Source organism: Mobula hypostoma, chromosome 28 (genome assembly GCF_963921235.1).
Source record: "Mobula hypostoma chromosome 28, sMobHyp1.1, whole genome shotgun sequence".
Classification (NCBI taxonomy): domain Eukaryota; kingdom Metazoa; phylum Chordata; class Chondrichthyes; order Myliobatiformes; family Myliobatidae; genus Mobula; species Mobula hypostoma.
The window spans coordinates 13,129,339-13,273,517 of record NC_086124.1 but is presented as its reverse complement, the minus strand read 5'-3'; the positions used below and the strand labels follow the sequence as shown (position 1 = coordinate 13,273,517).

At 43.6% G+C, this 144,179-nt stretch overlaps 1 protein-coding gene across 2 annotated transcripts; it reads left to right on the top strand.

Moving 5' to 3' along the window:
• The first annotated feature begins 37,274 nt into the window (after positions 1-37,274).
• Positions 37,275-107,430, top strand: LOC134338857 (glutathione hydrolase 1 proenzyme-like). 2 transcript variants are annotated; one of them, XM_063035008.1, is made up of 13 exons: positions 37,275-37,605; positions 42,971-43,126; positions 45,674-45,804; positions 50,539-50,607; positions 59,441-59,633; positions 69,356-69,519; positions 71,018-71,164; positions 77,672-77,808; positions 80,382-80,563; positions 84,992-85,116; positions 89,921-90,033; positions 100,879-101,007; positions 103,962-107,430. In XM_063035008.1, the coding sequence occupies exons 1-13, from the start codon at positions 37,487-37,489 to the stop codon at positions 104,124-104,126; spliced, it is 1,830 nt and encodes a 609-aa protein (XP_062891078.1). In that variant the 5' UTR covers positions 37,275-37,486; the 3' UTR covers positions 104,127-107,430. The 2 variants fall into 2 exon arrangements, with proteins under 2 accessions (XP_062891078.1, XP_062891079.1); XM_063035009.1 differs by lacking the exons at positions 89,921-90,033; positions 100,879-101,007; positions 103,962-107,430 and adding an exon at positions 85,937-86,222.
• The last annotated feature ends 36,749 nt before the right edge of the window (positions 107,431-144,179 follow it).

Genomic DNA, 144,179 nt, shown 5'->3' with positions numbered 1-144,179 from the left:
TTCATCATGTCAGTAGCTTCCTCTCGGTTTTCACTACTGCCTGTCATTCAAGTCCCAGTGCAGACTCAAGTATACTATCGCACGCAGATATAGAAGGATTCTTTACCGCTGTTTCCATACCAGTCAGGGTTCTTAGCTCTGAGATGAACCCCCGAACCTGGAGGACTAGTGGACCACTCTTAGTCTGGCTTCCACTCTTTGACCTGTTCAGTTTGGGTGACCCTACCAAGAGCGGAAGCCAACATAGCTCTCCGGGTCACTAGGACACACAAGCCTCCAAACCACGACAGGGTCATGCTCCCCTTGGAGATTTCTCTCACTTAGTTTATGGGGCATTGCTGTTGTTTGGAAACCATTGTTGATTGTTCAGCCCCATTTGTTCTCAAGAACTTAGTGCTTGGTAATAATGCCTTGCTGGTCCATTTTAACGAGCAGTTACGATTTAAACGCACAACCCCAAGTCTCAGGAGATGTCAGCTATAGCTGCTCGCCCTCCACCATCCAGTGGCTGAAACAACCATTCCAGATGGGGCAGAGATTCACATGCATCTCTTCCAACATTGTATATTGCACTTGCCGCTCTTGACGTGGCCTCCTCTACAAAGGCAAAACCAAATTATGACCGGATGCCTCTTTGTGAAGAACCTGAACAGCACCAGGAACTCTTAGCTGCCAGTCACTTCAGAACCCCACCCCATTCCCACAGCAACCTGTCTATCCTCTGCTTCCTCTACTACCACCATGAAGCCAAATCAAGCTAGAGGAACAGCACCTAGTATCCCACCTGGATAGTTTCCAACCCACAACGAAAAGGTAGAATTCTCCAATTTCAGGCAACCTGAACTTTTTCAACACTTACTCTCTCCTGCTCCCCTTCTTTTGGCTCCCCCACCCCCAGTGACCCAGCTTTTTTCCCTTCTCCTACTTGCAACCATCTACCACCCGGGCATGCCCTCTTGTCATTGCTATCATCACAGAGGAGGTACAGGAGCCTGTTTCTTCACCTGACGTTGTTCCTAAACATCAACAATTTAGGACTAACTTCTTCCCCTTCACCATCAGATTTGTCAATGGTCCATGAACCCCTGGTGTCCTGGAAAGGAAAACCTCAATCTGGGAACAGATGCTGCAGGGACGAAGGAACTGAGGAAAGGGAATAGCATTTTTACAGGAGACAGGGTTGAAAGAGGTCAAGCTAGATATGGGAATTGTTTACAAAGTTTACAAAGGATATTAGTGGACAGTCTGTTTATTTATTTTAATTGTGATACCGTGCAGAGTAGGCCTTTCCAGGCCTTTGAGCTAATCTTGTCCAGCTATCCCCCAGTTGAATGCTAGCCCAATCATGAGACAATTTACAATGACCAATTAACCAACCAACCGGTACATCTTTGGACTGTAGGAGGAAACCGAAGCACTGGGAGGAAACCCACACGGTCACAGGGAGAACGTACAATCTCCTTACAGGCAGAGATTGAGAAAGGGGAGAGAGGTGCCAGAAATGGACCAAGTCAATTAAAGGGCAGGGTGGAAATTGGAGGCAAAGTCGATGAGATCAGCATGGGTGCATGAAACAGCACCAATGCAGCAGTCAATGTAGCCCGGGAACAGTTGGAAGCATTACCAGTAAAGGCTTGGAAGATAGGTTGTTCTACAAAGGGAAACATTGATAGAAGCTTGTAAAATATTCTTAATAAGGACAGAAAAGTGAAACAGTGCAGGGAAAATATTTTATTTTGTTCATTTTCCATAAACTTCCCAGGATGTATCAGTAACATTATCAAACATAAACTAACCCTGAGCTAAAATAACAGATATTAGAAAACCTTGTCTAAAGCCTTGGGAAAAGAGTTTTCCATGAAAAACGGAAGAGAATTTTAAGTATCAAATAGCAAAGAATTCTAAATTAGATTTTTCTGGTCCAGCTTTCCTTACGTGACAGATATTCGCCTCGTTCTCACATTTGCTATGCTTATCTTCTAAGTAGCAGCTGCCATTTGAAAGGTCACAAATAGCTGTAAGTAAACTTTCAGCTATATTGCTCTGTTGAACTTCTGGCAACTGCTTTATTATTGCTCAAGAGTAGAGTATAAGACAATCGGTTGTTTAATCTGGGTTGTCTTAGAGAAGCTGACTCTTAAGTTACTCAGTTCAAGGAAGCTTGTAGAACCAGATAGATAATATAATTTACCATATCAATAATTGATGTGTTTATAGTTGGAAGTGTTTTATGCACTCAGAAGTTAGCTTTACAGCATTAATGGTAAGTAGGTAAGATCTATGCTTCCAAACAAAGGCTTTCAGACCATTTGTGTGAAAGAGATACCTGAGGAAACATCATATGCTTTTAAAGTTATCCAAGTGGCTGGAAACCATGTAAATGTAGAGAGCAGTTCAGATTTATTAGGAATGGGGTAAGGAACATCAAGAAACATGGAAGAACTAGAATCCATTCCTCCTCCAGCTTCGGTTTCTGCGATCGTCAACTTGTTTGCCTGCACCTTTGGTACGTCTTTTTAATTTATAGAAACTCTATCAGTGTTTTGGAAATCCTTAGTCCTGTCTGTTTGAGAATTTTTTTGTGCTTTGTACTTTGGAAATGGTCTGTCACTGGGAAGTGTTTAAGTTAGAAATCCTCTGTGAGTTTCAAGTGTGTTTTAAGAATGTTCTTCAGATTTAAATGTGTATCACTGTAGATAAATGAATTATGTTTTAAACTGCTGTGTTAGCTGGAATTATCTTCTCCTTGGTAGGGAGAGGGGACCCTCCACTCTAATATTGGTTATTGGCAACTAAACTCCCCATGGAAAATAAAGAAGGACATAAACTAGTCTTTGAAGATTGGGTAGTTACAGTATAATTTCCCTTTAGTGAGAGTACCCGTGGCTATTTATATCTGATAGGGCTTAAAAGTCTTCATTTGAGTTTAGAACTTTGCAGTCAGCAGACCCAATACCATCATATTCAATGTACTGTCTGAATAACAAGCTGATATGCAGAAAAGCTAAATTAAAAATAATTGTCGAAAGATGAAAGACAGAAGCTGTAAAATGTACTTATGCACAGTGATAATTAATACTTGCAGTGACTTGCCCAAAGAACAATGGTGCAAGAAGAATCTATGACGTTTAAAAAGGAATGTAGCCACAGATTTGAAATACAGGCAGGAAATGGCTGAGAAATAATAAATGTTTCAGAAATCTATTGCAGGTGCTTTTAGAGATTAAGATTGAGAAATTGGAAGAGGATCTATTTAATACCAAAACAACTACTTTTATAGGTTCTATTTTATCTTCTATAGTTAAGATTTAGAATTTAAGTTTAAAGATGTTTATTCAAAGAGAAAGTTTTATTTTGTATTTAATTGTCTTTAGTGTTGCTGTTGTAGTTTTCACAGTTTATCTCATTTGGAGGGAGTGATTGAATTACACAATGTGGAAAATAATTTGACACACATTGCCCGTGCCAGCTTTGAAAGATCCTCAACTTTCTTTGCTTGAAGTAAACATTCTCAGTGCCTCTTGTCCTTCCACGTAATTCATTCCCATACTGATCATTCTTGTAAACCTCATCTGTTCTTGCTCCAAAGCCTTGACCTCCTTCCTGAAAGTAGTGGTCCTATTTGCAAAAACAGTCTGGCAGAGTTCTAACTAGGGACTGTTTTCCCTCTTAGTCCTTTTTAAACTGAGGATGACTTGATTAGTTAAAGAGCATTGCAACACAGAACCAGGCCCTTTGGCCCATCTAGTCCATGCCAAACTGCTATCCTGCCTAGTTCCAAGCTTACTTGTCACTTCTCTTGCAAGTAATTGGGTGGCTCTTACACAGACTTCTGTGATACTTTAACACATGGTCATTGTTGTGTATATTACTACGGCCATTCTTTCTCAACCTAGGGTGGTCACGTGCCAGAGGCTCCCACCTATCTGTTCAGATCTTGCATGTCTCCAAGGAAACTTTGAGATCTTCCTGGAATCTTTCTCTCCATCCCCATGCTAATTCCACACAACAGACCTCGGAGTAGTCATTGTCCTTCCAAAAAGCTACAGTTTACTCCTCCCCACATTAAATGTTGATTTACTTGTCCACCTCTACTCCAAACCATCTGCAGATTTTCTCCTTACTTTCCAGGTTTTGGTTGTCGTTGCACAGGCCATCAATGATGTCCCATCTCCATCATCCTATGATCCCAGCCAGTTTCTCAAGGACTGCTCCCATCATCTAATTTCAGCCTCAGTGCCTCTCCTCCACATGTTCTTTTGATATCCCATTTCCCTCTTTCTATTTACATTTTAATGCCTGCCTGTTGGTGTTGTTGGTAGGCTTCCTCAAGGTGTGGCCAATCCTGATCCATTTCTGTTTGCGTATCTATATCTCCGTGGATTCCTGGTGGATGCTTTCTCCCCAACAGTTACTTTGTCAGTCCATCTGGTGTTTAGGATCATTCTGAGCACTGGTTGATGAAAGTTCCAGGCTTTGGTTCCTCTCCTAATGCTGGAATTTTACCACTACCTCTTATTTCCAGGATATTAATAAATAGCAAAAAAAAATGGACAGCTGTGCTAATTTCATCTGCCATTTAATGTGAAAAAGAACTCTCTTCCTTTTGCCTCTGAGGTGATTTGTATCCATTCTGCCACTGCCCCAATCCTTTTAAGTGCCTCTATTTTAATAAGGAGAAAAAATCCATTAGGCGATACTTTATTAAATGTCTAGAAGTTGTTCTGCATCTCAAAAGTTGTGTTAATAGAAATATAGGAACGAGAGAAAGGGAAGGGCCATTCAAACTTTCAAATTTTCTCCGTCATTTAACTTGATCCTTGCTGATCCTTTGTCTCTATGCCCTGCTGTCTCTCTCTCTCTCTCTCTCTCTCTCTCTACACTCTGACAACGTACGAGGATGTACTGGGCTTGAGCTCCCTGCAACAATAAACTATTGCATATGTTTCAATTGTGGCACTTAAGGGAAGTCTGGATAAATACAGGGATGGAAGGGGAATTGTAGGGTTGTGGTCCATGTGTGTCGACGGGACTAGGCAGAATAACAGTTCAGCATGGGCTAGAAGGGCCAAAGGGCCTGTTTCTATTCTGTAATGTTCTATGACTCAATGACATAGTCGAGGAATGGCAGGAGAAAAGGAATTTGGTGACACATAGTGTATGTACTTTGGTAGTAAATTTACTTTGAACTTTGAACATGGAAACACTAGTGAAAGAACTCATGTAGATCAGGGCTGGTAGACCATGGTCACATAGTTGTGGTATAGACCATAAGATGCAGGAGCCGAATTAGGCCATTTGACCCATCAGGTCTGCTCCGCTGTTCAATCATGTGAGATTTATTTCTCTATTCAACCCGATTCTCCTGCTTTCTCCCTGTAACCTTTGATGCCCTTACTATTCAAGAACTTCTCAACCTCCGATTTAAATATACCCGAAGAGGTGGCTTCTACAGCTGTCTATGGCCATGAATTCCACTGGTTCACAACCTCTGGCTAAAGAAATTCCTCCACTGTTATAATAAAGGGACATTCTTGTAATCTGAGGCTATGCATTCTTGTCCTAGATTTTCCCACTATTGGAAACATCCTCTCCACATCAACTCTATCCAGGCTTTTCAATATTTGGTACAGCTGGGAGAATCTTGGGAGAAGGTAAAGTAAATAGGAGACATAAATGGGAATAGGGAGTGGGAAAACAGATGCATGACATTAATTGGATTGAAGCATCTGGTGATGCTGTGTGATTGGCTAGGGGGTCAGCCGGGTATGTAGTTGGCTGATAAGAGGGAAATTGGAGGTCACACTTCAACAGGAGTCCCAGGAATATACACTGTGTTTAGATTTTGTTCCTCTCTCTAGTTCTGCATTGATCCTGAAGTCCAACACTCTGAGATCTTTGAAATCCTTGTTTATGGTCTCTTGTAACCAATACTTTTAACTACAACAATGATCACCATGTCGCCAGCTGCCAATACCCTTGAACTTGAATTCTGTCCTAAACCTGCCTTACTATTCACATCTCATTTCTCAATTAAAATAGTGCTTGAAACCCAACTCGTTAACTAATTTATGTTTGACTTAACATTTCCCCTGTGTGGCTTGGTATCCAATTTTGTTCCTGTAAAATACCTTGGGATCCTTTGCTTCAGCAGTGCTGCTGCCTGAGTGAAAGAGGTTGTTGTGCAGTTTCCCTGTTGATATAGCTTGTTAGATCAACTCAATTAAATCACAGGCAGCTGCACCGTGCATCCTGCTTAAAGCTGGCTAATAACCAAGCTGACTGAATCAGCAGCTTCCCTGTTTCTGAGCATGTGGTTGTTATGGCAGTGCCTATTAATAAATGGCTAAGACGATTCCAGCAGTGTTCTGCTAAAGATGGGAGGATTACCTTGCCAAGTGAAATGTCTTTTTGTTCTCAATGGCCTAGCCATTCAGAAGATGGATGTTTCTTCGCAGTAAAGTAGGAATCTGTTATTTTGGGAGAAGGGATGAATAACGTACTTCTATAGAAAATTAAGTGAGGGAAAACAGAAGAGATGAAAAGGAGAGTGTGGAGTGTAAAAACCAATCCTAATGAAGGCGTCCCAACCATGGACTTGGCTGTGAAGCAGATTCAGCAAATGCGCTCATGAATATGCACGTGTCAGCTAATCATTACTTCATTATAAGACCATGAGACATAGAAGCAGAAATAGGCCATGTGGCCTGTTGAGTCTGCTCTGACATTCAATCATGGCTGATCCTTTTTTCCCCTCCTCAACCCCACTCTCCAGCCTCTCCCCATAACCTTTGATGCCGTGTCCAATCAAGAACCTATCAAGCTCTGCCTTAAATACACCCAACGACCTGGCCTCCACACCTGCACGTGCTAATAAATTCCACAAGTTCACCATCCTCTGGCTAAAGAAATTTATCCGCATCTCTGTTTTAAATGGACGCCCCTCCCCCCTACCCTGAGGCTGTGCCCTCTTGTCCTAGACTCCCCCACCATGGGAAACATCCTTTCCACATCTACTCTGCCTGAGCCTTTCAACATTCAAAAGGTTTCAATGAAATCCTCCCCATCCTTCTAAATTCCAGCGAGTACAGACACAGAGTTATCAAATATTCCTCGTATGATCACCCCTTCATTCCTGGAATTATCCTTGTGAACCTTCTCTGAACCCTCTCCAATGCCAGCGCATCTTCTCTTAGACGAGGGGCCCAAAACTGTTCACAATACTCAAGGTGAAGCCTCACCAGTGCCTTATAAAGCCTCAGCATTACATCCCTGATCTTGTATTCCAGACCTCTTGAAATTAATGCTAACATTGCATTTTCCTTTTTCACCACCGAACTTAACCTGCAAGTTAACCTTTAGGGTGTTCTGCACAAAGACTCCCAGGTCCCTGTACATCTCAGATTTTTGGATTTTCTCCCCATTTAGAAAATAATCTGAACATTTATTTCTACTACCAAAGTGCATGGCCATGCATTTTCCAACATTATATTTCATTTGCCACTTTCTTGCCCATTCTCCTAATCTGTCTAAGTCCTTCTGCAACCTACCTGTTTCATCAACACTACCTGGCCCTCCAGCAACCATCTGCAAATTTGGCAACAAAACCGTCCATTCCATCATCTAAATCATTGATGTACAGCATAAAGAGAAACAGTCCCAACACCGACCCCTGCGGAACACCACTTGTCACAGGCAGCCAACCAGAAAAAGATCCTTTTATTCTCACTCTCTGCCTCCTACCAATCAGCCAATGCTCTAACCATAGCAGTAACTTTCCTGTGATGCCATGGGCTCTTAACTTGGTAAGCAGCCTCTTGTGTGGCACCTTGTCAAAGGCCTTCTAAAAGTCCAAATATACAACATCTACTGCATCCCCTTTATCTATCCTACTTGTAACCCCCTCAAAGAATTCCAACAGGTTCATCAGGCAAAGTATTTGGTATTATGGCAATATTTAACTCCTTTCTTTGTCTTGTAGCGCTTGTCAAGACTTGAGCAAAGCACAGCAACGTTACGCTGCCTGCTCACATTTGGCCTTGCCTGAGAAAGTGGACTATCAAATCGACTGATGCTGAAGACTAGCAGTATTCATTTTATACTCAGATATTCCCTTTCAGCCAAGGTGTTGGCATCTAGCTTTCCATTTGAGAGTTTTAGTTAATGGCCCTGTTTGGCCTAGCGTTTATTTTCTTTTCCCTTAAAATCCCTTTTGCTTCTGTCTCTCTCTCCCCGCACTTGGGCCATTTCCGAGCTTAACTGACAAAAGGGTCTCGGCCTGAAACATCGACTGTTTATTTCCCTTCATTGATGCTGCCTAGCTTGCTGAGTTCCTCCAGCATTTTGTGTGCGTGTTGCTCTAGATTTCCAGCATCTGCAGAATCTCCTGTGTTTACACTCGCACCAACCTGCAGTAGAGAAAAGACATTCAAGTTTACTGTTTCTATATAAAGACTGTGTGTTCTGTATTGAATAATCAAAGTGATCTTTAGATTCCCATTCAGCCTTTCCTAACTAACTTGCCTGGAATGATCCCAGAAATCTTCTAACAGCTAACTTTTTCTGCCTTTAATTCACATCAGTAACCAACTGTTCTGTGAAGGATCATTTCTTGATCTTGTGGAGGCTACCTCAGTAAATAAATTTAAGACAAGATTGAATTGATTTTTGCATTGTAGAGGAATTAAGGGTTATGGGGAAAAGGCAGGTAGGTGGAGACGAGTCCATGGTCAGATCAGTGATGATCTTGTTGAATGGTGAAGCAGGTTCGATGGGCTAGATGGCCTACTCCTGCTCCTATTTCTTATGTTCTTATTGTGTTTTCAGCCAGTGTCCTCTTTTATATAAAATACTCTGAATCTGTCCTTCTTATTCCATTACATTTTATGTCCCATTATCCCATATGATAATTTCTCAAATGCTACTCCTCTGGAAATAATTCAGTGGTAAACAGGCTTAGGAGGCCAAGCTAATCACTTGGCCGGGGGCCGGATCACAAACTGGGTGTTGTTATGTTATGTTATTCAAAAACATTAAAACTAATTGAAACTAAAATAAGAGTTGGGACATAAGTCACAGACTTCGTTCTCTCTTTAAGTGAGGTAAGCACATATCATGTGGAGGCATCATGACATATGCAATTCTGGTATTTTTACATGTAAGGTGTTTCTTCTTTTATGTTACTGCATAGGTTAATCAAAATGGCTTCTTTGTTATTTTATAATTAAAATGGCTTCTTTGTTATGTTACATGCTGAGAAAGTTCTCTGGCTGCAGCTTGTTTGGGTTATATTATTGATAAGAGAGTGAATGAACCAATGGGTGTCGATGTTATTCTTTTTTTGGGGTGATATTCTGTCTCATATGCCTGGGAAACGGTGTTTTTGGCGGGCTTTTGAAGGAGAGACCAGGAGTAAGATGGATAATATAGCTGGGCGTTACATACATATGGAATACTTAAACAAAGAATACTTACTCAAACTATAAATGTGCAATAGCATTCAAATATTAAATATACGACACTCCTCTCTGCCTAGCTATAAAATCCAACTCAATAGAGAATGCATCGGCTGTACACACAGTGTAGTATATAGTACAACAACTAAATATAAACATCCATAGCATTGTGTATTTTTAAATTGTCCCATTCAGGCCTAAAGATTTGATCACTTGTGGAAGATTTCTTGTGGGATAACAACTTTCCTGATAAGGGAGGTCACTCTGCTTAGCAGGAGAGACTTGAGGCCTCCTCCATGACGGTTGTAGGAGTTGACTCTGACACTGCAGGAAGTGGTTCTGAGAGCTCTGGACACCTATCTTCTCTCTTTTCCTTCTTCTTTTTCTTCTTCTTCTTCTTCTTCTTCTTCTTCTTCTTCTTCTTCGGATTTGTCCATCCTGATCTTGGGAAGATGCATTTAGTTCACTGGAGTGTTTTTTTTTATTGTGATTCCTTTATGATCTGATCTCTCCTCTTGGTTTCCTCATCCACAACATCATCTGACGAATCCTCTGTTTTTGTATCTCCATCCACTCCCTTCTTTTTGGCCTTCGCTGGGCTTTACTCTTTGAATTTACTTTTACAAGCAACTTCTTTGACTCCCCCTTGAAGTTCATGCAATAACTTTAATGCACGCAGAATAGATTCTGGTTCTTTATCTGCACAAAAGCTGAATGCTTGCAACTTCCTTGAAGCTCCTTGCACTTTCTTCCAGCATGAAACCAAGCCACTTTCTGCAAGTAACTGCCTGATTAACATATCAAAAGCTTTCTTAGATACGTTGCCTATAAAATCTGTTGTAGCTGAACCACTGCTTTCAACACTTTCACACTTCCTCTGAACAGCATGGTCCTTCATTGGTCTAATATGCTTTCCAACCAGAGGCCCAGAGGTTGGCGCCAACTCTTATTTTCCCTCTGTTGGGCAGTGGTTCATGGTCTACAGCATCGAGATAGATCTGGCATCATTAATTACTTTTTAAAAATTCACTTTCAGTTTACTCTATTGCAAAGGATGAGGCATGCAAATGGTGGATGGATCTGCAATCAAGTTGTAGTTGTCTCAGCCAATCATCCCCTACAATGCTGGCTTTCCTGCTTTAACCACACAAAAAGCTCTGTGGCTTGTTGGTTGTTGTATTTCACTGTTACAAATGGCATTCCCACAGGGGTTATCTTTTCTCCAGTATAAGTTCATAATTGGGTATCTGCAAGCTTCAATTTGGTATCTTTGAATGTTGTTCACTCATTTTGTGGAATGACTGAAACAGTTAAGCCAGAGTCCATTTCCATTTTAATTAATTTTCTGTTCACTTCTGGTGTAGGCCATATTATTTATCTATTGTCAGTTTTCACATTGTAAAACTCAAGGCTACTCAGCTCAGTGTTTCACTCATCATTATCAGATTTTTTATCAACAGCATGCAGATTAGTGCTCTTTATGAAATTGCAACTTGACTTTTTATCTTTTCCTCTTCCCTGTACAGTCCACTTATTTTTGTCTGCCCTGCGTGCTCTTTGAGTTTGTCCTATTTTGTATCCTGATTGAAGTCTATTGCATCTCTCTCTGCTGTTTCCATTGATACTGCAATTTCAACTGCTCTTTTAAATGTAAGTTATGCTTTAGTTAGGAGCTGTTTTCAAATGCTTTCTTGTAAGATTCCACGAGCTAAACAATCTCTCAGTGCATTATTAAGCCCATCACTGAACTGACAATGTTCAGACAACTTCTTCAATTCAGCCACAAATGCTGAAATGGACTCACTTTCCTTTTCATTCTGCAAGTGAAACTCAAAGAATTCTGCAATCAACAGTAGCTTTGGTTCTAAATGTTCCTGTACTACTTTCACAATATCAGGAGAGCTCATTTCAGCTGGTTTGGTTGGAGCAGGTAAACGTCAAAGAAAACTGAATGCCTTTAAATCCAATCCATTCAGCAAATTTGGCATTTATTTCTCATAGTCTATTTCATTTGCTTAAAATACTGTTCAATTTGCTCGATATACAAAATCCAGTTATCTGTTGTGTAATCAAATGTGTTAATATTTCCAATATAGCCAGCCACCTGCTCTTTTTTTATGATTATTGTCACCCAGTTCTCACTGTTTATGAACCCATGAATACTTCCATTTCCTAACTTTCGTAACTCGACTACCTTTGCACATGCAGCGTTGTTTTTTTTTCTGAAACTTGACCATTTCTCGCCTGTACTTTTGTTCTAACTCAAATGTCTTGCTGCACTTCAACAGGTTCGTAGCCATCGCAGGTTCATTTTAAAAATGCCTTGTCGCCATATATAATTAATCAGTTAAATTACATAAGTAGTGCAAAAAATAGAAATTTTAGAAAAGTAGTGAGGTGGTGTTCAAGCGCTCAATGTCCTTTCGGAAATCTGACGGCAGATGGGTAGAAGCTGTTGAGTGTCTGCCTTCAGGTCCTGTACCTCCTCCCTGATGGTAGCAATGAGTATAGAGCACGTCCTGGGTGATGGGGATCATGGAGGGTCCTTAATGATGCATGCCACCTTTTTGAGGCATCACTCCTTGGATACTACAGAGGCCAGTGTCCATGATGGAGCTGTCTAAGTGTGCAACTCTCTGCAGCTTACTTCAATCTTGTCCAGTAGCAGCCTCCTCCCCTCACCCCACCCCCCACCGCCCATACCATACAGTGATGCAGCCAGTTAGAATGCTCTCCAAAGTACATCGGTAGAAATTTGCAAGTGTTTTAGCAGACATACCAACTCTCCTCAAATTCTTAATGAAATATCGCCGCTGTCTTGTCACCGTAATAACTGCATCAATATGTTGGGTCCAGGATCGATCCTTGACACCCAGGAATCTAAAGCTGCTCACTCTCTCCACTTATGTTCCCTCTATGAGGAACAAGTCGTTAAAAAATCCAGGTGCTGAATTTTAACGCCTGAGATGGTTGTAAGTTATTTCATTAAAAGAAAAATTCCAACGATTGAAGCAGTTCCAATCACAAATTTTGGCAATTCTTCAACTTCATCAAATGTTGCAAACCCACTCAGGTGGATGTTAAGTGCTCAGAAACAATCCTGGTTTTCCTCCGTATCTCGTCCTTGCGCACGCTGGCAGACTTCAGGGCTGTCAGCAGCAGGGAAATATTATCGGAGAGATTTACGATCAGCGAAAGTGACACCAGATTGTGAGCCCATTCAGACATGTGGAGCTGTGTTTATTTTTTCCGAATGTCATACATCAAAATGCCAACCATATTTAAAGCAGAAAGAGTGGCTGTCATTCGCAGTGAGTGAGGTTCGAGAGGTGTGTACTTATCTCGTAGAGAAACTGACAAGAAATCAGTTTCATTTTAAATTGATCAACCAAGCTCTCAAACGCTGCAGATTTTCTCCTATTAAGTCAAAGGTCAGAGGCTAGATACTAGGGAGTCACACAACAAGCCCAATAAAGTTGTACAGCGCAACAAAAAGCCCCTTGGCCCAGCTAATCTATGCTGACCCCTAATCCCATGCGCCAACATTAAATAAGCAGATAATGATATTCTAATTTATTCATCAACGCATACAGCGAAATGCGTCATTTGTGTTGGCAGTCAACACACCCAGGGAAGGGCGGGGGGGCGGTAGCCCACAGGTGTTGCCACGTATTCCGACGCCAAGGTAGCATGCCCACTATGCTTAGCAGAGCAGAACAAAACAGAAAATACCAAGCGACGAAGCAACAGCAGCAAAGCCTCCCTCGCATGTAGCGAGTCTACTAACCCCAGGACAGGGGGCGGCAGCACCCCAGTCTCCAGCAGACTCACGGATTCGCAGACGTCGTCCCATTAAGCCCATAACCCTCTACACCTTTCCCATCCATGTAGGCATCGGAATTCCTTTCAAACATTGTGATTGTGCCTGTCTCTATTGCCTCCTCTGGCAGCTCCTTCCATCCTCCATGTGGAAAAACACATCCCTCCGATTTCCTTTCAATTTCCCTCCTCTCGTCTTAAACTTCAGTTATAAATCCTCTACCCTAGGAAGAAGACGCTGGCTATCTATGCTCCTCATAATTTTATAAACCTTTTTAATGTCATCGTAGCCTTCTAGACTTCACCAGGAATGGTCCCAGTCTCACACGCAAAACGCTGGAGGAACTCAGCAGGCCAGGCAGCATCTGCGGAAAGGAGTAAACAGTCGACGTTTCGGGCCGAAACCCTTCATCAGGACTGAGAAGGAAGGGGGAAGGTGCCAGCATGAAAAAAGACGGGGGGAGGGAAAGAAGCTAGGTGAAGATTTGGAGATCACAAGGGAAATGGGGGGGGGGGGTGTGGGGCGAAGTCTGTCCTTGAAAGTACAGCCTTCCGTTCCAGGCAAAGTTCGAGTGAATCCCTCCTGCACTCTCTCTATTTCCACCGCATCCTTCCCGTAGCGTGGTAATCAGAGCTGTACTATAAAACTCCAAGTGTTGTTAAACAAATTTGTTGTGCAGCTGCAACATGGCGCCCCTGGTTCTCAGTGTCCTGGCCTTTAAAGGTGGGCATGCAAATGCCTGTGTAGCCCCCCCCCCCGGCCACCCTCAGGGTCGCTCGGCTCGCTGTCGTCTAGGGAAACAGCCCTCGGCCCCGGCAAACTGAGTAATTCGTTTGTGTGGATGCTGTGTGATGTACCCCACCCCGCCCAAATAACAGACAATACACCAGATACGATTAAATGATTTACAGTTTATAGATATTACTGAAACTATATAATTAAGAGAGAATAAAATATGAAAGGAAAATAAAAGGCGCCACACTTATCAAAGTTCAATCTCTTCGTGCACAAAAACCGTTGGAGCTCAAGGACCTTCTTCTTCACCCTGCGACCCCTCGGACCACCTCGACCAGCCGCCTGGGACCAACAACAGTGGTCGACCAGACGCTCCACACGAGTCCGTCTCCATCTCCTCGCCGAACACCCTCCTCAGGGTCCGACCCCGTTAGCGGACATCACAGCACATCGTCCATCCTCTGTCTCGCTCTCCTGCCTTCTGCCCCAAAACCCCGCGCATACAGTATCTTCAAATACACCAAAACCATAACAACTATCCCAATTAGTTAATAGTACTCTCTTATCACACTCTAAAGCAAAACAAGCTGCTAGCGCAAACTTTCTCAGCGCTTAACACAACAAAGCCGCATTCCCCAGATTAACATAACAAAGACGCCATTTTAATTAGCCTCCGCAGTAATATAAAAGTCGAAACCCCCTTACACCTGCACCACCCTAGATACAGTCTCTGGAAGTTAAGAGGCATAGATTATACATTTATTTTATTTGTCTCATGTACAGGACTGTGTAGAAGTCTTAGGCACATAAATATAGCTGGGGGGACTCTGCCTTCCACCTGTGGACATGTAAGACACAGTATCTTTCTGTCTGCCTTTAATTTCTCCCTTTCCCAACTAAACTTTGAAATTTTAACTTTATTCAGTCGGATCTTTCAGAGTGATAATTATAACTATGGCTACCTTGAGAAGCTCTAAAAGGAATCCGGATACAGGTAATGGTAAATCTAAAAAAACTGACTAAGCTTCTGAAGAGCCAGCCTGGGTTAATAGATTAGAGACTCAAATGAGCTCTATTGTCGTTGAATTAACTCAACTAAAAGAAAGTCTTCTTCCTTGGGAGTTTGGAAATCTTGCAGGAGCAACAATTTACTTACTGCCCGTTACGCCTTTTGACGCTTCAGGCAGCAAATGAAGGTCCACCATCTCTGTCTGCCCTTGGTCATCTTCTCTATTGTGCCCCAGGTGTAGTTCAGGGTCCTCATTTCTGCCTCTATGGAATGGCGCCAAGTTGTCTTTGGTCTCCCGCGTCTCCTCCAAACTTCAAGGGTCCAATGAGGTGCTGCCCTGATGATGAAGTCGGCCTCTCTTCTCATCACGTTCCCAATCCACTTCTAATATTTCCTCATGACGGTTGTGGCCATGTCCTCTTGATGGCACTGAAGGAGTAGGGCATGGTTGGAGATCTTTCCAAGCCAGAAAATACGAGGGTTCTTCCAAAGGCCCATGGTGTGGAAGGACAACAGCTCGACAAGATCCTTCTCTGTCTTGCGCCAGCATTCTGACCCGTACAGGAGGATGGACAGAACACAGCTCAGGTACGGCTTCACCTTGGTGTGGACGCTCCCTGTACTTGGTTGATTCCAGTGTGTTGCACTTTGATTTGAAGACGTTTCTAACTGTTGAAACTTCAATAGACAGGTAAAGAGAAAAAAAAAGAAAAAATATCCCAAGTTACTGTGAGTCCCTTACGGAGAAAGGGGAAACTATGTTGGGGAATAAGAAAATGGCAAAAACACTGAACATTTTTTTTGTTTCTAACTCCATGGAAGAATATGCAGAAAACATTCCTCAGAAGATGGAGTACTGCAGGTTAGTGTGAAGGGGAGCTCAAAAAATTAACATTTATTAAAAAATTAGTATTGGAAAAATGAATGAGATTGAAAGACAATGAATCTGCAGGAACTGACGGCCGGCTTCCTAGGATTTTGAAGGATATGACTATAGAGGTAATGGATACTCTTACTGAAATCTAATTTAAAAAGTGTATAGATTTTAAGTTGATTCTCTATAAGAGAAGGTGGAAAATGTAGTTCCACTATTTATAAGACGGAAAGATAAATCAGAGAGCTGTAGACATCGTATCCTGATAGGTAACAAATAGAATTATACAAGCAACATACATCAAAGTTGCTGGTGAACGCAGCAGGCCAGGCAGCATCTATAGGAAGAGGCGCAGTCGACGTTTCAGGCCGAGACCCTTCGTCAGGACTAACTGAAGGAAGAGTGAGTAAGGGATTTGAAAGCTGGAGGGGGAGGGGGAGATGCAAAATGATAGGAGAAGACAGGAGGGGGAGGGATAGAGCCGAGAGCTGGACAGGTGATAGGCAGAAGGGGATACGAGAGGATCATGGGACAGGAGGTCCGGGAAGACAGACGGGGGGGGGGTGACCCAGAGGATGGGCAAGAGGTATATTCAGAGGGACAGAGGGAGAAAAAGGAGAGTGAGAGAAAGAATGTGTGCATTAAAAAGAGTAACAGATGGGGTACGAGGGGGAGGTGGGGCCTAGCGGAAGTTAGAGAAGTCAATGTTCATGCCATCAGGTTGGAGGCTACCCAGACGGAATATAAGGTGTTGTTCCTCCAACCTGAGTGTGGCTTCATCTTTACAGTAGAGGAGGCCGTGGATAGACATGTCAGAATGGGAATGGGATGTGGAATTAAAATGTGTGGCCACTGGGAGATCCTGCTTTCTCTGGCGGACAGAGCGTAGATGTTCAGCAAAGCGGTCTCCCAGTCTGCGTCGGGTCTCACCAATATATAAAAGGCCACATCGGGAGCACCGGACGCAGTATATCACCCCAGTCGACTCACAGGTGAAGTGATGCCTCACCTGGAAGGACTGTTTGGGGCCCTGAATGGTGGTAAGGGAGGAAGTGTAAGGGCATGTGTAGCACTTGTTCCGCTTACACGGATAAGTGCCAGCAGGGAGATCAGTGGGGAGGGATGGGGGGGACGAATGGACAAGGGAGTTGTGTAGGGAGCGATCCCTGCGGAATGCAGAGAGAGGCGGGGAGGGAAAGATATGCTTAGTGGTGGGATCCCGTTGGAGGTGGCGGAAGTTACGGAGAATAATATGTTGGACCCGGAGGCTGGTGGGGTGGTAGGTGAGGACCAGGGGAACCCTATTCCTAGTGGGGTGGTGGGAGGATGGAGTGAGAGCAGATGTACGTGAAATGGGGGAGATGCGTTTAAGAGCAGAGTTGATAGTGGAGGAAGGGAAGCCCCTTTCTTTAAAAAATGAAGACATCTCCCTCGTCCTAGAATGAAAAGCCTCATCCTGAGAGCAGATGCGGCGGAGACGGAGGAATTGCGAGAAGGGGATGGCGTTTTTGCAAGAGACAGGGTGAGAAGAGGAATAGTCCAGATAGTTGTGAGAGTCAGTAGGCTTATAGTAGACATCAGTGGATAAGCTGTCTCCAGAGACAGAGACAGAAAGATCTAGAAAGGGGAGGGAGGTGTCAGAAATGGACCAGGTAAACTTGAGGGCAGGGTGAAAGTTGGAGGCAAAGTTAATAAAGTCAACGAATTCTGCATGCGTGTAGGAAGCAGCGCCAATGCAGTCGTCGATGTAGCGAAGGAAAAGTGGGGGACAGATACCAGAATAGGCACGGAACATAGATTGTTCCACAAACCCAACAAAAAGGCAGGCATAGCTAGGACCCATACGGGTGCCCATAGCTACACCTTTAGTTTGGAGGAAATGGGAGGAGCAAAAGGAGAAATTATTAAGAGTAAGGACTAATTAATGTGCAATGTGCAATTTATATTAGTTTACAATAAATAGTATGTACAACAGAACAGTTAGTAAATATAGAAATACAATTGTATCAGCATGAATTAATCAGTTTGATGTCCTAGTGGAAGAAGCTGACACGGAGCCTGCTGGTCCTGGCTTTAATGTTGCTGTCCTGTTTCCCGGATGGTAGCAGCTGGAACAGTTTGTGGTTGGGGTGACTCAGGTCCCCATTGATCCTTCGGGCCCTTTTCACACACCTGTCTTTGTAAATGTCCTGAATAGTGGGACGTTCACATCTACGGATGCGCTGGGCTGTCCGCACCACTCTCTGCAGAGTCCTGCGACTGAGGGAAGTACAGTTCCCATACCAGACAGTGATGCAGCCAGTCAGGATGCTCTCAATTGTGCCCCTGTAGAAAGCTCTTAGGATTTTGGGGCCATACCAAACTTCTTCAACCATCTAAGGTGAAAGAGGTGCTGTTGTGCTTTTTTCACCACGCATCCAGTATGTACAGACCACATGAAATCCTTGGTGATGTTTATGCCGAAGAACTTAAAGCTGTTCACCCTCTCAACCCCAGATCCATTGATGTCAATCGGGGTTAGCCCGTCTCCATTCCTCCTGTAGTCCACAACCAGCTCCTTTGTTTTTGCAACATTGAGGGAGAAGTCGTTTTTTTGACACCACTGTGTCAGGGTTTTGACTTCTTTTCAGTAGGCTGCCTCGTTATTAGTGTGTGCAGAGGTCTGGTTAAAGCACAAAGGAATGAGTAGTAATAACTGAGTCAATTTTGGGTTGAGAGGACGTAACGATGGAGTACCATAGGGGTCAGTGCTGGGAATTCAGATGTCCACAATCTATATCTCTTGGGTGTCAATATCTCTGAGGACCTGACCTGGACCCAACGTATCGATGCAGCTACAAAGAAAGCAAGACAGCGGCTATGTTTCATTGGGAGTTTGAGGAGATTTGGTATGTCACCTAAAACACTCGCAGATTTCTATAAATGTACCGTGGAGAGCATTCTGACTGGCTGGTATGGGGAGGGGGGCACTGCACAGGATCGAAATAAGCTGCATAGAGTTGTAAACGTAGCCAGCTCCATCATGGGCACTAGCCTCCGTAGCATCTTCAAGGAGCGATGCCTCAGAAAGGCGGCGTCCATCATTACGGACCCCCACCACCCAGGACATGCCCTCTTTTCACTGTTACCATCAGGGAGGAGGTACAGAAGCCTGAAGGCACACACTCAACGATTCAGGAACAGCTTCTTCCCCTCTTCCATCTGATTTCTGAATGGACATTGAACCCATGAACACCAGCTCACTACTTTTTTTTAATTTCCTATTTTTTGCATTACTTATTTAACCACTTAATATATATTTACTGTAATTTAGTTCTTCTCTTTCTCTCTATTATCATGTACTACATTGTACTGCTGCCGCAAAGACAACAAATTTCATGATATATGCCAGTGATATTGAACATGATTCTGATTCTGACATCAGTTAAGTGGATAAGAGAATCATAAAGAAAAACACCCAAGGTTTTGCAAATGATTCAAAGGGCGGCAAGGATAATGCAGAGATACTTCAGGGAGATATGCAGAGGCTATATGAATGAATAAGAGCAGGGCAGATGGAATTTAGTGTGCAAAAACATAGGCTCATCTGTTTTGGTTGAAAAAAGAGACAGGATTAGTATTTTTTTTCAGTGGGGAGTGATGTAATGGTGTTGGCCTTCAGTGGAACCTGATTGTCATTGTACACACATCAATGAAATTTAACAAGCAAGCAATTAAGGAGACAAATTGAATGCAAGCTATTTCGATCCTTATTAGGTCTATTGTTTTTGACTCTCTTGTGAATTATGCAGTTTTTCTGAAGGCACCCTGAAAAGAAGGCTCAATTACTGAGCGTATTCAAGACAAATATTGATAAATTTTCAATTGTGGTGGGCATCAAGGGATATGGGATTAGTTCGGTCGAGAGATTCTGAGGTAAAACATCAGTCACGGTCTTTCAATAGCAAAGCAGGCACGAGGGGCCAAAAGACATAGGCAGGCTTCTGTTTCTTACATAGACACAGTGATATATGTTCTGTTCAGGAGATCTCAGCTGATATTGGCAATTCTGGGGCACCCTGGTGAGTCATAATCATTCAGGACTGGAATAATAGTGATTGCTTTGATCCTCGGCTCTCCAGTGAAAACTTCTACCGTGCCCAAAGGCTTGTTGGAACTGGACAGTTTTATAGCCAGAAATGTAACCTAATCCTCCTTTCTCAAGGTAGTCTGTGCATAGATTGAGCTCACCAGGCAATCAGTGTCATGTCACTGATTAAAGATTCCCGTTGACGTTGAACTAAATTTCTCAACCCATAGCTGGACAAAGAGCCACAGCTATTATTTAGGCTAAAAAAAAGGAGTTTGGTCCCTCTGTATTTAGAGACGGTAGTGTAGCGGTCAGCACAATGCTTTACGGTACCAGTGACCCGGTTTCAGTTCCTGCCGCTGCCTGCCGAAATTCTACATTCTCCCCGTGACCGTATGGGTTTCCTCCGGGTGCTCCAGTTTACTCCCACAGTCCAAAGATGTGTCGGTGTACATCTTGTGTACACTCCACACTGTATCTCAATAAATAAATAAACAGATAGATAAATAAATAGATAGATAGATAAATAACATGCATGTTCCTGAAGTGAATTTCTTAGGACTAGAGAAGACCTTTGTATCCATGTAATCATCTCCTTTCTTCAAAGAAAACACCCACAAACCAGTCTGTTCCTCCTAAATCCTTTCCTCTTTGAAAACACATTATGAATCCAGTTAAAATTTCAATTCTCCATTCCAAGAAGCATTCCCCAAGGCTATTTTCTTTTGGATGAAGAAGATTTACGGCTGACAAATAAAGCCGCTCTTCTGAAATCCTAAGACAAAGCTCCTGAGCGTGCTTGGTGCTGAGAGATTATTTACCTGCTCAACAATGAGTTTATTCAATGTTTCATTTCGCTTTTGAGTTGGTGCTTCATTTTCTGCCACTTCTCTTGCAAGAAGTCTCACCATGAAGAATGCCAGAGATTCCGCAGATCCTGGAAGCCTTGAGCAGCACCGGAGGAACTCAGCAGGTCAGGCAGCACTGGTGAAGGATCTTGGCCGGAAATGTTAGCCGTATATTCCTCTCCGTAGCTGCTGCCTGACCTGCTGAGTTCCTCCGGCATTTTGTGCATGTCACCATGTAGAAGATTATAGGACCGTGAGATACAGGAGCAGGGCTAGGCCATTTGGCCCATCGAATCTGCTCCACCATTTCATCATGGCTCATCCATTTCCATCTCAGTCCCAATCTCCTGCCTTCTCCCCGTATCCCTTCATGCCCTGACTAATCATGAACCTGTCATCCTCTGCCTTGGATGTACCCAATGACTTGGCCTCCACAGCCGCCTGTGGCAACAAATTCCACTGATTTACTATTATCTGGCTGAAGAAATTCCCCCTCATCTCTATTCTAAATGGACATCCTTCTGCGCCTTCTTGTCCTATACTCCCCACATCCTCTCCACATCCACTCTTGCCCTTATCCTTTTTTTAAAATTTTGTTTAGTTTTTTTAACTTGTTTACAGTCATCTTTTCCCATTTTCTCTGGTTTGATTCTATTATTCCTATGCCATATATTAGATTAGATTACATCAGATTCAACTTTATTATCATTGTACCAAGTACAGATACAAAGCCAATGAAATGCAGTTAGCATCTGACCAGAAATGCAAAGAATAGTGTTATTTACAAAATAACTGCAAATAAAAAGTGCTACAGCACACAAATATAAAAGTACTGAGACAGTACAATATGGGTGCGATACTGCTTAGCACTGTGATGTGAGGTTCAGCAGTGTCACAGCCTCAGGGAAGAAGCTCTTCCTGTGCCTGCTGGTGCGGGAGCAGAGGCTCCTGTAGCGCCTACCGGATGGGAGGAGAGTAAAAAGTCCATGGTTAGGGTGAGATGCATCCTTGATAATGCTTTTCGCCCTGCCCAGGCAGCGTTTATGGTAAAAGTTCTCAATGGTGGGCAATTGGGTGCCGATAATCCGCTGGGCAGTTTTCACCACCCGCTGGAGTGCTTTGCGGTCCGATATGGGACAATTGCCATACCACACTGAGATGCAGTTGGTGAGTATGCTCTCAATGGTACAGCGGTAAAAGTCCGTCAGTATCCTGGTGCAGAGGTGAGCTTTCCTGATGCTCCACAGGAAATAAAGGCACTGTTGCCCCTTTTTGACCAGGATGGAGGAGTTCAGGGATCAGGTGAGATCCTCAGAAGTGTGGACACCAAGGAATTTGAAGCTTGATACACGCTCCACTACAGCTCCATTGATGTAGATGGGGACGTGAGTGTGACTCCTGGCATGCCTGAAGCCACAATGATCTCCTTGGTCTTCTGGGTGTTAAGGGCCAGGTGGTTGTCGGCACACCACGCGGCCAGGTGCTGGACCTCGTCCCTGTAGGCCGTCCCGTCATCTCCTCTGATCAGGCCAATCACCGTGGTGTCATCTGTGAACTTGATTATGGAGTTAGAACCATGTACAGTATATGTATATATTTTCATGTATGTATTTTCCTCTCTGGCTTTCACAGTATCGCACATTTTACCAGTTCTTTGTCGTCTCTATACTTGATTTAAAACTGATTTCCTCATTGTTTACCAAATCTGAGATATCCAAAGAGAGATCTCTTTTTTTCTCTCACAGCACACATGCTGCCTAATCTGTTAAGTATTTCCCCGCATATTTTGAGCCACACATGATTAATGCTGAAGGAACTCAGATGGCTAGGCAGCGTTTATGGAAGGAAATGAACAGTGACGTTGTAGACTGAGACTCTTCATCCAGACTGTCAACATTTTGGGCTGAGTCCCTTTATCAGGATCAGAGTCACCTCCCCCAACATATTTTCTTTTCCTTTTGTTTTGTTTTTAAGACCATAAGACAAAGGAACAGAAATAGGCAATTCGGCTCATCAAGGCTGTTCCTCCATTCCATTGGCTGATTGATTATCTCTCTCAACCCCATCTACTGCCTTTTCCCCATAACCTTTGGCCACCTTACTAATCACGAACCTATCAACCGCCACTTTAAATGTATCTAATGACTTGGCCTCCACAGTCGTCTGCGGCAATGAATTCCACAGACTCACCAGTCTCTGGCTGAACAATTTCCTCCTCATCCTTGTTCTAAAGGGATGCTCTTCTAGTCTGGGGGTGTACCCTCTAGTCCGAGACTGTGCCACTATAGGAAACATCCTCTTCACGCCCAGTCTATCTAGGCCTTTCTATATTTTAGATTATGAGAACACTCAGTCCTCTTTTTATTGTCATTTAGAAATGCATACATGCATTAAGAAATGATACAATGTTTCTCCAGAGTGATATCACAGAAAACAGGACAAACCAAAGACTAACACTGACAGAACCACATAATTATAACATATAGTTACAGCAGTGCAAAGCAATACCATAATTTGATGAAGAACAGACCATGGGCACAGTAAAAAAAACTCTCAGAGTCCCCGAGTTGATCGAATCCCGAGTCCCCAATAGCAGGCAGCAAAAGGGAGAAACTCCCTGCCATAAACCTTCAGGCACCGTCAACTTGCCGATGCCTTGGAATCAGCCGACCACAGCCGACACTGAGTCCATCCGTCTGAAAACTTCAAGCTTCCGACCAGCCCTCCGATACAGCCTCCCGAGCGCCATCCTCTGCCGAACGCCTTCGACCTCGCCCCGGCCGCTGAAACACGCAAAGCCAAGGATTTTGGGGCCTTCTGCTCTGGAGATTCCGGTTACCACACAGTAGCAGCGGCAGCGAAGTGGACATTTCAGAAGTTTTCCAGATGTTCCTCCGTACTCTCACGTCCGTCTCCATCAAATCAGAATTGTGCACGGTCCCTTACTTGACAGATAACAGACATCATCACCGAAGTGGCCGCGCGCACTGCCGCCTTGCCGCCATCTTCTCCTCCCTCAGAGTATTTTATAGGTTTCAATGGGATCCCCATCAACTCTGATAAGTGCAGGCCGTGAGCCATCAAACGCTCCACATAAGCTCACCCTTCCATTCCTGGGATCAATCTCATGAACTTCCTCTGGACTCTCTCCAACGCCAGCACATCTTTTCTTAGATAATAGGTGCAATACTGCTCGAAATACTCTGAGTACAGTGTAACCAATTACTTATAAATCCTTAGCTTTATCTCTGCTCTAGGATTATCAGCACAGGAAAATCGAAACCAGGAAATGGTCTGAATTCTCTATGGAACCATTAGAAGATACGAGGCTTTGAAGCTTCTTTGTAGTTCGACCTCCAGTTTTGTTAGAGAGCAGCTGTAAATGTTAATACAACCTTGCCAACAAATTGGAAAATGGTATTTGGCTACAAGACCTTACACTGAAAATATGGTGTTGATGAGGAATAACATACCTTTAAGAAGAAATGAGTATTCTACATTATGTGGTCTAACTTTTGATGCATTGATGTACTAGATACTACAGTGGGAAGTTGTCTGCCTTTCATAATCGATGTTCCGTTTCTGATACTTGCCTTGCAAAGTAGCAACAGGACAGAGCCTACAGACTTTATAAAGAGCTCATTTACCTTTGATGCTGAAAGATGCATTTTCCTTTATACAAATTAACTGATTAACATTTATTTTCACACTATTGAATGGAATTGACTTTATTACTTACATCCTTCAATACATCAGGAGTAAAAATCTTTACGTTACATCTCCATCTATACTTTATACTTCATACTTTATACTTTATTGTCGCCAAACAATTGATACTAGAACGTACAATCATCATGGCGATATTTGATTCTGCGCTTCCCACAATCTAAATGTGTAATGTTCAATTTATAGTAATTTATAATAAATAGTATGTACAACAGGACAGTCAATATAGCATAGAAATACAATTGTATCAGTGTGAATTAATCAGATTGATGGCCTGGTGGAAGAAGTTGTTCTGGAGCCTGATGGTCCTGGCTTTTATGCTGTAGTGCCATTTTCCAGATGGCAGCAGCTGGAACAGTTTGTGGTTGGGGTGAATCGGGTCCCCAATGATCCTCCAGGCCCTTTTTACACAACTGTCTTTGTAAATGTCCTGAATAGTGGGAAGTTCACATCTACAGATGCGCTGGGCTGTCTGCACCACTCCTCTGCAGAGTCCTGCCATTGAGGGGAGTACAGTTCCCATACCAGGCAGTGATGCAGCCAGTCAGGATGCTCTCATTTGTGCCCCTATAGAAAGTTCTTGGGATTTGGGGGCCATACCAAACTTCTTCAACCGTCTGAGGAGAAAGAGGCACTGTTGTGCTTTTTTCACCACACAACTGGCATGTACAGACCATGTGAGATCCTCGGTGATGTGTATACTGAGGAACTTAAAACTGTTCACGCTCTCAACCCCAGAACCATTGATTCATTCGTTTGTTGTGTGACATGTTATATGACATCATCATTACGTGCTTTGTCATGTGATGTGGGCGATCATGGTCTTTCCATGACATGATTGTTCTTGGCAAATTCTTTCCACAGAAGTGGTTTGCCTTCTTCTGGACAGTGTCTTTACAAGACTGGTGACCCAAGCCATTATCTCTTCTGAGATTGTCTGCCTGGCGTCAGTGGCCACATAACCAGGATACGTGATCTGCACCAGCGGCTCATACGACCGTCCACCACCTGCTCCCACGGCTTCACATGACCCTGATAGAGGGTGGGGGGGGGGAGGGGTTGCTAAGCAAGTGCACACCTTGCCCAAGGGTGGCCTGCAGGCTAGTGGAGAGAAAGAGCGCCTTTAACCTCCTTTGGCAGAGACATATCCCCACCCCGCCATCCATTTCACACTGTAAATATATACTAGATTTCTGACTAACCAATTATCCAAAAAAAAGGGATTGAATTTTAAACTGACTTAAATTACTTTGCTGCATTCACTGACACTTGTGGACATCGGGTGTGTGTGGGTTGGGGGGGTGGGGGGGTGGGGGGATGGGGGGATAGAGTCTAGTGCAGTCTCATGGTAAAGAAGCTCTAATTGAATCCTTGACAATTTGATTCAGTTAGCTCCTGGATCAGCCGCGGTGATGGCCGGCTTCGTGGCTGTGGACTCACTTTCGTGAACCTCAGCTCTGAGTGTTACTTGCACAACTGTTTTCTGTACATTGGCGTGTTTGATGGTCTTTTTTAGAAAATGGGTTCTATTACTTGTCTTTGTTTTGTGGCTGCCTGTAAGGAGACGAATCTCAGTTGTCTACAGTAAACATTCTTTGGCAATAAATGTACTTGAACCTTGAAATGTTGTTTCCTTAGAGTCACTAGCTGCGTTCACGCCAAGAATCGTAAAATTACAAAATATCGAGACGTTAACAATTACAATTAGCAATTGTGGTCTGTCCGGAATTGCAACACGATTAAGTTACTGTGACAAAGGCATATTGCTTAGACAACAATGTGAGTACTCGATGCACCAGAGGTTTGCTTGATTAGTCACAGATACGTGACTTAGTACCCAGGGGGATGATTCCACACAGTCAGACTCAGATTTATTATCACTGGCACGTGACGTGAAATTTGTCAACTTAGCAGCAGCAGTTCAATGCAATACATAATATAGAATAATAATAATAATAAACAAGTAAATCAATATTGAATAGATTAAAAAAATCATGCAAAAATCAGAAATAATATAAATTTTAAAAGTGAGGTAGTGTTCATGGGTTCAATGTCCATTTTGGAATCAGTTGGCAGAGGGGAAGAAGCTGTTCCTGAATCACTGAGTGTGTGCCTTCAGGATTCTGTACCTCCTGCCTGATGGTAACAGTGAGAAAAGGGCATGCCCTGGGTGCTGGAGGTCCTTAATAATGGATGCTGCCTTTCTGAGACTGACATAGGGTGGAGCGCTGGGGGCGGACCCAAATGCAAGACACAGACATTGAAGTACTAGGAACAGGACTTGACTAGAGAGCAGGGACAAGAACACAGACTTGGGCTAGGACATTGGCTGGGCAAGCCGGACCAGGACAAGGAACTGGGAACTAGGAGCCTGAGCTTGGACTCTAAGCCGGAGACCGGACAAGGACCCAGAACCTGGGTCTTGACTCGAGCTCGGACCCCAGAACTAGGCGAGGACATGACATGGCTACAGGACTGGACATGGCTTGGGTTCTTCATGGCTTGGGTCCTTCAAGGCGAGGACATGACGAGGCTTGGGTCCTTCGAGGCGAGGACATGACGAGGCTTGGGTTCTTCGAGGCGAGGACATGACGAGGCTTGGGTTCGGACTCTGAGCCAGAGACTGGACAAGAACCCAGAACTTGGGTCTTGACTCAGTCTCGGACCCCGGAACTAGGGTTGGACATGATGTGGCTACAGGACTGGACATGGCTTGGTTTCTTCATGGCTTGGGTACTTCATGGCTTGGGTACTTCATGGCCTGGGTACTTCATGGCTTGGGTCCTTCGAGGCGAGGACATGATGAGGCTTGGGTTCTTCGAGGCGAGGACATGATGAGGCTTGGGTTCAGATTCCAAGCCAGAGACTGGACGAGGACCCAAAACCTGGTTCTTGGCTCGGGCTCGGACTCCAGAACTAGGGGAAGACATGACGTGGTCTAGGGAGACAGGACTAAGCGAGGCTACAGGACAGAACAAGAGACTCCAGAGCAAGACCAGGGAACTCCAGTACAGGACAAGGGAACTCCAGCACAGGACGAAGCACATGGACAGGATGAGAACACAAAGCCTGAGCCTTCGTCTTGGGAGACAGGAACCTCGGAACCTTGGACTTGGGACGACAGGAATGCAGAACACAGAGCCTTGCCTGCAACCTGTGTCTGGAGCCTTGCCCACAGCCTTGTCAAGTTCTACCACCAGAGCGAGACCGGAGCCTTGCTATATCAAGATAAGGAACTGTCTATCGCTGAGATTAGAACTATCTCTGTGTCCACACCTTCGCTAGGTAGGTCCAGCCGTTTGCCGCTACCCTAGTGTTGGGAACCATCTCGTCGTGTTCAGCATTCTGTGTATGAGTCCCGGCCCTATGTCCTGTTCCCAAGGAGGGGTCCCGGCTCTGTGTTCCATGTTCCTGTCTTTCAAGTCTGAGGCTCTGTGTTCCTGTGCTCTAGACCAAGGCTCTGTGTTCCTGTCCATCTGCCTCGTCTTGGCATCTTCTGGACGCGCCGGCATTCTGAACAGTGCACGGTAAGCTGCTCAATCTGCCGATCTATCCTAGGCTACAAGACAAAGCTTCGAGCCAATGCTTTCTTTCAACCGGTATGTAGCTCCTCCAACACTTTAGCTCTCAGTCTGGCTGGTACAGCAACTCTCAATCCTCACAACCTCCATCAAGGGCAAGTTCATCCAGTGCTGGTAAAATTGAGGGGCTGGAATTTCTGTTGCACATTCCTGACACTTTGGGTTACCATGTAGACCTGAGACAGGTGTGAGATTCTTTCTGGTTTCTCTTGGGATCATCTCTGCCATAATAGGAAGAGTTTCTATTTGCATTAGATTAGATTTAGATTATGAGGACACTCAGTCCTCATTTATTGTCATTTAGTAATGCATGCATTAAGAAATGATACAATGTTCCTCCAGTATGATATCACAGAAACAGAAGACAGACCAAGACTAAAACTGACAAAAAACACATAATTATAACATATAGTTACAACAGTGCAAAGCGATACCGTGATTTGATAAAGAACAGACCATAGTCACAGTAAAAAAAAGTCTCAAAGTCCCAATAGCCCCATCATCTTATGTAGATGGTAGAAGGAATAAAAACACTCCCTGCCATGAGCTTCCAGCGCCGCAAACTTGCCGATGCAGCACCCTGGAAGCACCCGACCACAGCCGACTCTGAGTCTGTCCGAAAACTTCGAGCCTCCGACCCGCCCTCCGACACCGAGCACCGAGCACCATCTCTGCCGAGCGCTTCGACCCCAGCCCAGGCAACAGGCAACAGGCAAAGCCGAGGATTCAGGGCCTTCCCCTCCGGAGATTTCGGATCACGCAGTAGCAGTGGCAGCGAAGCGGGCATTTCAGAAATTTCACCAGATGTTCCTCTGTGCTTCTCACATCCGTCTCCATCAAATCAGGATTGTGCACGGCATCTTACTTAACAAATAACAGATATTCATTCTGGAGTGGCCACCCTCTTCTCTTTGCATTAGGGAGAATATGTCAAGAGGAGTCTCCCGTTTTGTAAATTCTTCAGGTACTTCCTTTTCCAAGGGTAAGCAGGACAACCCATCCATGATTGGGTGCCCTCTTGAATTCAATCTTGTAACTGTGTCCTCCTAGAAACAGAGGCCATCTCTGCACTTGTGCTGCTGCTGTTAGCAGAACACCTTTCTGTGGGTTGAATGTAGGCACTAGTGTTTGATAATCGGTAATGAGGGTAAATTCTCCCATTCAAGAACTGGTTGAAGCATTTTCCACTCCAAACTGGACTCAAGGCCCCTCTGTCAATCAGCGAATAATTTTTCTCTGCAGTGGTAAGAGAATGTAACGCAAAGGCTACGGGGTTCTCTTGCGCCATTCATAACACGTGACATGATCTCACCTGTACCATAAGGCAAGGGGTCACAGGCAAGCTTCACTGGACCATGTGAATCATAATGTGTAAGTACATTACCTGACGTCACAATTTCCATTGTCTTTTGGAAAACCACCTCACAATGCTTTGTCCATTGATATTTCTTTCCAATCTGTAGTAATGAGTTCAAGGGGTAGAGTGCAATAGTCAGGTTTGAGTAGGAACCAAGTATAGTAACTGACAAATCCTGAAAAGGACCACAACGGTGACACGTCCTTCAGCCTTGGGGCATCCACTCCTCAAGCTTTCTCAGCACAAATGTAAAACTTGTGTGTCAATGGTGTGACCACAGTAAGTGATGCTTGGTTTAAAGAATTCACACTTGTTGCATTGTGCTCTAAGCCCATAGTCTTCTGATTTTTCTAACTCTGTCTTGAGCTTTTGGAGATGATCCTTGTCATCCTTACTGGCAACAATGATGTCATCCAGGTAACACTGAGTGCCTGGACAGCCTTGTAGCACCTCGTCCATAGCTTTCGGCCAGAGTGCAGATGCAGATGCTACTCCAAGACTAAGCCTATTACAGTGATAAAGCCCTTTGTGAGTGCTTATGGTGAGAAACACTTTGGACTCTCCTTCCATCTCCATCTGTAGGCAGGTTTTCTCTCTGTAGCTAAATCCGCTTTGCTGAAGTGTTTCCCTCCGGAAAGGTTTGCAAAGATATTCTCTATCTTGTGCAAAGGGTATTAATCAAGTTTCACTACTGGGATGATGGTGACCTTAAACTCACCATAGATCCTGTCAGAACCATTTATCTTAACGACCGGGAACCACTAGTTTTGTCCATAGTTTCCACACAACCTTGGAAAATATTCATTCAGACTTCATGAGATCTAGCTTATTGGCTACTTTATCACAGATGGTATAAGTAACCGGATGGGCTTTGTAATACTTGGATGTAGCATTTTCATTTAACATTATTTTTCCCCTGATATGTCTGAGTTCTCCAGTACTGTCTTGAACACTGCTGTGGCATCTTTCAGTACCTTTCTTAATTTAGATTTTTAGATTATGAGAACACTCAGTCCTCTTTTATTGTCATTTCAAAATGCATACATGCATTAAGAAATGATACAATGTTTCTCCGGAGTGATATCACAGAAAAACAGGATAAACCAAAGACTAACACTGACAGAACCACATAAGTATAACATATAGATACAGCAGTGCAAAGCAATACCATAATTTGATGAAGAACAGACCATGGGCACAGTAAAATAAAGTCTCAAAAGTCCCCGAGTCGATCGGCTCCCGAGTCCCTGATAACGGCGGCAAAAGGGAGAAACTCCCTGCCATAAACCTCCAGGCACTGTAAACTTGCTGATACCCTGGAAGCAGCCGACCACAGCCGACACTGAGTCCATCTGTCCGAAAACTTCGAGCTTCCAACCAGCCTCCCGAGCGCCATCCTCTGCCGAGCGCCTTCAACCTCTCCCCGGCCACTGAAAGCCGAGGATTTCGAGGCCTTCAGCTCCGGAGATTCCGGTTGACTCATAATTCATTTTCAGATGACTCTGTTGCATGGGATGTTGCATGAAAATGGTGGATGGATCTCCAATCAAGTTGTAGTTGTCTCAGCCAATCACATCTCCACAATGCTGGCCTTCCTGTTTTTACCACAAACAAGCCCAATATGGTTTGTTGGTTGTTATATTTCACTCTTGCAAATGTCATTCCTACAGGAATTATCTTTTCTCCATTATAACTTCTTAGTTGGATATCTGAAGGCTTCAGTTCAGTACCTTTGAAATGCCGTTCAAATTCATTTTGTGGAATAACTGAAACAATGCTCTGACAATCTCTTCAATTCTTCTTGGTACACTGAGAAGTACTCCCCTTCCTTGTGATTCCGCTTATGAAACCTAGAATGTTCTGCAGTCAACAGTGGTTTTGGTTCTAAATGTTCCTGCATTATGTTCATGATATCAGCAAAGCTCATTTCGGCTGGTTTGGCTAGAGCAGTCAAACTTCGAAGCAAATTATATGCACACAGAAAAACTGGCAGTCAGTTTTCATTAGCTATTTCATTTGCTTCAAAATGCAGCTCAATTCACTTAGTATACAATATCCAGTTATCTTTTGTGTAATCAAATGTCTATCTTTCTGATGTAGCCAGCAAATTTTGAAATTTTTATGATGACTACCATGTAGTACTCACTGTTTATGAACCCATGAATTTTATCTGTTTTATTCCTTTTTAAAATACTTCCGTTTCTGTCCCCTTTTGAAGAGACATGTGCTGCATTTTTAAATACTCAACTATTTTTCTCCTCTTGCAAGGAAAGCATCTTGCTTTAAAAACTCAGTCGTCTTGCTGAACTTCAACAGGTCATCTAGGATTCATTTTAAAACTGCCTCATCACTGTTATGTTTTGTAACTCCAAAACTTAAAGCTAACTGAATGAAAAGCACGGAGCCAGGGATAACTCGTGTATATAATTCATTTTACTTTAGCTAGGCGCGCATTTATGACATAGTGGTGGAATGATGTATGCCATTCACATACTTTTACATATAACTGTAATTAATTATGCAAACAACAAAGAATGCTTAATCAAAAAATATACTTACAACATTACCCAAACATTACTGTATTACAACACAGCCAGCATAGCTTTCTGGGTCATTGAGGCAGACAAGTATCCAAAGCATGACAAGGTTGTGGTTCTCTTTGAGAAGTAAGTTAATTAGCCAATGTGAATCACCTCTTGTGAAAGCAAGTGGTAGAATCCACAGGCAGTTGATGAGAATGTGGGGAGAATGCAAAAATGGGATTAACATAGAGTTAATGTAAGTGGCTGGTTGACAGTCAGCAGGACCTGATGGGCCAAAGAGCCTGACTCAACGTCACACCTCTCTCTGACTCTTTGAGCATTCTTAAAGTTTCACAAGCTATGGGATCTGAAAATTGACGGAAAGATTTGCCATTTTCCTTGACCCTCCAATTTTCAGCATCACGTTGCTCAATGCTTTCCAAGAAGAAAATGAAAAACGTCAGGAAAAATAACAGACCCCATTCCCATTCCTTTAACTAATAAAGTGCACATATCAGGGTATGAACAAGGTCTCAGCCTGACATCATCATCAACATCGTAACTTCAGTTTGCTGGAAGGGGAAGAGATTGGCCTGGTCAGTGGATTCCTGGCACCCGAGGCAAGACGGCACTTGGATTATGAGAACACTCAGTCCTCTTTTATTGTCATTTAGAAATGCATATGTGCATTAAGAAATGTTGCAATGTTTCTCCAGAGTGATATCACAGAAAACAGGACAAACCAAAGACTAACACTGACAGAACCACATAATTATAACATATAGTTACAGCAGTGCAAAGCAATACCATAATTTGATGAAGAACAAACCATGGGCACGGTAAAAAAAAATCTCAAAGTCCCCGAGTTGATCGACTCCCGAGTCCCCGATAGCAGGTGGCAAAAGGGAGAAACTCCCTGCCATAAACCTCCAGGCACCGTCAACTTGCCGATGCCTTGGAAACAGCCGACTACAGCCGACCCTGAGTCCGTCCGTCCGAAAACTTCTAGCCTCCGACCAGCCCCTCCGATACAGCCTCCTGAGAGCCATCCTCTGCCGAGCGCCTTCGACCTCACCCCGACCGCTGAAACACGCAAAGCTGAGGATTTCGGGGCCTTCTGCTCCGGAGATTCCGGTTACCACACAGTAGCAGCAGCAGCGAGGCGGGCATTTCAGAAGTTTTCCAGACGTTCCTCCATGCTCTCACTTCCATCTCCATTAAATCAGAATTGTGCACGGTCCCCTACTTGACAGATTACAGATATCATTCACCGGAGAGGCCGCGCGCGCTGCCGTCGTGCCACCATCTTCTCCTCACTTGCTGGCTCTGCAAGGTGATCTGGCACCCTTGGTCCAGGAACTGATTTCCATTCCCATCCCAACTTGGCCAAGCCCATGAGGAAGCTATTTGATCTTCTCTCCAGCTTTGATCTTCACCTTTTTCATTTCTCAAACCCTCCTCAAGTGATGACCTCAGTGTGCGTTTTTGCAAAGATGTTTCCAGCTAGCTTTCTCATTATAATTGTTTTGCACTCGATAATACTTGTTTCAATTATTAACAAGTCCCAATTCATTTAGTAAATGCAGCTCCAGGGAATGTTGGTTCATTTTAGTATATCATAAAGATGAGAAACCTCAGGAGGATCACAACCTGTCATTGGGTTTGGAGGCTTGTATACCTCAATAACCTAGAGCTATGTTGGCTGGAGTCAAGGCTTTATATGCTTTGTCTCTTGCCAAAAAGGTCAAAGGGTAGAGGACAGACTATGACTGGTCCACCGGTCCTCCATGTTTTGGGGGTTCAGCTCCGGGCTAGCAACCCTGACTGGTGAAAGAAATTGTCACAGAAACAAAAATGAAGAATCCTTCTACATCTCGGTGTGATGGTATCCCTGAGTCTCCACCCAGGAATTCCATGACTGATGGGAGTGAGAACTGAGAGGAAGCTACTGACGTGATGAAGGAAGCCTTGAACACCGCCAGGGATGGAAGGCCTTCACTGCTGCCTAAATGCCAGCGGCGTATCGGGCAGCAAGTAAACACGAGAAAGTCTGCAGACACTGGAAATCCAGAGCAACACACACAAAATGCTGGAGGAACTCTGCAGGTCAAGCAATACTTATAGAAATGAATAAACCATTTCAGGTCGAGGCTCTTCTTTATTTTCGTGTATCTCTCTGTGTACTGTGAACTAATTCCAGTTACTCTGGTTTGTCTCTCCTTTCCTGGGGTTAACCTACAATCTGGCAATTGAGCGGAAAGAGAAAAAAACAACACAGATAAGATATCTGCTCTATTTGCAGGAACTTGCATTCTTTCTGGTCACTGAATGTGCCCTTTAAACGGAAACAAAAAAGACAAATCCTTGGGATGGGGGAAGATTTAGTCTGGTTACAATGCATGAGCAACATTACAAGTGCAATGGGAAGAATTGCTCTGATTGCTAAAAAAAAACAAATTGCCGACTTAGCTTTCACAATGTCACCAACAGTTTTGACATTGCAACAGAAAATATCCTTCCAGTCATAAACTTCATTGGCTGAAGGGGGCTGAATGATTTTATCTTTCTGTTTCACACCTAGTGACTCATAGAACTTAGAACATTAGAGCCCAGTACAGGCCCTTTGGCCCACGATGTTGTGCCATCCTTTTAGAGTCATAGAAAACTACAGTAAGGAAACAGGCCCTTCAGCCCATCTAGTCCATACCTATCCATTTTGTTATGTTTTGCCACTTCAAAACATGAAACTAAGTCAAAAGAAGATTCAGCAGTCTGAAAATGTGTGTCTAACTTCGAGTTTACTTTAAGCGAGGCACACACGTATCACATAGTAGCGTGATGACATGTGCAATTAACGTATTTTCACATATAACTTGCAATGAGTTATTTAAGCAATCAAGAATACTTAAACAACAACACATTTACAAAATTACAGGCAGCACGGTTGCATAGTGGTTAGCACAATGCTATACAGTACAGGTGACCCAAAATTCATTGCCTACCACTGCCTGTAAGGAGTTTGTACATTTTCCCCATGACTGCTTAGGTTTCCTCTGGGTGCCCCACTTTCCTTGCACAGCCCAAAGATGCACCGGTTGGTAGGTTAATTGGTCATTGTAATTTGTCCCATGGTTAGAGTAGGGTTAAATTGGGAGATTGCTGGACTGTGTGGCTCGAAGGGCTGAATCTCAATAAATAACTTACTCAAATATTAATAGGCATCCGTTAGTCTCGTGAGACCATGGATTTGCGCCTTGGAAGGTTTCCAGGGCGCAGGCCTGGGCAAGGTTGTATGGAAGACCGGCAGTTGCCCGTGCTGCAAGTCTCCCCTCTCCACGCCACCAATGTTGTCCAAGGGAAGGGCATTTAGAACCCATACAGCTTGGCACCGGTGTCGTCGCAGAGCAATGTGTGGTTAAGTGCCTTGCTCAAGGACACAACATGCTGCCTCAGCCGAGGCTCGAACTAGCGACCTTCATATCACTAGATGAACGCCTTAACCACTTGGCCACATGCCAACACTACTCAAATATTATTTAAATATTAAATCACAACACATTTAAACTACACCAGGACCATTGCCCTCCAAACCCCTCCTATCCAACCCTATTCCAACTCTAACCTACTCTAAGAGTAATCTAACCCTTCCCTATTGCATAGCCCTCCATTATATCTTAAAGATGACCTTTTTTTTTCTGGATCCTGAAGCCAGTATTTGAATAGCTATGGCGTTTGATGGATGTGTACATAAATTTGTAGAAAACTATATACCAAATTCTGGAGAGGAGATTTTTGTGAGAGCGATCTTGACTTCAAAGTTCAAAGTAATTTTTATTATCAGCCTATATATCACCATATACAACCCTGGGATTTATTTTCCTGCAGGCATACTCGGTAGATCTATAGAATAGTAACTATAACAGGGTCAATGAAAGGTGCAGAAGACAACAAACTGTGAAAATGCAAATATAAATAATTAGCAATAAGTAATGAGAACATGAGGCAAAGAGTCCTTAAAATGAGATCATTGGCTGTGGGAACACCTCAGTGGATGGGCAAGTGAGTGTAGTTATCCCCTTTGGTTCAAGAGCCTGATGGTTGAGGGGTAGTAACTGTTCCTGAACCTGGTGGTGCAAGTCTTGAGGCCTCTATACCTTCTAGCTGATGGCAGCAGCGAGACGAGAGCACGGCCTGGATGGTGGCAATCTCTGACAATGGATGCTGCTTTCCTACAACAGCACTTCATGCTCAATGGGTGGGCTTCACCCGCGCCAAATTCACTTTCTGATCAAAAGCACTGGTGTTTCCACAGCAGGCCATGGTGTAACCAGTCAATTCACTCTCCACCACACACCTAGAGAAGTTTGTCAAAGTTTTTAATGACGTGCCAAATCTCGGCAGGCTCCTGAGGAAGCAGAGGTGCTGCCGTGCTTTCTTAGCAATCGCATTTACATGCTGGGTCTAGGACAGGTCTTCATGAAATGGTAACACCTATGAATTTAAAAGTTGCTAACCCTGTCCACCTCTGATTCTCTGATGAGGACTGGCTCATGGAACTCTGGTTCCCTTCTCCTGAAGTCTATAATCAGTTCCTTGGTCTTGCTGACACTGGGTGAGACATTATTGCTATGGCTCAACTCAGCCACGTTTCCGGTCTCCTTTCTGCATGCCGATTTATCACCACCTGTATGGGAGATGAAAGTTGCCACACCAAAGCATTAAGAAATGCAACTAAGTCGAGGGGCACCTTATTGGCGGAGAAACCCCGTTATCATCCGAGCTAAAATGGAAGGTGTTCGAAATAAAGTGTAAGAATGGAAATTAGGAGCATAATGGTCTCACGATGTCCCAAAGCACTTTCCAGCAATAAAGTGTTTTTGAAGTACAGCTACTGTTGTGATACAGGGCAGGCCAGCCGGCAACTGAGAAGAGAAGCAACATTTTGTCCCTAACCTACGTTCAAGGCATTAACCTCCTTCTTTTGTCTCAGTTGCTGATGGAACTGGTGTGCGATCTCAACATTTTCTGGTCCCTTCGCAGCTTCCCGGCAATTGCACTTCACTTTTACAGCTGCGCTCGTACAAAATATTGTAGCTGCCAGGGTGACCTAGAATCTATCCCTCCTGAATATTCTGAAGCACGATTATGATTCTGTGAAGGCATTACTACTTACCCTCCCCCACCATTATTTTCACAGTGCCCACAATCTTGCTTTTAATTGGATAAATGCTAATCCAATCATAATCAATGTTGTATCAAGGTTGGCTGTTGACATCAATATCATGACCAGCAATCTTTTCATTTCAATCCCACTGAAACCTCAACTTTTATTTTAAAAGCAACAGTTGCAAGGCGATTGCCATGGTGATTTGAGGGAGGAATTACAAACGATTGCTGTCAATTGAGAGAAAGGAGCAACTGTTCATGTGAAGAGAGGGCCCTGGTCAGAAAATCTATGCTGCACAGAACTTACTGAGGAAATGCAAAAAAATGGGTGATGAAAATCCATCAGAAATCGGGGCTCTTAATGAGAAAAGCTCCAACATTACCCCACTACAACCCAGAATTCACAGCCCTGCAACTTTTGACTCCGGGCATTTTGGAAACAGGTAAATCTCCTTTTCTTCTCTTGTTATGATCTGGATGCACTGTCTGAGAGGACGGAGGAAGCAGAAACAACAGTAGCTTTCACAAAGGAATTGGGTGTGTAAAAGGGGGTACAGAAAGAAAGAGCTCTGCGGAATGGGATAACTTTGATGACTCTTTTAAAGAAGGTGCATAAAGCGCTGAATGGCTGTCAAGACAAGTCGAGTTTAGTGTCAGTGAGATACAGGTGCAATGGAAAAAAGCTTGCTTTCCACAGCATCAGTTTTAGACGACACTCAGATTAGAATATATAGTACATAAACTATTACCAGACAGTGAAGAAATAAAGATTTGTGCCAAAAAACAAGACATTATTGCAAAACGAGGCAAGTCCATGCTTGTGTAAGAAGTGGTCTGTGGCTCTTCCATCAAAGTTTTGTGATTCCCTGTCATACCAAAGACACTGATGAACGTTGGGATTCTTTTAAGTGATAGTTCTTTAACAGGAAGTCTAAGCTCAGTGTGAGACAAGAATGTTAGCTCCACATTGATTACTTGGAATGAAAGTGTCCTCAGAATATTCTAGACTTAGTCATAGTCATAGTCATACATTATTGATCCCGGGGGAAATTGGTTTTCGTTACAGTTGCTCCATAAATAATAAATAGTAATAGAACCATAAATAGTTAAATAGTAATATGTAAATTATGCCAGTAAATTATGAAGTAAGTCCAGGACCAGCCTATTGGCTCGGGGTGTCTGACCCTCCAAGGGAGGAGTTGTAAAGTTTGATGGCCACAGGCAGGAATGACTTCCTATGATGCTCAGTGTTGCATCTCGGAGGAATGAGTCTCTGGCTGAATGTACTCCTGCGTCCAACCAGTACATTATGTAGTGGATGGGAGACATTGACCAAGATGGCATGCAACTTGGACAGCATCCTCTTTGCAGACACCACCGTTGGAGAATCCAGTTCCATCCCCACAACATCACTGGCCTTACGAATGAGTTTGTTGATTCTGTTGGTGTCTGCTGCCCCAGCACACAACAGCAAACATGATAGCACTGGCCACCACAGACTCGTAGAACATCCTCAGCATCGTCCGGCAGATGTTAAAGGACCTCAGTCTCCTCAGGAAATAGAGACGGCTCTGACCCTTCCTGTCGACAGCCTCAGTGTTCTTTGACCAGTCCAGTTTATTGTCGATTTGTATCCCCAGGTATTTGTAATCCCCCACCATGTCCACACTGACCCCCTGGATGGAAACAGGGGTCACCGGTACCTTAGCTCTCCTCAGGTCTACCACCAGCTCCTTAGTCTTTTTAACATTAAGCTGCAGATAATTCTGCTCACACCACGTGACAAAGTTTCCTACCGTAGCCCTGTACTCAGCCTCATCTCCCTTGCTGATGCATCCAACTATGGCAGAGTCATCAGAAAGACTTGGGTGCACTAGTTAATGCATTTACTGCTTATCTGCTACTGTAGTTTATTGGCTTGCTTTTTTTTCGTCATATCAACAGATATTTGTTGGGGGCAATCTTTTAAAGAGAATGGGTACTGCCCAGTTCTGGAGGGAAGACGCTTCTCTTCAGGAAAATTAGCTTGAGGTGCTCAAAGCTCCAGGGGTCCAAGTACATAACTCCTTGAAAGAGGCTACACAGGTCAATAAGGTGGTTAAGAAGGTTTATGGAATACTTGCTTTTGAGTTCAAAAGTCAAGAGGTTATGTTGTAACTTTATAAAACTCTGGTTAGGCCACATCTGGAGTATTGCATACAGTTCTGATCACCCCACTATAGGAAGGATGTTGAGGTTTCGGAGAGGGTACAGAAGAGGTTCACCAGAATGTTGCCTGGTTTAGAGGGCATGTGCTATCACGAGAGGCTGGTTAAACTTGGGTTGTTTTCTCTGGAGTGCCGGAGGCTGAGAGGAGATCTGGTAAATGTTTACAAGATTATGAGAGGTGCAGATAGAGTGGACATAGAGTAGCTGTTTCCCAGGGTTACAATGTCTAATACCAGAAGGGTGAAGGTGAGAGGGGGTAGGGGTTCAAGGGGGATGTGAGGGAACACAGACAGTGGTGGATGCCTGGAATGCACTGCCTGGTATGGTGGCAGAAGCAAATACATTAGAGGCTTTTAAGAGACGTTTGGATAGGCATGTGGATGTAAGGAAGATGGAAGGATATAGACATGGTGTAGGTAGGAAGGATTAGTGTTTGTGTGTTTTTGAATTGCTTTTTAGCCAGTACAGCACAACATTGTGGGCCGAGTGGCCTGTTCCTGTGCTGTACTGTTCTGTGTTCTATGCTCTAAGCTACTACGGAGTTCAGGGCAGGCATCCAGCAGGGAGAACAGATGAGGGGCTACGTCTTCAACACGTGGAAAAAGAAAGTTTGCAAAAAGTATTTTATTTCACCTGGGTTGTTCCAATTAGCAGAATTTGTTGCCAATTTTTCAGGTTCAAGTGGATTTTAAGTGTTGTTCTGAATTAATTGCCGTAGAGCAGATAGAAAGGACCAAGCAGCCATTTACTTATCCCAAGGGTTGGGAGTGAAGTTTATGAGTGGTAGACAGATTACTATGAGATGAGCCAACAGAAAATTGTGAGAAATATTAGGCCTGAAGTACTTAGACAGTGTTTCAAACACTAAGAGCATAAGACATAGGAGCAGAATTAGGTTATTCGGCCCATCGAGTCTACCTAGCCTTTTCTTCATAGCTGGACCATTTCCCTCTCAACCCCGTTCTCCTACATTTTTCCTGTAATCTTTCACACCCTCACTAATCAAGGAGCTATCAACCTGCGCCTTAAATACACCCAATGGCCTGGCCTCCACGGCTATTTGTTGAATAACCACTGTAGCTGAACATATACACAGCAACACTTTTTGAATGGATTCTCTGTCCTTGAGATTGGCAAATATGGTCTACAAAGTTGCCAGAACCATCCTATTTGTCGTCTGACTTTTAGAATAGGTTTATTGTATCTTCATTGTCATCATTATCATCATCATCATCATGTGCTGTCTCATATGACTTATGGTCTTTCCATGACCACGATTGTTCTTGGCAAATTTTTCGACAGAAGTGGTTTCCCGTTGCCTTCTTCTAGACAATGTCTTCACAAGCCATGATCAATACTCTTCTGAGATTGTCTGCCTGGATCAGTGGTCGCATAACCAGGATTGTGATGTGCACCAGCTGCTCATACGACCATCCACCACCTGCTCCCATGTCTTCATGTGACCCTGATCGGGGGGGGAGGCGGGGGTGGCAGGCAGAGCAGGTGCTACACCTTGCCCAAGGGTGACCTGCAGGCCAGCAGAGGGGAGGAACATCATACATCTCCTCTGGCAGAGAGATATCTCCACCCCGCCACCCATTTTAGAAACTGGCCCATTATTCGAAGAAATGGGGCAGGAGGATTAAAATTTTAGATTCAGCAGGTAAATGTCACTCTCGAAAGTCTTTGAAGCCCCCTGTCATAAGTTTGAGACAGATAAAGAGGCTGAGAAGAACGATTGTTTATCCAAACACCGGCAGATTATCAAAAAATGCTGGACTACGATTTGCTGACAGTTACAAGTTTGAAGACTTTGTACCTCTGCTGGGAGCAACTGGCTCTCCAAATAGTGGAAGTTCTAACACGAATTTCATGACGTGTGAGTGATGATAAACCTGATTCAGATATGGGTCTCCACTGTGGACTGAGAGTGGGAAGAGGGCAGGGAGAGGGGAATCATGGTTGGGAAAAGGGGAAGGAAGCAGGAAGTATCAGAGAGACATTCTGTAATGATCAATAAGCCGGTTGTTTGGAATCAAATGATCTTACCTGGTGTCTCAGGGCTGGGTGTGTCTGCACCCGCGCCACCCCTCCCCGCCCCGACCCTCCTCTGCTGCCTGTTCCAAACCCATCCCACAGTGCTCCTACCTCCCCATTCCCAACATCCTTTGCTCGCATCAGATTTATATATACATTTACATTCGCATTCTTTGTTTGGGGTTTTTTTCCTGTTTCGTGGATGTCTGTGAAAAGTAAGAATTTCGGGTTGTATACTGTATACATTCTCTGATATGAAATGGAATCATTAAACCATTGAACCAAACTCGCTCTCCGCTCCACATTGACAAATACAGTACTGTGCAAAAGCCTCAGGCAGCTAGCTACGTACATGTTCTGTACGACAGGTTGCTGACCAATACTCTTTACGCATCCTGTCTCACAATCCTATCAGACTGGCAGTAAATGATTGATCTGCACTGCCAGTAAAATCGGCACTACTCTTGTCCTAGTCTACTGACGTACCAAGGTCATGATGTTTGTCATGGTTGTAATTAAACATTGGAAACCTACAGAAGCAAGAAGATTAGCAATGCTTGGGTTTTACACCTAACAAAATAGACCTTAATAACTTCACGGTTACTATGGTGGTGGAAGTAGATACATTCATCATCATCATTGTGTGCCATGTCGGGCGATCATGATCTCATGACCATGATTGTTCTTGGTAAGTTTTTCTACAGAAGTGGTTTGCCATTGCCGCCTTCTGGGCAGTGCCTTTACAAGACGGGTGACCCCAGCCATTGTCAATACACTTCAGAGATTGTTTGCCTGGCGTCAGTGGTCACATAACCAGGATTTGTGATATGCACCAGCTGCTCATACACCCATCCACCACCTGCCTCCATGGCTTCACCATGATCAGAGGAGGGTTAAGCAGGTGCTACTCCTTACCTAAGGGTGACCTGTGGGCTAGCGGAAGGAAGGAACCCCTTGCACCTCCTTTGGCAGAGACCTATCTCCACCTTGCCACCTTGTAGCTACATTAGGGACATTTAAGAGGCACTCAGATAGGCACATGGGTGAAAGAAGAATGCAGGGCCATGTGTGAGAGAAGGATTAGGTTGATCTTAGACTCACTTAAAACATCGCAGACCAAAGAGTCTGCAGTGCTCTGTGTTCGAAATTTGTAAGTTTGCTGAAAACGATAATCATCAAAATAGTCCCCATTTTTGATTTAGAAGAACCCTGTTGGTCAAGTCTTCAGGCTGTTCATTTGGCCTTTCTCTTTCCACCAATTTAATCAATAAAGCAAAATTGTGTTCTATTTTGTATCATTTCTTAATGCATGCATTACTAAACGACAATAAAAGAGGACTGCGTGTCTTCATAATCTATTCCAGTTATTAATCTCCCTAGGAGCATCTCCTCTACAAATTTAGAACTTAATTTAGACCACAGCCACAAAGATGAAAAAAAAACCACATTTGACAAAGTACCTTATTACGTGTTTGCCATCATTGCAACAACTTGATTTGATGGGTCTGAATATTATTCAAATTTATTGGAGGCTAATCCATGACGCCTGAGTTGTTCTTCCAGAAAGAAGATGGGCTACATCACTGGGATCCTCCTGATTATCACTGTTATTATTAGTGTTGGAGCAATTATGCATCTGACCAGTGGATGTAAGGCCTGCGAGATCCATAAAAACACTGCAGTGGCATCTGATGCAGCACGGTGTTCTAGAATCGGCAGGTAAGCCACCGTGGTTCTTCATTGGAATATTGGAGAGGCATCTGTAATGCATCAAAATCCATGTGTTTCTCGGTAATCTTTCAGTGAAAAACATGATGAAGTGTCACCTTGGTTAGTTGAAAAGTCTTGGATGTGGATGTGCTTAAGTTACCTTCAGTTTCAGGGGAATTGGCATGAGAAGTGTATTGCTTAAGCCAAAGTTGTAAAAACACTGTGATGTGACTTCACATTGAAATCGCACACCCATGCCTGCACCACTTGTTTACGCCCTGAACTGCCAAGCGCTACACCCTGCCAGAGAAACCGCCCCAGAACCGCGGAACACAACCACGCCATTTTAATTCCTCTGGTCTGTTTCACCATCGAGTGAAATCGTGGCCGACTTGTAAATTAACCGTCATTGAGCCACATCACTTGGATTACAAATATTTCTCAGGTTTAAAAATTAATCAGTATCATCCACCATTTGCAAAGAGAGCTCAAGGGGTCTTGTATCCAGAATGAAATGTTTCTGAACTTTCCTCTGAAGAGACCTGACTTGATCGTCTAAAAAGTTTAAAGTTCAAATTAAAATTTATTATCGGAATATGTGCACGTCACCACGTGCAACTCTGTGATTCTTTTCTGTGGGAGCATGAAATAACAGGATAAAGAGTCCTTACATAAGAAAATAAGAATATAAGAAACAGGGGCAGGAGTTGGCCATCTGGCCCATTGAACCTTCTCCGCCATTCAATAAGATCATGGCTGATCTGGCTATGGACTCATCTCCACCTACCAGCCTTTTCCCCATAACCTTTAATTCCCCTACTGTGCAAAAATCTATCCAAAGTGAGATAATTAGTCATCTGCCTTGATTGATAGATAGATACTTTACCGATCCCAAAGGAAATTACAGTGTTACAGTAGCATTACAAGTGCACAGATATAAATATTAGATGAGAAGTAGGAAGAATAAAACTTGAGTTACCACCGAAAGTCTAACAGGAGGGGGTCATCACTTCCCCGGCTATAGGTTCACTCTTTATGGAGCCTAATGGCCAAGAGTAAGAATGACTTACTTTGGAGCAGCGCAGTTGTCTTAGTCTATTACTAAAAGTCTATTACTGGTGGCGCAGTGACATCAGCTCTGGACTCCGGAGCGAAGGTTCCCGAGTTCGAATCCAGGTCGGGCCACCCCCGAGCACACTTTCCATCCGTGCCGGGTTGAGTGTCAAGCTGGCCACTCGGCCTGGTAAAAAATACAAGGGTCGAGTCAGGAACATTCAATACGTGACCCAGTTAATCCTGACACCACGTGCCAGACAAGAATGGCTGAATGTCTGGTACGACACATTTAAAAAAAACTATAAGTGCTCCTCTGTTCAGCCTAGGTGGCATGCAGAGAGTGAGAAGCATTGTCCAGAATTGCCAGAATTTCCCGTAGGATCCTTTGTTCTACCACAGCCTCCAGTGTGTCCAGTCTGACTCCTATAACAAATCCAGTCTTTCTAATCAGTTTATTGAGCCTGTTGGCATCACCCATGTTGATGCCATTGCCCCAGCACACCACCGCATAGAAGATTGTACTGGCAACAGCGGACTGGTAGAACATGTGAAGGAGAGGCTGGCAGACTCCAAAGGACCTCAGCCTCCTTAGGAAGTAGAGGCAACTCTGGCCCTTCTTGTACACAGCTTCTGTTTTCGTGCTACACTCAAGTCTGTCATCCAGGCGCATTAGATGAGTTTAATGAATTTATTTATTTATTGAGATGCAACGCGGAATAGGCCCTTCTGGCCCTTCGAGCCACGCCACCCAGTAATCCCCCAATTTAACCCTAGCCTAATCACAGGACAATTTACAATGACCAATTAACCCACCAACCGGCACGTCTTGGAACTGTGGGAGGAAACCCATGCGGTCACAGGGAGAACGTACAAACTCCTTACAGTCGGCGGTGGGAATTGAACCTGATCACTGAGTGGTGTTCGAGTTACCTACCCTCACGTGGTCTGGTACAAGACTCTTTAGATTTCACTTCAGGGTCAACTCAAGTTTTAAAATCTGATTTAGACTATACAAGATTAGAACCATTTTGCAATGATACTCAATTTTAAATATAACTAAATCCTACCACTTCCCATAGTTCCGAATTCAGAGGGCATCGAAATGAATAAAATCGTAGCCATACCTTTCCTGTCAATGCAGAGACCATCTCCCGGTTTTGCCCCAGGACTATAATTTGAATAATTTTATGAGACTTAAATGGGAAAGGGATGGCCATTGTAAACGTCTGCAGGGAAGCGTTATAATTGCTCTTCTGACATTAAGGCTGCTATTCATGTTCCCTGCCAGTGGACCAAGGAGAGAGGAAAATGTGTGTCTTTTGAAATTTGCACTTGCGTCAGGAGCAAAGAGGGTTTACACAGCTTTGTAGGAAAAGGTGGAAAGAGGGCAGATTAATTGGATAGCTCTTTCGAAATAATGAGTACAGTCATATTGAGTCAAATGCCTCTCCCTGCGCTGTAAGATTGCTCCTTGACCTTTGCATTTCTGTGTGGTTGCAGAGACGTCCTGATGTGGAACGGATCAGTGGTTGATGCGACCATCGCAGCTCTGCTCTGCATTGGACTGGTGAACGTCCACAGTATGGGAATCGGTGGAGGGCTAATCCTCACAGTCTACAATGCATCTACTGGTTCACTTCTCATCATTGAATGTTTCCCTCTTGTTTTGATTCTCTCATGCTTTTTTTTAAATGAACTGATGTTATATAAAAGGAGTAAAATGTAAAATGGAGGAATATGGGGGGGGAGAGAAAAAACAGCTTTATTTTTAACACACACGAAATGCTGGAGGAACTTGGCCCAAAACGTCGGCTGTACTTTTTTCCATGGATGCTGCCTGGCCTGCTGAGTTCCTCCAGCATTTTGTGTGTGTTGCTCGGATTTCCAGCATCTGCACATTTTCACTTGTTTGAGCGTTACTTTTAGCATATTTCACTCGCATTGCTTCATTCCTTCTTCCCAACTCAGCAGAGTTTGCTTCCAACATTGCGTGTGCTGTGAATTGTACAGTTCTTTGGAACATAGAAGAGCACAGCTCAGGAACTGGCCTTTTGGCCCACAATGTTATGCTGAACCAGCTAAAAAGCACCCAAACACTATCCTTCCTACCTCCACCATGCCAAATATCCCTCCATCTTCCTCACATCCATGCGCCTATCCGAACATCTCTTAAAAGCCTCTAATATATTTGCTTCTACCACCATACCAGGTAGCACATTCCAGGCATCCGCCACTCTCTGAGTGAAAAAACCTACCCCCTCTCACCCTCAATGCCACCCTCTGGTAGTAGACATTTCAACCTAGGACGTCTACTCTATCTACGCCTCTCACAGTTTTGTAAACCTCTATCAGATCTCCCTTCAACCTCTGGAGCTCCAGAGAAAACAGCCCAAGTTCATCCAGCCTCCCCTGATGGCACATGCTTTGGCAGTGTTCTGGTAAACCTCCTCTGCACCCTCTCCAAAGCCTTAACACCCTTCCTATAGTGGGGAGAACAGAGCTGTATGCAATACTCCAGATGTGGCCTAACCAGAGTGTTATAAAGTTCCAACATAACTTCTTGACCTTTGAACTCAGTGCCTCGACAAATAAAAGTAAGCATTCCATCAGCCCTCTTAACCACTTTATCGACCTGTGTACTGAAGTGCATTTATGCACAACGTTATCAATTGGCTCTGACTCAAACGGCGGCTGTCCAGACTGGAGCCCATTGGGATCTGTCTTAGTATCACCTTGTGACCAATTTACCGACTGACCCCTATCCGTTTGGGATGTACGAGGAAATCGGAGCATGCAGTCACTCATTCCCGATGGTGGCAGTATTGATCCTGCTGCTGTAATGGCATTACGCCAAGCACTACTCTACCACGCTGCCCCCAAAACCTATTGGGTGTGGGTTGGGTATTACCTTGGCATTGCAGTTATACCCAGCCAGATTTCAAGTGCTTTTACCTCTGAGCCAGAAGCTTGTGGGTTCAAGTCTTGCTTCATGAAAAATCATGATGATGTTCCAGTGCAAGACTGAATGGACGCTGAGTTGTTCGATTGTGCCATTTCTGGATGTGCTCTCTTGGGCAGACATAAAAAGCTTGAATGGCACTCTTTTGAAGAAGAGGTCAGGAATTGTACCTCATGTCTAGCCAAGACTTGCCTCTCACTCATTATTAGTAAAGCATGTAATCTAAGCATTATCACATTATTGTCTGTGTGAGCTTGCTGTGTATAGATTGGTTCCTGCATTTCTTGCATGGTAGAGTGGCTGCGTTTCAGATAAACTTTATAGTACCACACGCAAAAGGCTATGACTCAGCCAGTCAGGCAGCATCTGTGGTAGTTAATAAAAAGTCTATGTTTCAGGCCGTGACTCTTCTTCGGGACTGGAATCGAAAGAGGGAGATGCCAGAATAAAAAATTGGGGGGTGGGTGGATGAGGATAGTTAAAAGGTGATTGGTGAAGCCAGGTGGCTACAAAAGGTAAAGGGTTGGAGAGGAGGGAATCTGATAGGAGAGGAGAGTGAACGATGGGAGAAGGGGAAGGAGGAGGGGCAGCACTGGGTGGGGGAGTGATAGGCAGGTGAGAAGAGTTAAGAAGCCAGAGTGGGGAATGGGGGGGGGGGAATTTATTTTACTGGAAAAAGAAATTGATATTTATGCCATCACGGTGGAGGCTACCTAGATGGAATATAAGGTGGCGCTCGTTCGCCCTGAGGGTGGCCTCATCTTGGCACAAGAGGAGGCCATGGACCAACGTGTCAGAGCAGGAATTAAAATGTTTGGCCATAGGGAAGTTCTGATTTTGGCGGTTGGAGCAGAGGTGCTCAACAAAACGGTCCCCCACTTTACGACGGGTCTCACCAATGTAGAGGAGGCTGCATCAAGAGCACTGGACACAAGAAATGACCCCAGTAGATTTACAGTATACATTAAATATTTTATAGTGTATAAAGTGGCTTGGAATGCCCTGAAAGTGTGGTGAAATCATGCTATCAATTCTGGTTCCTATTTTTATGAAAAATAGCAGCTGCTACTACGTATGAAAGACTGATTTGTCAGAAAATTTATGAGATTGTGTCCTTACCAGTCAAAAACAAAATTGACCCAGTCTAGTTCCAGCGTCCAGCACAAAGTCCTTGTCCCCTGCAGACTACCTCTCAGTGAATGCACATCCCAATGCTTTTCGAATGTAATGAGGGTCTTTCTGTCTACCACCTTACAGTCAGTGATTTCTAAAGATCATCTGAAAATGTTTCTGTCCTTTCCCCTCCAGTCCTTTTCCCAATTATCTTAAATCTCTGCTGCCCGATTTTGTGTCTGACTCATTTCACTAAGAGGAAGCAAAAGACCCTTTCTCTTCCACCTGGGTCCTGCGTAGTTGAAATAAAATCACTGTTATAATGTGGGAAACTTTCAGTGAAGTCCCCTCTTCATGGAGTGATGGCACAATGTTCAATGGTGATGTAGAGCTGGGACACGCGATAGTTTTATATAAAGCTCCTTGGCAGTGGTGGCCCATAATATGGGAGATCCTAATCTAAAAATCTTTCCTCTGCAAACTTGGAAATCCTGGAGGAAAAGAACACGATTTCGAGGAGGATCAGGGAAGTGTTGGGTCAGAGGAACCGCAGGACATCCACGTTGGGGTAGGAGTTGGAAGGAATGTTCCTAGCAACCAAGGTCTGCAATCACACAGAAGTCCTACTAGAAGGAAAATTAACATGTTCAGTTGCTTGGAAGTGCCACAGGTCAGACTGGGACACTTCGTTAGGTGAAGTTGAAAAGGGCGGCATTGTAACATCGCAGCTAGCATAACACTTTACAGTAGCAGGGCTGGGGGTTCAATTCCCACCACTGTCTGCAAACAATAGGTACCTTCTCCCTGTGACCATGTGGGTTTCCACCGGGTGCTCTGGTTTCCTCCCACATTCCAAAGATGTACGGGTTGGGCTAAGTAGGTTGTGGCATGCTGACTTGTCACTGAAAGCATGGTGACTCTTGCCGGCTGCCCTCCAGCGCATCCTTGGACTGTGCTGGTCATTGACGCAAACGACGCGTTTCACTGTATGTTTTGACATGCACATGACCTTTAACCTCAGCACTCCCATTGAGACTTGCTTCATTGTGTGAGAACTGAGACCTTTACGTAGAATAAATTTGTGCTAATGATGCCCAGAGGTCTTGGAGAAAGGAATTCAGAAATAGGCTGTTTGGATATTTCATAATGTTCGAATGCACAGCACGCAAAAACATTGGTAGAATTCCTGGCATAGGGTATTAGAGGAACGAGTGGTGAACGGTTTTCTGCTTGAGATCATTAAGGATAGCATGTTCGCATGAATCAAAGAACTGATTACAGGAGATGGGATGTTATGTTGAATTTGTATAAGATGTTGGTGAGGCCGAATTTGGAGTATTGTGTGAATTTTGGTCACCTACTCACAGGAAAGATATGAATAAAGTTGAAAGAGTACAGAGAAATTTTACAAGGATATTGCAACGACTGGAGGCCCTAAGTTTTATGGAAAGACTGAATAGATTAGGAGATTATTCCTTGGAACGTAGAAAATTGAGGAGAGATTTGATAGAGTTATTCAAAATTGTGAGAGGTATAGATAGGATAAGCGCAAGCAGGCTTATTCCACTGAGGTTGGGTGGACTATAATTAGAGGTCATGGGTTAAGCAGGAAAAGTTTAAGGGGAACATGAGGTGAAACTTCTTCACTCAGAGGGTGGTGAGAGTATACAAGTGGTGCTTGCAATCTCGATTTTAACGTTTAAGGGAAGTTTGGATAGCTTCATGGATGGTTAGGATATGGAGGGCTATGGTCCAGATGCAAGTTGATAGGACTAGGCAATTTAAATGGTTTGGCTCGGACTAGATAGGCCAAAGGGTCTGTTTCTGTGCTGTAGTTTTTTATGACTCTAACCACAACTACCTAGTCATCTCACATGACTGACAGCTCTGACGTTGAGGAAGTCCCTCAGGGCTCCACTGATGTCAGCTTAATTTGAGAACTCGGATTCTGGAGATGGGCATGAACAGAAAATGCATTGACATCAAGCTGACAGTGTAATTTTACGTGGAATTAGATTGAAGTTCCTTTCTTCCTGACTGGACATTAATCTCTTCAATCAGAAAGAAAGGAAATTCCATCTTGGTCTGCATATTCCGTGGTCTGCCTATTAACGAGTCATTGCCAAAAGCAGCATTGTAAACAACAACAAGCTTCGTTGATTGTCTCTGATTGAGGACACAAAATATGCAAGAGGAATGTAAATGCATTAATATTATTGAAATGTGTAAAAATGATAAATCTCCCCTTGTGATTTAATTCAACTTTTGTTAATATTATTTTTTTTTTCTTCAGGAACTGTTGAAATTATCAATTCAAGAGAAGTGGCTCCCGAGCAAGGCATTCGCAGCAACCAGGAAGCAGGTAAAACATAAGATTCAGAAGCGAGGCACAGTTAGACTATAATCGGTTCAGTGATGCACAAAATAATTACAGCTCAGGGCGCCTGAGTTCGGAGCTCATTTCTGGCGCCGTCAGGGAGGAGACTGTACGTTCTCCCCGTGTAACCATGTCGGGTGGTTTCCTCGGGCTGCTCCGGTTTTCTCAAACCGCCCAAAGACGTACCAGTTAGTAGGTTAATCGGTCATTGTAAATTGTCCTGTGGTTAGGCTAGGATTGAGTAGGTAGGTCACTGGCTCAGAAGGGCCTGTTCCACAACATATCTCTAAATAAGTAAATGGAGTGATAATGCTGGCGCGTGGCGAAGTGGTTAAGGCGTCGGTCTAGTGATCTGAAGGTCGCTAGTTCGAGCCTTGGCTGAGGCAGCGTGTTGTTTCCTTGAGCAAGGCACTTAACCACACATTGCTCTGTGACAACACCGGTGCCAAGCTGTATCGGCCCTAGTGTCCTTCCCTTGGACAACATCGGTGGCGTGGAGAGGGGAGACTTGCAGCATGGGCAACTGCCAGTCTTCCATACAACCTTGCCCAGGCCTGCGCCCTGGAAACCTTCCAAGGTGCAAATCCATGGACTCACAAGACTAACGGATGCCTAAAATAAAATGCTTTGGGATTGCAGTTAATACCATTCTCAACTGTATATATGAGGAGTTGGCTTCTGCTCCCATTGGTATGTCAAACACAAGGTAAAATACATTCATGAACCTGGAGGAACTCAGCCGGTCAGGTAGCATCTATGGAAAGGACTGAAACCCTTTATCGGAACTGGAAAGGAAGAAGGAAGAAGCCAGAGTAAGAAGGTGGGGGCAGGAGGGGAAACAGTTCCAGCTGGAAGGCGATATGTGAAGAATAGGAGAGCAGCAGAGGTCATCGAGGGGGAGCAGTGAGAAAGGGTCTCGCTGAACTGCCATTGAAAAGGAGATTTCTTCTTCTTCGAGGTAGGCATCTCTTGAAGAGACTTCACAGTGGAGGAGAAAATGATAAATTCTCAAGAGATGCTGTAAGTCCAGAGAGACGCTCATAAAACACTGGAGGAACTCAGCAGGTCGGGCAGCAACTATGGAAGGGAACAAAGAGTCGGCGTTTTGGGCCAAGACGCTTCATCAGGACCAGAAAAGGATGAGAAAGAAGCCAGAATAAAATGTTCTTGCAGTGCCATTGATCCCTCATTGGAAATGAAACCACTTTACAGTCCTGCGCAAGGTTTCAACCCAATATCTCAACGTCCCCTTTCCTTTGGCAGATGCTGTTTGCCCTTTCGTGTTCTTCCAGCAGAGTATCTGCTGTTGTTCTACAGAAATTGTATATGGATGAACACAATGAACAAGAAGAGACCTCATTCCTTTAGCCACTTATATAGTGCATCTTCAAACTAGGGATTGCTATTAGCAGTGTATCATAGTGTTTTACGTACTTAATAGTTTACAAACAGTTGAAGGACATTGTCAGTGCAGTTTTTATTGAATACCAGGTTATTTCTGACAACTTTATTGGATTGGTGTCTGAGCATCCTTGACATCTATTGTTCATTCCCAGCTAAGATCACTGGAACAAGCATCATGGGTAACTATTAACCCCTCAAGCCTGCTCTGTCACCAGGTAGATCATTGGCTGAGATACATTGATCTCAAGTCCAATAACAATTGCTGTGGTATATTTTTCTCCTCTACAAAAACACATAAATAACTAACTATATTGATGATAAACATAAGTTGCACCATAAATCAACTTTTGAACCTGTATTAGTGAGAAACACAGTAGCTTGTTAAACTTTGAATTTTCCCCACAAGATGTTTCCTTAGGAACCACTGATTGGCTTTGTAATGAATTTCTACATCTACGAAGTATATGGTGCTTTAATTACTCATTGTTAAGTGGACTATAGAGGGTATGTTTCATATATTTAGAATAATTGAGATATGTCTCCTAAACCTGTGACCTCTCTACAGTAGAGGATGAGGGCAGCAAGACCATGGGACTGGCATCACCTTGAACTTCATTTCTAAGTTGCACACTATCCATTTGTTACTTCGTTATGTGCCGTGTCATATGATATAGGCGATCATGGTCTTTCCATGACCATGATTGTTCTTGGCAAATTTTTCTACAGAAGTGGTTTGCCATTGCCTTCTTCTGGGCAGTGTCTTCACAAGAGGGAGCTAGGGCTTTATTCTTTGGAGAGAAGGAGGATGAGAGGAGACATGATAGAGGTGTACAAGATAATAAGAGGAATAGATAGAGTGGATAGCCAGCACCTCTTCCCCAGGGCACCACTGCTCAATACAAGAGGACATGGCTTTAAGGTAAGGGGTGGGAAGTTCAAGTGGGATATTAGAGGAAGGTTTTTTACTCAGAGAGTGGTTGGTGCATGAAATGCACTGCCTGAGTCAGCGGTGGAGGCAGATACACTAGTGAAGTTTAAGAGACTACTGGACAGGTATATGGAGGAATTTAAGGTGGGGGCTCATATGGGAGGCAGGGTTTGAGGGTCAGCACAACATTGTGGGCCGAAGGGCCTGTACTGTGCTGTACTTTTGTATTCTACTTTTCTATAAGACTGGTGACCCCAGCCATTATCAATACTCTTCAGAGATTGTCTGCCTGGCGTCAGTGGTTTCGTAACCAGGACTTGTGACATGCACCGGCTGCTCACACAACCTGCCATGGCTTCACATGACCCTGATCAGGGGTGGGGGGGAGCTAAGCAAGTGCCACACCTTGCTCAGGGGTGACCTGCAGGCTAGCAGGGGAAAGGAGACGTATCTCTACTGTGCACACTATCCAGTCCTGAAAATAAATTGCCATTCTTTTCCCTGGGCTAATTCCAGGATATCCACCCAAAAACCTCTGGGATTGCCATCACACTACAGTCAAAGAAGATGGCGCAGCAGAACTCCCTAACTAATGGTTATGGATGGGCACTGAATATTGGCCTTAGCAAAGATGCTCTCATCCTGTAAATTAATTCAAAGGGTCACATGTAGCCATACAGCCTACAGGAGTTCAGTAACTGGGAGAGTGTAGTATTCATCAACGTACCAAACATTGGGCAGCGGTGTGGAGATATGTCTCCGCCAAAGGAGGTGTGAGGTGCTCCTTCCCTCCACCAGCCTGCAGGTCACCCTCGGGCAGGGTGTAGCACCTGCTTAGCCCCCGCCCCCCCCCCCCCCGCCGATCAGGGTCACGTGAAGCCATGGGAGCAGGTGGTGGATGGTCGTATGAGCGGTCGGTGCAGATCACAAGTCCTGGTTATTCGACCACTGACACCAGGCAGACAATCTCTGAAGAGTATTGATAATGGCTGGGGTGACCCGTCTTGTAAAGGCACCGCCCAGAAGAAGGCAATGATAAACCACTTCTGTAGAAAACTTTGCCAGGAGCAATCGTGGTCATGGAAAGACTATGATCGCCCACGTCATACGACACTGCACATTATGATGATGAAGACCAAACATTAGTGGAAGCATTAAATGAACATTAAATAAGTAATTGAACTAAACTATGTAAAAACAGTTTGAATACCACTTTTTCTCAAATAGAAAACAGGGATGCTTAATCTTCATAAATATTTAATACATGAAAGTTACATAAAATGTGGTCACTTAATACCTCAGAAGCCATCGTCTATCACTACGAGGTCTGGCTATTGTGTTCTCAGACTAACACAATCCTGCCTAAACTTTGGTTCTAACTTTCTTGGAATTGTAGAAGTAAGTTGTTCCTGAGCCAGCTCTTTGAAAGAAGAATAATGAAAATCAGAATGGACTGCAGATCAAACATTCATGATCCAAACAGACATTTGACACAGAAACCTCCAAGAGGTCCACAACTTTGTTGTGGGGTTTGGTGCCTCAATAATCCAGAGAGCTATGTTGGTTGGAGACAGGGCTTTACACTTTGGCTCTTGGTAGGGTCACCCATGCCAAACAGGTCAAAGGGTAGAGGCCAGACTAAGAGTAGTCCACCGGTCCTCCAGGTTCGGGGGTTCAGCTGAGGGCTAACAGCCCTGACCGGTCAAGAGACAATTGTTACCGAAACAGCAAAGAAGGCTTCATTGCTGCCCCGAATACCAGTGGCATAATGGGCAGTAACTAACTAGTACTTGGTTCATGGCGCCTGTTAGGAAACGGAAAAAAAATGTAGAACAAATGTATTATGAAGAAAAAGAAGTCTACAGAAAGCTTTTCATTGATTAGAGAGATTTCACTGACTGATCAGTTCCCTTTCAATATCTGATAGGATAGATCTCTTTTAAAACAATGTTGACCCACACTTATCAAGACCTCCACAAAAATGCTGCCCTCTTCAGCCTGGAGTGTGGAAATCAGTTAGTCTTCGATGAAATTTTTCTTATTTCAGGCAAAAATGCTTCATCTACTTTCATATTTTCCCCTAAATGGTCATTGAAATAGCAAAATAGCTGCATTGAAATAGAAACTACCTGCTAATACCCGCCAGGTCAGACAGCATCTGTGGAGGGATGAACCAATTCAATGTGTTAGCTTGATTCCCTTTCATCAAAACGAAGAAAAGTTTGCTGGAAAACAACAAGTTTTGAGTTGCAGAGAAATAGTGGAATTGGGAGGTGGGGGTGTGGTGTTTGGGTTGTGGTTAACTCTTAAAGGGAGATTTATTGGTGATGAAAGAGGTGATGGTGTCAGATTTCAGAAGGTAGTGAATAAAGAAGAGAGAATGGGGCTAATTAGGAGGAAACTAATAATATCTTAAATTACTCCAAGATGGAAATGTTTGAGAATATTTCCATTGGCATTCAGTGTCCGTGCACTCCACTCTTTCACAGACCATCCCTTTTTCTCTCCCCCCACCCCGCCCTCTTTCTCTGAGAATTAAAATTCATTTTATCTCTCATTTTTCCCAGCTTTAGGGAAAGGTCTGATTCTCTCCCTTCAGAAGCTGTCCGACCTGCTGAATACTTTCAGCATTTTCTTTACTATCGGATGTCCAGCATCTGTAACTCAAAGCACATTTATTATCAAAGTACGTATGCAGATACAACTCTGAGATTCGTCTCCTTTCAGGCAGCCATGGAACAAAGAAACACCATGGGACCCGTTCTAAGAAAACATCAAACACCCTACATGCAAAAAAAACACACCCAATGCGTGTAAAGACCATAAGACCATAACATTCAGGAGCAGAATTAAGCCATTTAGTCCACCGAGCCTGCTCCACCATTTCATCATGGCCGATTCATTTTCCCTCTCAGCTCCAATCTCCCCATAACCCTTCATGCCCTGAATATGAGACCATAAGATGTTGGAGAAAAAAAAAGGACATTTTGCGCAAATGGCAAAAAGCAAGTGAACTACTCGTAGAATATCAGGCATCAAGTACTCAGCTAATCACATGTTTGTGAGTTCTTTATGGACATACCCTGTTTGAACCAGCAAGCCTTGCATCTGACGGAACCAAAAGTGTTTCTTCAGCCAACAAGCTTGATGCCAAGCAGTGCATTTGCTATACTCTGTGTCTGGCCAGGGTTTCATTTCAAGCCGACAATACCCAAGCAGCTCAGAACTGATGCAGCAATACAGGTATCTCCCTGCTGGTCAGGATCAAATTGACGCCCTTCAAAGGACAGCAGGGCTTGGGGACTGAGGTGAGAATGTGGGAACAGTTGTTGGGAGGCTCACCACCCTTGGGTGGGGGGGGGTAAAGCTACTCTTAAAAGATAGAGAAGATTCTGCTGACTTAGAGCATGGAACAGTACAGCACAGAACAGCACTCACAACGCGCTGGAGGAACTCAGCAGGTCGGGCAGCATCCGTGGAAAAGATCGGTCGAAGTTTCAGGCCGGAACCCTTCGTCAGGACAGCACAGAACAGGCCCTTCGGCCCACAATGTGGTGCCAACAATTTGACCTACTCCAGGATGAGTATTATTGCTTTATGGATTAAAATGGTGGAATGAGAAATGTCAAATGAACAACCTGAAGGTTTGACCATCATGGCTTCTAAATCAGAAAAGGGGAATGCTTATTTATTTACTGACATACAGCCTTCCAGCCCTTTGAGCCACGCCACCCAGCAGTCCTCTGTTTTAATCCTAGCCCAATCGCTGGACAAGTTTACAATGACCAATTAACCTGGCAACCGCTAAGATTATGGGCGGAGCCCCACGCGGTCACGGGGAGAACGTACAAACTCCTTACAGGCAGCGTCAGGAATCGAACTTGGGTCACCGGCACTGTGAAGCATTCTGCTAACCACTACGCTGCCGTGTCACCCTTTGATGGCGATCCTTGTAACAAATGGACAAATTTAGAACATAGAGCTTAGAACAGTACTGCACAGAATAGGTCCTTTCAGTCCACAACGTCATGCTGACATTTTAACCTAGTGCAGGATAAATCTATTGTTTCCCTCCCACATGGCCCTTCATTTTACTTTCCTTCATTTGCCTGCCTAAGAGTCTTTTCTATGTCCCCAGTGTACCTGCCTCCACCACCATCCCTGGCAGTTCTCTCTGTAATAAAAAAAAGCTACCTCTGAATTCCCCCACTATAACTTTCCTCTAATCACCTTAAAGTTATGCTCTCTCACATTAGCCATTTATGCCGCTGGGTAAAAGGCACCAGCTGTCCACTCTTTACACTGTGTACCATCTTATACACCTTGTACTCCTCGTATGCTTTGTGAATTTGCTTTGTTTTCTGGCTGACCGGCCACACTTTTACCATCAAATGTCATTCCTTTGAGGCCGAGCTTTCACAAACTTGACAGCAGAAGCATTTACATCAGCACTTGCATGGGAAGGTCGGAACATGTTGACCTTTGTAGAAGTGAAATGGGATCTCATTTACAGAGGATTCTGGAATTTCATTAATACTTCAAGCAGGCTTCAATTATCGGTGACTGAAAAGAACATGGTGACCTGTCTCTTTGACTACCATCCAACAGCACTTGCATCCAAGTGATGAAGTGTTTTGAGAGGTTGGCGATGAAACATATCAACTCCTGCCTGAGAAGTGAATGGATTTATTCTAATTTGTCTCCCAAAGCAACAGGTCCACAGCAGATGCCATTTTATTGGCTCTTCAATAAATTCTGGAGCATCAGGACAGCGAAGATACATACATCAGTATGGTCTTCATTGACTACAGCTCAGCATTCAATACTGTCATCCCCTCAAAACTAATCAATATGCTTCAAGTTCTAGACCTTATTACCTCCTTGTGCAACTGGATCCTCAATTTCCTCACTTGCAGACCCCTGTCAGTTCAGACTGGCAGCAATATCTCCTCCACAGTCTCCAACAGCACAGGTGCACCACAAGGCTGTGTGCTTAGCCCCCTGCTCTACTCGCTTTAGACTTCTGACCGTGGGGCCCCAATGCCATATTTAAGTTTGCTGACAACACCACTGTCATTGGCCGAATCAAAGGTGGTGATGGATCAGCGTATAGAAGGGAGATTGAAAATCTGGGGAGGATTATAGACTTCAGGAGGTCTATGATCCATTCCTCATTGGGAACCAGAAGTGGAGACGGTCAGCAACTTTAAATTCCTCTGCGTTATAATTTCGAAGAATCTGTCCTGGGTCCAGTATGTAAGTGCCCTAATGAAGAAAGCATGGCAGCACCTCAACTTTCTTGGAAGTTTGCAAAGATTCAGCATGTTGTCTAAATCTTTGACAAACTTCTACAGATATGTGTTGGAGAATATATTGACTGGTTGCATCATGGTTTGGTATGGACATACCAATTCCCTCATATGGAAAAGCCTGAAAAAACAATAGATATGGCCCAGTCCAGCACCGGTAAAGCCCTCCCCACCATTGAGCCTGTCTACATGGAGCGCTGTCGCAGGAAAGAAGCATCCATCATTAGGGACCCCCACCACCCAGGTCACACACTCTTCTCACTGCTGCTATCAGGAAGAAAGTACAGGAGTCTCAGGACTCGCACCACCAGGTTCAGGAACAGTTATTACCCCTCAACCATCAGGCTTTTAAACCAGAGGGGGTAACTTCACTCAACATCACTTGCCCCATCACTGAAATATTCCCACAACCTACTGACTCACTTTCAAGGACTCTTCCCTCATATTCTCGATATTTATTGCTTATTTATTTATTATTATTATTTTTATTTCTTTTTCTTTGCTCTTTCTTTTTATATTTGAACAGTTTGTTGTTTTTTCTTGCACATTGGTTGTTTGTCCTGTTGATTGCGGTCATTCATTGATTCTGTTGAGTTTCTTCTAATGACTGATTGCCCACAAGAAAAGGAATCGTAAGCTTGTATATGGTAATATATACAGAATGTAATTTGATATTTACTTTGATTGTTGAATTCTGAACCTCCATAGGTATTTGGGAACATGTCAACATCTGCGGGGAACTCCAGGAATATCACCATGTTTGCAAAAGGGCAGGAACTTGTCAAAATGGAAGGGACTGAAATGGAACACTTCCTTTTTAAGGCCATTTTCTCCCCTCCAAACACAAGAATGTTTAATGTACAGTTTTTTGTAAATTCTATTCTATCTTTTTTTATGTAAATGCCTGCAAGAAAATGAATCTCAGAGTAGAATATGGTAACATATCCATACTTTAATAATGTATTCACTTTGAACTTTGAGGATATGAATGGCCTTACTCCCAATCCAATTACAGAAAGATTATGTCAATTAATATGCTGTAATGTTCAATGTTACACTCCATATAGCTAGTCATTGCTGTCTTGTAGGTTCCTCTAGTGTGTAACTTTTGAATGCTGTGATTTTTTTTTAAACCTCAGTCCAGGCATATTTTCATCTACATTCCCCCATGTTGCAGGAGGGCCGTCAATTGGAGTTCCTGGTGAAATCCGAGGATATGCCCTTGCACATCAACGGCATGGCCGGTTGCCATGGAAACAGTTGTTTGAGCCATCCATTAGGCTTGCGAGAAAAGGTTTTCCGGTCGGTAAGAGCCTTGCTGCCGCCCTTGAAGCAAATAAAATGCAAATAGAAGAAAGCGCCTCGCTATGGTGAGAGCAAATTCCTTTATAGTTGCAGATAATTCCTTGCTGTAATTTGACAAGCCATATTGTGTTCAACTGCAGACTGCTGCAACATTCATGGACTCAGGGTCTTGGACCATATATATTTTTTAAATGTATTTTTACTGATATCTTACGAGCTTGCTGTCTTGTATGTGCTTTGTGTTGTGTATGATGGTTGGTACTGTGTTTTGTACCTTGGCCCCAGAATAACACAATTTTGTTTCTACTGTCATGTGTGGTTGAAGGGCAATTAAACTTGAACTTGAAATCGATTTAACATTTGACTTGGTAGAATCAAATGTTGAATTCAGGATGCAATCTGATAGATTGCCTGATACCTGTTCTGATAATCTCATAATTCTTTACAAAATAAGGAATATACACCCAGTGGCCACTTTATTAGGTACACCTGTACGCCACTTTTATGCAAGTATCAGCCAATCATGTGGCTGTAACTTGATGCATTAAAAACATTGACCGAAAGAAAAATGGAGACATCTCCTTCTCTCTTATTAGGGAGAGAGAGAACCTGGGGGATGTTGAACAACAGGTGAAAGACAAAGTCTTTGGGATAACTGCAAGTCTGTGTCTTTGCTATTGCTTTGCTCGCACTTGAGTGCTCGGCAGTGGTGCTGACGCTTTTTTTTGCCGGTGGGGGGAGGGGGATTGTTGCTCCCTGCCGCTTACGTGCGGGAGGGAGGGGAGCTGGGGGGGGGGTACTTTGGTGTTCTTACGTTTACATGTTATTCATTCTTTGGGTCACTTCTCTGTTTTCGTGAATGCTTGCGAAGAAAAGGCATTTCAGGATGTATATTGTATACATTTCTCTGACATTAAATAGGACCTTTGAACCTTTGAACATCATAATGGGGAAGAATAGTGATCTAAATGATTCTGGCTGTGGAAGGATTGTTGGCGCCAGACGGGGTGGTTTGAGTGTCTCAGAAACTGCTGATCTCCTGGGATTTTCGTGCGCAACAGTGTTTACAGAGAATGGTGCGAGAGACATCCAGTGAGCAGCAGGTCAGTGGGTAAAAATGCCTTGTTAATGCGACAGGTCAGAGGAGAATGGCCAGACTGGTTCAAGCTGGCAGGACAGCAACAGCAACTCAAATACAACAGTGGTGTGCAGCTTCGGAATCAGGTTTAATATCACCGGCATGTGTCATGAAATTTGTTGTCTTTGCAGCTGCAGTACAATGCAATACGTAATAATAGAGAAAAGAAACTGTGATTTACAGTATATATCGATATATATTGTAATTCACAGTCTTTTCTCTATTTTATGTATATGTGTGTGGGCACCTGGACAAGTGGTTAAGGCATTGGACTAGTGATCTGAAGGTCGTGAGTTCGATCCTCAGCTGAGGCAGTGTGTTGTGTCCTTGAGCAAGGCAATTAACCACACAGTGCTCTGCGATGACACCGGTGCCAAGCTGTATCGGCCCTTGCCCTTCCCTTGGACAACATCGGTGGCGTGGAGAGGGGAAAGTTGCAGCAGGGGTAACTGCCGGTCTACCATACAACCTCGCCCAGGCCTGCGCCCTGGAGAGTGAAGACTTTCCAGGTGCAGACCCATGGTCTCGCAAGACTAACGGATGCCTAAATTAAGTAGTGCAAAAACAGAAATTTAAAAAAAAGTAGTGAGGTAGTGTTCATGGGTTCAATGTCCATTCAGAAATCGGATGGCAGAGGGGAAGAAACTGTTCCTGAATCACTGAGTGTGTGCTTTCAGGGTCCTGTTCCCCCTCCCTGATGAGAACAATGACAGTGTGACCTGAATAATGAAGATCCTTAATGATGGATGCCACATTTTTGAGGCATCGCTCTTTGAAGATGTTTTGGGTACTACGGAGGCTAGTGCCCATGATGGAGTCGGCTAAGTTTATAAGTCTCTGCAGCTTATTTCGATCCTGTGCAGAAGCCCCTACCCGCCCGCACCAGACGGTGATACCAGACCAACAATTCAACACCTAATCTGCTGCCTCGCAGTCATCCAAAGATACTCGTGTTTTGTCAGTCTTCTTTCATCGCTAAGGTCCCCTTCGCTGGATATCAATCTTGTGACTTTCCTCTGAACGACCTTGAGGGATAGAATTTCACTGATCAAAGCACAAAATGTTGGAGTATAAGTTTGATTCAGTCAACAGCCTCTGCGGTTGTGTCTCTTCCCCCTCCCCCCACCTTAATATCCCACTTTATTTAAGGTCACATTGAGCTGAAAAATCAGGATTGGGGATGCATGAGTCAAATGAGTTTCTAGACTTTGTTTAACAACTGACAGTGAACTTCTGCCATGCAGTGGGTCATCTGGGAGTTCTGCATTTTATGTTCAGCCATGCATTGCTTAAAGAAGCTTGCAAGCAAGGAGGTTAAACAGAACCTACAAAAGGCAAACTTCTGATTGATGAAAAGCTTTCTGTAGACTTTTTCTTTATGACGCATTTGTTCCGAAGCAATGTATCTGTGTCTAAATGTCTGTTTGAATCATGAACGTTTGATCTGCACTCCATTCTGATTTCCATTATTCTTCCTTCGAAGAGCTGACTCAGGAACAACTTACTTCTACAATTCCAAGAAACTTAGAACCAAAGTTCAGGCAGGATTGTGTTAGTCTGAGAGCACAATAGTCAGACCTCGTAGTGATGGATGATGGCTTCTGAGGTATTAAGTGACCACATTTTATTTGTCATTTTAATATATTAAATGTTTATGAAGATTAAGCATCCTTGTTTTCTATTTGCGAGAAAATATTATGCAAGCTGTTTTTACATAGTTTAGTTCAATTACTTATTTAATGTTCATTTAATGCTTCCACTAATGTTTGGTCTTCATCATCATAATGTAATGTGTCAAATGACATGGCTGATCACGGTCTCTGACCATGATTGTTCCTGGCAAATTTTTCTACAGAAGTGGTCACCTGGGCAGTGCCTTTACAAGACAAGTGATTCCTGCCATTATCAGTACTCTTCAGAGGCTGTCTGGTGTTCGCGTAACCAGGACTTGGTGATAAGCACCAGTTGCTCATATGACCATCCACCACCTGCTTCAGAGTACAAATATGTCACCGTATACAACCCTGGGATTCATTTTCCTGTGGGTATTCTCAGCAAATCTATAGAATAGGAACTGTAAACAGGATCAATGAAAGATCAACCAGAGTGCAGTAGACAACAAACTGTGAAAATGCAAATATAAATAAATAGCAATAAATAATGAGAACGTGAGATAATGAGATAAAAAGTCCTCAAAGTGAGATCATTGGTTGTGGGAACATCTCAATGGATGGGCAAGTGAGTGTGGTTATCCCTTTGTTCAAGAGCCTAATTGTTGTGGGGTAACTCCTCTTTATTTTGTAGTTTAGAGTAATTTTATATCTTTGGGCTGTACTGCTGCCACAAAACAACTAATTTCATGCCATCTAAGACAGTGATAATGACCTTGAATTGGATTTTGCTTGCCCTCTTAGTTTGCTCCCATTGACGAATGTCCAGGAACTTAGTAACAAATTGTAATATTGAGGATGTAGCATTTTAATTTTAATTATTTTACTTTACTTTATACTTTATTGTCACCAAACAATTGATACTAGAACGTACAATCATCATAGCGATATTTGATTCTGCGTTTCCCGCTCCCTGGATTACAAATCGATGGTAAATATTAAAAATTTAATTTAAAAATCATAAATAGAAAATAGAAAAATGGAAAGTAAGGTAGTGCAAAAAAAAACGAGATGCAGGTCCGGATATTTAGAGGGCACAGCTAATTTGTGTTTGAATGGAGTTCTGAGATGGCCTCAGAATGGGAGGTTGGTCAGGAAGGGTGGAGGAGCAGATGTGTAGAGATGTGGTTTGGGGTGGGGAAGAAACCTGTCTGCATCAGTACTCAATTTGAGACAGCTGTGGCTATTCTACCAAGTGACAATACCCTTTTAGTGGGAATGTGGAATCTCAGAAGTGTGACTGGGTGTCTGTAGCACTGGCGTACACTCGGATGCCACTTACAGTACACCTAACACCTTGTTGATGCAAATATCTAACCAGCCAGTCGTGTGACAGCAACTTAATTCATAAAAGCATGCAGACATAGTCAAGAGGCTCAGTTGTTGTTCAGCCCAAACATCTGGAATGGGGAGAAAATCTGTCACTTTGATTGTTGGTGCCACCTAATAAAGTGGCCACTAAGTCTAAAGGTTGGCACAACAGAGCATAATTTCAGCAAGGGGGTATCAGGCAGGTGAAGGGCAAGGATGTTTCCTCTGGTGTGGGGGGTGGGGGGTCTAGAACCAGAGGACACTGCGTCAGAATAGAGTGACGTCCGTTTAGAACGGAGATGAGGAGGAGATGCTTTCGCCAGAGGGTGGTGAATCTGTGGAATTCGTTGCCACAGGCGGCTGTGGAGGGCAAGTTATTGGGTATATTTAAGGCAGAGGTTGATTACTTACAAACTGCCTGTTACGCCGCTGGCGTTTAGAGCAGCAATGAAAATCCTCCATCTCTGACAGTGTTCAGGGCTTCCTTCTTCATGTCAGTAGCTCAGTTTTCACCACTGTCAGTCACACAAGTTCTGGGTGGAAACTCAGGAATACTTGCGTATTAAACAGTAACTTGACATTGACCTGAACAATGTTATTCTTATCTCCCAATAATTTACATGGGGCTGCTGGCCTTCAGTTAAAAATTAAGTGGTTAGTCATTTGCTACATTTCAAATTAAAATTCACACTTTAAAATAAATTTACCTGAGTTTAATTAAGCTTTGCATTTCTGTGACTAATAATTTAGTAATTAATTTTTTAAAAATAAAGATGCAGCTCAGACTAGGCCCCTCTGGCCATTTGGGTCACGCCACCCATCAACACCCACCCCCCCCACCCTGATTTATTCATAGCCTCATGACAGGACACTTTACAATGACTAATTAACCTACCAAGCAGAACATCTTGGACTGTAGGAGGAAACTGGAACACCCAGAGGAAACTCACACGGTGACAGATTGAACATACCTGTTTCGTGCGAGCAGCACTTACCACGTGACACAGAGCTTGCGTTGCCAGCAGTCAGCAGGAGCTCAAGAAAAGCAGCTACGATCTGCGGAAGGCTATCAGGGCTGCGTAGCAACAATACAGTGACAAGACTGGGTCAAGATTCACAGCGAACAGCACACGTGACTTGTGGCGAGGGCTGCATACCATCGCAGACCTCAAAGCCAAGCGTTGTGGTGCTGCCAACATCGCGGACTCTCTCTCAGATGAGCTCAATCTCTTTTATACTCGGTTTGATGTCGCCAACTCTGAGCCTCCGAGGAAAGCCACCGCTACAGCCTGCAACCTGGTCATCTCTGAGTCTGAGGTACGCAGATGTTTCCAACGAGTGGACAGTCACAAGGCTGCAGGACCGGACGGCGTTCCAGGGCAAGTACTCAGGATGTGCACAGCACAACTGGCAGGTGTGTTTACAGACATTTTTAATCTCTCCCTCTCCCAGTGTAGAGTGCCCTCCTGCTTCAAAACATCCACCATTGTCCCTGTACCAAAAAAGACCAGGGTAACATGTCTGAACGACTGGCATCCTGTCGCACTCACCTCGATAATAAGCAAATGCTTTGAGAGGCTGGTCAAGGATTACATTTGCAGCTTGCTACCACCCAAACTGAACCCCCTACAATTCGCCTACCGACACAACCGATCGACAGACAACGCAATAGCCACTGCTCTACATAGCATCCTTACACATCTGGAGAAGAAGGATGCTTATGTGAAAATGCTGTTCTTGGACTACAGTTCAGTATTCAACACCATAGTCCCATCCAGGCTCGACAAGAAGCTCAGAGACCTTGGCCTTGACCCTGCCTTGTGCAGCTGGATCCTGGACTTCCTGTCAGATTGCCGGCAGGTGGTAAGAGTGGGTTCCCTCACCTCCACCCCTCTGACTCGCAACACAGGAGCCCCTCAGGGCTGTGTACTAAATCCCTTTATTTACTCCCTGTATACCCATCACTGTGTCGCCACCCACAGCTCTAATCTGCTAATTAAATTTGCCGATGACTCTATATTTCCTGGACTTATTTCCTGGCATAATTTACATATTACTATTTAACTATTTATGGTTTTATTACTATTTATTATTTATAGTGCAACTGTAACAAAAACCAATTTCCTCCGGGATCAATAAAGTATGACTACGACTATGACTATGACTATTGATTGGCCTAATCTCAAGCAATAACAAGGCGGTCTACAGGGAAGAAGTCATCTCCCTGACACAGTGGTGTCAAGAAAACAACCTCTCCCTCAATGTTGCAAAAACAAAGGAGCTGGTTGAGACTACAGGAGGAATGGAGACGGGCTAACCCCATTGACGTCAATGGACCCAGGGTTGAGAGGGTAAACAGCTTTAAATTCCTCAGCATCCACATCACCGAAAACCTCACGTGGTCTGTACACACCAGCTGTGTAGTGAAAAAGGCATAACATCTCCTCTTTCACTCAGACAGTTGAGGAAGTTTGGTACGGGTCCCCAAATCTTAAGGATTTTTTACAGGGGCACAATTGAGAGCATCCTGACTGGCTGCATCACTGCCTGGTATGGGAACTGTACCTCCCTTAATCGCAGGACTCTGCAGAGAGTGGTGCGGACAGCCCAGTGCATCTGTAGTTGTGAACTTCCCATGATTCAGGACATTTACAAAGACAGGTGTGAAAAAAGGGCCCGGAGGATCATTGGGGACCCGAGTCACCCCAACCACAAACTGTTCCAGCTGCTACCATCCGGAAAACAGTACCGCAGCATAAAAGCCAAGTACAAATTACTAAGATGAATGCTGAAAGGAAATATCCCAATCCTGGTCTGGGCTTCTGTAACAATCTAATTTTTATGAACTTTATGGAGTGAATTATTCAGTCCAATCATTACAGCTGTTTTGTACATTTAAGTTAATATTATGCATTAGCAAGGTGTATTTTGAAAGGCTGATGATGTACACTCAGTGGACACTATATGAGGTACCTCCTGTAATTAATAAAGTGCCAACTGAGTGTATGTTCATGATCTTCTGCTGCTGTAGCTCATTCACTTCAAGGTTTGACGTGTTGTGCATTCAGAGATGCTCTCCTGCACACCACTATTGTAGTTCATGGTTATTGAGTTGCTGTTGAATTCCTGTCAGCTTGAACCAGTCTGGCCATTCTCCTCTGACCTCTCTCATTAACAAGGCATTTTAGCCCACAGAACTGCCACTCATTGGATGTTGTTTGTTTTTTGTACCATTCTCTGAAATCTTCAGAGACTGAGTGATGAAAATCTCAGGAGATCAGCAATTTCTAAGATACTTAATCCACTGCATCTGGTACCAACAATCATTCCACAGTCAAAATCACTCAGATCACATTTCTTCCCCATTGTGATGTTTTGTCTGAGCAAATGAACCTCTTGACCATGTCTGCTTGCTCTTATACATTGAGTTTCTGCCACATGATTGGCTGATTAGCTATTTACATTAACGAGCAGGTGCAGAGGTGTATCTAAAAAAAATGGCCACTGAGAGTATCTGGGAGGCACAAATATCTTTGTCAGATCACAAGGGTGAATGACTTACGACAATGTGAGAACATCTGCAAAAGCAAGACATCTTGGTCAAGCCTGGGTTCATCTACCATCATTATACCTGCAGTACTGTGCATAAGTCTTAGTCACGTATACAGTATATGTAGCTAGGGTGCCTAAGACTTTTGGACAGCACTGTATTTGTCAACGTGGACCAGAGAGCGAGTTTGAGAATCTGGTGGGAGCAAAGGATGTTGAGAATGGTGAAGATGGAGTGCCAGGGGAGGGGTGTGGGACGGGTGGCAGAGAAGGAGTGCCAGGGGTAGGGGTGCAGCGTGAGTGTAGACACACCCAGCCCCGAGACGCCAAGAAAGGTCACTTGATTTGAAATAATTGGTTTATTGATCGTTACAGAATGTCTCTCTGGTGCTTCCCGCTCCCTTCCCCTTTTCCCAACCATGATTCCCCTCTCCCTGGCCCCTTCCCACTCTCAGTCCACAGAAGAGACCCGTATCAGAATCAGGTTTATCATCACTCACGTATGTCATGAAATTTGGGGGGTTTGTTGTGGCAACAGTACAGTGCATTACATAAAAATTACTACAGCACTGTTCAAAAGTCTTAGCTATTTATATACACACACACACACACACACACACACATATATATATGTGCCTAAGATGTTAGCACAAGCCAAAACTGGGCAAGTTTACCCTATCTTTGTCATTGAGAAAATGAGGGGGTCAGACTTCTGCCCGTTACATACCCAGAGGACGTGACAATGTTGTTAAAATTACATAGGGCAAGTGTAACACATCTATTTCTTTCCTGATGGGTAAAGGATTTGGCTGATGTTTCTGAGTGATAGCAAACTATTTCTCACAAGATTTCATTATCCTTGTCAAAGGCAACTTTCTATTGTGGATTTACAGAAAATAGAGTTAAGCCCATTTCAAGCATAAATAAACTTCAGCACATGTTAGATTTTATTTGCCATTCTACCTTCAAGCAGGATTTGAGTTATCACAGTTGGAAGTTAATTCCTGTATGCAATTTAAATTAAGTAGAAGTCACACTTTTACTTAAAGCAATTAGAGAGTGCCCTTGTTATCATTGCCAATTCTCCTTCATGTTATATGTGACCATGAACTCAAAGTTCAAAGTAATTTTTTTATCGAAGTATGTGCATGTCACCATATACCACTCTGAGATTTATTTTCCTGCGGGCATACTCAGCAAATCTATAGAATAGTAACTGTAAACAGGATCTGTGAAAGATTAGTGCAGAAGACAACAAACTGTACAACTGCAAATATAAATAGCAATAAGTAATGAGAATGTGAGATAACAAGATAAACAGTCCTTGAAGTGAGATCACTGGTTGTGGGAACATCCCAGTGGATGGGCAAGTGAGTGCAGTTATCCCCTTTGTTCAAGAGCCTGATGGTTGAGGGGTAGGAACTGTTCTTGAACCCAGTCATGTAAGTCCTGAGGTTCTTGTACCTTCTACCTGATGGCAGCAGCGAGAAAAGAGCATGGCCCAGGTGGTAGGGATCTCTGATGGTGGCTACTGCCTTCCTATGGTGGCTGGTGGTAATAGCTGAGATATAAATTATGCAAGTCAGTAGTTTTTTAAATTCTTGGTGCAATTTGCTAGCTTAGAAAATACGATGAAAGAAAATAATGCTTTTGCTAATGTTACATTTAAAGTAGAATGGTTGAGTAATTCATCCCAGTTGGGAAGTCAAAGGAATGAATTTCAGATACAATATGCTAATGTAACAATACAACATGTTTGGTACTATTAACCCAAGGGCATATTTCAACAGAATCATCTTTACATGAATAGAAAACTTTCAAGGATATATTCACCAATCCTATGCTCTCAGCGCAGAGCTTTGTTTCAGTAGAATTAAAGCCAGAGATTCTGTGCTATAGTGGAGTACTTCTTACCCATTCTTCTGTTCTTCTAAGGCATCCCACTGGAAGAATAATAGAAATTACTGAAATTTCTCAGTAAGCCAAGCAGCTTCTGCGGAGAAAGAAATGCCCTTTCCTCAGCTCATCCACTGGGAGCATGGAATTGTTGAATTTACCCTACCGCTCACCACGAGGGGGAAAATGATGATCATTAAAAAAAAATCTTTTATTTCCACAGTGATGTGTTCTGTAAGAAAAACAGCAACAGAATTTTGAATGAAAATGACCTAATATATTTTCCACAATTAGCGGATACACTGCAAACGATAGCAGATGAAGGGCCAGACGCTTTTTACGACGGACCTATTGCTGAGGACATTGTTCATTCTGTTAGCCAATCAGGTACAATTCTCTGAATTATAAACATGTCAATTAACTAAAAGAAAATATAGAATCTGTCTCCAGTGCTTTTGTCTTAATTATGTTTCAGTTTTAATTATATAGCAGTGAATACTTTCAGAATCTACTATTTAATATGTCAAGCTCTGTGCAAAATAGGAAATATTCAGCAGTATTTTAGCAAGTGCTTGATTTACTCTCACATAATAGACTGATCTGAACGTTAAAGCCCCATGCAATTCAATGGAAGATGGCAAGTAGGATTAGAAATTGAATTGGCATCAGCTGGCAAAGGGTAATTGTGAAGGGCAAAGGTTCAAGGTTCATTTATTATCAAAGTATGTATGCACTATACAACTCTGGGATTCATCTTCTCCAGATAGCCATAGAACAAAGAAAAACCACGGAACCCGTTCAAAGAGGTCCATCAGACCCACCCCCCCACACAAAAAAACAACAGCAACCCAATCATCACCCCAAAAGCCCCCTCGCCTGCACCAAAAAACAACTAGCAAAATGGAATAAGTACATTGAACTCCAAACCCCCCCCCACAAATGTACCAAAAACATTGACACCCCCCCACCTCCGCACAAAAAAACTAACAAAGCCCAATTAAGACATCAACCCTCAAACCCCCTTCCCCTTGCACAACAAAACAAGAAAGAATGGGCAAAAACACAGAATATAAAAACTATAAAACTAAAAAGTCTACAACCCATAAACTCAATAGTCCAATCCATAAACACAGAACTGCGGTAATGTCCTCCAACATCATTGAAAGAGAGCAACACCACTTGACAGCAGAAGTCTAGCCACAGGCCACTAATATCTAAATGACCCTGAGTTCTTGCAATTGAAAAGGAAGCAAGGCATTGTTACTGTAACTGGTTTGGACTTAGTAGTGGGTGCCTTTGGTAAGAAGGGCGCTGACAATGCCAACACTGGTACTATAGTTGCTTCAGAAATGGAACCAGAAAACCTAGGTTGGATCTGGTGGAGATATGCACATTTGGAGCTTCCATCTTGCAGATATGACATTAAACAAGGGTTCAATCAGTGCTCTCACTGGGAGAGAAAGGTTTATGAGATCATAAGAGATAGGAGCAGAATTAGGTCATTTGGCCCATTGAGTCTGCTCCGCCATTCCATCATGGTTGATTTATTTACCCACTTAAGTTTATTCTTCTGCCTTCTCTCTGTAACCTTTGATGCCCAATGAATTAAGAACCTATCAACCTCTGCTTTAAGTATACGCAATAACATAATCTCCACAGCCACCTGTGGCAATGAATTCCACAGATTCACCACTCTCTGGCTAAAGAAATTTGCCTATCTCTGTTCTAAAGAGATGTCCTTCTGTTCTGAGTCTCTGCGCCCTCCTATGTTGATGTGTCCCTTTTTCTGAAGGGATTGTTCAATTAAGCTGCTTTTTTGGTAAAGAACTTACCCCCCCATCCCACTGTGATTGGATTGGTCACTCGTGCCCGTGTTTCTCTCTAGGTGGTCTAATTTCCCGAAAGGACCTAAAGCAGTACCAGGCGAGAGAGGAGACACCAATAAATGTGACGCTGGGTGACTACACCTTGTACGTTCCTGGTGCTCCATCAGGCGGACCGGTCCTCGCTCTCATTCTGAAAATCCTCGAAGGTAATATTCAACCTCCAGGTTCATGTGTTCAATGTTGTTTTGTGAATCTTTGACGGTCTTCCAGCCTTCAGTAGAGGAAGTGGTCATTTGCTCAAGGTAACTCACAAGGTGATGGGGGTTCTTAATGATGGATGCCACTTTTTAACCCTAATTGATTGTCTAACCGGAAAACTCACCTCCTGAACCTCACGATGAAAATAGAATCAGGGATCAGTTTAAATCAGCCTGGGCTGCCTCACTGTATGGGAGGGTTTTAACCTGCAGCGTTGAGAGTAGAGACACTGTTGTTTATATTAAATAACTTTTGTCTGAACACGGAGTCCCAGCAGAGCAGGCCAGCACTGGTGGATAGTATTGAAAATGTCTCGCTTTGCCCTGACTGAACAAAGTGAATGATTAATTTGAAACTTGGCTGCATTTAAATGAGGCTCGGGAGTTAAAATCGGGCACACCGCTTTTAGGGGAACATGTCGCTCTGAAATGACTTCAAAATCCTTTCTGGGTAAAAATGGAATCAAAGTCTTATGCTGCATTAACACTGATTGGACCAATTGTTCTCTATGTTAACTGGAAATTATTACAACCTGGTCACTTAACAGAACTCTTGAGCTGGTGGCAGAGAAAACTCACTGAAGCTTCCAATTACCAAGGATGTCAATGCAGAAACAACACTCTCAGAGTGTTTCTTTGTTCACATTGTGTGGTTAATGTTCGAATCAGAGCTACAACCTTGGAGCATTAACTATTGAGGGAGTCTGGAAGCACTGTTTGCCTTTGTTAGGTTACTCCATGGCTTAAAATGAAGGCTCGGGGTAAACATGATCATCAGATGGATGTTTTTGAATAACTAGTTTATTTTCAGAGCTAGCTGTGTGGAAGGGGTATCTGTATTTTTCATGGTACACTATCGCCAAGTGCCATGGAACACCGTGTACTGATTTGAAATTCTATGAATGCTAGAAGACAAATATGGCAGTCTCTCTGCGCGCAGGAAGATCTCATAGTTGGCAGAGTCATCTGGCTTTTGTTTGATGAGATTATTGGGATGAATAATCCTGCAGTTTTTCTTTTGAGTGGTAAGTGGTTCAGAGGAGTAACTTGAGATTCTAAATTCGAAGGGTAATTATTCCCCCTCCAGTTCAAACACGTACCGGTTGGTAGGTTAATTGGTCATTGTCGATTGTACCGTGATTGGGCTAGGATTAAATCAGGGATGGCTGGGCAGTGTGGCTCGAAGGGTCAAAAGGGCCTATTCCGTGCTGTATCTCAATAAACTGTCCAATTTCATTGACCTCTGATCAAAGGTATTTTTTCACTTACTGCTATTCTTACTTCATATGGACTCAACCTGAAACTCGGTCACAAGCATTTGAATTGCCCACTCACAGTGGCGGCTGTGCTCAGGTTATCTTTCTTGGTCACTGCACCAGCACGGAAACGGACTACAGAATTTCAGTGAATTAATGAAGGAAGTGTTTACCATTTTCTACAACTCTGGTGCTTAGAAAATAAAAACTCGATGCTTGCATTATTTTGTACATAGAACATAGAACAATACAGCACAGGAACAGGCCATTCGGCCCACAATGTTGTGCTGACCCAGCTAAAAACAAATCAAAAACACCCAAACACTGACCCCCTCCTGCCTACACCATGTCCATATCCCCCCATCCTCCTTACATCTGAACATCTCTTAAAAGCCTCCAATGTATTTGTCTCTACCACCATACCAGGCAGTGTATTCTGGGCATCCACCACTCTCTGAGTAAAAAACCCCCTTGAACCTACCCCTCTCACCTTCAATGCATGCCCTCTGGTATTAAACATTTCTATCTTGGGAAACAGATACACCCTGTCCACTCTATCTATGCTTTTCATAATCTTGTAAACTTCTTTCGGATCTCCTCTCGGCCTCCAGCGCTCCAGAGAAAACAACCCAAGTTTATCCAACCTCTCGTGATAGCACATGCCCTCTAAACCAGGCAGCATCCTGGTGAACCTCTTCTACGTCCTCTCCAAAGCCTCAACATCCTTCCTGTAGTGGAGCGACCAGAACTGTGTTGTAAAAAATAAATGGGGAGAAAAATCAGACTGACAGGATCAATCTACATTTAGAAAGACAAGGATTGACTGGGGATAGTCGACGTGGCTTTTTGGTGAGAGATCCTGACTAAGTAACTTGATTCCGTTTTTCAAGGATGTAACTAGAAATATTTGTAGGTTTATAAAACATTGGAGAGCACTCATCGGGAATACTGTAAGCAGCTTTGGTTTGCCCGAGTAAAGAAAAGAAATTATTGCGCTGGTGTGGGTGCAAAGGAGATTCACCAGGATATTGCCTGGGATGGATTAGGAGATGGTTAATAGGTGAGACTGGATACTCTAGGCTTGTTTTTGTCATAATGCAGAAGACCAAGGGGACAGCTGATGGATGTGTGCAAAATAATAGGGTAGATGTTATCCTCACCAGAAGTATCTACAATCAGAGGACAAAAGCATAACATAAAGAGTAAGACATTGAGCAGGGATACAAAAAGAAGTTTTTTTTAGATTATGAAGACACGCAGTCCTCTTTTATTGTCATTTAGTAATGCATGCATTAAGAAATGAGACAATATTTCCTCCGGTGTGATATCACAAAACACAGGACAGACCAAGACTGAAAAAAACTAACAAAACCACAAAATTATCACATATAGTTCCAACAGTGCAACAATACCATAACTTGCTGAAGAAGTCCACGAGCACAGTAAAAGTTCAAAGTCTCTCAAATGTCCGACATCTCACGCAGACGGGAGGAGGAAGAAAAACTCTCCCTGCCATTCCCAACCACGGTCTGACTCTGAGTCGTTTGAAAACTTCGAGCTCTGATCAGCTCTCCGACACCGAGTACATGAGCGCCATCTCTATCCAAAGGATTCGACCTCCTTCTTGGTCACCAAAAGCAGGCAAGGCCGGGGATTTTGAGGCCTTCCCTCCGAAAGATTCCTGACCGCGCAGTAACGACAGCAGCGAACGAGCGTTTCAGAAATTTCTCCAGATGTTCCTCTGTGCTTTCATGTCCGTCTCCATCAAATCAGAATTGTTCACGGCCCTTATTTAACAGATACGATAACATTTTTCACAGGAGGGCTGTGCACGCGCGGCGCGCTGCTCTCTCTCCTCCCGCCTTGCTCCAAGGAGGAATTGATTGGGGTTATAGGGAGTGAGAGGTAGAGAGGGGATATATGCAGAATTTTTTTCCACACACAGAGTGTTTGAAATTTAGGACATACTGTTTGAAAATGGGTGGCAGGATGGAGATGTAAGAAGACGTAAGGAGCTCCCGCCTGCAGTTGACCCTTGGGCAAGGTGTAGCACCTGCTTAGCCCACCCCCAAAGCCATCGGAGCAGGAGGTGGATGGTCGTATGAGCAGCTGGTGCACATCTCAAGTCCTGGTTATGCGAACACTGACACCAGGCAGACAATCTCTGAAGAGTATTGATAATGGCTGGGGGTCACCCATCTTGTAAAGGCACTGCCCGGAAGTAGACAATGGCAAACCACTTCTGTAGGAAAAATTTGCCTAGAACAATCACGGTCACGGAAAGACCATGTCATACAACACGGCACATAATGACTGAGCTGTCTGAAAGAATGGTGGAGGCAGAGACACAATATTATATTAAAAAAATACATAGACAAACACTTGAATTGCCCAGGCATAGAAGGTTATGGTATTGATTAACACTATTGATTGGTGCTTGATGGTTAGTTCCGACAGGATGTGGCAAGGAGCTGGTTTTTGTGCCCAATGACTTCATACAAAAAGATTAAAATGAAATACGGAACAACTATGAGATGTGTCTCCTGTGTTTGAATTTGTCCAAAACTTTGGATTCATGACTGATAATTTGACATTTGTTGCTTTTTTTAATCGATGGCCCCTTAAAAAGGCAGTGCCAGTTACCTTGTGGAATAATTACTCTATGGGAGGTGAAGACACTTGCACAACGCTGTCATGAAGAATTGTCAAGAAACAATGGCGTGTGGGTGGGGTCAGAGTGTCAGATGCAAAAGGGTTCCCTTACATCTCTGATTCTGGTTTACTTAGAGAAACATCACGGTAACAAGCACTTCTGGCCCAATGAGCCCAAGCCAACCCAATTACACCCACATGACCAATTAATCTACTAACCCGTACATCGTTGGAATGTGCAAGGAAACCAGAGTACCCAGAGGAAACCTACATGCTCATGGGAAGAACATAAAACTCCTTACAGAGAGTGGCGGAATTGAACCCAGGTCACTGGTTTAAGATGGCACTGGTGGGTCTCGGCGACTTCCTGCTTGTGACCAAATTGGAAAGGTTGAATCGAGGCGGTGGGTTCCTAAAGGCTGAATCAAGGTGACGGCATCCAGTCCTGGATTAAATTAGATTATGAGGACACACAGTCCTCTTTTATTGTCATTTAGTAATGCATGTCTTAAGAAATGATACAATATTCCTCCGGTGTGATATCACAAAAACACAGGACAGACCAAGACTGAAAAACTAACAAAAACCACATAATTATAACATATAGTTACAACAGCGCAACAATACCATAACTTGATGAAGAACAGGCCATGGGCACAGTAAAAAAGTTCAAAGACTCTCGAAAGTCCCACATCTCACGCAGACGGGAGACGGAAGAAAACTCTCCCTGCCATGCCCGACCACAGTCCGACTCTGAGTCGTTCGAAAACTTCAAGCTCTGATTAGCCCTCCGACACCGAGCACCGAGCACCAACTCTGCCGAACGCTTCGACTTCAGCCTCGGTCGCCAGCAGCAGGCAAAGCCGGGGATTTTGGGGCCTTCCTGCTAGAGATTCTTGAACGTATTGAAGAGACTGAACCCAATGTTTGGACAATGATTTAGGATCTGGGCCAGATTGAAAAGGTCAGGGTGCAAGGGCTGAGCCAAGGGACGAGCTGGTTAATCTCACTGCTCCATCTCTGCACTGAACTGAGCGTCTGTGGACTCTTTGTGGACTTCAGTTCTGAACGCTATTTGGTTGCTTTTATTGTTCGCATGATTTGTTTTATTTCTCTGCACATTGGGTATTTGACTTTTTTAATGGGTTCTTTTGGGTTTCTTTGTTTTGTGGTTGCCTGCAAAGAGAGGAATCTCAAGCTTGTATAATGTATGGTTGCCATCCATCTGTCTCGAAGGACAATGCGTGATGATCATCATCACAAGCCTGGTCAGATGGTATGGAGATCCTGAAATGTCCAGTCATCAAGATCCCCCTCTCAGCCTCACCAGTGTAGTCCAAAGGAAAGCTTATGAAGCAATACATTTGGCACCAGCTTGGCTATGGGAGCTGCTGCAATGATGTTCAATGACTTCCAACCACCTTAAGGGCTCCACTCTGGATTTACTGTCTGGGTTTACTCCCGTAGCCTTCATCTCTCACAAGGTTGCCGTCAAGACAGTGGGGCTATTTACCAATAGCTGGTGATCTGATTCACGAGCACCAGGGCGTGTCCACACACTGGTGGGCCTGCGTGTTACGTGTGTAGGGGCCACACCTCCTCCCCGTCCTCTGTAGTTCAGCCTGAATCCAAAAGGAGTTCAGTTTCCTTGTGTCACCAGCAAGGAGGCACCACATGAAGCTTGCTGTTGGAGAGGCTGTGTACTGGCAGGGAGAGACTTACACACTCAGCTCTCCTTCTCACAAGACTGCTAGCCAGTGGTAGAATCTGAAAGTGAGAATGACAAGCACTACACTACTGCACTAGACGTGTCATAAAAACCATTTTGACATATGGATTCCATCCTTGGACTCACTTTACACCGCACGCTGTCGGAGCAGTGCTGCCAGGATAATCAAGGACACGACCCACCCTGCCAAAACACTTTTCGTCCCTCTTCCCTCCGGGAGAAGGCTCAGGAGCTTGAAGACTCGTATGGCCAGATTTGGGAACAGCTTCTTTCTAACTGTGATAAGACTGCTGAACGGATCCTGACCCGGATCTCGGCCGTACCCTCCAAATATCCGGACCTGCCTCTCGGTTTTTTTTGTACTACCTTACTTTTCCTTTTCTATTTTCTATTTATGATTTATAATTTAAATTTTTAATATATTTACTATCGATTTGTACTCCAGGGAGAACGAAGAGCAGAATCAAATATCGCTGTGATGATTGTACGCTCTATTTGTTTGGTGACAATAAAGTAGAAAGTATATGCTTTGTATACAAAGTACATACTTTAATAATAAATGTACTTTGAACGTTGAACTTTTGTGCTACAATAACATGGTAACCACTGAACCCATGTTGTTCTTCAAGTTCATGGAGGTCACAGGTTTGGAAGATGCATTCAGAGTCAGTCTAGAGGAGTAGATTCCTTTTTGATTTAATATCAAAATCTGCTGTAATGTTTGTTTGCATGGATTCATCCATTACTCTGTGAAGTTCTCATCTGGCTTTAGCTGACCAATTTTTGCATCCAGTTTTTACTTTCATAATCTATTTTTAGGATACAAATTTTCCAGAGAGAGTATATCATCTTCAGAAAAGAAAGTCTTAACATACCATAGAATAATCGAAGCTTTCAAATTCGCGTTTGCTGAGAGAAGCAAGTTGGAGTATCCAAGCTCCAGTGACCACAAAGAGGTAGGAAAGAATTGTCTGTGTGCGCTTGCTGTTTAGTGTCAGTTTTCCATGCATAACTTCCTATGGCCTTGTTTGGAATGGAAACTTGTGTGTGGAAACATGTCCCGGATCATGAAACCTTCTTTTGCCCTCTTAGCCAGTCTCCTGAGATTGCACTTCGGTTCCTCATTGGTGAAGACAAGCTTGGGTGGGACAGCAGGTGCCTGATGAGGTGGACGAGTGGGCCGTGTGTGTGAGGTGGTTTACATTGGGCCTTGGGCCTTGGTGTGCCGAAAATCTGCTGATGCTGGAAATCCAAAGAAACACACACACACACACACACACACACACACACACACACACACACACACACACACACACACACATGTTGGAGGAACTCAGCAGGTCAGGCAGCATCTATGGGAAAAAGTAAACAGTTTCGGGCTGGGACCCCTTCATCGGGACTGGAAAGGAAGAGGAAAAGGTCAGGGTAAGAAGGTGAGGGGAAGGGGAGGAAGTACAAGGTGGCAGGTGATAGGTGAAACTGGGAGAGAGGGAGGGGGTGAAGTAAAGAGCTGGAGTTGATTGGTGAAAGAGATAAAGGAGAAGGGGGAATCTGATAGGAGAGGACAGTAGACCATAGAAGAAAGGGAAGGGAGAGGAACACCAGAGGGAGGTGACAGGAGTACTTAAGATTCTCACTGCTCTTTTTTTCATTTTGAGTGGTCATCACACCACCTCCTCAAATTTACTTGTCCTAATTCCTTACTCTTTGCTGAAGAACAGTCCTAATGCTTTGACCAACTTTTATTTCTGAACTTTCTTTAAGTTTCTGTAAGTATTTCTTTTCAAATATCATCCAACTCAATATGAATGATGGCATTTCATTACTTGTTTGTGTAACAGCTTTACACTGGCTGCATATTCCATTCAAAGATTGTTAATAGATTGAAGTTCTGATTTTTTTTCCCAGCTTTGTTCTTAGGAGCTCCAGTCCTTGTTACCAGGCAGATGCGCATATTGGAATTCACCTTCCATTCTGTTGTTGAGATAAATAGTCACTGTGTTTAATAATTTTAGTAAATTAAGTGTTGCCCATCGCAGTTCACTCACTGTATAATTGCTTTATTGGTTATAGAAAATGAAAACACAGAACACTGGAAGTTCTTTACAGATATATACATAAGACCATAAGATATAGGAGCAGAATTAGGCCGTTCGTTTCTTTGAGATGGCTTCACCATTTCATCAAGGCTGATTTAATTTCTATCTCAACCCCAGTCACCTGCCTTCCCCCGTATCCCTTCATGCCCTGATTAAGAACTTCCCCCAGCCGCCTTGGACCTCACCATGCCACTGGATCCTGGAGGGGATGTCGAGAGGATGGGTCTGGACCTGTGCAACCCCCTACTCACCTAAAATCCACTCACGCACACGCTGTTCCTTGAAAGGAACCACCATCATCCTTTGGGATGGATAGCCAGAGAGAATTAAGAATCTATAAACCTTTGCCTTAAATATTCATAAAGACTTGGCCTCCACAGCTGCCTGTGGCAATGAATTCCACAGACTCACCACTCTCTGGCTAAAGAAATTCCTCCTCATCTCCGCTCTAAAAGGACACCCCTTTATTCTGAGGCTGTGTCCTCTGGTCTTAGACTCTCCCATCATAGGAAACATCCTCTCCACATCCACTCTATCAAGGCCTTTCAACATTCAATAGGTTTCAATGAGTTAGGGTGCTCTTGAAAACACACGTTTTTTCACTATGCTGTTAAATACGCAATGACCTGTTCTTGCAAAGACATCTCAGGCATGTTACTCTGTTTAAGTAGGTACTACTTAAAGTAAATTGTTCCTTTTACAGTACAGTAGCAGGCAAGTTCCACCAAGCAGTGTAATATGAAAGGCAGGAAGGGATACAGGGCAAAGGCAGGAGATTGGGGCTGAGAGGCAAATGGACGGTGGAGCAGAATTAATGGGCCAGACTGCCTAATTCTGCTGCAAAATGTTATAGTCTTATGGTCTTTCTTAATATAGGAATCTGTAAGCAAAGTTGATCGGATTTAAGACTAATAGAACATAGAACAGAAATCTACAGTACATTACAGGCCCTTTGGCCCACAATGTTGTGCCACAATGTAACCTACTCTGGAAACTGCCTAGAATTACCCTACCACATAGCCCTCTATTTTACAAGTTCTGTAAGTAAGCGCCTTAAATTAATTGGTACATCGGAAATATGTGTCTGAGGCCTGAAACATCGACTGCTTATTTATTTCCATAACCAGCTGAGTTGCTCCAGCTTTCGGTTTGTGTTGTTTTTAATTAATTGGTGACTCAATTAGTATCAAGTGAGCAAGCCTGGCAGGCTGGAAAGTCTGTGAAGATTCAGGCAACAAAAAGTCAGCATGAAATGCAAGGAGTGCTTCTCTTGTTAAAACACTAGATACTTTGACAGGTCACATTGGAAATATGATTCATGTTCCAAACTAAGTTTATAAGTTTATTAACGTTGTGAACTTTACCATGGGTGGGTGGTATTTATTGTCTTTTATTTTCCTTGTTTTAACTAAATTTTGTCAATAAAATAGGCCATTGAGATGATCTCAAAAGCCAATGAAATTCGAGGAAGGATCAATGATGGGAGAACCAGTGAAGGAATTGATGACTATGGGATAAAATGCCTTTTACCTGGGCAGAGTGGAACATCTCATCTTTCTGTGGTGGCAGAAGATGGCAGTGCTGTGTCAGTTACCAGCACCATCAATGGCTAGTAAGTATTGCCTATTTTTATTGAGTGGTTTTGGAGCTGCCCTGAAGTGGGCTGGTTGCGATATGACTCATACTTAAAAGCACAGAAATACTGTGGTAAACTTGTGTTTCTTCAGAAGCTTGAAATCTTGAGCAACACGCACAAAATTCTGGAGGATCTCAGCAGGCTAGTTAACTGTTGTGTATTTGATATTTCAATAGTATTTGAGCAATCTTCCATCTCTATCTCCAATCAATAATCTTCATCTCCAATTAATCATCTCCATCTCCAATCATCTCCATCTCTAATCAATCATCTCCATTTCCAATCAATCACCTCCATCTCTTATCATCTCTATCTCCACATCTTATCATTTCTATCTCCGTCTTGCATTTTTGTTTAAGCAATTCATTCCCAGTTGTACGGTGGTGCTAGAAAGTTTGTGAACCCTGTAGAATTTTCTCTATTTCTGCGTAAGTATGAATTAAAATGTGATCAGATCTTCACATAAGTCCTAAAACTGGATAAAGAGAACCCAATTAAATAAATAACACAAAAAACATTATACTTTGTTTATTTATTGAGAAAAATGATCCAATATTACATGTATTTGTTGGAAATGTATATGAACCTTTGCTTTCAGTAACTGTTGTGACCCCATTGTACAGCAATAACTTCAACCAAACGTTTCCAGTAACTGTTGATTAGTCCTGCACACCAGCTTGGAGGAATCTTAGGCCATTCTTCCTTACAAAACTGCTTCAACTCTGGGATGTTGGTGGGCTTCCTTGCATGAGCTGCTTGTTTCAGGTCCTTCCACAACATTTCTATAGGATTAAGGTCAGGACTTTGACTTTGACTCGACCGTTCCAAAACACAAATTTTCTTCTTTTTAAACCAATTTGTTGTTGATTTACTCTTGACTTTCCGATCATCGTCTTGTTGCATTCTCCAACTTCTATTAAGCTTCAGGTGATGGACTGCTACCCTGACATTCTCCTGTAAAATGTCTTGATACAATTTTGAATTCATTGTCCCCTCAATGAATGCAAGCTGTCCAGACCCTGAGGCAATCCCAAACCATGATGATCCTTCCACCATGCTTCACAGTTGGGATGAGGTTTTGATGTTGGTGTGCAGTGCCCTTTTCCCTCCAAACATAGTGGTGTGCATTTCCACCAAAAAGTTCAACTTCTGTCTCATCTATCCACAGAACATTGTCCCAGAAGCATTGTAGAACATCCAGGAGGTCTTTTGCAAACTTGAGACGTGCAGCAATTTTTTTTTGGAGAGCAGTAATTTCCGCCATGGTGCTTTTCTTATAATGTACACATCAAGAGAGACTTTAGCAAGCTCTAGAGATTCCTACAGGTCTTTTGCTGTTACCCCTGGGTTCTTTTTCACTTCCTTCAGCATTGCCCATTGTGCTCTTGGTGTGATCTTTACAGGATGCCCACTCCTAGGGAGAGTAGCAACAGTACTGAATTTCCTCCATTTGTAGACAATTTCTCTTGCTGTGGACTGATGAACACTCAGGTCTTTAGAAATGCTTTTGTAGCCTTTTCCAGCTTCATGCATCTTTACAACTTTTCTTCTAAGGTCCTCTGAAAGTTGTTTTAATTGAGGCACGGTGCTCATAAACAGAGATTTCTTGAGAAGAGCAGGCTCTGTCAGTAACCTGACTTGATGTATCTTTTTTTATAGGGCAGGGCACCTCCACAACCCACACCTCCAATCTCATCTCATCGATTGGAACACCTGACTCCAAATAGCTTTAGTAGAAAGTAAGAGAGTAACTCTTACTTTTATGAGAGTAAGAGTTCGGCACGGACTAGAAGGGCCAAGATGGCCTGTTTCCATGCTGTAATTGTTATATGGTTATATGGTTAGAAGACATTACCCCAGAGATTCACATACTCTTTCCAACAAATACATGTAATATGTTTGTTGCCCCAAACATTCCGTCCAGGTGAGACAACACTTCCCATGTCAGTCTGTTGGCGTCATACACTGTGCTCCTGGTGTAGCCTCCTTTATATCAGTGAGATCCGACATAAATTGGGAGACCACTTCGCTGACCACCTAAGCTCCATCTGCCAGAAAGGGCAGGATCTCCCAGTGGCCACCCATTTTAATTCCACTTCCCATTCCCATTCCAATATGTCTATCCATGGCCTTCTTCCCTGCCGCGATGAGGCCACACTCAGGTTGGAGGAACAGCACCTTATATTCCGTCTGGGTAGCCTCCAACCTGATGGCTTGTAGGTTGATTTCTCAAACTTCCAATAATGCCTCCCCCCCTTCAACATTCCCCATTCCCTTTTCCCTCTCTCACCTTATCACCCTGCCCACCCATTACCTCCCTCCAGTGCTCCTCCTGCCCGCTTCTTCTTTCTTCCATAGCCTTCTGCCTTCTTCTAGCATACTCTACTTTCTCCAGCCCTGTATCTCTTTCACCAATCAACTTCCCAGCTCTTCACTTCACCCCCTTCCCTTCAGGTTTCACCTGTCACCTTGTGTTTCTCTCTTCCCCTTCCACCCACCTTTTAAACCTACTCCTCAGTTTTTTTATCTCCAGTCCTGCTGAAGGATCTCAGCCCAAAACGTCGACTGTACTCTTTACCATAGATGCTGCTGGGCCTGCTGAGTTCCTCCAGCATTTTGTTTGTAATACTGCACAATTTTTCTCAATAAATAAATGAACAAGTATAATGTTTTTTGTGTTATTTGTTTAATTGGGTTCTCTTTATCTAATTTTAGGACTTATATGAAGATCTGATCACATTTTAGGTCATACTTATGCAGAAATAGAGAAAACTCTACAGTGTACACAAACTTTCTAACTGTCGATATAAATATATTAAATGCATACGTTATCACACTACCACGTGATAAGTGCACACCTCATTTAAAGTTAACTCGAACTACACCCATGTTTTCAGCATCCCGTGAGTTTCTTTGAATTAATGTTTTGAAGTTTCAAATCATAACAGTAACACCTATGGCAGGGGACTGAACAGTGGACATTTGGGCTGAAACTCTTCATCGGTCCCAAGGACATGTTGACTGTTCATTCCCCTCCATAGATGCTGCCTGACTTGCTGAGTTCCTCCAGCGTTTTGTGTGCATTGTCACAGAAATTCTGACACATAGCCCGATTTTCTCAAATGCTGCATAACAGAAAGTTACCTGAAAGCTGAACACTAACCATGGTCAGCACCTACCAAGTGGGCCCAGTGTGCTCTGGGAAATGACATCATGGTCTCCTCATGCAAGACATAGAAGCTACGAAAAACATGACAAGCACCAGTTTTCGACGGTGTAGTAATGGTTTCCAAAAGATGCAGCTTAAAAGCAGAAAGTTGAAATTATATAAGACATTGGTGAGGCCTAATTTTCACCTACCTACAAGAAAGATGTAAATAAGGTTGAAAGAGTACAGAGAAAATTTGCAAGGATGTTGCTGGGTCTTCCTGTTTTTCTTCATGGGATTCTACCAGTCGTCACTCTGGGTGCTCATTTCTAATCCCGTGCTTTGCTATCTGATGTGTGTGGCTACCATCCACAGTACACATCAAGCCAACACTTCTGCCGGAGCATGTAGCGTGGCAAACATCATACAGATTAGAGACCCCACTTCTCAACCTCCAAAGGGGTGTGGTTAAAAATAGGGCATTCATCATTAGTCCAAGAGGTTTCGTGAAGCACGAAGGTTGGTTTTGTGAGGTTACCTAACTCTTCACAAGGTTAAATCAGTATGTTACTACCTGTTATATTATTTTTATTGGCAATTGTTATTGAGTATATCAATATGCCAAGTCAAGTCAAGTTTATTGTCATTTAACTATATACATATATACTGCCAAACGAGACAACGTTTCTCCGGACCAGGGTGTAAAGCACAGTAACACACAATAAATTAGGGAAGTAAGAATTAAATCTACAGATGAATTATGCATAGATAAACAAAGTAAAGTGCATAAATTAAATATGTGATGCCAGTTCTAAGAAAAGGGCATTCGTTGAAGTTGGGTGAGATGAGAACTAAAGGTCATGGGTTAAGGGTGAAAGGTGAACATCAGAGGCAGCTTCACTCAGAGGGAGCTGCTAGTGGAAGCATGGGTGGACGCAGTTTCAATTTCAGCATTAGGGAGAGATTTGGAAAGATACATGGATGGGAGAGGTATGGAGGGCTGTGGTCCACATGCAGGTCGATGGGACTAGGCAGCGTAATAGTTCAGCATAGATGGGCTGAATGGCCTGTTTCTGTGCTGTAGTGTATGACTCTGTAAGTCTAAAATTTTTTAAATTGTTGGCACTAGGTCACGGATGAGCTAAATATTCAGCCTTTATGTTTCAAACTAAAAAACAAAAGATTTCAGGAATGAGACCCCCATCTGTGTTCCTGTTTCCCATTTTCCTCTCATTCTGGCTTTTTGCATTTTGCAGTTTTGGATCGTTTGTCCGTTCTAATGTGACTGGAATAATATTCAATAACCAGATGGCCGACTTCTCCTTGCAGAATGAAGATGAGAGCAGTCTTCCGCCGTGTTCTCAAAACTACGCTCAACCCGGTACAATTCATTTTTAATACTTTTAAACCTGTACATTTTCTAAGGGAGGAAGAACAGAATCGATTACTCGGCTAAGTAAGCATCCAAATTGATTCTGAGTTCATTTTAAATGATTTACCGCCCCTCATTCTAATTATGTAATTATGTGCTGGAATTTACTTTCCTTCTTACTATTGAAATTACACATTGCACTCAAACGTCTACGTATCTGTGGTAACCTGAGAGCATGCTGGAACCTCTGCTGCTCTGGAATCTACTTTATTTGTGCCCATGGGGTAATTTTCACAGCGGCCTCACACACAACCAAAATTAGAGTGTGCATGCCTATCCACTTTGACCTTATCTACGTCTTTAAGAATCAAAGTATTCTGAATGATCATTCTGTCCACACCTCTCCCTCCAAATTTTTCCACTGATGGACAGGAGTTCTACCACCTACCAGCCTCTGTCCCACCCACCTCTCCCCCATATTCTATATTTATATATTGAGATACAGCATAGAAAAGGCCCTTCCAGCCCTCTCAATGATCTCCCAATTTAATCCTAGTCATGGGGTAATTTACAATGACCAATTAACTTACCGACTGGTACATCTTTGGGCTGTGAGAGGAACTCCCACAGGCAGCGGCGGGAATTGAACCTGGGTCGCCTGTACTGTAAACAGTTGTGCTAACCACTACACTACCATGCCGCCCTAGGCCTCTCTCCCAGTCCTGATGCAGGATCTCGAGGGGAAACGTTGACCTACAGCTTTCGCCTCCACAGATGCTGCTTGACCTGCTGAGTTTAGTATTTTATGTATTCTCTCTTTTTTATTTAGAGTTGGAACATAGAAGAGTACAGCACAGGAACAGGCCATTCTGCCCACAATGTTGTGCCGAACCAGCTAAAAACCAAATCAAAAACACGTAAATGCTAATTCCGCCTACGTACATCATGTGCATATCCCTCCATCTTCCTTACATCCATGTGCCTATCCAAACATCTCTTAAAAACCTCTACCACTATCCCAGGCACCCACCACTCTCTGAATAAAAAACTTACCCCTCACATCCCACACACAAGAGAAAATCTGCAGATGCTGGAAATCCGAGCCCCACACACACTGAATGCTGGAGGAACTCAGCAGGCCAGGCAGCACCTGTGGGGAAAAAAAAAGTACAGTCGACGTTTCAGGCCAAAATATTGACTGTACCTTTTTCCATAGGTGCTGCCTGGCCTGCTGAGTTCCTCCAGCATTTTATGTGTGTTCCTCTCACTCCCCCCTTAGACCTACCCCCCTCACCTTCAATGCGTGCCCTCTGGTATTACACATTTCAACACAGGGAAACAGATACTCCCTATCCACTCCGTCTATGCCTCTCATAATCTTATAAACCTCTATTAAATCTCCCCTCAGTCCCCAGAGCTCCTGCAAAAACAACCCAAGTTTATCCAGCCTCTCATGCCCTCAAAACTAGCACTCTGATAACTCTTTTCTGTGCCCTCTCCGAAGCCACAACATCTTTCCACCGAGATGCAACACAGAGCATCATAGGAAGTCATTCCTGCCTGTGACCATCAAATTTTACAACTCCTCCCTTGGAGGGTCAGACACCCTGAGCCAATAGGCTGGTCCTGCTCTTATTTCATAATTTACTGGCATAATTTACATATCACTATTTAACTATTTATGGTTCTATTACTATTTATTATTTATGGTGCAACTGTAACGAAAACCAATTTCCCCCGGGATCAATAAAGTATGACTATGACTATGACTATAATTCTCCTAGCATTGTGTTTATTTTTTGGTCCCAAGTCCAGCATCTACATGTCTGTTTCTATTCACTATTGGCCAGCATGAACAGGTTGTGCACAGTTTAATTGCTCGGAAACTTGGTTTTGCAGGAGCGGTTTAGACAACGTGGCCCGTAGGGTGTGAGATAAAAATAGGTTAGGTGGATTTATGAGGGCAAATCACTTGAATTGTAAACAGGAGGGCCAGCTTTGTGCAGTTTTTTTCTCTTGTTTTATATAATTTCTCCTCCTGGAATGATCTTGGTCTGTGCTATGGATTAAGTCGGCCTTCTGGGAATGGTCCAGAAAGCTTTAATGCCTCATGCCTGGAGATATTTACTCACTGCCCGTTATGCCACTGGCATTTATGGCAGCAGTGAAGGTCCTCCACCTCCAGCAGTGTTCAGGGCTTCCTTCATCGTGCCAGCAACTTCCTATCAGTTTTCATCACCGTCAGTCATGTGAGTCCTGGGTGAGGACTCGGAAATGTTATTGCACTGAGATGTGGAAAGATTCTTCATTGGTGTTTATATAACAGCTTTATTTTACAGTCAGGGTTGTTAGCCCTGAGCTGAACCCCCAAACCCGAAGGACTGGTGGACCACACTTTACCTGGCCTCTACCCCTTGACCTTTGGCATGGGTGACCCTACCAAAAGCCAAAGGACGAAGCCCTGAATCAGCCAACATGGCTGTCCGGGTCATTGAGGCACGCAAGCCTCCAAGTGCTATGACAAGTTTGAGGTCCCCTTGGAGGATTGTCTGGAGATAAAAGTGTAGTGAATGTCTCCAACAGGAGATGTAGTCCCCGAACCTTAAATATCAGTATAATCCATTACGTTATACATATTATTTATAGCCTTCAATAAGGTTCAAAGGTTCATTTATTATCAAAGTATGCAACTCTGAAGTTCTTCTTCTCCAGATAGCCACAGAGCCAAGAAAGAAAACAATGTCAGTATGGTCATCAACCCCCAAATCCCCCCTCCCCGCACAAAAAAAACGGAACAGGTACATTGACCCCAAACCCCGCTCCCCCTCCCACACACAATAAAACAAGAAATATCGGGCAAAAAAGACAAAACACAGAACACTATTAGACTGAAAAAAGTCTATGGTCCAAGTCTATATCCAAAATGCAGAAAAGGCCTCTCCCCTCTCCACAGCAGAGCGATCCCATCAGTGATCAAAAGGCAGTCTCCCCTCTCCAGTAGCAGAGCAATCCCCCAGCAATCAAAAGGCAGTCTCCCCTCTCCACAGCAGAGCGATCCCATCAGTGATCAAAAGGCAGTCTCCCCTCTCCAGTAGCAGAGCAATCCCCCAGCAATCAAAAGGCAGTCTCCCCTCTCCACAGCAGAGCGATCCCATCAGTGATCAAAAGGCAGTCTCCCCTCTCCACAGCAGAGCGAGCCCATCAGTGATCAAAAGGCAGTCTCCCCTCTCCACAGCAGAGCGATCCCATCAGTGATCAAAAGGCAGTCTCCCCTCTCCAGTAGCAGAGCAATCCCCCAGCAATCAAAAGGCAGTCTCCCCTCTCCAGTAGCAGAGCAATCCCCCAGCAATCAAAAGGCAGTCTCCCCTCTCCACAGCAGAGCGATCCCATCAGTGATCAAAAGGCAGTCTCCCCTCTCCACAGCAGAGCGATCCCATCAGTGATCAAAAGGCAGTCTCCCCTCTCCACAGCAGAGCGATCCCATCAGTGATCAAAAGGCAGTCTCCCCTCTCCAGTAGCAGAGCAATCCCCCAGCAATCAAAAGGCAGTCTCCCCTCTCCACAGCAGAGCGATCCCATCAGTGATCAAAAGGCAGTCTCCCCTCTCCACAGCAGAGCGATCCCATCAGTGATCAAAAGGCAGTCTCCCCTCTCCACAGCAGAGTGACCCCACCAGTGATCAAAAGGCAGTTTCCCCTCTCTGTAGCAGAGCGATCCCCCAGTGATCAAAAGGCAGTCTCCCCTCTCCAGTAGCAGAGCAATCCCCCAGCAATCAAAAGGCAGTCTCCCCTCTCCACAGCAGAGCGATCCCATCAGTGATCAAAAGGCAGTCTCCCCTCTCCACAGCAGAGCGATCCCATCAGTGATCAAAAGGCAGTCTCCCCTCTCCACAGCAGAGCGATCCCCCAGCAATCAAAAGGCAGTCTCCCCTCTCCACAGCAGAGTGATCCCATCAGTGATCAAAAGGCAGTCTCCCCTATCCATAGCAGAGTGACCCCACCAGTGATCAAAAGGCAGTTTCCCCTCTCTGTAGCAGAGCGATCCCCCAGTGATCAAAAGGCAGTCGCAGTCTTCCTTCTTCGTAGCAGAGCGATCCCACCAGTGATCAAAAGGCAGTTTCCCCTCTCCACAGCAGAGCGATCCCACCAGTGATCAAAAGGCGGTCTCCCTCTCTGTAGCAGAGCGATCCTACCAGTGATCAAAAGGCGGTCTCCCTCTCTGTAGCAGAGCGATCCTACCAGTGATCAAAAGGCGGTCTCCCTCTCCATAGCAGAGCGATCCCACCAGTGATCAAAAGGCAGTCGCAGTCTTCCTTCTCCTTAGCAGAGTGATCCCACCAGCGATCAAAAGGCATTTTTCCTTCTCCGTAGCAGAGCGATCCTATCAGCAGTCAAAAGACAGGTAGCCAGCGCTCATTTTCTGCATTCACCTCGTTCAATTGGCAAACCATGGAAGCTTTATTCGGCGAAATGGAGTCGAACATCGGCTTGTGACCCATCCCGGAGTCTTCTCACCACGAGGTTCCCATACGCTCCCTCTGCCTCCCGGAATCCTCTCGGAGACTGCAGAGCGCTGAAACACCCAAACTACCTCCAAACCGCAAAACACAAGCTCTAACTGTTCCAGGATCACATTCAAGATGAAAAACAAACATAAAAGACATAAAAGCAGCGAAATATATGGTTTCATGATCTACCCAGAGATGTCAACCGAAGGAGCACTGTGCGCAGGCAGCATCTTGATAATAATGAGACTAAATTAGCAATTAATTAGCAACTGATTGTAGTAACACCGATATCTCCGATTTCTACCAGGCAGAAGACCTTTCTCTGCTATGTCGCCCGCAATTATACTCAATGGAGATAAAACTGTGAAAATGGTTGTTGGAGCTTCAGGCAGCTCAAGGATAATCACAGCCACTGCTCTGGTATGTAATGAGGTCATGGGTGCTGAATAATCATCGGTAAAACATTACAGCTCAGTAAAAATTCCCTCCTGCCTCCATCAAAACCTTTCCTTCTTGCTATAATTTACAAGTTTATTTACTTATTTAAAGATACAGCACAATAACAGGCGCTTCTGACCCAATGACCTTGCACTGCCCAATTACACCCCTGTGACCAATGTATTTACTAACCCTTACATGAGCCTCCTAATGCTCATCATCATTATGTGCCATAGCATATGACATCATCATTATGTGCCATGTCATGTGATGCTGGCAATCATGGTCTTTCCAAGACCACGTTTGTTCTCGGAAAATTTTCTCCAGAAGCGGTTTGCCATTGTGTTCTTCTGGGCAGTAACTTCACAAGACGGGTGACCCCAGCCGTTATCGATGCTCTCCAGAGACTGTCCGCCTGGCGTCAGTGGTCACATAACCAGGACTTGTGATAATGCAGCAGCTGCTCATACGACCATTCACCATGGCTTCACGTGACCCTGACCGGGGGGGGGGGGGCTAAGCAGGAGCTACTCCTTGCCCAAGAGTGACTTGCAGGCTAGCAGAAGGAAGGCACATCTTACATCTCCTTTGGTAGAGTTGTACCTCCAACCCGCCACCTGGCGCCACCTAGTGTCCTTAAATGGCCAGATCACACTGCTTGTCTTGTCCTCTCTCATCAGAGTGAAGTTTTCCACAACAACCTATTCATTTTTGACTCATATTTTCTGATGGCATGGGAAGTCACTTTGGCCCATTACTTCCATGTATGTTTATAGAATAACCCTAATTCTTAACCCATCCTCCTCCCATGAAATTCATATTGATCAGAGAAGACTTGACAACTCCATGCAGACAAAAGAGGATTTGAGGAATGAACGCAGTTTGTGGAAGTTGTATTAGCGTGCCAATATGATATCCAGGAAGAAAAGGTGATTTACAATAAATGAAACATGTGCTTCTATTGTATAAAGAGTTCCTTGTTCAACTGAAAGGCACTGTGAGCCCAACACCATAAACCATCAACCCTTTCATATGACCCTGTGATCCTCACTGTCATCCACTGCAAAGTGTCCTCTCCCACTCTGGATCTCACTGCTCGTCACACCTTCACTTATCACCCGCCCACCATCACCAATCAATTATTGGTCCACGGTTGTGCCTGTGCCTACCTTTCACTGGGCCATTGTTACGTTTGTTCTCCGCCACAAGGCTGCGATGGTGCAGCTAGTATGAAGTGAGAAGGCAACCCAGGAATTGAAAGGTTCGTTTAGTATTAAAGTATACAACTCTGAAATTTTTCTTCCCCAGATAGCCATGAAACCAAGAAAGAAAAGACTGGCAGTATGACAATCGACCCCCCCCCCAATCCTTCCTCCCCGCACAAAAAAAAACAAAACTGGAGCAGGCACATTGACGCCCAAATCCCCCTCCCCTGCACACAAAAAAAAACAAGGAAGATCAGGCGAAAAGCACAGAATACAAAAAAACATAAGACTGAAAAAAAAAGTTCTCATCCATTCATTTCTGACCATTACGAAAGTCACTGCCTCCTAAACTAGTTTCTCTCAATGTGTAGCGGCAAAACCCAACCGAAACAATTGCCGCTGGCCTGTGACCCTGCAGAGTTGTTATACTTGCACGATGTGACCCCCAGTTTCAACGATCACTCCAGAAGTTGAATCCTTTATGCGATCCTTTATTAGCAATTACTGAGCATTCAACCTTGAAGCGATGTATGCGTAAGTTTCATAAGCTAATCATTAGTCAGCGATACTGAGCGTTATCTCAGCGGTCAGCAAAAGATATGACCTCCACCGGCCCCAAGCTACAAACTACCACAAAATAAGCAAGAATACAAAACTTATTCCCTTCATTTCTACCACGCCCTGACTCATGTGACTAGTTACCATAATAAATGCCCAACACAGAAAATACAAAGCAGATAGAGAGCAGATTCATGGCTCCTACACTATCCATCTTGTATCTTCATACTCATTAACATCTTATCGACTTTTTTAAGCTCTCATAAGCAAGGGTTCCCAACCTTTTTAAACCATGGAGCCTTACCATTAATCGAGGTGTCCATGGACCCCAGAACGGGAATCTGTGATTCCATCTTCTGGTATCATGGTGCCCCACTTAATTCTTCTAATTCCTGCTGTGATATTTGCATATATTGTGTAACTCACGTTCTTTTGGATGCTTTTGGCTCTGTTTTATGTCACACTCTTTTTTTTATTTATTCGTGTACGGGATGTGGGCATCGCCAGCTAAGCCAGCATTTATTGACCATCCCTAGCTGCCCTCAAGAAGGTGGTGATGAGCTGCCTTCTTGAACCGCTGCAGTCCCTGAGGTGTGGGTTCACCCACGGTGATGTTAGGATATCAGCTTCTGCCTCAGTCTTCTGTAATAGTAGCATGGCAAAGGTAACCTTTGCTTGCAAAACAATGATTAATCTATAAGGGTGTGTGCCAAATCTGACAGAAGGTTACTGAAGTGGTTGGGTGGTGCTTTAAAATTCTTACTCATTGTGAAAACAACTAAAAGATTTCTCTTTGAGATGATGCAGTAGTCTGTCATGCATTGAGAGCGGGATTTCGAAGTCTCTTGCCTTTGAGGCAGTGGGTGAATTCTGCTGACTGTGGTTGGCACTATTGTTGAAGGGAGCTGTTGGGAGTTCAGTCCCTCGACCTGATCCTCGGTAGGCATACTGCAAGTCCGGAGCTGGCGGACAGATGTGAAGGCTGAACATGTCACAAAGCCTCCCATGGGGTCCAAACAAGGGAGAATCTGCAGACGCTGGAAATCCTAGCAGCACAGACAAAATGCCGGGGGAACTCAGCAGGCCAGGCAGCATCTAAGGAAAAAAGTACAGTTGACATTTCGTGCTGAGAGCCTTCGACAAGACTGGAGAAGAAGAAAATGAGGAGTAGAGTCCAAAGGTGGGTTTAGTCTTCCTAGCTGCATTGTAGGTATTTGCTACTTGGATCTTACATCGGGTGTTGTACTAGGACACAAAACTCAGATTGCAACAGGAAGTGTTAAATACATTTTGATCAATTGCTTGACACTTTACGAAAAGTTTAATAACAGTAAGCTACAGTAGATAATTCTTAATGCCGCTGAATGTCCAAAGATGTTTTTAAAATGATTAAATTAGCTAAGAGCTTTGAAAACTTTCTTACCCATGTGATAGTCTCCATGGTTGCACTTCAGGGCAGTGTTTCTGCTCTACACTCCTGACCCTGTAGCTGTTTGCGTCCAATTACTGCCTCCGATGCTGAGGATCAGGTTAGACTACAGAGGCTGGGGCTATTCTATCACAGTCTGTAGTTCTTATACACATTGTGAAGACATGTTTCAAATTAAGACGACTGTAAAAGCTGTTATTATAATCTACAATTGTTCAAGCTCAAGCTATTCATGGCTAGAGTTCTTTTAATTAAGAAAACCTTCCAATCCAGTTTACCTCGGAAAAAAGGGAGCCTGCGGAAGAAGAAAGAGGAAATGAGGATTGTTTTTTAAATACCAGGTTGCATTGTGTGAAAAAGCAGAGGATTCAGTGGGAACTACTGAAAATGAATTAGGTGTATTTGAAAAAGAAAGCTGTAAGGAAAGAATTGGGATGTGACTAACACTTGTACAATAATTGTTGTTCCTCTCTGTGCCTTGTGGCGGATCAGGTGGCAACCTTGCCATATCTTTAGCGTTCTTGTCTGAGTTGCTAGATCGATGTGTGGAGGGAAAGCGTGCAAGGAGCCGGCCAGATTTGAACCCAGGACCACTTGCCTCCAAGTCCGGTGTGGATACTACTGCACAACCGGCCGGCTTTTTACAATAACTGTAGGAATACAATGGTCTACTGCTGTGCCATGAAGTTTTGTGATCTGATGCTAACTTAGTGGACAGATTCAGCTGGGAACATTTAATGACTTAATAATAATAGGCATCCGTTAGTCTCATGAGACCATGGATTTGCACCTTGGAAGGTTTCCAGGGCACAGGCCTGGGCAAGGTTGTATAGAAGACCAGCAGTTGCCCATGCTGCAAGTTTCCCCTCTCCACGCCACCAACGTTGTCCAAGAGAAGGGCATTAGGACCCATACAGCTTGGCACCGGTGTCGTCGCAGAGCAATGTGTGGTTAAGTGCCTTGCTTAAGGACACAACACGCTGCCTCAGCTGAGGCTCGAACTAGCGACCTTCAAATCACTAGACAAACACCTTAACCACTTGGCCACGTGCCAACACAATGACTTAGTAAAAGTTGGAAGAATTGCTACTGTCTTCACTAATGGGTAACAGGGTGGGAATACATCTTTACCAAAGGAAATGTGAGGTGCTTCTTCCTTCCACTAGCCAGCAGGTCACCCTTGGGCAAGGTGTAGCACATGCTTAGCCCCCTGATCAGGGTCACGTGAAGCCATGGGAGCAGGAGGTGGATGGACATACGAGCAGCCAGTGCATATCACAAGTCCTGGTTATGTGACCACTGACACCAGGCAGACAATCTCTGAAGAGTATTGATAATGGCTGGGATCACCTGTCTTGTCAAGACACTGCCCAGAAGAAGGCAACAGCAAACCACTTCTGTAGAAAAATTTGCCAAGAACAATCAGTCAGGGAAAGACCATGATCCTCTATTCCATACAACACAGCATATAACGAATGAATGAATGGTGGACTCACACATTTAATGGGTACTATTTTGAAAAGTGTTTTTGATAGCAACTGGTTATCTGTGGGGAGAGGGAGGAGAAAGCAGTTAAGTTTTTCATAAAAAGAGGAATTTTTATCCAATTGAGTTGGATTGTGGTCGGGCATGGCAGGGAGAGTTTTCTTCCTTCTCCCATCTGCATGACATGTGGGATATTCGAGAGACTTTGAACTTTTTACTGTGCCCATGGTCCGTTCTTCATCAAGTTATGATATTGCTGCCTTGTTGAAACTATATGTTATAATTATGTGGTTTTGTTAGTTTTTCAGTCTTGGTCTGTCCTGTGTTTCTGTGATATCACACCGGAGGAACATTGTATCATTTCTTAATGTATGCATTACTAAATGACAATAAAAGAGGACTGCATGTCCTCATAATCTAATCTAATCCTATCTAATCAATTGGAAAAATCAATAGTTCAATGGTGCCATTTAAATTCAGATGTATACAATACACAACCTGAAATTCTTGTTCTCTTCATACATCCACAAAACCGAAGAAAAACCCCAAAGAATGAATGACAAGAAAATATTATGATGCCAAAGCCTCCCCCTCCTCATCCCACACTCAAGTAGTAGCAAAGCAACAACCCTCTACCTTCCCCCCACTTAATCCAGCTGAAAACATCAGCCTCCCCATCACCCACCATGCAAGCAATAGCAAAGCCCCCAGAGAGTCCATCAAAAACCACTGCTCACCCAACATCTCAACATGCCACAGGCTTTCTCTCTCGCTAACGAGGGAGAGAGAGGTCACTATTGACTTTGGGACAAAATTGATGGAGATTAACCCCAGAATATATAACTGGCCAGCTAGTACACGCTTCATTATCTATTCATATTTTGGATTTTTAGACCTGAATTTATTGTCTATCCTTAATGGATTTTGAAAGAAAGTGGTGGTGGTGCTACCACCTTGAACCACACCAGTCCTTCAGTGAAATGCATTCACATTGGGGAAGAGGTTTCAAGATTTAGATGCAGAAACAATAAAGGCCAGGTGATGTTTTTTCAAGTCATAATGGGGCAGAACCTGCAGTGGTTATCCCAAGGCAATGCTACCATGTGCTTGGTGTCAGATGCTGCAGCTTCAGGAGATGGAGCTTGGGTGAGTAACTGCAATGCACTTTGTAGATGAGTCATTCTGGAGCCATGGTATGTATGCCAGTGGTGGCTGGTTTAAGGTGGTGGTTAGGAGAGGAAGGTAGTTGTTGAGGAAGCAGAGAGGCTACAGAAGGTCAGATGCTACACATGGTGTGAGCAGAATTATCTGCAGCTTAATGTGAAAAAGACTAAGGAGCTGGTGGTGGACCTGAGGAGGGCTAAGGCACCGGTAACCCCTGTTTCCATCCAGGGGGTCAGTGTGGACATGGTGGAGGATTACAAATACCTGGGGATACGAATTGACAATAAACTGGACTGGTCAAAGAACACTGAGGCTGTCTACAAGAAGGGTCAGAGCCGTCTCTAATTCCTGAGGAAACTGAGGTCCTTTAACATCTGTTGGACAATGTTGAGGATGTTCTATGAGCCTGTGGTGGCCAGTGCTATCATGTTTGCTGTTGTGTACTGGGGCAGCAGGCTGAGGGTAGCAGACACCAACAGAATCAACAAACTCATTCATAAGGCCAGTGATGTTGTGGGGATGGAACTGGATTCTCTGACGGTGGTGTCTGAAAAGAGGATGCTGTCCAAGTTGCATGCCATCTTGGACAATGTCTCCCATCCACTACATAATGTACTGGTTGGGCACAGGAGTACATTCAGCCAGAGACTCATTCCACCGAGATGCAACACAGAGCGTCATAGGAAGTCATTCCTGCTTGTGGCCATCAAACTTTACAATTCTCCCCTTGGAGGGTCAGATACCCTGAGCCAATAGGCTGGACCTGGACTTATTTCCTGGCATAATTTACATATTATTTAATTATTTATGGTTTTATATTGCTATATTTATACTCTGTTCTTGGTTGGTGCAACTGTAACGAAAACCAAATTTCCCTCTGGATCAATAAAGTATGACTATGACTATGACTATGACTATTAGGAGAAAGGCAAAGAAGTGGCAAATGGAATACAGTGTCAGGAAGTGTATGGTCATACACTTTGGTAGAAAATAAATAGAAGCGTAGTCTATTTTCTAAATGGAACGAAAATTCAAAAATCTGAGGTGCAAAGGGGCCTCATGCAGGATTCCCTAAAGTTTAATTTTCATGCTGATTCAGTGGTGAGGAAGACAAAAACAATGTCAGCATTCATTCTGAGAGGACTAGAACATAAAAGCAGGGATGTAATATTGATGATTTTTAAGGCATTGGTGAGGTCTCACTTGTACCTTATCTAAGGCAAAACTATGAGCAGTTTTGGCCCCCTTATCTAAGAAAGGACGTGCTGACATTCGAGGGTTCAGAGGAGCTTCACAAGAATGACTCCAGGAATGCAAGGGTGATGATATGAGGACCAATTGATGGCTCTGGGCCTGTACTCACTGCAATTCAGAAGAAATTTTGGGGAGTGGGAGGAGACCTCATTGAAACCTTTTGGCCTTGAACAGAGTAGAAGTGGAGAGGACGTTTCCTATGGTGGGGGAGTCTAAGACCAGAGGACACAGCCTCAGAGATGAAGAGGAATTTCTTTACCCTTAGGATGGTGAATCTATGGAATTCATTGCCACAGGCAGCTGTGGAGATTGTCATCGGGTATACTTAAGGCAGAGGTTGATAGATCTTGAAGGGATATGGGAAGAAGGGTTATGTTGGCGCGTGGCCAAGTGGTTAAGGTGTTCGTCTAGTGATTTGAAGGTCACTAGTTCGAGCCTTGGCTGAGGCAGCGTGTGTGTCCTTGAACAAGGCACTTAACCACACATTGCTCTGCAATGACACCAGTGCCAAGCTGTATGGGTCCTAATGCCCTTCCCTTGGACAACGTCAGTGGAGAGGGGAGACTTGCAGCATGGGCAACTGTTGGTCTTCCATACAACTTTGCCCAGGCCTGTGCCCTGGAAACTTTCCTGGGCGCAAATCGATGGAGTCACGAGACTAACGGATGCCTATTATGGGGAGAGGGCAGGAGACTGGTGCTAAGAGGGAAATGGATCAGCCACGACGAAATGGACGGATCAGACTCGATGGGCCAAGTGGCCTAATTGGACACCTATATCTTATGGTCTTGTGGCTATGAATCCGTTCAAGCAGATTACGTTATCCCGAGTGGTGCTGTGCTCTTGAGTAGTTACAACTGCACTCATCTGGGCAAGTAAAGAGAAAAGCATTCTGTTCCAAAGTAGAGCATTGCCAATGGTGGAAAGATTTTGAAAGGAAATCAGCCTTGGATAACCAGCCCATGACCTGTTCAAGTGACCACTATTCATGTGAGTGAGCACTACTGTGACTATAGATTTAGTCAAGTCAAGTCAAGGTTATTGTCATCTAACTATATACATGTATACCGCCAAATGAAACAATGTTTCTCCAGACCAAGTTGTAAAGTACAGTAGTACACATAACACACATATAACTTAGGAAAGTAAGGATAAAATCTACAGATGAATTACGTATAAATTACTAAATTAAGGTGCATAAATTAAATATTGTAGGGTACAGAACAGATTATCTGGAGGCACTTTGAATGTGATGCGGCAGGAAGTTCAGAAGTCTAATAGCCCGAGGGAAGAAACTGTTTTCCCACCCTGACTATTCTTGTCTTTGTGCATCGTAGAAAGTCAAAGAAGATGCTGGATGGATGGGTGGGATCCTTGATAAAACTAAGGGCCCTGTGTATGCAGCACTCCTGTTAAATGTCCCTGATGGATGGTAGGCAAACCCCTATAATCCTCTCAGCAGCCTATTCTCAGACCTTTGTGGGGACTTCTGGTCCAATGTTTGGGTACTCCCATACCAGATGGATATTATAAAATCCTGGTTTATTTCATTATTTAAAATTAATCCAGGATTAAATTTAAATCATGCCTGCTGAGGTATGATTTAAACTCATGCCTCCAGTTTGTTAGTACAGGCCTCAAGATTACTAATTTGGCTGCACTGACCCCAGTGATGTCATGCTACATTGTTAAAGATGAGTACACTGTGTGTTACAAGTGTCACCCATTGTAATAATGATCAGGGAGGCACCGAGAGAATCTATAATTACTGACAAGTACCTTTATTGTCTTAATAGAAGAACAAGTGAACTTACACAACCAAATACTACATGCACACCTACTAAGTTTTTCTGACCTTCCATGAACAGTTGAGTAGTAGAAAATATAATATCAGTTAAAAAGAGATTTCTACTTCTGACCACATGTTCTTCGTTGTCCCGCTTTGAATCTTCATGTTCATGGGGCACCTCACGTCCACAATAGTTGGTCTCTGGAGAGTTATTGCTATTTTTTATATGAAAACCTCTGCTTTTGTATCCATTCCTTATCATTTAGAATGTTTCCTTTCAGTGTTATTGGCTTTGGTCTTTTGACTGACCTTTAGATCATGAAGACACGCAGTCCTCTATTATTGCCATTTAGTAATGCATGCATTAAGAAATGATATAATATTCCTCCGGTGTGATATCACAAAAACACAGGACAGACCAAGACTGAAAAACTAACAAAAACCACATAACTATAACATATAGTTACAACAGTGCAACAATACCATAACTTGATGAAGAACAGGCCATGGTCACAGTAAAAAAGTTCAAAGTCTCTCGAAAGTCCCACATCTCACGCAGACGGGAGAAGGAAGAAAACTCTCCCTGCCATGCCCGACCACAGTCCGACTCTGAGTCGTCCGAAAACTTCGAGCCTCCGACCAGCCCTCCGACACCGTGTACTGAGCACCATCTCTATCCGAACGTTTCGACCTCAGCCTCAGTCGCCAGCAGCAGGCAAAGCCGGGGATTTTGGGGCCTTCCCTCCGGAAGATTCTCGATCGCACAGTAACAACAGCAGCGAACCAGGCCTTTCAGAAATTTCTCCAGATGTTCCTCTGCTTCTCACGTCTGTCTTCATCAAATCAGAATTGTCCACGGCCCCTATTTAACAGAAACGATATCATTTCACCGGAGAGCTGCGCGCGCTGTGGCGCGCTGCCATCTCCCCCTCCCGCTGATTTCACCTTCATATTGGTCCTAATCCACAAGTGACAACTGGTAATTCATGGCACCTAGTCGTTGGTTCTCAATCAACGACCAGTTCGAATCACTCAGGCCAGACACAGACCCCAACATTCACAAACCTTCATGTTATATCCAACCAAAGAACGCCTCACAAATAACCTCTTATTTGGAAATGATCCCTCGTCCAACAGATCACCTGTGTCTACTTTAAAACACTGAAAGCCAAGCAACTTCAGCTCACAAAATGAAGAACATAGAACAGTTCCACAAAATGGCAGCCTCCATCTCCAAGCGCATGACAAGAGCAAAGACAATTGTTCCGTCTATTTCCACTGTACTTGACCCATTTGTGTTTGATGTTTTCTTCCAGATATTAATTTTGCCATGGCCGATATGTGGTTCTAATCATAGTGACAGTACCCCTGGGTCTCTACTCGCTGGAATGCAGAAGGATGAGGGGGGACCTTATTGAAACCTTTCGAATGTTGAAAGGCCGGGACAGAGTAGTTGTGTGAAGCATGTTTCCCATGGCGGGGAAGTCTATGACAAGAGAGCACAGCCTCAGGATAGAGGGGCATCCATTTAAAACAGAGATGTGGAGACATTTTTTTAAACAGAAGGTGGTGAATTTATGGAATTTATTACCACAGGCAGCTGTGAAGGTCAGGTCATTGGATGTATTTGAGGTAGAACTTGATAGGTTCTTGACTGGAAATGGTATCAAAGGTTACCGGGAGAAGGCTGGGGAGTAGGGCTGAGGAGGAGAAAGTAGGATCAGCCATGATTGAGTGGTGGAGCAGACTCGATGGGCCAAATGGCCTAATTCTGTTCCTATGTCTTATGGTCTTAACAAAGTTTTGAAGAGAAAACAGAAGGGTTGGTATTCTGGAATGATAAGATGTTGGAGTCATGAGACAGAAGAAGGACATTTATCTACATTGTCCTTTGAAGCAGGGCTCATTCTTAACAAATGAACACTTTTCTTTTGTTTCTTTAGGCCATAATAAATGCACTTTGGTTTGGTGATGACGCTTGTGAGGCTGTGAACAGACCGAGACTCCATCACCAACTACTGCCAAACATTGTTCAATTTGAGTCTGAGGAACTAGAACAGAACATAGAAGAGGTCAGTAAAGTGATTTAAAATACAACATTTTGAGCCATTAAGCTGTACCAAACATTCGTCATCAGTGATTCTACTTTTATTTCAAATGGTTTAAGTCTAAATAAAATAGTTTTTGATAGTCACGTGACAGTGTAGGAGTGTAGTTGGTGTGTCCCCATTAAAAATAAGGCATCCATTAGTCTTGCGAGACCACGGATCTGCGCCTGGAAAGTCTTCACTCTCCGGGGCACAGGCCTGGGCAAGGTTGTATGGAAGACCAGCAGCTGCCCATGCTGCAAGTCTCCCCTCTCCACGACACCAATGTTGTCCAAGGGAAGGGCATTAGGGCCAATACAGCTTGGCACCGGTGTTGTCGCAGAGCAATGTGTGGTTAAGTGCCTTGCTCAAGGACACAACACACTGCCTCAGCTGAGACTCGAACTCACGACCTTCAGGTTGCTAGTTGAATGCCTTAACCACTTGGCCACTGCCCACTAGTGTCCCCATTAGTGACTACTAAATGTGCCATCCTGTGGAAGATGATTCACCCAATGCGTACTCCATCTTATTGCCCCATAAACTTCGATTTCTGAAAATTACAGATGCTCTATACTGTATTCTATAAATGTCCTTGGCACAGAATCATCATCAAATGCCTGTAACGCCACTAGCACTTGGGGCAGCAATGAAGGTCCTCCATCTCTGTCTGTCCTTGGCCATCTTCTCTATTGTACTCCCAGTGCGGTTCAGGGCTTCCTTCATCGTGTCAGTAGCTTGCTCTCGGTTTTCACTGCTGTTAGTCATGCAAATCCGTCACACACAGAAATAGGATTCTCCATTGCTGTTTCCGTAACATCTTTTTTTTCGACCAGTCAGGGTTATCAGCCCTGAGCTGAACCCCCAAACCTGGAGGGCCGGTGGACCACTCTTAGTCTGGCCTCTACCCTTTGACCTGTTTAGCATGGGTGACCCTACCAAGAGTCAAAGCTCAAGGCCCTGACTCCAGCCAACATAGCTCTCTGGGTTATTGAGTCATGCAAGCCTCCAAACCCTACGACAAGGTTGTGGTCCTCTTGGAAATTAGTTGTTTTTTTTTGTTTTTTTATTAATTTCTTTATGAGTTTCTACAATACAACAAAAGAAAAACCCACCTGCAAAAAAGAGATTTATACAGTGCAAAACAAACATGACTAATATACAATTCATAACAATAAAGAAAAAGCACCCAAAATGAACTCATATAAAGTTAGTATCCTCCCCACCCTCCCACTACGCAACTCCAAGCCAACCATTTCAATGTAAAGAAAAGTTAAACAGAGCTTTTGTCACCATAGAGCTGTAAATATAAAAAAAGTATATAGCCTACTACCTAAAGTATAATATATTTCACATGAAAAAACCGTAAAACTTAATCAGAAAAAAAGCTGAAAGTAAGGGAATAAAATACAAAAAAAAGGAAGATAAACCTTTAATCTAAAGAGGAATTATGAAAATATTCAAGAAAAGGTCCCCACACCTTATGGAACTTAATGTCTGAATTAAGAAGTGAATAATGAATCTTTTTAAGGACTAAACAGGACATAATGTCTCTAAGCCATTGAGCATGAGAGGGTGGGGCAACATCTCTCCACCTAAGAAGAACTAAACCTCTAGCCAAAAGAGAGGCAAAAGATAATGTTCAGCGTTTAGTCATACTCAAATGCATGTCAACTTCACCCGAGGTGCCAAAAAGGGCAATCAAAGGGTTAGGTTCTAAGTGGCAATTAAGAATATGGGATAAAGTTAAAAAGACTTCTCTCCAAAATTTCTCCAAACTAGGACAAGCCCAATGCATATGGATAAGAGAAGCCTCGCCCACTATACACTTGTCCCAAAAGGGTCTGATATCAGGATAGAACCACGATAATTTAGTTTTAGACATATGATCCTTATGTTTAACCTTGAACTGCAAAAGACAGTGGCGAGTGCATAAAGAGGTTGAGTTAACTGAATTAAGAATTGAATTTCAAACCTCGTCGAACAGAGAAATATTTAAATCTATCTCCCAGGCAGTTCTAATTTTATCAAAGGGGGCACACCTCAAGGTCGCTAATTTATCACGAATAGTAGATATTAAACCTTTACCCAATGGATTTATACAAAGAAACAAGTCCAGAACATTTTTTTCCAGCATCTCAGGAAAGTTTGGTATTAAAGGGTTGATAAAATGTCTAATTTGAAGATATCTAAAAAAATGAGGTAGGTTAAACTTTGCAGACAGTTGTTCAAAAGTTGCAAAGCGATTATCTATGAAAAGATCTTCAAAGCGCCTAATGCCCTTTCTGTACCAGACATGAAATGTTAAGTCTTGCATAGAAGGTTGGAAAAGATGGTTATGTAAAATAGGACTAGGGAGAGAGAAACTCTGAAGACCATAATACTTTCTGACCTGAGCCCATATTCTCAGAGTACGTCTAATGAGGAGATTAACAATTAGTTTAGGCAAATGACGGGGAAGTGCAGATCCAAGAAATGTGGAAATGGAGAAATTCTTATTAGAGTTGAACTCCATTGCCACCCATTTTTGGCACTCAGACTGGTTATAAAAGAAAGACCAAAAAGTAATACAACATATATTGGCTGCCCAGTAATATAAGCAAAAATTAGGCAAGGCCATGCCACCTTCCCTTACAGATTTTTGAAGGTGAACGAAATTTGTACAAAATACAAATGATCTATTAGCATGGTTACTTTAAATGGATTCAAAATGATGTGCTAAATGGTGAAATTGCTTAGTTCATCTTACTTTAGTTTTAACCATTTTCTTGCTTTAAATTATCCCTGTTTCTGTATCCCTTCTATTTTTCATCGAGTGTCCAAGGTTTCATGAACCAGTCCCTACTTTCTCACAGCTATAAAAATTATTCCTGGTCAAGTGAATCATTTCCGGTTGCAAATCACTTTCCACTTTCTGATTTTGATCCCCCCCCCCCCAGCTCCGTTGGTTTCGAGAGGAAATGGAGAATGCATTAAAGAAGAAAATGCACCTCACTGGTTTTGCCGACATGCCTTCAGTGGTGCAGGCTATTGTAAGAGAAGGGCGCGTTTGGCATGCCGTTTCAGATACCGTGCGTAAAGATGGTTGTCCTGCGGGATATTGAAGTGCTCAGAGGCCTTTTCAACTTCTGCACCTCATTGTGTGAATTATCGTAGAATATTTTGGTGGATATGAATAGGATATTTATCTGTGAATTATTACCACTGTGTGGCTCACTGAAGACCTTAACATTGTGAAACGAACCAAACCAAACCATTTTGTTGAAAGCTAGAAAGACCCATGTTGTGATGCACCCAGAGGGCTGTAAATCACAGGACTACAAAGCCAGGGGGTAATTAGTCTCAACAAAGATTTTCAGCCATTCGGAGTCCAGTGTGCTCCATTCAAGCTTTTCCAAACCAATCATTTACAATGATGCTCTCAAATGTTCAGACGTCCTCCCTGCTCCAATGGGAGCAAGAAGTTGGGAAGTGAACTATAAACTGCCTTTAACGAAGACCATGCTAGCATGATTCAGGGAATTCACCATTGCACAGTGTGAACATATCATATTTAGATGATATTTAGGGCTCAGGTTAAAGCTTATCAGGAAGCTGTGTGAAAATTTAAATGGTGTCAGTGAATGAGCTGAATTCTCTTAATATTTCTTCTTGAATATCTATGAGGGTAACAATGAAGGTTTCATTGGTCTTACAATAAGGGTTCCATTGAGGCTTCCATAGGTCCATTGAGGGTTACAGTGAGGGTAACAACGATGGTCCCATTGAGGGTAACGATGGGGTTCCACTGATCCTTCAGTTGGTCCAATGAGGGTTTCATTGGTCTTACAATGAGGGTTAAAAAGAGGGTTCCATTGGCCCATTGAGAGTTACAATTAGGGTTCGATTGGTCCTTCCATTGAGGGTTCCATTAGTCCTTCCATTGGTACATTGTGGGTTATAATGAGGATTCCAATGGCCCTTCCATTGGTCTATTGAGGGTTACAATGAGGGTTCCATTAGTCCTTTAACAGAGACCATGCTAATGTAGGTTTTCACAAATAAAATGGCACGAGACATTTTAAGTTTAGGAAAGAACCGTAACAATGCATGTCTTGAACTCCAAAACCTGAACACAAAGAGCACAAAAAGTCCTTCATGTAATTCCCTCATCACATCAGACCAGCCTCTAAAGTGAACCCCCAACCCCATGTCAGTGGTTGTGAAGTCTGTACATTTCCACCAATTACATTATCCAACACAAAATACAAAGTGCTGAATATATCATATTTAGATGAGATTATTTAGGGCTCAGGAAACCATGTGGAATTTAAGTACAAATATTAATGTATGACCTGAATTCACCTAATATTTCTCCTTGAATATCTATGACTACTTTCAATGAGGGGTCCATTGGTCTCCCATCAGAGTTAGCGAAAGTAACAAGTTGAACCCTCAAAGAGTTTCTAGACTTTTAATGCCTAGGTCCATTTCTTCACCACAGGACAAAGTAATGAACGTCACCAGTCTTTACATGGCCAGAACATTCCATTCTTTAGTTCCCTGAATCATTTAATTGATGCTCCTTATTGTCAAATGATCAGATTAATGAAGCTGCTATTTTTGATTCCAAAGGCACAGTTTTGTAATAATGAGCATAAACATCTGATCACAAGAACAATATTGTCAATTAAGATGGGCTGCCTTCATGAATAAGCATTACAGCAAAGTTTACCTGGACCTTTCTAAGATTGCACATAAGTTATTCCTCTCTCTGCTAACACACAGAAGCAGAGATCAGTCAAGAGTGGCAGAATGCAACACCAGATAAGTACAACAGAAATTTCAGATCCATTTGTATTCTTGCTGTTGAGCAGAAACTAATTCACTGAACTTCTCAAAGAATTTCAGAAGCTTTGACATTCGGGTCCATTTTAGCTCTAGTGTAAAGAACTGAAAGACCAGGCAGCAATGAGAGGGTTAATATTGCCCTTCAGCTTAGCCACTCTTACGGTGTACCTGTCAGTATGAATATTAACCTTTCTCCTTTGAACAGTTGCCGGAGAACTGTCATAAGGTAGCAGTTGTCCATCATGTCCGACGATGACAGGAAACCTGTGCGGGAGAGTTTTTAAAGTGGAAAAGCCGCTGCACTGGGGCAGTTCCACTCTCTCGAACTCAGACGTCCAAGTCCAGTAGTACAAACATGTGTCACAAACTGGGGTCTTCCTTGGCTGCAGTGGATGACCACATACCTCATCATGCCCTTCACTCTCCACTGAATGTTGTGGTACCACCTTCCTGGCCATTGGATCTCACTGTAGATCTCATCTGCCCAGCTGACTTTGGATGCTAGGACAGGTACGCCCCTATCTCACCAGGATATGAGGCCACCATCTACCCTCACCTGGTTTAGCCCTCCTGTCGGTCTGCCAGGGTGTGGGCACTGCTGTATGCAAACAGCTACTTGTCCTTTCTTAGATATGAAAAGAAAAGCATCCAATGACATCATTGGGCCTGATTTCAACTGAAGCATGGAAACAATTGAGAAATGTGTTTGTCATTGTCACATGTACCAGGTAAAATGGAAAACTTGGTTTTATCTGCCATGCGTACAGATCATCTTATCACATCAGTGTTTTGAGATAGCATAAGGGAAAATAGTGCTGAAAATGTCCAAAATAGAAGGTCCAATACGATACATGACTTTTAGGTGTATTGTGTGACAGAGAAAGCAAGAGAAGAGAACCTTAAGCCTTCCCAAAATGGTTCTTCAGATCCTCCCAAACAACGTATTGCCTCCTGATGTCCTATTCTCACTTCAGTTAGGAGACAGAGAAACCAAATGAAATGCAGAAGTTAGTCTTCTGGCTTTCAAAGATGGAAATAACATGATATTTGCCAATTGCTCTTGACTTGCACTCCATAACATCACCTTTTAAAATTCTTCTTTTGGCTCCATAATAACTTTTTGCTGAACAGACAAATGTTTACCAAACAACATGATGAAATAACCAAGACCATATGACAAATCCCTTGGCATGTAATTTTCCTGCCACTAAACAAGAAAAGTGCTTTTTCCATCAACAATGTGCATGCTCAGATTTGGTTGAATCAAATGTTCTGTTATTCTGTGCTCAGATTTCTGCTTGACTGCAGTAGGTGTTGTCTAATTGCAAAACACAACATTAAATTGCACAGATTGATATGTGTTGTAATTGTGGCACAATGTACTTTAGGAAGGTGGATAATGTCTCTTTGTCTACACATTAATTTATGTGTACTTAGCGAACTATTTAATCAATTTAGAATTAACTATTTTACTTATTCTTAATCCCACGTTCTTTTTTTTGTGAAAAAATATAGTTTCTAACATAGTGGAAACTAAAGGTATTTACAATTTAAAGAATTTCGAATAAAAAGTCAAAATATTAGAAATGCACAGCAAGTTGTTCAAGTTAATAATTTCTGACCTTTAAAGAAATCAACTTTTGACATCTTTCTCATTGTCTCTTTTAATTTTAAATTCTGGATCTTTAACATTTTTCCCAAATATTTCCTTCTTGCGCAGTTTACTAAATGGAGAGAAAATTCAAAAGTCTGAGGTGCAAAGCGTCTTGGGAGTCCTCGTGCAGGATTTCCTGAAGGTTAATTTACAAGTTGACTTGGTGGTAAGGAAGGGAAGCCAAATGCAATGTTAGTATTCATTTCGAGAAGACTAGAATATAAAAGCAAGGATGTAATGCTCAGATTTTATAAGGCACTGGTGAAGTTTCACTTGGAGTATTGCGATCAGTTTATCTAAGAAAAGATATGTTGACTTTAGGGAAGGTTGAAAGGAGATTCACAAAAATGATTCTGGGATCGAAAGGCTTGTCATATCAGGAGTGTTTGGTGGCTCTGGGCCTGCATTCACTAGAATTCAGAAGAATGAGAGGTGACCTCATTAAAACCTGTCAAATGTTGAAAGGCCTTTTTAAGTGGATGTGGAGAGGGTATTTCCTGTGGTGGGAGAGTCTAGGACCAGAGGACACAGCCTCAGAATAGAGGGACATCCTTTTAGAATAGAGATGAGTGTTATATACTCCTAGGGTTCATTTTTTTCCTGTGGACTGTCACTTTAAAACACCGAGAGAATGAGACTGACTTTTGGACATTGTTGGATTTTTATTGACTACAAAATTGCTTGGTTACTACGGTGAGAGAGCTGGAGTTATTTGATGGACAATCAATTGTTTATACAAGTCCGCGGCTTGTTTTGAATAAGCAAGGTCAGATGATTCTCTCACGGAGACAGGGAGACACGTGGTCAGAGTCGAGCTGGGTTCGATCATAGAAAGACACCAGTGAGTAGGGTCGCTGGTTTAAACTTTCAGTAGCCCAAAGGGGTGAGTTGAGATCGATCCAGGGTATTGATAAATGACTCTCATAAGTGCTGCAACTAGAAGAAGTTTGCAGAGAGGAGGGGAGAGGAAGGTTTGAAACAGAAGAAACCTAGTGACAAAGGGGTCACTGTTTGGAGTCTCTCCTAGTAGCCCGTAAGGGTGAGTATGATTCCAGCGAATACAAAAGTGTAATTGTCACAGGAGTGGGTTCTCTGGTGAAGGGAAAACCTTTGTGAATACCACACGTGTGTTTACCCTTTGACTGGGTGTGGTAGTTCACTGAAGAAAGGCACCCCTGTGGCAAATCACTGTTGGAGTTATTTCGCATGTCATGATAAGTGGCTATCACATTGTGTGATTGGGGTAACCGTGTGGAATCTACCGGTGTGTCTACCCTTGCCTGGGTGGTAGTTTTCCCTCGAAGAGGGTCCCCTTTGTGATAAGCTACTGTTGGTGATAATCCATACGCGGATTGGGTTTGAGTACCCTGTGGCCACCACTTTGGGATGACCCGTAGCTGAATTCGGGCGTGGTATTGTGGTAACCACTCATGAGAAAGGATATTCTGTGAAGATCACTGTCGGTGATACTTCACGTGTGGATTCGGAGCTGACGACGGAAGACCGACGACACTTGCTTACTTGTTTTTCTCCTATCGTGGATTTCGCCTCGGATTACAAATCTCTCTCTCATAAACAGAACAACTCGGTGCATTGAACTGAACTTAGTTACATTACCATTGCATGACTTTAAATCTTGCCACCCGAGTTTGAATGAGTTTGGGAATTATATTCACACACATATATTGGGATAATACTGCTAACTTTTGGTTATCTTGTTTAAGGTACTATATTAAGTAGTTACTAATAAAGATAGTGTTGTTCAACATCAAAACCCGACTCCAGGTGTGTTCTATTGCTGCTGATGCTTTTACAGGGTTGCGTGTACATAACATGAGGAAGAATTTCTTTAGCTAGAGAGTGGTGAATCTGTGGAATTCATTACCACAGGTGGCTGTAGAGGCCAAGTCTTTGGGCATATTAAAGGCAGAGGTTGATAGATTCTTGAAGGGATACGGGGAGAAGGCAGGAGGTCGGGGCTGAGAAAACAAATAGATCAGCCATGATGAAATGGTGGTAGAGACTCGGCCCAAGTCTGCTCCTATATCTATTGCCTTACAAGTCTAACTTCCCAGGCAAAATGAATTTTGGTGCAATGTGATGCATGTAGATATCAGACTTCTACCACGCAGCATTGCATTTGCAGAAATAATGGTGGCAAAATTGTCAGCACCTGACGTCATCACTCCTTGAAAAGTTCCTCTATGTTATGGCAGTAACACAATAACAGGGGTATGTTCGTGCCCGGGTGAACATTGAAAAGGAATACGCACAGTCCACGGCGACCGTAGAGGTGTTCCGGGACCGTTGGGCTCCGCGGGGTGTAAATGCCATCATTGATGAGGATGGCAATATATTGGTTTAAGATGTATTGTCTGTTTGTAGTGTAGTAAATATGTTAGTCACTGGTTTTGTAAATACTGTATAGCACCGACATTTGTAATAAAGAATTTTGTTTAAAAAAAAATAAAAAATAACAGCAGTTTGCCCGTGCGGACTAACGTCAATTCACCCGTGTGGAGTAACGTCAATTCGCCCATGCGGAGTAACGTTAGTTCATCCTTGCGGAGTAACGTCAATTTGCCCGTGTGGAGTAAAGTCAATTCGCCCTCGTGGAGTAACATGAATACCACAAGTTTTGAGAAATGGAATAAAGATTTTCTTTGATCAAATTTATATTGATAAAAGGAATAATTTCACTATGCATACAGAAAATTAAACTAGTTTACCAAGAACAATGAATGCAGTTGTTGATTTACAGCAGAAGGCCACTTAATAGATTTGCCTTGAAAACAAATACAATAGGGTCTTTTAAGAACCTCTTAGATAGGTACCTGGAGCTTAGAAAACTCGAGGGCTATACGGTAGGGAAACTCTAGGCAGTTTCTAGAGTAGGTTACATGGTCGGCACAACATTGTGGGCCAAAGGGCCTGTAATGTGCTGTAGATTTCTATGTTCTATTTTCTAATGGCAACCTCCTCTGTTAATACTTACATAATGATACTTTAACTAGAAAAATGATCTTACATTTTTTGTAACTTAAATGAACCACCTTTTCTCTTCAGCCTACAATAAAATCAAAGTTCCCTTACCTTTAGATTGTGCATCCGCAGCGGTTTATGTTTGAGAGGAAATCTTTCTGTAAGAACACACCTTTATTTATCAAATACATGCCTTGGTAAATTGTGTTACAGACTGTTTTCTGGGAATGAAAACCCTCCTGTATTGAGAAATTGCACTATTCAATGCAATCCTGAACTCAATGTGTTCATCAAGAGAGTGAGAGCTAATTGCCCTCTACTTGAGGAAAGAATGCACACAAGTATTGGTTGCCAGGTCTGAGGAGACACTGTTTTTCCATTGATTTAAATGTAAAAGAACAGATGTGCATGTTCCAAAGACTTGCCTGTTAATCTAAAAATACATTTTCAGTGCTTTAGACATTTTAAATTCTTTCCGAGATCCCTGTTTCAATCTTCATAGTGATTCGTTAATGAACCAATGCTTCAAATAATATGAAGTGATTTAATATTTTTAAGTTTTCAAAGCTTTTGAAAGATCAGAAACATTTCAGAACTATTTTGAAAAATCAAAATGTTGTTCAAAGATTGTTTCTGAATCTGGGGAGGAATAAAACTGCTGTCAGACCTGATTTTAAGAACCATTCATCTTTACTCTTGTGCATGATATCACGGAAGTTTGCGGGAAAGAATCAAATGCAATAGCTCTGTTTATTGTCTGCTGAACCCTAACTCTTGGCCGTTAAACATCCAATTATTGCACCCAGGTGTAGCCACAGAAATCTAGTCAGAGGGAAATAGACGCAAAAATATTACATTTATATAGCAATGCACACAAAATGCTGGAGGAACTCGGCAGGTCAGGCAGCATCTATGGGAATGAACACATAGTCGATGTTTCGGGCTGAGGCCCTCGCCATATATATACCTCCTTTCAAAACCTTGAGCTAGATCAAATGAATCACGTGTAATATCGATGGCATATGTTGTGAAATTTGTAATCTTTATGCCAGCAGTACAATGAAATACTTGATAAATAAATATAGATTAAAAAATTAAATTTAATTAAGTATATACTTAATACATATATATATATATACACATATGTATATGTAATACATGTATATGTATTATACATATATATATCCATTAAATAGTTAAGTTAAAATAAGTATTGCAAGAAGAACAAAAAATAAAAAGTAGTGAGGTAGTATTCATGGCTTCAATGTCCAATTACAAATCAGACGGTAGAGGGGGAGAAGCTGTTCCTGAATCACCCAGTGTGTGCCTTAATGCTTCTGACCTCCTTCCCAACGGTAGCAATGAGAAGAGAGCATGTCCTGGGTGGTGGGGGTCCTCAATAATGAGCGAGGTCTTTCTGAGGCATCGCTCCTCGAGGGTGTCTTGGATACTAGTGATGGAGCTGACTAGCTTTACTAGTTTCTGCACCTTACTTCAATCTGGTGCAGGAGCCCCCTCCCCACTCCCCACTCCCCATACCAGACGGTAATGCAGCCAGTCAGAACGGTCAACGTGGTACATAGGTAGATGTTTTCGAGAGTTGGAGTTGACAAACCAAATCTCTAACTGTGAAGTGTAGTCACAGTTGGAATATTAAGACTTGCTGCAGACAGATTGCACGCAGAAAGATGTTAAGATCGGTGGCCGATTGATATTTGTTGAGCTTTGTAGCCGATTGATATTTGTCGAGCTTTGTAGCCGATTGATATTTGTCGAGCTTTATCAAAGTAGACAGAAGAGTAGCAGAACATATGGAATGACCAATATAGTCTGGTCAGGAACAGCTTATAAGGAACATTGATTCTCTGCTTTCTGATGAGTATTATTGGGGAAAAAGCAGTTGGAGAGAGATTGAAAAGGAGTTTGAAACCATTCAATTCCAGAAGTGGCCTTTAAAGAAATTGTACATCAAATAAAATCAGTGAAGAGGCAGTATTTTTGATAGCAACACACACAAAATGCTGAGAAACTCAGCAGGTCAGGCAGCATCTATGGAAATGAATAAACAGTTGACATTTCAGGCCAAGAACCTTCTTCAGGATTTCAGTACTTTTGATATTCTACTTTACTAATTCGAAGTCCGTTTTCTTCTTAAAGTATGCATATTTTGTACAACTTTGAGGTTCGTCTCCTTACAGGCAGCCACCAAGCAAAGAACCCCAATAGAACCCGTTAAAAACAAAACGAAGGCCGTTCAACCCCCGGTGTGCAGGAAAGGGGGAAAGCAAACAAATTGTGCAAACAATAAAAGCAAGCAGAGAGCATTCAGACCTGAAGTTCGCAATGCCAGGCATCGCAGCAGACGATCCAGAAACCCACTAGATGCAGACTACAGCCGCAGTCCAGCCCAGAGATCAGCAAACCCTGCAGTTGGAGGAGCAACACCTCATATACCGTCTCGGTAGACTCTAGCCCCTTGGTATGAACATAGAGTTCTCCAACTTCTGGTAATTCCCTCCCCCTCCCTTTCCCTATCCCTATGTCACTCTGCCCCCTCCCCCAGCTGCCTATCACCTCCCTCATGGTTCCGCCTCCTTCTACTACCCATTGTGTTTTCCCCTATTCCTTCTTCACCTTTCCTGCCTATCCCCTCCCTGTTTCCTCTCCCCCACCCCTTTATCTTTCCCCTTACTGGTTTATCACCTGGAACCTACCAGCCTTCTCCTTCCCACCCTCCCCCCACCTTCTTTATAGGGCCTCTGCCCCTTCCCTCTACAGTCCTGACAAAGGGTTCCGGCCCGAAACGTTGACTCACTGTTTCCACGGATGCTGCCCGACCTGCTGAGTTCCTCCAGCGTGTTGTGAGTGAGCCAAACCAGCCTGCCTCTTGCCTCCGAGCCTGACACCCCAGCCATTTAAGTGCTTAAGTTGTCTAAACCTCGGGTCGTTCCCCGCTCGCGGGTTTGGGCTCCGCCACCTTGATTGGGCCAGTACCTGACCTTTCCAATTCAGGCTCGACTCTTAACCCCTCACCTCCGCCGCGTTGAATTGCCTCAGAGTCCACTCCAGCAACTCCAGCCCAGACATGCTGCAATGGCCCCGCCCGAACGAGACTCCATCCACACTGCCAAGATGTCAGATCGTACAGCTGAACTCCAGCAGGGAAACCATAGCATACTGTCTGCAGCGATCAGTTAACAGAAAAAGTGTGAGTAACAAAGTATTTAGTTGCTTCCTTTGTTTCATTGGCCACCAGAAAGTAGTCACTTAAACCAGCAAGTGGGGCATCTTAAACTGGAGGACCAAGCAACAAAAGACGATATTGATTGTGAAATGTTAGGTCATTTGCTTACATATATTTGCTTTGTTGGAATAACATAAATGTCAGTAAAGTGTCCATACATTTGGTTTAATGTGGGTAGGAATCTTTATGTCATTATTTGCACGAGGGCAAATTGTACTTTCAGCCCTCTCATACTCTTCTAGTTGTAAATTTGCCAGGCAGTGCAAGAAACTACCCAGACCATATTTCTGTTCGGCCCTTCTTTCTACCCAGCCTTGGGCCAGCAGAACAGGGTTCAGAGAAGCCAAGACTTGAACCTGCAGCTACATAGGAACCAAAAGAGCTTCTGGTAAGATAGCGTCGCATTCGATCGCAGCGACTTCTATAGGGTCAACCAAAAGTGTTATTGTCCTTTTTAAATGTATTTGTTACAATTGCAAGACCCTGCTAGACATTAAGAACTTAAATGGCTGCAGGTCTGCCCATCAGCGAACCTCCTCTGCACTGTCTCTACAGCATACGCATCTTTCCTGTTGTGAGGTAACCAGAACTGAGCACAGCGCTTCAAGTGGGGTCTTATATAGCTATAACATTACCTCACAGCTCTTGATCTCAATCCCATGGTTGATGAAGACCAACACACCATACATCTTCTCAACAACACTGTCAACATGCAGCAGCTTTAAGTCTTCTATGGACACGGACTCCAAGGTCTCACTAATCCTCCACACTGCCAAGAATCTTACCATTAATATTATATTCTGTCTTCAAACTTGACCTACTGAAATGAACCACTTCACACAGGTTGAACTCCGTCTGCCACTTCTCAGCCCAGTTCTGCATCCTATCGATGTCCCGCTGTAACCCCTGACAACCCTCCAGACTATCCACAACACCCTCAACTTTTGTGTCATCAGAAAACCCTTCAACTTCCTCATCCAGGTCAACGTGTCACCCTATTCTAGAAATACAGATCTAGAATAGGGCAGAAAAGAGCATGGCCTGGGTGGTGGGGATCTCTGATGATGGATGCTGCTTTCCTACGACAGCATTTCATGTAGATGTGCTCAATGGTTGGGAGGGCTTTACCCATGATGTACTGGGCAGAATCCACTACCTTTTATAGGATTTTCCATTCAAAGGCGTTGGTGTTTCCATACCAGGCCGTAATGCAGCCAATCAATACACTCTCCTCTACACACCGATAAAAGCAGAAAATGCAGTTTCTCCCCTCACAGATGCAGCCTGACCTGCTGAGTATTTCCAGTACTTTCTCTTTTTACTCTCGGTTTCCAACACCTGTGATTTTTTTTCCCCCATTTACCCTTTGATCTTTATTGCAAGAGGATCTGATTGCAAGAGTAGAAGCATTTTGTTCCAATTGATGGGCTGCATCCGGAATATTATTACTGATCTGGGCTCCCCACCCAAGTATGAATATATTTCCAACAAAGGGAGTGAAACAAATATACTGCAGATTGATTTCTGAGCTGGTGGAATTCTCCTGTGAAAGATTAGTAATAGTAGTAATAATCATAATGAATGAGTAGTCTTTTGGGTGCTGCAAGTCTGTGTCTTTATTGATGCTTCGCTGTACGCGCGAGTGCGCTGTGGCGGGCGCTGATGCTTTTTTGCTTGTGGGGGGCGGGGGAGTCGTTGCTTTGCTGCTGTTTATGCGTGGGAGGGGGAACTGGGGGGGCTTTGGGGTTCCAACATTTAACTGTCATTCATCCTCTGTTTTCGTGGATGTTTGCGAAGAAAAAGAATTTCAGGATGTACTTTGTATACATTTCTCGGACAGTAAATATACCTATTGAAACCATTGAAACCCCTAGAATAATAATAATAAGTACTTTACTGATCTCAAGTGGGAAATTCTTTTGTTACAGCAGCAATATTTAAAAACACACTTAACAGCGTGAAGACAACAAATAATAAAGTAGGGAATAATAATATACACAATAATAATTTACCAATGTGCAATAATAATGTACAAAATAATAAAGCAGAGACTATTGTACTGTGATATGTGTTCTCCTGTCGCACAGAGATGAACTGTTGTATATGCTTATTGCATTTGGTAGGAAAGATTTTCTGTAACGATCCTTGTGACAGTGGAGCTGAATGAGTCTGTTCGAAAGGGTGCTCCACTGCTTATTCAGTAGGTCATGGAGAGGATGTGCCTGATTGTCCATAATGGATAACAATTTGTTAAGTGACCTCCTCTCCACCACGAACTCAAAAGAGTCCGGGCTGTAGCCAAGGACAGACCCAGCCTTTTTGATGAGTTTATTTAGTCTAGACCGATGCTGCTCCCCCAACATAAAGCCCCAAAGAGGACTGCACTCGCCACAACCGACTGGTAAAAGATCTCCAACATCCTGCTGCACATATTGAAGGATCTCAGCTTCCTTAGAAAATAGACTCTGCTCATCCCCTTCTTGTAAGCAGCCTTAGTGTTGGTTTTCCAGTCAAGTATGTTGTCGAGGTGAACCCCCAAGTATTTGTACTCCTCTGCCACCGCAGCTTCATCTCCCAGAATGTATACAGGACTTGTCGCAATCCTTTTCCTCCTAAAATCAACAGATTATTCTCTAAAATTTGAAAGAATGAAAGGTGATCTCACTGAAAAACACACACTTCCAGTTTAAGATGGTGTTGGTGAATCACAGCAATGACTTGCTGGCAGCAAGTACCTTATTAATAACATTTTTTCTCAAAAACAGTCACTGCAATCAGTAGTAGCCTGTAACTTCCCTTTTGGAGTTGAACTTTTAAACTGCCTGTACAACTGGACATTTTTTGCAGTGTGAACTGAAGTCTTGAAGGTGCAAGATGGCAAGTCCAGGCCCAAGAACAATAGTCAGCCTGACATTTGACCGATTTAAGCAAAGTTAGGTAAGGACTGAATTGAGTCAGCCAGGCCGAGGCCTGAGAGCATATCGAACAGCAGGACCCAGGTCTGAGGGCAAGGGACGACTGGAGATTTGGCCGACCAAAGTGCTAGGCCTGGTTGAAAAGGTCAGGGTGTTGGGGCCTGAGGTGAGAATCGGGCCGGTGTTCAGCTCGCTGCTCAGCGAGGTTTACTCGTCTCTGCGCTGAACTGAGGATATGACCTGCAACTAACAGGCCTGCGGATCGCTTGTGACCAGCTTCATGTCCACGGGCTCACTTCCGTGAACTTCAGTCCTGAATGTTATTTGTTTACTTTTATTGTTTGCACGGTTTGTGTTTTTTTTTCTGTGCATTGGATGTTTGACAGTCTCTTTTGAAATGAGTTCCTTGCTTTGTGGCTGCCTGTAAGAAGACATATTTCATGGTTGTATATAGTAGTAAATGTAGTTTGAACTTTGAACTTCAGTTCTCACAGAAGTTCTCTGGAGCATCGGAGGCTGAGGAGAGACTTGACAGAAGTTTATAAAATGAGGATCAGATAGAAAACCAATGTCATTATTCCCATCAACACACACAAAATGCTGGAGAAACTCAGCAGGCTGGACAGCATCTATGGAAAAGAGTAAACAGTCGATGTTTCGGACCTGCTGAAGGGTCTCGGCCCAAAACGTCGACTGTACTCTTTTCCATAGGTGCTGCCTGGCCTGCTGAGTTCCTCCAGCATTTTGAGAGCATTGCTCGGATTTCCGGCATCTGCAAGTTTTCTCTTGTTTGTCATTATTCCCATGGTTGAAACGTTTAATACTAGAGGGCGTACATTTAAGGTGCGAAGGCGAAAGTTCATTTACACAGAGAGAGGTGGGTGACTGGAATGTGCTACTAGGTGTGACATTTAAGCAGTCCATATAACCATATAACAATTACAGCACGGAAGCAGGCCATCTCGGCCCTTCTAGTCCGTGCCGAACGCTACTCTCACCTAGTCCCACCGACCGGCACTCAGCCCATAACCCTCCATTCCTTTCCTGTCCATATAGCCGTCCAATTTTACTTTAAATGATGACATCGAACCTGCCTCTACCACTTCTGCTGGAAGCTCGTTCCACACAGCTACCACTCTCTGAGTAAAGAAGTTCCCCCTCATGTTACCCCTAAACTTCTGCCCTTTAACTCTCAACTCATGTCCTCTTGTTTGAATCTCCCCCACTCTCAATGGAAAAAGCCTTTCCACGTCAACTCTATCTATCCCCCTCATAATTTTAGAAAAGCACATGAGAGTGCAGAGGATGGAGGGAAAAGGAAGTTGTGTAGGCAGAAGGGACCAGTGTAAATAGCTTGGCTCAATATTGTGGGCTGAAGGACTTGTTCCTCGCGGTACTGATCTATACTCCATGTACGTAGGAGACATGCAGACCTGATGCTTCCAGTTCTAGCAACGGCACTCTCTTGTGTCTTCATTTTGATGTTTCAGCTGACTGGTCTAACTATAATTAAGGTCATGATTCTATAAAGGTACAGTGGTTTGCACCTTTTATAGAACACCCCTTCTCCCGGTACTAGGAGACCAGTCAGCTGAAATACAAGGTACAGTGACTTGGGACAGAAATGAGAAGAATGACATAAACATGAGGAAGCCTGGAGACACTGGAACCCAATGCAACACACACAGTCTCAGAATAGAGGGGTGTTCTTTTAGACTGGAGATGAGGAGGAGTTTCTTCAGCCAAAGAGTGGTGAGTCTGTGGAATTCTTTGCCACAGGCAGCTGTGGAGGCCAAGTCTGTATGTATCTTTAAGACAGAGGTTGATAGGTTCTTGATTGGTCAGGGCATGAAGTGATACGGGAAGAAGGCAGGAGATTGGGGCTGAGAGGGAAAATGGATCAGCCATGATGAAATGGTGGAGCAGACTTGATGGGCCAAATGGCCCAATTCTGCTCCTATATTTTATGGTCTAAAACACAGCAGAATACAGCAGGTCAGACAGCATCCATGGAAATTAATAAACAGTCGATGTTTTGGGCCAAGACCCTTCTTCAGGAAATGAGAAGAAATTTCTTTCCCCCTAGAGAGGTCGTGAATCTTCACTGAAGAAAGCTGCGCTATTAAGTATATAAAGGACAAGAGGTTAATAGATTTTTAGTTATGAGGAATTTGAGTGATGTGGTGCAGGTCATGTAGTAAAGTGACATGAAGGCGAAAGGCCAGCCATGATCTCACTCTCGGCAGTCAAGAGGGGTGAATAGTCATTGCTCTACTCTCTCTACAGCCGCGGTTGTGTGGCTAGGCACAGCTCAAATGCCTTCTATAAATCTGCCAAGGACACAACTATTGTTTGCAGAATTTCAGATGGTGACGAGGAGGTGTTAAGGAGCAAGATAGATCATCTGGTTGAGAGGTGTAGCAGCAACAACCTTGTTGTTACCATTGTCAGTAAGACCGAGGAATTGACTGTGGACTTCAGGGAGGGCAAGTCGAGGGAACACACACCAGTCCTCGCCGAGGGACCGGCAGTGGAAACGGTGAGCAGTTTTAAGTTCCTGGGTGTCAATATCTCTGGGGATCTATCCTGGGCCCAGCATTTTGATGCAATTGCAAAGAAGGCACAACAGCAGCCATATTCCTTTTGGAGTTTGAAGAAATTTGGTAGGTCACCAAAGATATTCACAAATTTCTTCAGCTGTATGATGGAGAATGTTCTATCCAGTTGCATTGCCATCTGGTACAGAGAAGCCACTGCACAAGGTCGGAAAAAGCTGCAGGAAGTTGTAAACTCAGCCAGCTCCATCATGTGCCCTAGCCTCCCCAGAATCCAGCACACCATCAAAAGGCAATGCTTCTGGAAGGCAGCGTTCATCCTTCAGGACCCCCATCAGCCAGGACATGCCTTCTTCTCATCACTGCCATCAAGAAGGAAGCATATACAAGAGCCCAAAAACACACATTCAATGTTCCAGGAACAGATTCTTTCCCTCCATTATCATATTTCTGAGTGGGCAATGAACCCATGAATTCTAGCTCACTATTTTCTCCCTCTCTTTTTGCACTATAAATTTAATTTAATTTTTATATATACTTATTGTAATTTATAGTTTTTATCAGTAAGTATCGCAATGCACTACTGCCGCAAAACAACACATTTCACGCGATATGCCAGTGATATTAAACCTGATTCTAGCCAATTCCTGTTCCATTTCATATATCCTGAACATTAGCTGGTCTTCTCTGAAAACTCTGTCAGAACATCCTGTCCTTTTACAAGATTTAGTGCACGCAGCAGGATTGTTTTAATATTTCATGTAAATCCAATACCTTTGGCAATTCTGCTTTCTTTGACTGTCTGGTGCAGCACTCCGACATCTGAGTGAGATTCTGCTGTCACTTTTCACTGAAAGGAAGGTCTCAGTTCCTCGTTACTCATCTTTACAGTCTGCAGTCTTGTGGAAAGTATTTGACTGCAGCAAAGGTCCCGGGAGGATTTTTGAATAATCATGAACAAAGATTGACGGAGAAAACTGTGCAAGTGTTTACCTCGGAAACAGAAGTGGTTTTGTGGCCCACAGCTTTACATTGAGAACATTGTCATTCTGAGTGCAGAGACAGGTTAAGAAAACATTTATTTTTTTAAGTCATCGATGGCAGCACATTTCAAATAGTTTCCTAACAAAGGTAACCTCTAATTATTGATAGTCAATATCATCAATCAAAATGAGATAAGTGTAATTGTTTCAAGACCAGTGCTTTGCTGTGTAAAGAAATAAAATGTTTACAACCTAATTATATCCCAAAGCTTTAAAGTATTTTTTTATTCATTTACAGGATGTGGGCATCGCCAGCTATGCCAGCATTTATTGCCCATCCCTAGTTGCCCATGAGAAGGTGGTGATGAGCTGCCTTCTTGAACCGCTGCAGTCCCTGAGGTGTGGGTACACCTACGGTGCTGTTAGGGAGGGAATTCCATGATTTTGATCCAGAGACAATGAAGGAACAGTGATATGTTTCCAAGTCAGGATGGTGAGTGACTTAGAAGGGGATTTCCAAGTGGTGGTGTTGGCAGCTGCTGTTCTCGTCCTTCTAGATGGTGGCAGTCGAGGGTCTGGAAGGCGCTGCCTTAGGAACTTTGGTGTGTTGTTGCAGTGCATCTTGTAGATAGTACACACTACTGCAATTGTTTGTATATTTTTGCTATAATGTTGCAGAATGTATACTCAGAAAACACCCATAACCAGTGAAGTGACGAACAAATTAAACTTATTTTTAAATATAATGTTCGTTGAGGACCTCCAATTCCATCATCAAGGATTCCCCACCATCCACGCCACGCTCTCTTCCTGCTCCTGCCATCGTAGGAGCCTCAGGTCCCACACTACCAGCTTCAGGAACAGTTATTAACCTTCAGCCATCAGGCTCCTGAACCAGTGAGGATAACTTCACTCACCCCAACTCTGAACTGATTCCACAATCTATGGACTTGCTTTCCAGGACTCTCCAATCCATGTTCTCAGCATTATTTATTATTATTATTATTATTATTATTATTATTATTATTATATAGTTTGCACATTTTATCTTCTTTTGATTGTTGGTCAGTCTTTGCTTGTTTGTAGTTTTTCATTGATTCTATTGTATTTAGAGTCAGCCCCTTTGTCCCATCTAGTCTGTGCTGAACCACTTAAACTGCCAACTCCTTTGTTCTACTGTAAATGCCCACAGGAAAATGAATCTCAGGATAGCATATACTGACATATACATATTTTGATAATAAATTTACTTTTAACTTTGCACTTTGAGTTCATATTATGCAGAAACGTGGGAGTAACTTACTGTTCCGCTTCTCGCTCTCTTTGTGCTCTGGTGTTGTTTACTTGGGGGATTGTCAAGGGCTTGATTGACATCACCTCCAAAGGACAGCACCCTAACGACACTGATGCTAGCAGTGTCAGTTTAGCTCACGGGGTCAACTCTCTAGAGTGGGGCTTGAACCAACAAATCATCTGGCTCAGAACTAAGACTGTTACAAAACAAGCCAAGCCCAATTTGATCAATTTTATATCATCTGAAGTCAATTGAAAAGAAATAAGGGCGAACCTTAATCCGTATATTGGATTCAGGGCACAATGTGTTGGGCAAAAGGCATTTTTCAATTATTGTGCATCTTCTTTCACACGGACCATTTAACTTGTAACTCTCTGGGAATAAACAACCAAGTTTTCCTATACTTCATATTTTACAACAAATTACTTTGGGGCTTAGTAAATACATCATTACTGAAACTGCTTAAAGCTTCATTATAAGTTATAGTGAAGTGTCCAGTTGAATTGCGCAGAGTTGTCGCGGAAACAAAGTCACTGGAGAGAAGCGGCTGGTAGGCATGAAATAATCTCTTTATTCCACAACAGGCATCGTAATGAGACCCCCTTCAGGGGGAAAGGCCTGCTCGACCCAACATCACATGGCATTTTATATGCTAAAGACCAAAGGTATTTACAATGTATCTACAATGCTTCCTTTGAATTACATACAACTTTCACATCTTCTTCACTCCCACACTACAGGCACCCAAAATAAATGCTAAATCAGCATTGTCCGGCTTTTCCAATTAACACGGATCATGGCTCTTTGGAACCCATTGTCCGGAGCTTCATTTTAAATTTAATCTACAGTCCATATTCAGATCTGAAGATTGGTGGCTGAAATTAGTTGCTGAAGTTAATAGTCAATATTTTGCTATACATCCTAATCCCAAAAATGCCCCCAACCTTCAGTTTGATTGTGAAGGCTACTATAATTCTGCATGAAATACAACAGGCTATGTTAATCTGAAGTTTAAACTGTAGTTTGTATTGTTACGTGTCCCCAGTTTCGTTTTACTTTGAGTCCACAGTTTCATTTCTGTGAGCATTATCGTATGATGTATGCTGACGGTATAAAAGAAATGTGGACATTTTGTTGAGAAGGGAGTCAAAGGAAAGAGAGAGAGAGAGTGAAGATCGTAGGCTTCAAGCTGGCTTCAGGGAATAACTCACGGTCGAGAAGGGTAAAGTCTAATGCTTACCCATACCCAAAGGATTAGGTTAATCAGCAGCACATTGAGCATTGTGGAGATGCGTCTGTCTTTCGTATGATCCATGGGTGTGGATTTTGTGACAGTTACTTTGCGAAATCGCTCTTCATGGACTTCGGAACAGTATTCCTCAGCTGAGATCTTCGGTAACCATTTCTTCGTTCACTAGCCGAGGAATCTTCGGGATTTGTCGTGATCGCCTCGTCACTGCATTGTGAATCCACAAGTCTCTCCTCTCACCTATCTCGGGACTCTCTGAACTGCCACTTTAAGACTGTGCTTGAGTAAGATTTGTTAAGAACGGGTTCTAAGTTTGACTCTTTGGGAGCTATAGACGCATAACACTGTTAACTTCTGTTTAAGAAAGTAGTTTATTCAATTTTCTATGCTTTTGAGTAGATGTAAATAAATATAATGGTTTTAATATTAAAACCCGACTCAATTTGTCATCTCTTGCTGCTGGTTCATTACAAAATCGTGACAGTATAATTGCTTAGAATTTGTGAACTCCTGCTAACTGTGGTGATGCACCCTCATGTGATCAAACTCTCAGAAGATTAATTTAATCAACTCCTTTCAATTTTTGTGAAAAATTGATGGAATAAATCCTACAGGCAGTGGAGTTTATATTAATGCTGAGTTTTCATACAGCACTCCTATAAATGATAAGCTGGCTCTTATTAAAACTATTTTAATATAGTCAGCAGTTCATCTGGGAAGCTATTAGAAGTATAAGAAATGTGAGTATTGTAGACAGAGCAAGCCTCAAAAGAAAATCAGTGCTCATTTACAAGGTGACCTGATCTATTAATGCAGAGTAGAGCATGGCATAACAAGACGGGTTCACCTTGCTGTTCTCCACATTCTCATCTGAGGGACCTCTCTTTGTACAAGTCACCTTCCAAAGAGATTAGTATCCATGAATTGAGCTGCCCTGGGATGACCTTGACATCCATTTTGGAGAGTGGAGGACCTACATTTCACTTAGGTAGTGACTGAAGGAAGACTGACAGTGGGGTGGGAATATATCTCTACCAAAGGAGGTGTAAGGTGCTCCATCCCTCCGTTCACCTGCAGGTCACCCTTGGTTGGGCAAGATGTAACTCCTGTTTAGCCTCCCCCCCCCACCCCAATCAGGGTCATGTGAAGCCATGGTGGATGGTCGTATGAGCAGCCGGTGCAGATCACAAGTCCTGGTGATGCGGCCACTGACGCCAGGCAGACAATCTCTGAAGAGTATTGATAAAGGCTGGGATCACCAGTCTTGTGAAGACACTGCCCAGAAGAAGGCAATGGCAAACCCCTTCTGCAGAAAAATTTGCCAAGAACAATCATGGTCATGGAAAGACTGTGATCGCCTATATCATGCGGTATGGAAGCAACATGCTGTGAATTTGCTGGATTCAAGAGAAAAGCAATGGTAAATTCAGATTCAAGCCCAGTTCATTGTCGTTCAACCATACACACGTATACCACCAAGTGAAACAACTTTCCTATGGACCATGCAGCATATAACCCACACATGCAACACATAAATAATATTCCCACAAATAAATTAACAAATAATAAGGTGCATTTATGACACAAGTTAAAAAGTAAAAAGTACGGATAGATAGTTACTTTATTGGTCCGAAATAAATCTGAGGAAAGACATCTTTGCCATAGAGGGAGTACAAAGAAGGTTCACCAGATTGATTCCTGGGATGGCAGGACTTTCATATGAAGAAAGACTGGATGAACTGGGCTTGTACTCGTTGGAATTTAGAAGATTGAGGGGGGATCTGATTGAAACGTATAAGATCCTAAAGGGATTGGACAGGCTAGATGCAGGAAGATTGTTCCCGATGTTGGGGAAGTCCAGAACGAGGGGCCACAGTTTGAGGATAGAGGGGAAGCCTTTTAGGACCGAGATTAGGAAAAACTTCTTCACACAGAGAGTGGTGAATCTGTGGAATTCTCTGCCACAGGAAACAGTTGAGGCCAGTTCATTGGCTATATTTAAGAGGGAGTTAGATATGGCCCTTGTGGCTACGGGGGTCGGGGGTATGGAGGGAAGGCTGGGACGGGGTTCTGAGTCGGATGATCAGCCATGATCATAATAAATGGCGGTGCAGGCTCGAAGGGCCGAATGGCCTACTCCTGCACCTATTTTCTATGTTTCTATGTTTCTATGAAAGGAAATCATAGTGTCACAGTAGCATTACAAGTGCACAGATATAAATAGTATAAGAGAAGTAGAAAGAACAAAAAAATGAGTTATCACTTCAGTTTAACAGGAGGGGTCATCACTTCCCCGGCTATAGGTTGACCCATTATAGAGCCTAATGGCTGAGGGTTAGAATGACCTCATATAGCACTCTTTGGAGAAGCACAGTTGCCTTAGTCTACTACTAAAAGTGCTCCTCTGTTCAGCCAAGGTGGCATGCAGAGGGTGAGAAACATTGTCCAGAATTGCCAGGATTTTCCGCAGGGTCCTTTGTTCTACCACAGCCTCCAGTGTGTCCAGTTTGACTCCTATAACAGAGCCAGGCTTTATAATCAGTTTATTGAGCGTGTTTGCATCACCCGTGTTGATGCCTTTGCCCCAGCACACCACCACATAGAAGATTGTACTGGTGACAACAGACTGGTAGGACATGTGAAAGGACCTCAGGAATTAGAGGGGACTCTGTCCCTTCTTGTACACAGCCTCTGGGTTGGTGCTCCACTCAAGTCTGTCATCCAAGTGTACCTCAGCTACTTGTAGGTCCTCACCACCTCCACGTCATCACCTGTGACAGGGCACAGATTAGGCTTAGTCTTCTTAAAGTCCATCAGCATCTCCTTTGTCAAAAGTGATGAGACCTGGGTGCTGGCAGGGAGTTCAGCAGTCTTACGGCCTTGGAGGAGAAGATGTTTCTCCCAGGACAAAGATATTTAGCTCTGAGTTACTGATATGTTCCACAGCTGACATCCTTTTAATGCAAAGATTTAGTTTCTCCCATCTCCCTGAGATCAGTCACAACCTAAACTATTCAATCCTGTATTGTTGTACAAACCCAAACTGGAAAGGAAAATATCTTTTCAATAATTGCAATAAGGTTATGGATTATTAATGAAGGTAGTCGTAGATTAATCCCCTGTTTTGAGGGGCCAACCTGGGGTCACACATGCTCTACTCCACACAGCTTAGTACTTATGGTATTCCATTTCTCGCGTGCAGTAGTAACTTTTCAAGAAACAAACTGGACAATTTATTTGCCCAGCAATTTGTCTTAAGATACTGTAGAATACATGACATTCCCCTGACTCTATAATCCCACCAATCTCTACAGTGACCCCAGTATTCATTGAAACATTATTATTGATCTTCTAAATTCAAGTTAAAGTTTTCAAAGTTCAAAGTAAATTTGTTATCAGAATTGAAAATACACGTGGACTAAGATGTTAACTGTCCTGTGCTATCACCAGTGGGATCATCAGTTGATCTGCCACCTGTCTTCAGGAGTTTCGGCCCGCTTATGATCAAGACTCCCTCGAGGTGGTGGGCCAGCAGTGCTAAAGCACCACCTCCCACTGGTGAGCTTAAAAACTTGGCATCTGGCTCTCTCAGAGTTGTTGTTCACTTCCATCCAACAGACAGTCTGCTCTTCAAGTGTCTATGCAACTACTGAAGGGTTTGCAAGATATGCATACACTGTCTGACTATCTGCCCCTCTGGACATACTTGGTCCACACCCATGCTGATCCTTTCTCTGCTGCCTCAGCTACAGCCCTGCTGGTTGACTTGATCTCTCTTCTAGTGAAGCCAAGGTCACGCAGCCACTTCTGGAGAGTGAACGCAATAAACCTACGGCAGCCTACTTCGAATGGATAGCATGAGCCCTTCCACCCTCTGTCTCTGCACTCTGATCTCAACTCTGCATACTTGGTTAACTTGCGCTCATGGGCTTCATCAATGTTGTCTTCCCAGGGGACTGTGAGTTCACCAATAACCACTTCTCTACTGGTGTCAGATGGTACGATTATATCTGGACGCTATGTGGTGAAAGCTATTTGCAAAGTGCATATATGTCACCTTATGCAACCCTGGGCTTGCTCAATAAATCCATTGAATAATAACCATGATAGAATCAGTGTGCAAAAGACAAAAAACTCAGCAAGTACATAAATAAAGAAATATAAATAAATAAAATACATAAACAAACAGGGAGGCAAGCAATAGATATCGAGAACATGAGACGAAGAGTCTTTGAAAGTAAATCCAATGGTTGTGGGGACATGTCAATAATGGGGCAAGTGAAGTCATGAAGTTATCCCCTTTGGTTCAAGAGCCTGATGTCTGAGGGGTAATAACTGTTCCTGAACCTGGTGGTGTGGGACCTGAGGCTCCTGTACCTTCTCCCTGATGGCTGCAGTGAGAAGAGAGCACGTGCTGGGTGGTGGGGGTCCCTGATGATGGATGCTACTTTCCTGCGACAATGTTCTGTGTAGGTGTGCTCAATATTGGGGAGGGCTTCACCCGTGATAGCCTGGGCCATATCCATTACTTTTTGTAGGGTTCTCCATTCAAGGGCATTGGTGTTTCCATACCAGTCCATGATGCTGCCAGTCAATATACTCTCCACCACACATCTATAGAACTTAGCCAAAGTTTTAGATCTCATGCCAAATCTTCACAAACTCCAAAAGAAGTAGAGGTGCTTCACCAGCTTCTTTAGTAAAATGAGTCAATAAAATCATTAGGCTCACAGTGAAATGACTATCGACCTTTAACGTTTTGCCTTTTGCCCCGACCTTTTGCCTTTTACGCATTTTAGGACTTGTTTCAGGTCTACACTGATCAGCTGACAGGGCTGAAAGTGAGTTAAACTTGTGCACTCTCAGTCCTGTTCCTATAGGACATATAGTCCCAGTTAGAAACTCGAGAATACCTGCCGATGCTGGAAATCAAAGTGACACACACAAAATGCTGGAGGAACTCGGCAGGCCAGGCAGCAACTATGGAAAAGAATAAACTGTCAACGTTTGGGGCCAAGACCCTTCTTCAGGACTGGAAAAAAAAGATGTGAAGTCAGAATAAGAAGGTGGGGGAAGGGAGGAAGTACAAGGTGCTAGGTGATAGGTGAAACCGGGAGAGGGGAAGGGGTGAAGTAAAGAGTTGGGAAGTTGATATTTGAAAAAGATACAGGGCTGGAGAAGGGGGAATCTGATAGAAGAGGACAGAAGACCATGGAAGAATGGGAAGGGTGAGGAGCACCAAGGGAGGTGACGGGCAGATAAGGAGGAAAGATGAAAGAGGAAATGGGAATGGGGAATGGTGAAAGGGGGAGGGGGGATTCCGGAAGTTCAAGAAATCAATGCTCATGCCATCAGGTTGAAGGCTACCCAGATGGAATATAAGGTGTTGTATTGCCTTTTCATTTTTAAGATCATAAATATCAGATTACTGTATCACAAAGACCGGGGGACAATTTTAACTTAACCTGCTGAGCACGAGCCCACAGAATCAAGAGATCTGCTATTTTAACAATCTGTCCAACATTCTCTCTATTGATTTTAATGTGGGTGTGATGTGAAACTTTTAAGATAAGATTTTAAGATTGAGTTTATTCGTAACATGTATAGGGTGAAATGTGTCGATTGCGTCAATGACCAGCACAGTCCGAGGATGTGCAATGGGCTGGCTTGATCAGACGCAAATGAATTCGATAGTCCAGGAGATGTGACAATAGGCGTACAAGCCCAACAAAGTAACTTAAGCTTAATTTATTACCACAAAACTGAGAGGGCAAATAAACCTCACAAAGTACTACATAGTAAGTTACAAAGGTTTCAGGGCTCACAATTGTTAGCCTCCACTTGATTGTTGCCATCGTCAGGGGACTTGATTGTCGATGTTGTCGGGGGAACTCCGAATTCCAATTCGTGAAACCATCCTGGGTCTCCTAGGTATCGATCGCAATTCCGCCAGTCCAGGTGAAGTCCCAAAAATTGGGTGAAAAGTACCCCAATAAAGAGAGTTCCACAAGCGTGGCGAGACATGCGAAAACAAATAAACTCTTTGATCATTTATTCTCATGTCACTAACTCTACATGGTTTCTTTCATTCAAACAACTCATGTGTCACCAACAGACATCCTGATGCCACTGTGCCTTGAGGCCAAGAAAGACTCCAGCCACTATCAGCAAACATTTAACTAACCTACAGTGCTTAACTTGTACAGACACCTTGACATCTCACACGCTGCAAGCTTATAAAGAGTTATAAAGTGTCACTTAGAGCTGTTCAAACTTTCAAAGATTCAAAGCACAATATCAAAGAATGTATAAACTATACACCTTGAAATTTGTCTGCTTGCAGGCAGCGACAAAGCAAGAAACTCAAATAGCCCAATTTTTAAAGAAAGGAAGACCTAAAACACGGCAGAGAAAAAGAGAGAAGAAAAATCATGCAAACAATAGAACCAAGCCAAGAGAATTCCAAACCAGAATGAATCTGCAGATCCTCTCCCAGTGCAGCCAGAGTAGGCCCAAGCCTTGGTCCCAGTTCATCACACCAGTGGGACAGAAATGCACAACAGCTGGATCAGTTCACAACCTCGTCACCGCAGAGAAAGAATGAACATTTGCTGGAGAGCAAAGCAAAATCAGCCCGAATCTGGCCCCCATTCCCGACTCTTAGGCTTCCAGTCTACCTGTGCCAGCGTTTAAACTGTCCTCACTCTGGGGCCCAGATTCCAGCACCACAATACTCTACAGCCGCCCATCTCCAAACCATTCTCAATCTCACCAAACCGGCTCAGCGCTTGGAACAATCCAAACACACACTCAGGTTAGGTGGGCGGGCATCGAAACTTTTCCACATCGACACCTCTCCACATCACTCACTCCACCTCTGGCATCAATACCACCAGCTCCATCTGCCACCCCGGCTTGAACACACCACGCCTCGCAATGCCCCAGCGTGGCCCATCCCCTGTTTCCGCCTGCTCCCTCACTGTCTGCAGTGACCACTCACCATAACATTCGATACTTTGCAAAATTTACCACACCACAACACAGGGCACGGTTGGGAGGGCGCAAAGGTGTCGCCATGCCACCAACTCCAACATAGCACATCTAGAACTTTCTAACTCGTATGTGTTTGGACCGTGGGAGGCAAACAGAGCACCCAGAGGAAATCCACACAGTCACAGGGAGGACATACGAACTCCTCACAGAAAGCCAAGGGAACTAAACCCTGATCAGTGGAGCTTTAAAGCATCACACTAACCACTACACATACAATCTGTAGGTTTCCAAGAAGGTTAAATTTGCCCCTTTTATCGATGCTCTTTATGTGGGCACATGGCTAAGTGGTGAAAGCATTCAACTGGCAATCTGAAGGTTGTGAGTTCGAGCCCCAGCCGAGGCAGCGTGTTGTGTCCTTGAGCAAGGCACTTAACCACACAGTGCTCTGCGACAACACTGGTGCCAAGCTGTATGGGTCCTAATGCCCTTCCCTTGGACAACATCGGTGGCGTGGAGAGGGGAGACTTGCAGCATGGGCAACTGCTGGTCTTCCATACAACCTTGCCCAGGCCTGCGCCCTGGAGAGTGAAGACTTTCCAGGTGCAGATCCATGGTCTCGCAAGACTAACGGATGCCTTTAAGTTTAAGTTATGATGGCTTGCGATGCACCAGTTTTCTGCTATATTTTCATGCATTTTAGAATACCTTGTAAGTGTTTCTTTGGCTTGAGTGTTTTAAGATATCCTGAGCTTACAAAAGAAGCTATCTAAATGCAAATTCTTTCTTCTGCAATGCAGGTACAAGATATTCAATTCCAACGATAGTGAGCTTGGTGCAATCAGGCCGATAGCAATTGCACATCAAACAGAATGTTTGGCGGACTGGTTTAGAAATAGCCCAAAGACGTCTCCTCAGAAGAGGGATGATTTGATGATCAGAGAGGAAGAGTGTCGATCAGGCACACAAATCCAAGGACTCTGAAGCAAAGAAGAGTGGCTTCACTAGTGGACTATGCGAGGAGCATGAAATGCGCACTGAAAGATCAAAGGAAGAGCATGTTTTGAAATGATTGACAAGTGAACAAAATGACAAAACTTAAAAGAGAGCGAAAGCTTGAAGCATGAAGACTGATTTAAAAAAATATATAATTGAGGGAAATCAACCGTCTGTGCTCTGACATTGCATAAATATTTTAAAAAGTGGTGATTTTGGATTTAAGTACTTCAAGTACTCATGAAGTGGAAATAGCCTTGACATTGGGCAGAAAGCGGGGGATATGAAAGTTATGTTAACTCGCCCATTGTGGTTATAACAAGCATATATTCCAACTGAAGCCTCAGGCAGCTCTGGAGGCCAAGTCATTGGGTATATTTAAGGCAGAGGTTGATAGATCCTTGATTAGTCAGGGCAGGAAAGGTTACGGGGAGATGACAGGAGACTGGGGCTGAAAGGGAAATGGATCAGCCATGATGAAACATAGAAATCTACAGCACCTTCGGCCCACAATGCTTTGCTGAACATGCAACCTACTCCAGAAACTGCCCAGGATAACCCTACCACAGAGCCCTCTATTTTTCTAAGCTCTATGTACCTGCCTAGACTTAAATGACCCTATCGTATCCACCTCTACCACCATCACTGGCAGTGCATTCCACGCACCCACCACTCTCTGAGTGAAAAACTGACCCCTGACATCCCCTCTGTACCTACATCCAAGCACCTATGCCCCTGGTGTTAGCCATTTCAGCCCTGGGAAAAAGCCTCTGTCTATCCATGCCTCTCATCATCGTATACACCTAAGGTAGAGCAGACTCAATTGGCCAAATGGGCTAATTTTGTTTCTATACCTAATGGTCTTATAAATAAAGGCATCCGTTAGTCTTGCGAGACCATGGATCTGCGCCTGGAAAGTCTTCACTCTCCAGGGCGCAGGCCTGGGCAAGGTTGTATAGAAGACCGGCAGTTGCCCATGCTGCAAGTCTCCCCTCTCCACGACACCAGTGTTGTCCAAGGGAAGGGCATTAGGACCCATACAGCCTGGCACCATTGTCATCGCAGAGCAATGTGTGGTTAAGTGCCTTGCTCAAGGACACAACACATGCTGCCTCGGCTGGGGCTCAAACTCACGACCTTCAGATCGTTAGTCCAATGTCTTAACCACTTGGCCACGTGCCCACACATTATTGTCTGTGTGAGCTTACTGGGAAAGATCGGTTGGTGTATTTCTTGCATTGTATAGTGGCTGTATTTCAAATAAACTTTATAGTGTATAAAGTGGCTTGGAATGCCCAGAAAGTGTGGTGAAATCATGCTATCAATTCCGGTTCCTATCTTTATGAAATATAGCAGCTGCTACATGGTATGAAAGAAAGATTCATCATTTAGGATCAGTGACAATTTATGGGATTTTGTCCTTACTGGCCACCAAACAAAAAACTGACCCAGTCTAATTCCCCCGTCCAGCACGGAGTCTTTGGTCCCTGCAAGATCACATCTCAGTGAATGCACACCCCAATGCTTTTCGAAAGTAAGAGGGTCTTTCTGTCCACCACCCTTACAGGCAGTCATCTCCAGAGATCAGCTGGAGAATGTTTCTGTCCTCTCCCCACCAATCCTTTTACTAATTATCTTAAATCCCTGCTGCCTGATTTCATTTCCGACTCACTTCGCTAAGAGGGAGCTCCTATCTCTTATGGTCTCATGGTAATATTCGCACAACCATGTACACGGCTCGTAGAAGTTCAAAGGTCACACACATGCAAGGCCCACAGCTCTTGGCTGTAGTCACCTATTGCGGAGCAGAACATGTCCAGGATGTCCTCTCCAAAGGATTTTGAGCCCTTAGATCAAAGACATTCAGCCTGACAGAAAAACTCAGAATAACAACTGATCATTTTCACCTTGAGATTCACCACAAGCAATAAAGACTGTTTCTGATCATTAGCAGCAATGATCCAGGACAGAGCCACTTGTGAGCCCAAGGCTGCGTTTATTGTCGGTCGTTCTCACTTCTCAATGTGTCAGGCTAGATGTTCCTGCCGTGGTGCGCCGCCCACACTTGCTGCTGGATCTACAATAAAGGCTTTCGTGAATCCTTCTTTGTTAACTGCTGGGAAGTACGGGAGCAACTCTCAGTGGTGCCACTACACAGCGGCTTTCTGTAATCGTCCGGGGTGTGGGCGAAGGGCAGTGTTCAAGGGAGAACAAGGCCCTGGCCTTAAAAAAATGTTCGATAGTTCATTTAGTATTTTACAAAAGGTCCCCTGTCCCTCTGGATGGACAGAATTCACACGGTAATTTGGGGAATAGCTGAATGGTCACCAAGAGGAAATGGTTGAAGAGGACCCTGGTGGTAACTGTCTCTGTGGTGGACAGCACGGGGGGGGGGGGGTGGGAGGTGGGATCTCTTGGTAGTTACTGCCTTTGTCTTTTGTATCCTTTCTTGAATGTGGGTGTGACTACCACAGTTCTGAAGCATCCTGCGAAATATAGGGTGGTACAGTCATAGAAAAGTACAGCACAGAAACAGGCCCTTTGGCCCATCCAATCCATGCTGAACCATTTAAACTGCCTGCTCCCATCAATCGACACCAGGACCATCGCCCTCCATGCCCTTACTGTCCATGTACCTATCCAAACCTCTCTTAAAGTTGAAATCGAGCTCGCATGCGCCACTTGTGCAAGAAGCTTGTTTAACACTCCTAGCATCCTCTGAGTGAAGCAGTTTCCCCTCATATGCCTCTTAACCTTTTCACCTTTCACCCTTAACCCATGACCTCTAGATGTCGTCTCACCCAACCTCAGTGGAAAAAGCCTGCTTGCATTTATCCCATCTATACCCCTCATAATTTTGTATATCTCTATCAAGTCTCCTCTCAATCTTCTACATTCTAAGGAATAAAGCCCTAACCTACTCAATCTTTCCTTATAACTCAAGTCCTCCAGTCCTGACAACATCCTTGTAAATTTTCTCTGTGCTCTTTCAACCTTGATTGCATCTTTCCTGTAGGTAGGTGACCAAAACTGCATACAATACTCCAAATTAGGCCTCACCAATGCCTGATACAACTTCAACATAACAACCCATCTCCTGTACTCACTACTTCAATTTATGAAGGCCAATGTACCAAAATCTTTCTTTACAACCCTGTCGACCTGTGACACCGCTTTATCTATCGTTGTCTTCCCAGATGTGGCCGATGAGGCTATGAATTTGTCTCTCATGTTTCAGCAGAAATCCTCGCAGTACAGTGGGCGTGATCATCGCTGTGCAGCAACTCAAGAACAGTTTGAGGAGAAGCTCCAGCCATTGTGCGTGTCCCTTCTTGGCCTCACCAAAGTCTTTTGGTTTCATCAATCAAGAGAGACTGTGGGAACACCCTCCTCAAATTCAGCTGACCACTGAAATTGAACTCCTTTGCTCCCACCAGATTTACAAACTCGCTCTCCGCTCCACTTGGACAAATGCAGGACAGTGCAAAAGTCTTGGGCACCCTAGTGATATATATGTGCCTAAGACCTCTGCATGGCACTATATGTCTTTAGAATGTGGGAGAAAACTGGAGAAGCCAGAGGAAACCCACACAATCATGGCAAGAACTTACAAACTTCTTACAGACAGGAGCAGGGAGTGAAGCCTAGTTGGTACTTGCTGACGCTGAAAGGTGTTGTGCTAATTGATGCACTATTGTGCCACCCTATACAATACTTAGGAAGACTTTGTAATATCTTCCACATTTACAGGAAAGACGTAAGAATCATAATCATAGAACTGTAGAAATTTACAGCACATTACAGGCCCTTCAGCCCACAATGTTGTGCCAACCATGTAACCTACTCTAGAAGCTGGCCAGAATTTCCCTAGTGCACAGCCCTCTATTTTTCTAAGCTCCATGTACCTATCTAAGAGGCTCTTAAAAGACCCTATTGTATCCGCCTCCACCATTGTCACTGGCAGTGCATTCCACGCATCCACCACTCTCTGTGTGTGAAAAACTTCCCCTTGGCATCCCCATGGTACCTACTTCCAAGCACCTTAAATCTATACCCCCTCGTGTTAGCCATTTCAGCCCTGGGGAAAAGCCTCTAGCTATCCACACGATCAATGCCTCTCATCATCTTATACACCTCTGTCAGGTCGCTCCAAGGAGAAAAGGCCAAGTTCACTCAACCTATTCTCATAAGACATGCTCCCCAATCCAGGCAACATCCTTGTAAATCTCCTCTGCACTCTCTCCATAGTATCCACATCCTTCCTGTAGCCAGGTGAGCAGAACTGAACACAATACTCCAAGTGGGGTCTGACCAAGGTCTTATATAGCTGTAACATTGCCTCACGGCTCTTAAACTCAATCCCATGGTTGACGAAGGTCATCGCACCATACGCCTTTTTTAACAACAATATGTGTATGAATCAAAGTCAGTGTCCTTTTACAGTCCAAAACATCCACTATCGAGGCCATATTGCCTACAAGACCCTTGCCTGACTCCTCAAAAAGACACTCTGCTTTGAGCTCTTCCATGGGAAGAGAGCACCAGCTGGACAGAAAAAAAAACAGTTCAAGGATGTGTTTGGTTTCTCCTTGAATAAATACAAGCAACAAAAATACTGCTGGATGAACTTGGGTCAGGCGGCATCTGTGGAGGGAAATGGACAGTGTTAATTTTCGATTGAGAATTCTGGTCTGAAAGATAGAGAGGGGGGTGGCCAGCCAAGGGGAAGGTATTGGAGAAAGAGATGACCAAGGTCTTATATAGCTCGTGGCTCTTGACCCCAGTCCCACGGCTGATGAAGGCCATCGCACCATACGCCTTCTTAACAAGACTGTCAACATGTGCATGAACGAAGGTCAGTGTCCTCTTTCAATCCAAAATGTCCACAGTTGAGGCCATTTTGCCTACAAGACCAGGTGAGGAGGAAGGAAAGGTGAAACGGTGACAGAGGCTGAGAGGTGATAGGTAGAGGCAACAAAGGGCTACAGGTGATGAACTCGAGGAAGGTGAACTATAGAAATGAATAAGGGAGATGGAGTGGGCAGTAGGGGGAGAGGACACAGTGGGAGAAGTGTGTGGGTGGTGGGCAGATAGAGTGCATAGAGGAGGGGAAAGGGTAAAGAAGCATTCCATATCTTTAATAATGGGGATGTGTAAATGTGAATGTGCTGTTTGTATACCGTATTTAAGGTAGACATCTGTTTATTTTGTAATATGATTGTAATACATTGTGGAGTGCATTAATTTCTGATTCATGTGTAGTCTTTTGCTGGTAATTAAAGATGATGTGTCCTGGAGCCTAAAGAAAAGCTCATTACCCTCAGTCGGAGAGAGATAGGGGGCTGCCAGGAATTCACACTGGACTAAGAATGGAGCTATTATCGTGTTTTCTTGTAAATACCATTTTGTAACTACTGGCATTTTTCTTTTCATGAACTGTCACCAATTTTTGTAAGTTCAATTTTCGACACACCTAATAAACACTCTTGCACTAAAGCGCAAAGGGACGCTATCCATTTTTCTTTGGTCATGACCCACGTGTCTATTCATCTCCATAGACGCTGCCTGACCTGCTGATCTCCTCCAGCATCTTGTGGGGGTTGCTTTGGACTTCCAGCATCTGCAGGCTTCCTCACATTTGAGAAAGGTGGGGTACTGGGATTCAATATGACTAATGCAGATGAATCTGCGTTCAGGATGGTGCTAAGAACTTCGTCCATGCCCACCAGGAGGATAAGCAGCCCATTTAACTGATAGAAGGAGCGGACCATCTCAGAAACCCATGCGCCCTGTCAGCCATTTTCAGTCCAATCTATGGAAGAGTCTGTCGGTTCCCATGTTGGCCTCAATCAGTCCCCTCAGAACACACAAATCCAAAATAGAACCTTGTTCCTGAGGGAGAATTCCAGCAGATGTTTTTTCCTCCTTTTAAATTTGGTTTGGAATGATTTCTTGAACTGTAGAGATAAAGGGTGCAATCAAACTACAATTGAAGATAGAGTGTGTGATTTGTCACTCACGTCAGGCCGACAGCGAAGCTTCATCCAGATCTTAAGTCAAAGAACTGAAAGATAAAAGGAGCAGTCTCTGCAGGGAGCACAATCTCAAACAGCGTCAGCTTTACTGACATTCTGTAACATTCAAAACTGTTAAAAGTCAATCACAAAGCTAAAACATTTTTTAAATGATTTAAAGTGTCTAAAAAGCAAGACGGAAGCACTGAACAACAAGTAAAAAAATAAACTCAATCGATTAAAAAAGAACATCCCCAGACTTTGCTCCCTATTCAATTGCCAGGCCTCACCAGGGCGGTGGCACGGTATCGTAGTGGCTGGCATAGTATAAGTGACACGGGTTCAATTCCTGCTGCTGCCTGTAAGGAGTTTGGCCATTCTCCCCGTGACTGTGTGGGTTTCCTCCCACAGTTCAAAGACCTACCGGTTGGTAGATTAATTGGTCATTGTAAATAGTCCCATGATTAGGCTAGGATTAGATCAAGTGATTGCTGGTGGCACACCTCAAGGGATGGAGGGTGTGTTCCGTGCTGTATCTAAATAAATAAATCAATCAATCAATCAATCCAGTGGGAAGGTTCCCCTCTCCTAGTCCTAGAGGTGTCCAGCGTTAGAGTACAGTCAGGAAGATGGAGGGGTACCACTTCCAGTACAGAAACCTCTATACTGGCAGGCTCTTCATTGCCTCTGCAGTTGACTTTCAATGGATCAACTTCAATGGGTCTGCAGTTGAGAGACTGAGTAATTTCAAGCTCCTTGGTATATACATCACCAAAGATCTCACCTGGGCTGTACACACTGACTGTGGCGAAAAAAAATCACAACCGCCTCTCTTCCATCTCTGGCGACTGAAAAACTTAGGCATGGGCCCCCAGATCCTCAAGGCCTTCTACAGGGGCACCACTGAGAGCATCCCGACTGGCTGTATCACCGCCTGGTCCAGGAACTACACCAACCTTGATCGCTGGGCTCTGCAGAGAGTGGCACGGACAGCCCAGAGCATCTGTGGACGTGAACTTCCCTCCACTGAGGACATTTACAGCAGCAGGTGCAGAAAGAAGGCCTGGAAGATCATCGGGGACACCAGTCGCCCCGACCATAAACTGTTCCAGCTGCTTCCATCTGGCAAATGGTACCTTAGCATTAAAGCCAGGATCAACAGGCTATGGGACAGCCTCTTTCTACAAGCCATTAGACTTAAAAATTCACATGTCTGTACATTCCAACAGAGTCATAACACAAAGAATTTTACTCCCTCACATTGTGGGATGCATGCAAGATTTAAATTTTTCAAAATCAGTTAGGACCACCAGCATTTCTTTGCAATATCTTCAAGTCAAGAATCTGGGATCCCAACATTACCTGTTCACTGTTAATAGACAGATAGATTCAAAGAAACGAAGGCTATGAAATTATATGCCTGTTTTTGATTTACAGTTTAGCAGAAACTGTAACAAGAGTGTAGGAGAAGTAACGGACAAAATAATTTTAAATGCACACTTGCCTTTCTGGATCTCTGCTCCCTTGGATCCCTTGAAATCAAAATGTTGTTTGGATCAGTCTCACTGGCCAATCTTTGAGTAAGTTCATCATTGCAATAAGATCCAAATATGGTTTGAAAATTGATTTCTCAAACTTCCGGAAATTGCCCCCTCTCCTTCACCATTTTCCATTCTTGTTTCCCTCTCACACCTTCTCACCTTACCCACCCATCACCTCCCTCTGGTGCTCCTCGCCCTTCTCTTTCTTCCATGGTCTTCTGTCCTCTCCTATCAGATCCCCCCTTCTCCACCAATCAGCTTCCCAGCTCCTTACTTCAACCCCTCCCCCTCTCCCGATTTCACCTATCACCTGTCACCTTGTACTTCCTCCTCCCTTCCCCCCCCCCACCACCACCTTCTTATTCTCGACTTCTTCCCCCTTCCTTTACCGTCCTGATGAAGGGTCTCGGCCTGAAACGTCGACTGTTTACTCTTTTCCATAGATGTCGTCTGACTTGCTGAGTTCCTCCAGCATTTTGTGTATGAGTTGCGTTGGATTTCCAGCATCTGCAGACTTTCTTGTGTTTATGTCTTTAGTGACAGGCTTGTAATTAAGAGTCCTGGAGTCAATGAGCAATACAGCACAAATGTTGGCCCCAGTCCAGTCATGGTGTGCATCAAGCTGGTCCCAACTTCTGGCGTCCAGCCCACATCTCTCTCTAAGCGTCGCCCCTCAAGATCACTAACAAGAGAAAGTCTGCAGATGCTGGAAATCTGAGCAACACACACAAAATGCTGGAGGAACTCAGCAGGCCAGGCAGCATCTTTGGAAAAAAGTACAGTCGATGTTTCGGGCCGAAACCCTTAAGCAGGATTCCGTATCACTACCCAAGTTCTTAAATGATAATTAGTGAATAAATACAACATTGCATACTTGGGACCAGTTTGGTTATTTCTCTTTAGATGAGACTTAAAGATCCAAACCAAGCTCATAAAAATATCTTGGTGGTTGTCCACCATGTCCTACAATGACAGGAAAGTTGTGCAGGTGAATTTTTGAAATGGAAAGGCCTTTGCACTGGGGTATTTCCTCTCTCTCAACCTCAGACGTCCAGGTCCAGTGTTCTGAATAAGCATCACAAATTGGGGTCTTCCTTGGTTCCAGTGGGTGACCATGACATCTTCTGTGGCTTGTCATGCCCTTCGCTCTCCACAGAGCGGTGCAGAGCCACTTTATCGGCCTTTGGATCCGCCTCATGGGTGCTACCTGATCTGAATCAGAATCAGGTTTAATATCACTGGCATATGTCCTAAAATTTGTTGTTGTGTGGCAACAGTACATTGTAATACATAACAATAAAAACTGTGAATCACAGTAAGAAATATGGTTGGTTGGCATCCGTCTTTCTTGAAGGACAATGGGTAATGGTCATCAACATCACAAGCCTGAGCGGAAGGTATGGAGACCCTGAGATGCCCAGTCGTCAAGATCCCCCTCTCGGCCTCACCATTGTAGTCCAAAGGAAAGCTTATGAGGCAATATATTTGGCACCAGCTTGGCTTCAGGAGCTGCCGGAAGGATGTTCAATGACGTCCAGCCGCCTTAGAGGCTCCACTCTGGATTTGCTGTCTGTGTTTACTCCCAGTAGCCTTGGTCTCTCCCGAGGCTGTCCACAAAGCTGTGGGGCTATTTACCCGTAGCTGGGGGTCTGGTTCACGAGCACCAGGGTGTGTCCACACACCGGTGGGCCTGTGTGCTACGTGTGCAGGGCCAGACCTCCTCCCCGTCCTCTGTAAAAATAGTAAGAAATATAAATATATATAATTAGTGCAAAAAGAGAAAATAAAAGTAGTGAGGTAGTGTTCATGGGTTCAATGCCCATTTAGAAATCAGATGGCAGAGGGGAAGAAGCTGTTCCTGAATCGCTGAGTGTGTGCCTTCAAGCTCCTGTACCTCCTCCCTGATGGTAGCAGTGAGATCCTGCTGAGTTCTTCCGGCATTTTGTGTGTGTCGCTCAAGATTTACAGCATCTGCAGATTCTCTTGTGCCCAGATAATCCGGTCTTTATTAACGATGTTGATTGAGAGAGAAATCTTTTGTAGCACACAGCAGATTACTCTGAATCAGTCACTTGTTATAGTCATAGTCATAGTCATACTTTATTGATCCCAAGGGAAATTGGTTTTCATCACAGTTGCACCATAAATAATTAAATAGTAATAAAACCATAATAATTAAATAGTAATATGTAAATTATGCCAGGAAATACGTCCAGGACCAGCCTATTGGCTCAGGGTGTCTGACCCTCCAAGGGAGGAGTTGTAAAGTTTGATGGCCACAGGCAGGAATGACTTCCTATGACGCTCTGTGTTGCATCTTGGTGGAATGAGTCTCTGGCTGAATGTACTCCTGTGCCAACCCAGTACATTATGTAGTGGATGGGAGACATTGTCCAAGATGGCATGCAACTTGGACAGCATCCTCTTGTTAATGCCACTGTCAAATCTGTGGAGATTGTTTTGAATGCTAAGATTGCCCACTTCACTAAAAGTATATGGACTTCTTAAGACATGTAAATATTTTACACATCCAAAATCGGTTTACGACTGGGCTGTCAGGCAGCTGCAAGGAAGTAGCTACATCGCTTCGTTCGTTCATACGCTCTGTGTCGTAAGGTGTGGGCGATCATGTTTTTTCCATGACCATGACTGTTCTTGGCAAATTTTTCTACAGAAGTGGTTTGCTGTTGCCTTCTTCTGGGCAGTGTCTTCACAAGACTCATTATCAATACTTTACAGAGACTGCCTGTCTGGCATCAGTGGTCGCAAAACCAGGATTTGTGATATGAACATCCACCACCTGCTTCAATAACTTCGTGTGACCCTAATCGGCAGGCGGGGTGGGGGGGGGGGCGCGCTGGCGGGTTGCTTAGCAGGAACTTCATCTTGCCCAAGGGTGACCTGCAGGCTAGCGCAGAGAAGAAGCATCTTACACCCACTTCGGTAGAGACGCATCTCCACCCCACCACCCTCGCTACAGTAGACAATAGTTCAGAAAATAATTAGTAACTATTTTCTCCTTTTTAAGTCCTATTTTAGGTTGAATTCTGACTGAAAAATATACTTACAAGCAGTTAATCCTAACAATTTTTTGGATATATTGATAACGTTATAAAGTGATTTGCAAAGATTGATCATACTGCATGAAAACTCCTTCTTGCATTAAGGAAAATCAGGTTCTGCATAATTTAATTCAATATTTTAAGAATCAATATGAATGAACATATAAAATTAAAAATCTTAAACTCTATCACTTTCTGTGTTAACGTTTGTGGTAATTACAAGAATTCTACTGGGGCGTATTCTGAAGTTAGGGTAAATAGCAAATATTAATTTCAACAGCAACCAATCTTCAGATCTGAATGTGAATTGTAGGTTGAATTTAAAATACAGCTCAGGACAATGGTGTTCCTGGTGCTGCGGACCAGGGTTGATCACCTGAGATGTCTGCATATGCATGAATGCACCTAAAGAGACAATGGGGATTAACATTAATTTTGAGTGTCCGGAGTGTTGGTGTGAAATTGGAGGTGTTTGAAAATTATATGTAATTCGAAGGAAGCATTGTAGATACATTGTAACTATAGCATTGTCCTGCCGTTACCTTTATTCTTCAGCATATAAAAATGTCATATAATATTGGGTCAGGCAGGCCTCTTCTTCCAAGAGTGTCGCGAAGGCTGAATAAAGAATTCTATATCCATCAGCTTCAGAGTCTCTCCGGTCACTTAATTAATGAACAGAGATATTAAAAAATCTCTGTTTTGTCACTTATTGTGTTAACGCTTCTCGTGATTATGAAAAGTCTTTATGAGTCTTAAAATTGCAGGACACAGTAAATATATTTACAAATCTGAACCAAATTGCAGAACATGAGAAAGAAAGAAAGAAAGAAAGAAAGATAATAGGGTATTATTATTAATGGAACAGTGCAGAAGTTTAAGTGAGCAAATAATTTTTTTTCTATTTCTTTTCATACACACAAAATTTAATTTCTATATCCTCTGATCTGTTCTAAATTTATGAGAAAATAAATCTCGCAAGTTTATTGGTGCTGGTCGATTGGAGTAGGCAATTTAAATAGTTCAGTGCAGACTGGATGGGCCGATTGGCCTGTTTCTGTGCTGTACTTTTCTATGACTCTAGGTTTCAATGGTTCAATTTAATATCAGAGAACGTATACAGTATGAAATTCTTACTCTTCACAGAAATCCACAAAACAGAGGAAAAAAAACCCAAAGAATGAATGACAGAGAAATGTTAGACCCCCTCCCAAATAGACTCTATAAATAAATTGGTTGACATAGGTTTTCAAGACAAAGTAAGTTGGCTTGATTTTGACAAATCATTTGAGGCCCTTTGTTGGTCGAGGTCACGCATGGATGTTGTGTCCTAGCTGTCTAGGTGATATGCAAGTCAGGAAGCAAGACAGGGAGTACAACATGGAGAGCAAGCTGTTGCCCATGCAGCAGGCTAACCCTTCTCCACACATCTGATGACTCCAAAGTAACAGCAGAAACCGAAGCAACTTGACACGAACGGCGTCGCAGGAGTGGCCAGTCAGCGTGGAACTCAACATGAGATTGCCTTAGGGAGTCCAGCTCCGGATTGTTCCTTGAGGTTTACTCCTGAAGCCTTCCCCATGAGTGGGCAAAGTTGCAAGGCAGCGGAGGCTTGAGATCAGAGCTTTCCTTCTCCTAGATCAGCTACCAACCACGGCTGACGAGCCCCATCTGCCTGCACCAGTAACGCAACTTTGCCCTGCTGGTTCTGCTGGGCTTAGTAGTTAATCCACAACAGAAGGCCAGAAGCTGAACTTGGTTGTCAGAGGCTACTGGAAACACTTGACATTGAGATCACTTAGTAGGTAGTGGGAGCTTATCCCCATTTCTACCCCTGGCTATGACAAGGAAGGATTGAATGGGATCTGGGATTAGCCATGATGAAATGGCGGAGTGGACTCGATGGGCTGAATGGCCTAATTCTGCTCCTATATCTTATAGTCTAATGGTCTGAAATATTTCAAAGTTGCTGGTGAACGCAGCAGGCCAAGCAACATCTGCAGAATTCCTCGTGTTTACGGTCTGAAACATTTAAAGCTTTGTAACACCTCAAGCGCCCAGCAGGTGGCACTGACACCTCCAAGAGCAATGACGCCATCTGTCTGGGCAGAGATCATCACCCCAAATCTCTGAGAGGAATCTCAGTTGGACTAAGAGACTCAGTTGACATTGATTGAGAGGTGTTTAAGGTCGGTGACTGCGTCTACCAGTTGCTCAGCCTTGATACTTGCTCTGCTTGTGAGAATTAACCGCTAGAGTTAGTCTTTCGCTGTGGAATTGCTTACCTGTGTCGGTACTGAGAAGACATACTTGGGACCACCCCTTTTGTTTTGCCGACTGACTGCCCGATTTTCTCCCGAAGCCTTGAATCCTGCGAGACAGCTTACCTGAAACCGTTTTGTTAATTTTCTCAGTGAACTCTAAAGTTGCCTGTGTATTTTAGTTGGAATCTGAACAAGTGATTGTAGCAAGACGGTTGTACTGACTGTCTCTGACTGTTGAAGTAAAGTTTGAAGTCTTTGACCAACACCATTGCTCTCTCTGTCTGAAATTGTGCTTACCTACATCGTTACAGGCTTAAAGATTAAAGATGGCGCCAGCGAACATCATGACTAAGGGTGACATCCTCCAGACGGTTCATGAAACTACTTTTTTCACTCCTTTTATGCCTTTTTCTTGCAAAGGTGGCTCAGCTACTGTTGGAGCCTGTGATCTACGTTTTGGTGGTGTGATTTTGGGCCGATTGAGTGATCTGGCGTTTTGCTGTCTCCGAGTGAGTTCAATGAGGTATCAAGTGAAGTGTGGGGGCTAGAGGCCAAGAAGCCTGGAGTCGGGGCACGAGCCTGTG

What these genes read in the sequence shown, in the direction of transcription:
- LOC134338857 (XM_063035008.1), top strand. Translation starts at nt 37,487, where the DNA reads ATGGGTGATGAAAATCCATCAGAAATCGGGGCTCTTAATGAGAAAAGC. An exon ending in TCCGGGCATTTTGGAAACAG is followed by an intron (nt 37,606 to 42,970) that starts GTAAATCTCCTT and finishes TTGTTCTTCCAG; the next exon opens with AAAGAAGATGGGCTACATCA. An exon ending in CATTCTGAAAATCCTCGAAG is followed by an intron (nt 71,165 to 77,671) that starts GTAATATTCAAC and finishes ATCTATTTTTAG; the next exon opens with GATACAAATTTTCCAGAGAG.